Source organism: Hyla sarda, chromosome 2, assembly GCF_029499605.1.
Source record: "Hyla sarda isolate aHylSar1 chromosome 2, aHylSar1.hap1, whole genome shotgun sequence".
Taxonomy (NCBI): domain Eukaryota; kingdom Metazoa; phylum Chordata; class Amphibia; order Anura; family Hylidae; genus Hyla; species Hyla sarda.
In genome coordinates, this window is record NC_079190.1 from 393,230,688 (window position 1) to 393,367,712 (window position 137,025).

The 137,025-nt window shown below is 43.5% G+C and overlaps 2 protein-coding genes across 4 annotated transcripts; one reads left to right on the forward strand and one right to left on the reverse strand.

Annotated features, from left to right (window-relative positions):
- Positions 1-10,056: 10,056 nt before the first annotated feature.
- Positions 10,057-105,901, reverse strand: SLC43A2 (solute carrier family 43 member 2). 3 transcript variants are annotated; one of them, XM_056558680.1, is made up of 14 exons: positions 105,364-105,901; positions 85,939-86,121; positions 51,720-51,939; positions 51,575-51,630; positions 49,679-49,755; positions 37,127-37,219; positions 32,036-32,169; positions 31,752-31,954; positions 27,682-27,828; positions 19,258-19,396; positions 17,060-17,192; positions 16,834-16,907; positions 15,438-15,561; positions 10,057-12,856 (listed from the first exon to the last, which is right to left on the reverse strand). In XM_056558680.1, exons 2-14 carry the CDS (start codon positions 86,096-86,098, stop codon positions 12,695-12,697), a joined length of 1,722 nt encoding a protein of 573 aa, XP_056414655.1. In that variant the 5' UTR covers positions 86,099-86,121; positions 105,364-105,901; the 3' UTR covers positions 10,057-12,694. The 3 variants fall into 3 exon arrangements, with proteins under 3 accessions (XP_056414655.1, XP_056414656.1, XP_056414657.1); XM_056558681.1 differs by lacking the exon at positions 105,364-105,901 and adding an exon at positions 102,531-102,664; XM_056558682.1 differs by lacking the exon at positions 85,939-86,121.
- LOC130356755 (uncharacterized) lies at positions 46,109-58,401 on the forward strand. Its single transcript, XM_056558683.1, has 2 exons — positions 46,109-48,235; positions 58,347-58,401. Exon 1 carries the CDS (start codon positions 46,783-46,785, stop codon positions 47,491-47,493), a length of 711 nt encoding a protein of 236 aa, XP_056414658.1. The 5' UTR covers positions 46,109-46,782; the 3' UTR covers positions 47,494-48,235; positions 58,347-58,401.
- Positions 105,902-137,025: the final 31,124 nt, after the last annotated feature.

Below are 137,025 nucleotides of genomic sequence, written 5' to 3' on the forward strand. Positions count from 1 at the left end.
GGCGGTAGGACAAGCGTTACTGAGGAGCCCTCAACCTGGCGTCACGAATAGAAAGGGTTAACAAACACCCTTTAATTACCGCACAGCTACGCTCCCCATACCCTACATCCCCCAGGCTATCACATATTCATCTTTTATATACTACAAAACACTAGTCCTGCTCTCCTAACGATACATATGCGATACATATGAGACAGTTATCTATAGCCAACAGCTATCTTACCTATCCCATAACCGTGCCGGTTTAGACTGGATAAATGTAATAGTTTACTAGCATAAGCAGATGGGGATAAGGGGGTTGACACTGCAGAATAAAGGTTTACATATACAGAAACCCAACAGTGTGACTCGTCCCATACTTATTAGATTAGTGGTAGATCCCACCATCATTTGTCTTAGTTTTAAGCATAAAAGAAAATTCACAAGTTAGGTGGGCCCACATGCCCCTTCACCAAAAGTCGGTAGCCCTGCTGCCTAATACAGCGTTTTTTGCCGCAGCGCCGCCCAGCTCATCAATATTCCTCCCCTCCCTCCGCCTCCCTCTTCATTACAGAGCGGGGAGAAGCGGGAGAGGGAGGGGAGGAATATTGATGAGCTGGGCAGCGCTGCGGCAAAAAACGCTGACGTCAGAGTGCCAGTTAGCCAAGCCAGTGCAAGTTAGCACCTATTTAGCATATATCGAAAATAGAAGATTACGGCCAAACGGCAGGGCGGGTCCGGGCACGGTAAGCATCAAACTGATCAGCGTCCCTTGCACTACCAGCCAGTACTGCTGGTTAGTGCGGGCGGAGCAAGCTGACAGTCTTCCTTTAAGTTTTGTTAAAAGCACAGTGTGTAACAGAGAGGAAGTTCACTTGGGACAGTTTGTACATTGTAACTATTAGAGCTTGTTGTTTCTTAGAAGAGGTTTATCAGCTTACACACCTATCTAAGTGCAAAGTCTCAGCCAGAAGAGTTCAGTCTCTGCACATTGACCTACAGCTACCTCCTTTATCAGTCAGTACAGTTATATGGCAATAGATAGTTCACTTCCCCCACGTCTTACAGACATGACTTCATAATGGGTAGAGGTGATAGAATTGTTGCACAGATCAATTTGGCTTAAAGAAGTTTTCCATGACTAAGGCTGACCATACATATTGTATAAATATAGACCAAATTCACCGAATTTGGATGGATTGACAGGATATCTGATGTGTGTATAGGGGCCTGCCAAAGGCAGATGTCAGTGGAAAGTTAGATTTCAACCTGCCCTTTTGTTCTCAGGAGAGATAAGCTGCCATCAGAAGTGTCAGACTTGGGAAGTTGGGGTCGGGGGATATATATATGTCTGCAGAACGAGTGGTCAGCTAACAGCTACAGTGGGGCAAAAAAGTATTGTCAGCCACTAATTATGCAAGTTCTCCCACATAAAAAGATGAGAGAGGCCTGTAATTTTCATCATAGGTATACCTCAACTATGAGAGACATAATGAGAAAAAAATCCATAAAATCACATTGTCTGATTTTTAAAGAATTTATTTGCAAATTATGGTGGAAAATAAGTATTTGGTCAATAACAAAAGTTCATCTCAATATTTTGTTATATACCCTTTGTTGGCAATCACAGAGGTCAATTGTTTTCTGTAAGTCTTCACATGGTTTTCACAAACTGTTGCTGGTATTTTGGTCCATTCCTACATGCAGATCTCCTCTAGAGCAGTGATGTTTTAGGGCTGTCCCTGGGCAACAAGGACTTTCAACTCCCTCCAAAGGTTTTCTATGGGGTTGAGATCCTGAGACTGGCTAGGCCACCCCAGGACCTGAAACACTTCTTATGAAGCCACTCCTTTGTTGCCCAAGCAGTGTGTTTGGGATCATTGTCATGCTGAAAGACCCAGCCACGTTTTATCTTCAATGCCCTTGTTGATGGAAGGAGGTTTTCACTCAAAATCTCACGATACATGGCCCCATTTATTCTTTCCTTTAGACGGATCAGTCGTCCTGGTCCCTTGGCAGAAAAATAGCCCCAAAGCCTGATGTTTCCAGCCCCATGCTTCACAATAGGTATGGTGTTCTTTGAATGCAACTCAGCATTCTTTCTCCTCCAAACATGACGAGTTTAGTTTTTACTTTGGTTTCATTTGACCATATGATATTCTGACAAAACTCTTCTGGATTATCCAAATGCTCTCTAGCAAACTTCAGACAGGCCCGGACATGTACTAGCTTAAGCAGGGGGACACGTCTTGCACTGCATGATTTGAGTCCCTGTCGGCGTAGTGTGTTACTGATGGTAGCCTTTGTTACTTTGGACCCAGCTCGCTGCAGGTCATTCACTAGGTCCCCCGTGTGATTCTGGGATTTTTGCTTACCGTTCTTGTGATCATTATGACACCAAGGGGTGAGATCTTTCATGGAGCCCCATATCGAGGGAGATTATCAGTAGTCTTCTATGTCTTCCATTTTCTAATAATTGCTCCCACAGTTGATTTCTTTACACCAAGCTGCTTGCCTATTGCAGATTCAGTCTTCCCAGCCTGGTGCAGGTCTACAATTTTGTTTCTGGTGTCCTTCGACAGCTCTTTGGTCTTGGCCATAGTGGAGTTCGGAGTGTGATTGCTTGAGGTTGTGGACAGGTGTCTTTTATACTAATAACAAGTTCAAACAGGTGCCATTAATACAGGTAATGAGTGGAGGACAGAGGAGACTCTTAAAGAAGAAGTTACAGGTCTGTGAGAGCCAGAAATCTTGCTTGTTTGTAGGTGACCAAATACTTATTTTCCACCATAATTTGCAAATAAATTCTTTAAAAATCAGACAATGTGATTTTTTCTCATTCTGTCTCTCATAGTTGAGGTATACCTATGATGAAAATTACAGGCTTCTCATCTTTTTAAGTGGGAGAACTTGCACAATTGTTCAGAATGAGAAGACGACTGTGAACTCAATAGTAGTAAGGCGTCTACCATCGCAGCAGAAACAATGAGACTTCTTGTAAGTGAATAATGTTTGCTTTAAAGTAAATCTGACAGCCACTTCACCCGCACTAAACCCAATACACGGAGTTACAGTGTAGATGAGCCAAATTAAAATGAGGGGTAACTTACCAAGTTCCGGAGATAGACCTGTTATTAGCCGGTATTGTTTATATGTTAATCACCGGTTTTGCCCAATGGAGGCGGGACCAGTCATGTAGGCAGGGATGCTGGGAATGCTGAGTCCCGCCTCCATTGCGCAAATTTGAGGATTATTATATATGCAATGCTGGCTAATAAAGGGTCTATCTCTACAACTAGACACGGATCCAGGTAAGTTATACCTCATTTTAATCTGGTTCACCTGCACTATAACCCTGCGTACTGGGTTTAGAGCGGATGAACCAGCTGTCAGTTTCCCTTTAAGAAATAATAGGAATTATGGCCTAAGCTGCAGGCTGCTTCTGAGCATGTGATCCTGCTAGTACAGTAAACAGCCAGCAAATCAATAGGATACGGAGATGACTTGACATACACCGAGAGAACAGAAGGGTTTACTACTAAGCAATGTCTGCTACTCTTCTTGTTTACTTGCATTGTCAATTTTATCTCTAGAATACAGGAACAAATTCAGATTCAGGCACAATTATCCTGTCAGAACATATGCCAGAAAAAGCAAAAGAAAATGTGCGTTCTGCCAAATGTTATTTGTCAAGAAAGATGGCACAATTGCATGGGACACTGACCAAATTGTCTAAGCTTTACAAAAATGGGACATCTTAAAAATTGCATTAAGCTATAGAAACATTAATACAACCTTGTGATTACAAGGGCAAGTTCTGCCTTTAAAATAGAACATATGACAACATATGACCAGCCAAACACCAGCCATGCCCAAATGTGCCCAGCTACTGTATGCCCAAATGTGCCCAGCTACTGTATGCCCAAATGTGCCCAGCTGCTTTATGCCCAGCTGCTGGCCACAAGTAAAAGATGCATAAATGGTTGTATGTTAACTTCCAACTCTATTTAAAAAAAAAAAACACCCTGTTAAAACATCCTGTTTTTTTTTATTTTTATTTTTTATCTTGACACAAAAATTATGTAGGCATCCTGTTGGATCCTGTTTGAAAGGTTTTGTTTTTAATCTTTAAAAAAAAAAAAACTTTTTGAATCTTGGAAATAAAACAGCTCCTGCAGTATTGTTTCTAGAATAAAGAGGTATCATAATGAACAATGAGGTGCTGTATGCATCATGATTTAACCCCTTAAGGACCCGGGGTTTTTCCGTTTTGCGCTTTCATTTTTTTTCCTCCTTACTTTAAAAAATAATAACTCTTTCAATTTGGCACTTAGAAATCCATATGATGGCTTATTTTTTTGTGCCACCAATTCTACTTTGTAATGACGTCAGTCATTTTACCCAAAAATATACGGCGAAACGGGGAAAAAAAATCATTGTGAGACAAAATTGAAGAAAAAACTAAATTTTGTAAATTTTTTGGGCTTCCGTTTCTGCCCAGTGCATTTTTTGATAAAAATGACACCTTCTCTTTATTTAGTAGGTCCATACGATTAAAATGATACCCTACTTATATAGGTTTGATTTTGTCGTACTTCTGGAAAAAATCATAACTACATGCAGGAAAATTTATACATTGGACTTTTTGATAGCTTTTTATTCATTTTTTATGATATAAAAAGTGACCAATAATACGCTATTTTGGACTTTGGAATTTTTTTTGCGCTTACGCCATTGACCGTGCGGTTTAATTAACTATATATTTTTAGAGTTCGGACATTTCCGCACGCGACCGTTGTTAGAGGCCACGGCGTGGACCCGTGTTATAGAAAGGGAGCAGACTCGGCGTACAGGTACTCCCTTGGTTAACAATGAATATGAGGTACATGTTGGTACCTGTCAAAAAAAAGGGTGCTGTAGTATGCCATAGCCTGTCAGAGGTGTCCCTCTATGGGGGCTATAACATTGAAAAAAAAAAGTTAATTCATATAATTTTACCCCTCCCCTAATAAAAGTTTGAATCACCCCCTTTTCCCATTTAAAAAAAAACAAACTGTGTAAATTAAAAAAAATAAACATGTGGTATAGCCACGTGCGTAAATGTCCAAACTCTAAAAATATGTCATTAATTAAACCACACGGTCAATGGCGTATGCGCGAAAAAATTCCAAAGTCCAAAATAGTGTATTTTTGGTCACTTTTTATACCATAAAAAATTAATAAAAAGCGATCAAAAAGTCTGATCAAAAATAGTACCGACAAAAACTAAAGATCACAATGCAAAAAAAATGTAGTTATGATTTTTTCCAGAAGTAAGACAAAATCAAACCTATATAAGTAGGGTATCATTTTAATCGTATGAACCTAGAAATAAATATATGATGTCATACCGAAAAGTGCACTGTGTAGAATCTGAAGCTCCCAAGCTCTGCAAAGCTCTGCAAAATTTAAAGCGTTATGATTTTTAGAATGTGATGAGGCAAAAACTAAAGTGCAAAAACGGAAAAACCCGTGGTCCTTAAGGAGTTAAAATTATAGGCTGATAATTTCTTTGTCAGTAGGGAAATGTACAAAATCTTTCCTTCATTGTAAATGTAGAGAACAGGTACATAAGGGCTAATTTCTACCTAATTTTTCCTTTAAAAAAAACAAAAAAACAACATCCTTAAAGGGGTACTCCAACCAACATCCTTAAAGGGGTACTCCGACCCCTAGACATCCTATCCCCTGTCCAAAGGATAGGGGATAAGATGTCTGATTGCGTGGGTCCAGCTGCTGCGGACCCCCGCCATCTCGGCTGCGGCACCCAGACATCAGATGTACGGAGCGAACTTCGCTCCATGCCGGATGAATGGCGATGCGGGGTGGAGGTCATGCCTTGCTCGAGATGTCACGGCCATGCACCCTTAATGCAAGTCTATGGGAGGAGGAGTGATGGTCGTCATGCTCCCTTGCATAGACTTGCATTGAGGGGGCGTGGCCGTGACGTCCCGAGCCTCCGGCGATGCACCCGACGCTCTAAACAAACGCTGGGTGCAGCAGGGATACCCACGATCAGACATCTTATCCCAGATCCTTTGGATAAGGGATAAGATGTCTAGGGGTGGAGTACCCCTTTAAGGCCAGGTTTCCAAACACTGCCACTGCAGCTTGCCAGAATCATAAAGTCATTTACCCAGTATATGGTTAGAAATATTCAACTGACCCGTAATCAAGGATTAGAGATACAGACATGCAGGGAAGCACTAACATAAAAAATCCAGCCCCCAATAAAAGTAGATTGCTTTATTGATTTATTTCCCATAATGTCACTATAAATGTAGTCCACACTTATGATTTTCCGGATAGTTGGCTCTTAGAAACCAGTGGCCATAGTAACATTAATATACCCAGAAGAGAAACTACGCAGCAGAAAGAAAAACTTGATTACGATAAGGTCACTTGCTTTTAAATCCCAGTGACTAGTCAGTGGTGAGAACCCAGACATGGTGGTCAACAAAAGAGATATGGAACTGCACACGAAGGCCTATGTACACTGATCATTTATTACTTTCTCCCATAAGAAATTTTGTGTGCATTTCCACTGTTCAAAGCATTTGATCAAAAACCTATTTCTGATATTCGATATCTTACATTGATGTTAGTGGTAGCACCCCCTGCTTCTCCTTGTTCTACAGATTTCTGCAATGTGCAGTGGTGGACACATATTTTCCAGTACATGACGATATGGAGGTAGATACTGACTGTTCACGAGATCTGTATAGAATATAAGTGACTATATATAGGATCGTATAGAGCTATATACCGGCTGTACACAGGATATATACACAATATAAGTGATTACAGTTACATATAGGGACTCCTTTTCTTCTTCATCATCCGGCTCAGACCACCATGACCACTTCTTCCAGCCAAAACTCATCTCTTTTGCATCTGCAGGACAAATATGTTAGACTCCACATTTTTACAGTACCCTCCCGATCCCTACACAATCTCCCCATCTATAGGTCCTGAACTATTATAATGACCCTTCGTGTCCGCCACAGTAAAAGTGGGTAGGATAGTAAGTCTGCATTTAATAAGGTACTGTATATCCCCACAATAGGCAGGCTGATTAAATGGTTAGCTACTGTAAGTAGACTGCCAGGTAGGTAGGAAAGTAGCTAGCTCGACAGGTAGACATACAGGTAGCTAGATAGCCAGGTAGGTAGCTAGCTAGCTAGCTAGGTGGATAGCCAAGTAGGTTGTTTGGAAGGTATACAGAAAGGTAGACAGCCAGCTAGGTAGGTAGCTAGCTAGAAAGATTGGTAGGTAACCAGGTGGTTAGATGGGTGGGTAGGTAGACAGCCAGGTAGCTAGATATGTAGGTAGCAACCTAGATAGCCAGGAAGGTAGCTAGGTAGTTGGACAGCCATGTAGGTAGGTGGGTGGGTGAACTTGCACAATTGGTGGCTGACTAAATACTTTTTTGCCCCACGGTATACAGTTACTTAGTCTATGTATAGTGGTTTTTACTCAGTCTTTGTGTGGTGGTATAATTGGTTTCATGTATACTGGTATTATTGGTAATATTAGTCCCGGTACTCTGGATTTGGTTATTAACATTATGATGGTAATATATATGGGGATTGGTAATATTGGTCTCAGTATACTGGATTTGGTCAGTAACAGTATGATGGTAAAATGCATGGTGATAATATTCCTCCTTGCACACTGTTTTTGTTGGTAATTTGGTTTTGTATACAGGATTTGCAGTCTTGCAGGGGGCCCTTGCTTTATTTGGTCCAGGGAACCCAAGTGTTGCTAGTGTATCTAATTATATAAAATAATGGATATGAGGGCATTTTGGTTGGTGTCATTTTATAGAGGGTGGGGGTGGGGCAGCAATTCATTCTCTGTGGCCGGCAGCATGAAAGGAAGGATCGGTGCCTTCTTAGTGCTCCCCACTCTACAACCATCCCTTTCATCTGTGGGATGGTATCAGGTGGCAGTGATCACCAGCAGGAGCTGGAGAAGTCAGTGTTGGGGCCAAGCACATGGGGAAGCCGAGCCTGGGCATTGTGTGCAGAGGATGTGAGCACTATTTAGCTACTTACCTATTTAGCTACCTGGCTATCTACCTACCTACTTACCTTCCTACCTGGCAATCAACCTACCTAGGTAGCAAAAAAATTAATTAGCTAGCTACCTACTAGTTAGCTAACAACCTTCCTACCTAGCTAGCTACCTGGCTACTTACTTAGTGAGGACTGATTCACATAAATATCTTATATTTATAATTTCTACTTACCTTTGTCGCACTGTGTATCGTACAATGTCGAAAGTAATGTAAGCAAATAGAGCCGCACTACGACCCACAAACGGACGCTTTACCAGCTGTTGGGTAGCGACCACTTGTAGGCCCATCAAAATTCTCGGCACCAGGCCCATTATGCTCTTAATCCGGCCCTGGTTTCACATAATCCTAGTGTCCAGAAGCATTGTTTCTGCACTACAGGAACAACTAATTGGACAAAAGGGTTGTTGGACTCATAAGGAAACATCAGGTTGGCCACACCGTGCTTTTACATGACATATCTGAAGAACTATTACTTCCAGCTAGCCTCCACTGTAACACTCATCATCCTTGTGGGTATCACAAACACATAAGTTCCCTTGCTGGACTTTTCTTTAAAAACACTAATTCACACTTACAAATACCTACATCGTTTTGAGTACTTTTTTATATGTGAATACCATGCATATGTGGCAAAAATGAGCAGACCGGACAATATCTGACTGCGGCTGGCTCATTTAAATGGGATGCGGCGCGGGTCCGACGCGGATACGGCAGCAGACGGTTTTTAAATTTCCCCACCGGATCCAGCAGTCGTATGCCCAAAACTTAGTGTGAATGCACCCTAAGATATATTTCTATGAATTCCTGTTTATACTAGTACTTAAATATAAAAGCTTATAGAAGTACATAATGAAGAACGCAAATTATGTACTTATTTGTACATGTGTATTAGTGTGCCCAAAGAAAAGGCCAGCAAGGGAACTTATGTGTCTGTGGTACCCACGAGAATGATGAGTGTTACAGCGCAGGCTAGCTGGGAGTAGTAGTTCTTCAGATGTCACATAAAAGCGCGGTGTAAATGAATGGGATGTGGCACGGGTCCGGCGGAGATACAGTAGTGACTGGTTTTTAAATTTCCCCGCTGGATCCAGCAGCTGTATCCCCAAGACGTAGTGTGAATGTAGCCTTAGAGAAAGAGAGAGTAAATGAGAATGGATTTATTTATAGTACTTTTTTTCTCTTTACATATATATATAGGCTTCTAGATGTGCATAAAGAAAATTCAGAGGAATTTAGATCCCATAGCAATATGTATTAGTAATATCTCTGGTGATGTGTGTGAGCGACTAATTTCTATGTAGGTCAGTGGAGGGAGACAGGAGAACTGACCTCCTGAGCTCTGGTAACAAGGAAGGTGGAGTTACTAAGAGCCATGCTACAGAGCATCCTGGAAAATACAGCAGCTTGTCACAAGGTTCACATTAGTCCCAACCTCTTAAAAAAAATTAGAGATTAGAACTGCAGAGTGGCAAAGGAAGCTAATAAGGGGGGAAATTACAACGGAGAGCTGCTTTATTGCATTCAATAGGGTTAGAATAGTAGTGTATTACTCCAGAGCCATGATGAATAAGTGTTGTCCAATTTGCTGCTCTCTCTTGATAACTTTAGTTTTCCGTACTTACAAATTTTCATTGCAACAAATAATCTCACAGTCTGGTGGAAAAATGTTGGATGGTTGTGATTTGTTGGGCTGAGTTCAGCAGGTCTGAGAGGCAGAGGACCGTCAGGTATAGGATAAACTCTAATAGCTGTAACTAATTGTAGCTAAGAATCATTATAATGTTAGGATTATGATGTAACAGGGATTTCGGAGCATCAAGGACAAAACTAACAGCGTCCCCTGATTAGACAAAATGTTTTTGTCACCAATACGAATGTTCTGTACAGGTCATCACATGGGCCTGACTTGGGACATGTATTAAAGACACATAGAAACAATGAAGAATCTTAAAAAGTGGTTGGTTATAAAAAGGGTTTATTTGTTTTCTTTATATTTTTTTTTATAGTAACAACAAGCACTCTATGTAGAATGTACAGGCACAATAAATACCCACTCATGAGAACGTACAATCTTTTTGCACCTGAGGCACTGAGAGATACAGTGATTTGCTCAAGGTTGCACAGTGCCGGCCTTACTGCTTCCATATAGAGATGGAATATCAAGGTGTCTTCTTCTGAAGGCCAGCTCAGTACTAGACATGGGGAAAAATGGTATATATTGCTTTTGTGCTCTATAGTCCCCATGCCGACACATAACCACTCTGCTTGAGGTTGGGAAAAATACTGGTGCTTCCTTGTGGTACCACTAATCAAGTTTACCAGAAATGTTCTCTTGTTAAATTGTGCAGTGAAGCCTCTTTGAGAAGATCACCCAAAAATTGCAATGAAAAGTGGTCTTCTAGGGGTGGTCTTCTCAAAGAAGATAGCCGGTATGCATAAAATATAGTGGGACTGACACCTGCTCTGGATAAGCAGTGGTCTTTTGTAAAAGGCTTCGCTGTCTTTGACTCCACTAGAACAAAGGAACAGGAGAAGATACTAAAATGCACCTGACATTTTTTGGTTGAATTAATACTCCATATATGAATCGACTTAATTCATGAGGCTCATGATGGCTTCTGATTCTGCAAATGTTATTGACATATATAGATGACAGGTGCATGATGCTGTTCTTATTTGGCCTGCTCTTTATGGAGTGTCAAAATACTGGTTCCAAGGGAACCACCTTAGAATTTAGTATTTTTTTCATTGCATTTTCATTTTTACCTCATCACTGTGTTAAATGCCTAGAACATGATTAGTAATGAAGAAGCCTATTGGGACTTTCAGGCGATCCTCCATTACGACACAGTGTCTGTAGATATGTATGGAGTCTGAAGGTTCTTATTCATCTCGAACATGAACATAAAGAACAAAGGAAATACTAACATAATCAATATACTTTGAGTGCAACAAGTGATAGACCTGACAGTAGTAATGTCTTATACACCCTGTTCTGCACAACCACTGGATTATCAGGATGACCAGGAGTTACGCTAAAGATTCACAGAGGGGTGCACTGGAGTGAGGTAACGGTAAATCCCCAGATATACTGGAGGACACCTATGAAATTGTACCCCCCCATTATATAGGAGTAACCAAGCAGATTTTATTACCTTCTTGAAGTGTACAAAACAGCAAGTATACTGGTGCTCTGGTATGGCAATTCTCATAAAGGTCCTCCAAAATATCAGAAATACGAAAAAAGAAATTGCACAAATATAATTGGAAACTATGGAGAACAAGAAGTCGTACAAAAACATGGAACAGAATTTTCAAGGCGTAATGCTAATACTTTAAGAATAAAGAAAGAAAAAGGTAGCACACCTCAATGAGATTGGCTGGAGTGATTATAAGAACAAAAATCAACGTAGGGAAGATAGACATTGGCTTTCTGCTTCATCTCACTCATTTGGTTATCAAGATGTTGTGAAGAAAAAGATTCGTGACCAGCTCCATTCATCAGAAAGCACTTCACACAAACAATTCTATGTCAAAAAATACTTGAGTATATCATGCAAGGAACATAAAACATCATATTCATATTAGGAATTTATAAAGCAAAAAAAAAGGAGATACAGACATAGGTATTGCTTAGAACAAAGACTAGAAATCAATGACACCACCCTGGAGGCTGCACCTCAACTTCATAGCCAGCGTCATGAAAGAAGGTGTGCAGCCACCACTATGGCGCCACAGATCGCCAATTCCTGGCTTGTGATCATCTGTCAGGTTTAAGGATATTATGGCACAACAATTATATATGGATCACAACAGAGTTTATTCTCATCACCTATATTGACATACAGGATGGATGGGTAATCCCTTTTAAAGTGATATGCCTGCCTTTGTCTACTATAACTATATTGTGAAAAGCAGCAAGTTCCATTAGTGCAGAGAAAGAAAGAGTTCAATGAACGGGTGCATATTCTCCATTGCAATGCACCCAAAAAACACAGGCATCATGCTGCAGGATAGAGAAGAACACCTTAATGATGTTGGAATTCTCTTCTGTGTTTCCTGCTAACAGGGTGTATCTTTCACAATACCCATTTAAGAATGCCCCAAGGATGCAGTTTATCTGGTATTGCCATTTGCACAATAGGCATCATCAATGCCAGTGATCATGCCAACTGGATCATCGTAGAAGTAATCTTGTGTAGAATGATAAATCCTGCTACCACTCTGCTGAGCACCCAAAGATATAAATCCAGAGAGCAGGGGATAATCTCCAGCCTTATGGCAAGTTGGTACAGTGCATCTCAAGTCACCAAGAGTTACTGCAGAAGTATGCATCCATCCCTAAAGGAGGAAGAATCTCAAGTCTCCATCACAAATTCGTTCACATTTTCTTTGTTTTCTAAGTAAGAATTATTGGATTTCTATGACAAAGAGATTCAACCTCCTATTCTGAAAAGAAGGTTGGTCACAGGTGGGATGCTGAAATTTGAAAAATGTTCTAAGATGGTGACTTTTTTTTTAAGCTGGAGCGATACCTTTCCAGGGAGTGTGTGGAAAGGAACATTGTGAGAATTCAGACTAGCATCTGCCTGACATTTAGACAAAGGCTTCATGATCAGGAGTGCCATTTATCTTCAAATACAGTTTAGAGTCTTCAATCTTCTGTTTCCTCTGGCGTTCCAGGCTCCGCCTGAAGAAGACGAGGTAGAGAGGGAGGCAGAACCCAAGCATGCTCATTACCAGCATTCCAACATTGACCTGTGAATAAAGTAAGAAGTCAGACCATAAGTTAGGGAGATAAAAGGGACAGACGTGATGCAAGATAACTCAAAGCAGGGAATCCAGTATGACATTGGATAAGGACCAGCTGCAGCTTCACATGGACCTTTGAGAAATTGAGTCAAAGTGGGCTCCTGAATGCCTGAGTAAGAGTTTACTCAACCCTGAACTCAGCACCACTCCAGTACTACCCGGGTGTCCCCCACCAGAGGTGCTAAGGTGACATAGTGCATGTGATACTGCAGCCAATCATTGGCCGTAGTAGTTTCTTCCTGTATGTACTGCATGTGACCAGAGAGGCCACTGATTGGCTGCAATGCCATGTGCACGATGTACAGGACACCATCACAGCACTTGTGGTGGGTGTGCTGGAACAGTGGAAAGTTTAGGGGTGAGTATTATTTAGTTTTTGCCAGTCCTAGCCTGTAGGAAAGAAGTCATCACTCCCAAACAGTTTACTGGCGACGAGCAAAACAAAGGCCATAGATTACTGGAATCATGTCCTGTGGTGCGATTAGTCCAAGATAAACTTATTTGGTTCAGATGGTGTCAAGCGTGTTTGGCGGCAACCAGGTGAGAAGTACAAAGACAAGTGTGACAGTATATGGAAGAAGATGAGGAGAGGAATCAAACTTCTTTATTTCTAGTCCAGCAAAATCAGACCAGCGTGGGACCCACATTGCGGTACAATCAGGTGTGTGACAATTGTTTTATGCCCCTCCGGGCATTTCTTCAGACTCTTCAGACAAGAGGGGCTTGAAACAATTGTCACACACCTGATTGGACCACAATGGCGTCCCCCGCTGGTCTGATCTTGCTGCACCAGAAATAAAGAAGCCTGATTCATTGATACACGTGAGTGCCTCCTCATCTTCTTCCATACACTGTCACACATTGTTGCACTCTGAAGGATTGAGCACCACGTATTCAGTAGTCAGACGCCTGCTGTCCCACTGCGCTCAGTATAGGAACAGTACGGGGAGTTTAGTGGATTGAAGTTACGTCTGTGACGGCTCTTTCTCTTGTTGACAAAGACAAGTGTGTCTAGTCTACAGTCAAGCATGGTGGTGGGAGTGTCATGGTCTGGAGTTACATAAGTGCTGCGGGCACTGCGGGCACTGGGGAGCTACAGTTCATTGAGGGAACCATGACTGCCAACATGTACTGTGACATACTGAAGGAGAGCATGATCCCCTCCCTTTAGAGACTGGGCTGCAGGACAATATTCCAACATGATAACAACCCTAAACACACCTCTAAGACCACCAATGCCTTGATAAAGAAGCTGAGGATAAGGGTGATTGACTGGCCAAGCATGTCTCCAGACCTAAACACTATTGAGCATATGTGGGGTATCCTCAAACGGAAGGTGGGAGAGCGCAAGGTCTCTAACATCCACCAGTTCAGTGATGTTGTCATAAAGGAAAGAAAGAGGAATCCTGTGAAGCTCTGGTGAACTCCATGCCCAAGAGGCTTAAAGAAGTACTCCGCCCCTAGCATTTTTTCCACTATCCAAAGGATAGGGGATAAGATGTCAGATCGCGGGGGTCCCGCCACTGGGGACCCCTGGGATCTCGGCTGCAGCACCCCGCTTTCATTACTGCACAGAGCAAACTCGCTCCGTGCGTAATGACCGGCGATACAGGGGCCAAAGCATTGTGACGTCACAGCTCATGCTCGTGCCATCATGGCCCGCCCCCTCAATACAAGTCTATGGGAGGGGGTGTGGCGGCTGTCACACCCCCTCCTATAGACTTGAAGTAAGGGGGCGGGCCGTGATGTCATGAGTGGGCGGAGCCGTGATTTCACGATGCCCCGGCCCCTGTATCGCCGGTCATTACACACGGAGTGAGTTTGCTCTGTGCAGTAATGAAAGCGGGGTGCTGCAGCCGAGATCCCAGGGGTCCCCAGCAGTGGGACACCCGCGATCTGACATCTTATCCCCTATCCTTTGGTTAAGATGCTAGGGGTGGAGTACTCCTTTAAGTCAGTGCTGGAAAATATTCACACTTTTGGGCCTATTATGGACATTTCCACTTTTTGTTGCCAAGGTTTAGACATTAATGGCTGTGTTTTGAGGGGATTAAACCCTCTTATACAGATTGTGCACTCACTACTTTATATTGGAGAAGAGTGTCATTTCCTCAGTGTTGCCACATGAAAAGATATTTATGTGAAATACTATATATATATATATATATATATATATATATATATATATATATACTGTCATGCTATAGAAACATAGACTAAATAGATAAGGATGAGAAAAAGGGTGAGGGAGTGAGGGAGGGGGCGCAGGGGAAAGACTGTAATTAAGCAGGACAAAGTGAGATGCAAAAGAGAATCCAGTACAGCACAGGTTATAAGAAATTTTGATAATGAGATAAAAAGCTCAAATCCACAATGAGTATAAGAATTGCTATTGAGCTTCTTTAGACAGACAAAATTGCAGCATGTGGTTCATTGTTTCTATCTCCTGTGTTTGGGACTTGGCAGAGATCTAGTATAAGAAGAGGCAGAGTACTCAGCCTCATATTTTGGTTAAATGAATCCTTACCCAAAGTGGATCCCCATTTAAAGGTCCCATCATAGCCAAGAAGAGGGGCTGTTGGAGCAGTGCAAAGAGAGCACTAATAAGAGATTGAAGTCCCGTCAGACTGCCAAAATGTGATGAGGGATATCTGTAAATACAGACATAGGCATAATGAAAATACAACACTACTGTAACCTAGGAATGTTTTATTTTACAATGGAATTAATCAAGGATAGAATTCTTTCCCTGGCCTGCTTGGTGATGTCTTCCCTGGCCTGCTTGGTGATGTCTTCCCTGGCCTGCTGGTGATGTCTTCCCTGGCCTGCTTGGTGATGTCTTCCCTGGCCTGATTGGTGATGTCTTCCCTGGCCTGCTGGTGATGTCTTCCCTGGCCTGCTTGATAACGTCTTCCCTGGCCTGATTGGTAATGTCTTCCCTGGCCTGACTGGTGATGTCTTCCCTGGCCTGCTTGATAATGTCTTCCCTGGCCTGATTGGTAATGTCTTCCCTGGCCTGCTTGATAATGTCTTCCCTGGCCTGATTGGTGATGTCTTCCCTGGCCTGATTGGTAATGTCTTCCCTGGCCTGCTTGATAATGTCTTCCCTGGCCTGCTAGGTAATGTCTTCCCTGGCCTGCTTGATAATGTCTTCCCTGGCCTGCTTGATAATGTCTTCCCTGGCCTGATTGGTGATGTCTCCCCTGGCCTGCTTGGTGATGTCTCCCCTGGCCTGCTTGGTGATGTCTCCCCTGGCCTGCTTGATGATGTCTTCCCTGGCCTGCTTGATAATGTCTTCCCTGGCCTGCTTGATAATGTCTTCCCTGGCCTGCTTGATAATGTCTTCCCTGGCCTGCTGGATATTGTCTTCCCTGGCCTGCTGGATATTGTCTTCCCTGGCCTGCTGGGTAATGTCTTCCCTGGCCTGCTGGTGATGTCTTCCCTGGCCAGCTATTGATGAAATGACTTACTGCAAGTGATGCATGAATGTGACTATCCATATAACTTGTCTTGGGGCCTCTGTCCTATGATTTGTAGCCATGTTGCCATGTAATAGTCTCTAGTATAGTAATAGGTTATATCTACCTTCTGCAATGTCAGTGGTTTATAAGTAGCAACATTATCAAGTCAATTTAGGAATGAGGATTATTAAAGATCTTGGGCTTAATGTAATATCGGAGTTCATTGTAAATTTTGCAGAAAAAACTATGGGAAATGCATTTCACTCTATATTTTAATGTTGTACACCAGACATGCGCCAGCTAACTTTCCATAAATGCATGTGGCTTTCTATTTGTTCACATAACATTGTTAAACATTTTTTTTTTCTCTGTCTTTGTCGATCCATACACATTGGGTGGAAATGTCCTTTAAGTAAAACAGTTCAATAAAAAATCTTACTACAGAGTGTTACAGATACTTACACAGCAGCATAGAGCCCACCCACAGCAGAATGGATGAATCCTCTCACTATTGTGTGCAAAATAAAAGACAGAATCTGTAGAAGAAAGCATAACATGGATGTCAATATAAGGCTCTATTGTACTGAGTGGGACATAAAACAATAAGCATTTATTATGCGGAGCAGGGGGGACAATGGGCATGAAATATTAATCGGAAACTCCGGAGGGATTTTGTGTTCCAACATACCTGTAATGGCAGGTTATTGATGAGACATGTGATTCCAAATCCTACCAATAATACGTTAGTAAAAGCAAAGGCCCTTGTGGCATTTGTGATCTTCTGAATTTGTCGATCTGGTTTTCTCTTTTTCTTTCCATCCCTGCAGGAAAAGAGAGATAAGAATTTAAAGGAAACATGTCATTAAAAATGGTTTATGTGTTTAAATATTTTTTTTTAGAATTTTGTTCTTGTGTTCTTTCAAATTTTTTATTTTATGATATTCATTAGTAAATAATTCTAAAATCTCTTAGTTTAGCCTAAACTAAGCTGAGACTTCTTGTTCTGTACATGTCACGTTCTGGCAGTTTCTTCCTTATCATCACAGACAGGATTGCAGTGAAAGGTGACACCAGTAAATAGATAAGACGATAGATGATGTTCACAGCTCAGCCTCCCCCTCTCTGTGTAATAGCCTCTGCAAACATCACAGAGCATTCCCAGAAACCTTTTACTATTCATGTCAATGAGATAGCTGTAGTCTATGTTCATGGGGCTTGCTTTAAAGCATATCTAAAGCTCTAAATGCTGTTAAAAACAGCTTGGGAAAGATGGCTGCCATCATAATAATGTACAAAACAAAAATTACAATCCGAAAATAGGAACAGATTTAAAAAAGGAATGTTATGGTATCAGGCTCTAATCAGTAAAAAAAAATACATATACATTTTACTTTACAATATTAGGTACCAGAATGGCTTACAGGAGAAAATATGGGGTAGAGGAACCTCCTCTAAGATGTCTATATATCCTGAAAGGGCATATGGACAGTTCTTATTTTTTATTAGCTATTCCCTTTTGGGTATGTTTCTACAAATTGTAATTTCAATGCAAACATCTAAGGTGGATTTCAAAGAAATATTGTATCTCTAAATTACGATTTGTATGCAAACCAATTGATCACCTCTTACATTTTCCTGTAAAGACAAAGAGTATTGCCTGTTCTGAATACCTGACATTATATAAAGTATTATACAGTGGGTCATTGACATGAAAGCCCACATGGCCTTGGTAATAGCTTGTGCTTTACACTGTTTTTTTTAATATGGTATCACTTAGCATTCTAATGTTGTCATCATGTACGGAGCTTTCTGCTTTTTCATCACAACTAAGATATGTTTTAGAAAATTATCGCAAAATGATTCATGTTACCCAAATAACAAAATACAAGACTACTAATACTTATATTTTGGTGTCACAGCAGATCACACTCTATTTTGTAGAGTTTTCTGTGGCTACATTTTAGTGTCTGTATTAGGATGGAAATATATTGACCACCATGTGGTTGTACAGAACCGAACTGAGTTCGGTTTGTTTCAGTACAAGCAGGGGAGGTTTATGTGGTCATGTTATGGCAACACTGCAGCATTAAACCAGCCAAAGGTTCACTAAATGACATCTTGATTAAATGGATACTCCGGAGGAAAAAAATTCAACTGGTGGCAGAAAATTATACAGATTTGTAAATGACATCTATTTAAAAATCTTAAGCCTTCTAGAAATGCTGTATGCTCCAGAGGAAGTTGTGTAGGTATTTCCAGTCAGACCACAGTGCTCTCTGCTGCCAACATTTACTTATGCGAATAAAACCACAGAAGAGCATGACAGGAAAAGTACTTCCTTAAATTTCAACTAAGCAGTTACAGTTTATATGGTGTATTATGTGTAGATTGTATCAGCTACTGTATGCTCCAGAGGAAGTTGTGTAGTTCTTTCTAATCTGACCACAGTTCTCACAGCTGCCACCTCTGTCTGTGTCAGGAAATGTCCAAAGCAGGGGCAAATCCCCATAGAAACCTCTCCTGCTCTAGACAATCTCTGACAGACAGAGGTGGTAACAAATAGTACTATGGTAGACTAAAAAGAAGTACACAACTTTCTCTGGAGTAAACAGCAGTTAATAAGAACTAGAAGGCTTAAAGGAGTACTACGGCCACAGACAGAAGGGGTACTACGGCCCCAGACATCCAAAGGATAGGGGATAAGATGTCTGATTGCAGGGTGTTGCACAGAAATGGCGATGGGTGCCAGCAGCAAAACCCGTGATCTGACATCCTATGCCCTTTGGATAGGGGATAAGATGTTTGTGGGTGGAGTACCCCTTTAAGATACTGTATATAAGATATATTACAAAATCTAAAGTTCATTTTAGAAAAATAAACACATACTGAGGAGCATCCTTCTCTTCCCCATCATCATTGCCATCATCACAATCCTTGAGCCTCCAGTCCATAATGTAGCCAATCACCGGGGCTGTCATCAGGCACAGTAGTTGTAACACGCCAAAGATGGATGTATACAGGCTCACTGTAAAACACAATACACCATAATAAGATATGCAGTAATGCATTTGAGTATCATTGCTATGTGATAAATGAAGAGTTAACAGATGCAAAGCAATATATATTGTAAGAATACATCAGTTACAGTATATGTATTATACAAAGTACAAAGAACACAATGCTGCTTTGTTAATGGGATGGCAAAAAGAAAATCATATCACTCCACCATGAAATAAAACATAGCAAATCTCCTTTGCAGAATTCAACCGATGACCTACTACAGAGAAAAGAACTGGAACATTTTGCTTTTAATCTGTTTCTATTTTCTTATTATAATTTTTTGTTCGTTATAAATGCGACAGCCTTAGCTGCTTTTAGCAGAGATTTGCTTAAAAGCAAGCCCTATGGAAATAGGTGACAGTAGACTGAAGCTGTCACATTGATATGAATGGATAAGGTGTCTGGACATGCTCAGTGATCTTTGAAAAGGTCATTCTAGAGAGAGGGGGAGACTGAGATGTGATCAACAGCTATTGTGTGTACCTCTGTTATCTATACACTGGTGACACCTGTCTGTGAAGAAAAGGAGGGCATTGCTAGAAGGTGATCTGTACAGAACAGGTCTCAACTTAGTTTTAGATATATTAGCCAGAATTGAAACTGCAAGATTTCAGGATTATTTGAAAATATAGGTAGAAAAATTGAATATTAGGAAAAAACATCACTATAAATTGTTTAAAAAATCTTTAATATAGAATTTTCTGATGACACATTCTCTTTAATAGCTTAAATTTACGTTGATGTCATAAAGGAGCGGGCCAAAAGCCTGCAACTGCTTTACAACTAGATCACCATGACAATATTGGTTTTCCTAAGCTCCTGTCTTGTATGTGTCAAATTCACAGATCACATAAATATCTGCATTCTAACTAGTTGAAATAGTTCTAGTTATATGTGTGAACGCTTATGTAAATGGGAAATTGGATTTACATATACTAATAATAATACTTGATAATATTGATTTCATGGCATATCCTATATATCGGGATGGGAAACATGAAGTACTCAGCAGCAGGGAACCACTATTTAATGTAGGAAAAAAAACAAAAAAACTTTCCAGGCGACACCTACAGAACAAATATCAGATAATACGAAAACATTTTCACATGTTCTATGTTTAAGGTCTCCCTCTTTAAAGGGGTACTCCGGCCCTAAGACATCTTATCCCCTATCCGTCTGATCGTGGGGGTCCCATCTCTGGGGACCCCCGCAATCTCTCATGCAACACCCACCTGTGAGAGCTGCATGCCAGCGCTGGAGACTCTGGGTCTGAAGCCTCATGACTATGGGGCCGGAGTATTGTGACGTCATGACTCCGCCCCCATGCAACATCAAGCCCTGCCCCCTCAATGCAAGTCTATGGGAGGGGGCGTGAAAGGCCATGCAGCTCACACAGGTGGGTGTTGCATGAGAGACTGCGGGGGTCCCCAGCGACGGGACCCCCCCGCGATCAGACATCTTATTCCCTATCCTTTGGATAGGGGATAAGATCTCTTAGGGCCGGAGTACCCCTTTAAAGACATTCCTCTATTTTTGCTGTCCTGCCATTTCATCTGTTGTGAATGAATTATGGTAAAATGATGTGAGGTCTCGTCAGTGTCGCTATGTAATTAGATTATGTTTACATCAGTGTCAAAGCTCTGTTCAGTCACCAACGGGTCATAACAGGTCCCATTGACTTTGAATGGGGTCCTTCTGGTTTTCGACTGGTGTCCGATGTTTTTCAGGGGTTAAGCGGAGGAAAAATTTCCGTTTAACTCTTGTTATTTTAACAGAATTGGATGTTCCCTGAACGGAGCTCAACCCTGATGTGAACGTGGCCTTAGCAGATAACAGTGTTGAGAAAGGAAACACAGAGAGACCACCATCCACTGTATATATAGACCACCATATTTTCACTATAGTGGGTTTCTATGCTTTTGTTCTTCTTTTATTGGCATGGAACCACGAATCTGGAATTCTGATGTAATTTCCCTTTATATCACTTTATAAACCATTCTGTGGGCAGCAACAAACACAGACCATGGTGCCAAATGATGAATTCACAGTTTCAGGCGGTACAATAATGGCCAAGATAACAGGTAGTGGCAAATATTTAGCAAAGCTTTATATATAAGGATAAAATGATTTAACCATATTCTTCTTGGGGTTCATAACTACTTCTCCCAGCTTACCCGTGTGCATCACTGCATGAGGAAACAAGGCAGCATGTGACAGCAAAGGAAGCAACACAAGAAAGAGATGAGTTAGCACAGACTTACATAAGTGGTTTCAGCAACACACACATAGGAATAGACAGTGGTACAAAGAAAGACCAATATGCTGACATAAAGCTGGATTCAGCCTCCCAAGACAAGTGGAAACCACAAAATGCCTTATGCTTGGTGACTGGTCCTATGCTGACTTAGTAACTAGCACAGAGAAGGGGAAGTGAAAAATCTGAAATATGAAATTAGAAATGTGTTACTGCAAAAATCCGCTCACTTGAGAAGGCTTCAAATTGTGCCATTTTATTTGATCAATATTGCACTTGTGTCTATTTCAACATACACTGCTCAATAAAGGGAACACTAAGAAAACACATCCTAGATCTGAATGAATTAACTAATCGTATAAAATACTTTCGTCTTTACATAGTTGAATGTGCTGACAGTAAAATCACACAAAAATTATCAATGGAAATCAAACTTATCAACCCATGGAGGTCTGGATATGGAGTCACACTCAAAATCAAAGTGGAAAACAACACTACAGGCTGATCCAACTTTGATGTAATGTCCTTAAAACAAGTCAAAATGAGGCTCAGTAGTGTGTGCGTGTGTGTGTGGTGTCTCCACGTGCCCGTATGACCTCCCTACAACACCTGGGCATGCTCCTGATGAGGTGGTGGATGGTCTCCTGAGGGATGTCCTCCCAGACCTGGACTAAAGCATCCGCCAACTCCTGGATGGTCTATGGTGCAATGGGGCGAGACATGATGTCCCAGATGTGCGCAATCGGATTCAGGTTTGGGGAATGGGCAGCCCAGTCAATAGCATCAATGCCTTCCTCTTGCAGGAACTGCTGACATACTCCAGCCACATGAGGTTTAGCATTGTCTTCCATTAGGAGGAACCCAGGGCCAACCGCACCAAAATATGGTTTCAAAAGGGGTCTTGGTACCTAATGGCAATCAGGCTACCTCTGGCAAGCATATGGAGGGCTGTGCGGCCCCCTAAAGAAATGCCACCCCATACCATTACTGACCCATCGCCAAACCGATCATGCTGGAGGATGTTGCAGGCAGCAGAACGTTCTCCACGGCATCTCCAGACTCTGTCACGTCTGTCATATGTGCTAAGTGTAAACATCTGTGAAGAGCACAGGGCACAAGTGGCAAATTTGCCAATCTTGGTGTTCTCTGGCAAATGCCAAATGTCCTGCACGGTATTGGGCTGTAAGCACAACCCCCACCTGTGGATGTCGGGCCCTCATACCACCCTCATGGAGTCTGTTTCTGACCGTTTGAGTGGACACATGCAAATTTGTGGCCTGCTGGAGGTCATTTTGCAGGGCTCTGGCAGTGCTCCTCCTGCTCCTCCTTGCACAAAGGCGAAGGTAGTGGCCCTCATGCTACCACTAGAGTGAAAGCACCGCCAGCATTCAAAAGTGACCAAAACTTCAGCCAGGAAGCATTGGAACTGCAGAACCACTCCTTTATTCGGGGTGTCTTGCTAATTGCCTATAATTTCCACCTGTTGTCTGTTCCATTTGTACAACAGCTTGTGAAATTGATTGTCAATCAGTGTTGCTTCCTGAGTGGACAGTGTGATTTCACAGAAGTGTGATTGACTTGGAGTTACATTGTGTTGTTTAAGTGTTCCCTTTATTTTTTGGAGCAGTGTAGTTTTACCTTTTAGATCAATTTGTCTTGTGAGTAATATACTATATTTCTCATTGCTTTTATTGCTCCAACATATTTCACAGGTCTGCACAGATTGTCACATCTATTCCTAACCCTAGTGAGGCTCAAAATCTCAAACGCTCATTAATTAGGGTCAGTCTCATACAAAACCCATTAACCGGTCTATTCACACAATGGAATTTTAGCTTGAATATTCCAGTACAGCAGCATCCAAATGTTTTCCATAAGATTCTGTTGCACCGTGCACAGTGCAGAATTTCGTGAATTTTCTCTCTTTCAGCGGGGCCCGCTGAAAGAATGAAAATGTTAATTTATTCAGCTGAATTCCATGTGGACTGCATTGTCATTAATGGGGACTGCACATGTCCATGTGGTCATAGCACAGATTGATTTCAGTGGTGCCAGGTACACATGGAATCTTGAAATTCCATAGTGTAAATGGGTCCCAACATTATCACGTGCAGGTCCGCACAAACAGGCGAGACGATCACTGCCAGTGCTAAAAGGGGCCAGAGTTGTACCTGAGTCAACACAGAAGACCAACAATAACTCCTAAAACTTTATTTGACTGTGAATTGTGGCCCTGCTAAAATCATCAGCTTGTAGGGACATTCACATTAACAATAGGCAATGAGGTCAAGTGCAGGGATCTGGCAACAAAGACCCTGCCTGAAGGATGATGATCATTAGGATAGACATGACTATCCGACATACATGAAGGATTTATAAACTATCTATAATTCATAGGTGCTGTTAAAATTAGTTCTATGGAAATGGGCATTAAGCTCCCTTGAGGTCCCAACCCTTATGATACTGTATCTGGGGATAATGGACGTTATGTCATGACACCACTCAGATCCCTGTTTGGCACGTGCTGCAATCTCAGACAGTCACATGACTTAATGGCAAGTTATTAGGCTTCCTAATGCTGTAGTCATTATGGTCATAATAAACTAAACATGCCATTTGGGCATATGCCATTCTTTTCCTGTTACTAAGATTCACCAGGGCTACCATTGTTGGAAAAACAATTGTTCTACCAGTATTCTGAATCATTAGATTGTTTGTATTCAGCCATAGTTTTGCTCTTGTTGTTTTCCCTGTGTTTGTTTTATGCTCTTATTCCATGAAGTAATTTCCCTAGATGCAATCCAATGGGATGCATTCTCCTCACATGACCTTATGTATTACGTCTCTGCTTGCACATACACTGCAGGGCAATATTAGGAAACATGAGCTTCCTAGCTGCTGCGGATCCAAAAGACACAGTGTGTTCTGAACGGCAGCATCACAACAACTGGAAAAATACAGTGCCTGATAACTTGTATGCAAATGATGAAAACTTGTTTGCGCACAACTTGTACCTCTCTTTTTGAGCAGTGTCCTGTATAACTTGTACCTCTCTTTTTGAGCAGTGTTCTTTTAGAAATTGCACCTCTCTTTTTGAGAAGTGTCCTGATATAACTTGCACCTATCTTTTTGAGCGGTGTCCTCATATAACTTGCACCTCTCTTTTTGAGCGGTGTCCTGATATAACTTGCACCTCTCTTTTTGAGCAGTGTCCTGATATAACTTGCACCTATCTTTTTGAGCAGTGTTCTGTATAACTTGCACCTATCTTTTTGAGCAGTGTCCTGTATAATTTGTACCTGTCTTTTTGAGCAGTTTCCAAATACAACTTACACCTATCTTTTTGAGCAGTGTCCCGTATAACTTGTACCTCTCTTTTTGAGCAGTGTCCTGATATAACTTGCACCTCTCTTTTTGAGCAGTGTCCTGATATAACTTGCACCTCTCTTTTTGAGCAGTGTCCTGATATAACTTGCACCTCTCTTTTTGAGCAGTGTCCTGATATAACTTGCACCTCTCTTTTTGAGCAGTGTCCTGATATAACTTGCACCTATCTTTTTGAGCAGTGTCCTGATATAACTTGCACCTATCTTTTTGAGCAGTGTCCTGTATAACTCGCACCTATCTTTTTGAGCAGTGTCCTGATATAACTTGCACCTATCTTTTTGAGCAGTGTCCTGATATAACTTGCACCTCTCTTTTTGAGCAGTGTCCTGATATAACTTGCACCTCTCTTTTTGAGCAGTGTCCTGATATAACTTGCACCTCTCTTTTTGAGCAGTGTCCTGTATAACTTGCACCTATCTTTTTGAGCAGTGTCCTGATATAACTTGTTTGTATGCATGTCTGTAGCTGTTTATGTGCTCTGTATGTAGGAATGGATGTAAACAGGCAGCCATCCTCCTGATTAAACCCAGTCACACAGGCGATCAGCTGGCAGCCTCCGTGTGTACCCGCTTCCTCCTCTCACGTGCCCAGGTCGGAGCTGTGTGTGCATTTTTGCATGCCTGTGGGCCTGTCTCATAACATGACTTTCAGCTCATGGTTTCATCGTTCTTGATAGATCAGGTTCAGACTGGATTTCCCTCTCTGAACTTCTGCCACATAACATTTTGCAATCTGGAATGAGTAACTGAGGTAAACAGCACATTAATTCATCACTTGCTAAAAATAGTTTCCACACTGGGGGGCGCTGTAGAACCTCCGACACTTCCCTTTTTTACTCTTTCACATGAGATGCTGACAGATGAACAAAATACTGCTTGTAAAGGTCATGGATGCATTTTAGAAGGCCTCCTTCTTGGGGGTAGCTTCCAGATTACACATAGCCAATGCCAGACAGCAGCATTTTAGGGTCTATATTATGGATTGTAACACCAAAACACTGCACAGTTCTACCAGATGCAAAACCGTAAAGTGATCAGATCAACAGAACCAGATAGTATCCAAGTCTTGCAGCCCTAATACACAACGATATTACTACAGTCTGACACTAGTCTTAAAGGGGTTAACCAGTCTTTAAAAATGGGTGGCCTGTTCTCTGGGTAGGCCATAATACTACATTGGTAGGCATCTTACTCCCAGCACCCCAAATATCTTCCCACCTATCAGCCGAGAATTGAATTCAATGTACTGCTGCTCGTCCTTGCAATCTATGTACGACTATGAATTTTTATTGTTTTAAACCTCTCTAAATCACATAAAAGATGAATGCATATAAAACAGTGCTAGGTTCCCTATAGAGTTAAATGACAACCTGTGATCAATCCCGGCACAATGCAACAAATATTCTCAGGGCAGAATTTCTGTGCAGTATTCTGCAGAAGAATTCTGCACGGAAATTCCGCAGCAACAGAGTCCTATTGATTTCAATGGGATTCTGTTGCACAGCAGACGGTAGAATTTCCGCTCCAGATTTTTCTGGTTCCGGTATACGCATTGAACATGTTCAATGCTTCTGCGGAGTCCGCAGGGCAATGCATTGCTGTCTATAGGATGACGCATTTCCGAGCGGTCCTAGCGCAGGCATGTTCTGCTGGCGTTCCTCTGTCAGTGGAATGTCGCCACAGATTTTTTGTGCAGACGTTCCACCGTGTGAACATGCGAACATACCCTTACAAGGAAACATCAGACTAAATGTGAATTCGGAGAAGAAGAAAAAAGAACCAGAAAACAGCAGCCGCCACAGGCTGAGGAATGGAGGTAACCCTGACATCTATGGGTGTGTTCGTCTAATTCTTGTGCATTCCGTCATACATTTTCATGCAGTTATGTGTGCAATCTCATAGGTATTGGCCTAAAGCAGTTTTTCCCATCCACGGTGCCTCCAGTTGTTGCAAAACTACAACTCCCAGCATGCCCGGACAGCCAAAGGCTGTCCGGGCATGCTGGGAGTTGTAATTTTGCAACAGCTGGAGGCACATTGGTAGGGAAACACTGGCCTATAGGCTTGTAAATGAGGTGATCAATAGCCTTCTTTTTCTAACGTACATAGCGTCTATGGGGGACATTTATCAAAGCATTTAGTAGTTTTTTTTGCTTAAAATTGTCGCAAGAAAAGTCGCATGTGCTATTACTCTATATCTTGTGCGACTTTTTGATTGTGCAGTGCCCTAAGCAAAGAAAAAAGAAACTTGCTTACCAAAGCAAAAAGTGATTATTGACTTGCAGTGGTCCGAGATTTATCAAGTGCGAAAGTCGCAAAAAAGTTGCATCACATGAAAAAACCGACTAAATTTACTCCAGCTCAGACATGGAGCAGAAAAAAATAATAATTTGCTTGCGTGAAAGAAATTTATCAACAGGCTGAAACCAGTTGATAAATACGTCGCACATAAGCAAAAAAAATAGTAAGAAAAAAAGAACTAAAAAAAGGAATACATAAGCAAACATTGATAAACATCCCCCTATAACTTATACAATACAAAGGGATAAGTGCTTGAATAGTTACTATACAGTGTGTAGCTGACCCAAGACGACAGCAGCAAACTACTTACCAGTCTCTAAGTTTCCATCCACCAAGAATTCCAGGATGTTGTTCATGGCTCCCATGTAGAAGATGAGACGGAGCTGAGTAATACACATTGTAATAAGGCTAAGCAGTAATATGGGGCTGAAAACGCTCTTCATGAAAGAAGGAGTCGCTGAAGAAAAATAAAGACATAAGCACATTCAGTATTTCCAATTCCTAATGTTTTCTGTGTGTTTTTTAAAAATATTAATATAGATTTTAAAATACTAGAATAGAGCAATACTAGGACACTAGCTAACAGAGTGGAGACCTCACATCTATTTGGCTTAAAGGGGTACGCCGGTGGAAAACTTTTTTTTTTTAAATGAACTGGTGCCAGAAAGATAAACAGAATTGGTAACTACTTTTATTTAAAAATCTTAATCCTTTCAGTGCTTATTAGCAGCTGTATGCTACAGAGGAAATTCTTTTCTTTTTGAATTTCTTTTTTTTGTCTTGTCCACACTGCTCTCTGCTGACACCTCTGTCCGTGTCAGGAACTGTCCAGAGCAGCATAGGTTTGCTATGAGGATTTTCTCCTGCTCTGGACAGTTCCTCATACGGGCATCAGGTGTCAGCACTGTGGACAAGACAAAAAAAGAAATTTAAAAAGAAAAGAATTTCCTCTGTAGTATACAGCAGCTCATAAGTACTGGAAGGATAACGATTTTTTAATAGAAGTAATTTACAAATCTTCAGTATAGAAGAAACTAAATACTCCTGCACTCACCGCTAGGCTGTGGACTCTACGTTCCTCTGATGGAAATAACCGGGGATATTGGGCTGCAGATAGTTTTTTGTTGATACTTGCTTTTTTTGTACGCCCCAGCACCTCCGATATGGACTCATTTATATTTTGTCCGGACGACTACTGTATTGTTAGTACTCTCGCATCTCATACGATTGATCCTAACTACATGGGCAGTGCCATCGATCCCCTTCTCACCTATAATTTACAAATCTGTTTAACTTTCTGGCACCACCGGAGTATCCTTTAAGGTAAACATCCAACTTCATCATCCCATTGTTTTCCGTGGGGGGCCTGGCAGTGTCCATGCAAAAAGTCAATTTGGCTCCTTAGCTTGGTGCCGAACAGACCCTAAATGGCACAGATCTTGACAGTGATGTGAACTTTGCTTAAATGATACAGCTCCGAAAGGAAGCTTAGAAGCATACCTGTTTATTACCGACTTCAAGCTCCAATGGCAGTGTTTCCCAAGCGGGGTGCTTTAAGCTGCTGGAAAACTACAACTCCCAGCATGTATGGACAGCTAAAGGCAACAGCTGGAGCTACGATGGTTGGGAAACACTGTCAAATGCTTCCGTGGGTATTTTCAGCAGGATGAATAGTGCAGCATGCACCACTATTTATTTAGTGAAATCACAGGCCAACAAAACAGAACGGAATAGACTTCATTATACAGTAAGTCGATGGGGTCCTTTGGCTGCCATCAGGGTCCATCATTTACTGTGTCCAGTGCTGCTGTTATGGTTTCATTGTGACCAGAGCCTAAGCTCCCTATAGTGATGGTTGTAGGTAGTCAGAGTTGTACCATTCAACCCTATGGGAATTTTAAGCTTTAGATTAAAAAAAACTGAGCACTTAGAACTTTCCTCCCTAAACAATTGGGTATGTATATATGAGACACACTTACTGCACTTCGAGTGATTACTGTATTTGTAGATCCTATTTTAGTTTTGAGCCTTGCAGTGCTATTCTGCTATACATTACCATATGCTCAATGAATGCCTATTACTACATGAAAAAATATCAATAAAAATACGGAGTGCTGACTAATATAAAGATATTTTGAGAAGTCTATCAGCACAGAAATTTAAATCTACTACATTGCAAAGACATGGTATTTGAGGGTGCACATTAAAGGGGTATTCCAACTTTATACATCTTTTCCCCTATCCAGAGGATAGGGAATAAGATGTATGATCACAGCCTTCACGCCCCCTCCCATACACATGAAAGGAGGGGGCGTGACATCCCTAGGGGGCGCGGCCGTGACATCAAGTCCCGGTTTCGGAGGCAGTGCCCGGAACAGAATGCCGGGTAACTGCCCCGAGGACGCGGGGGTCTCCAGTGGTAGAACCCCTGTGATCATACATCTTATCCCCTATCCTTTGGATAGGGCATAAGATGTATAAAGCCAAAATACCCCTTTAGCTGTAGGTTTGATCCAGAGACATTTTAGGTACATGAGCAATTTCTTCTTACAATGGGCGCCTCATAATGCACTGATCAGACTGCCCTGTGGTCAGCTTGACTTGGTGGATCCAATCTGAGCCACAATGCAAACTCCCACAGGTTGACATTTATACTCAGTACAAGAAGAAAAGATCGGCCCTATTATAATAAAACATGGTGGTTTTTACGTGGTACAGCAGGAGATTGTAGGCTGTAGAGGCCAATGAGCTTCTGAATAAACCAAAAATATATTTTGCAAAGCAAATGCAATATTGACAGAAATGATGTGATAAGAATCTTGCGCTTGTAGAAAGATCAGAATTAATTCCATCTTCATACTCTGAACATAAAACTCCAGGACAGGAAATTATTGATCTAATTTAACAGGAAGCTGATGTTATTGCAAGCAGAAAAGCAAATGTCTAACCACAGGTTATAAATGCAGAAGGGATGTCTGGGGAAGCAGTATAACCCTTATAGCTTTCATCATTTGCACAGAAACTCAGATGTGTTATTTTTTTTTGGAATATGTACATTGCACCATTTTTTGCACAATCTTTCTGTAATGCTTGATTTCTAGTTTGGCTGGGATAACTGGACAGACTACATATATTTAGAATGATAAATATAAACTAAACTGTTAGGCTATGTTCATACGGTAGAATGTCCATGCGGAATTCCGCTGGAATATTCCACATGGAATATTCGCTGCAGCAGAGTCCGATTGATATCAATGGGATTCTGCTTCAATGTGCACACGGGGTCTTCGATTCAACATCTGCAGAAAGAATAGACTTGTCTATCCTTTCTGCAGATTCTGCTTGGAAATGCATTGCTGTCTATGAAACGGAACATTTCCAAGCTAGCGCACGCTGGATTATTCGAATGTGCGTAATGTTCTATCGTGTTAGCTTAACCTAAAGTATATTCCTTCTCATTTGCTGTAATTCAAAATAAGCTTTCATTCAGATGTTTAGATGGTGCTGGAATAACTGGTGGTGTGTCAGACTAAGATATATACCGTATTTTTCGTATAAGACGCACTTTTTCTTCCCCAAAACTGGGGGGGAAAAGTTGGTGCGTCTTATATGGCGAATACACACCTATCGGGTCAGTCCCTGTGGCCATCAACGGCCGGGACCCGCGGCTAATACAGGACATCACCGATCGCGGTGATGCCCTGTATTAACCCTTCAAACACGGCGATCAAAGCTGACCGCCATGTCTGAAGCCAAAGTGACACTAACCTGGCTTCTCAGTCGGGCTGTTCGGGACCGCCGCGGTGAAATCGCGGCGTCCCGAACAGCTTATAGGACACCGAGAGGGACCTTACCTGCCTCCTCAGTGTCTGCTCCGTGCCAGGATCCCCTGCATGGCGGCGCTCTCCTTCGACGTCATCAAGCCGTCGCGCACGCCATCCCGTCATCCAATAGGAGCGGCGTGCGTAGTGACATGATAACGGCGACGTGATGACGGCGATGGAGAGCGTGGATCCCGGGGAAGAAGAAGTCCGGAGTGTTGGGGACACCCCGGGGACGCGGCAACAGCGATGGAGCGACATCCAGGGCAGCGGTGACAAGCGGTGACGGGTCCGGAGCGGCGGGGACACGTGAGTACTACCTCCTATACCAGTGGTCTTCAACCTGCGGACCTCCAGATGTTGCAAAACTACAACTCCCAGCATGCCCGGACAGCCAAAGGCTGTTCGGGCATGCTGGGAGTTGTAGTTTTGCAACATCTGGAGGTCCGCAGGTTGAAGATCACTGTTGGGTGCAGAATCTTTTTTTCTAGATTTTGCACCTTTAAAATTGGTTGCGTCTTATATGCCAGTGCATCCTATAGGGCGAAAAATACGGTACCTGCATTGTCAGCTTGACATTTGACCTCCAGGTCTACTGTAGACAGGCACAGTTTATTCCCTTCCTGTAATGCTGACAGCTCTTTGGGATTTTTCATGGAGCCTCCTACACTCAGTCGTCGGCCCACAGTAGTCACTTGTTTGTAGAACTGCTTTCCTGTGATCTTGTGGTCAAATCCCAACCAGCTGAACTTTATCTTCACACTGTAAATATGAGAAAAAATGAGGATGATGCAGACTAGTACCATGATGGCAGTAACCTGGTAGTGCTTGTGATGCCCTTACGTGTAGTCCATGTCCTCGGGTCCAGGGAAGGGCTCTAGTGGCCAGTTGAAGAAACAGTTGAAGAAGACAAGTCCAGCGCAAGCAGCCCAAACAATGAGGATAGTGATAAAACTCACACCAAGGTCATAAATAACCTGCACATTAAGAAAGATATTTGATTAGTTCTGGAGCAAATGTGTATAGAAGTATGAATTATTTTTATATTTCCATGACAGAATGTTCTTAGAGGATTGTTCATTCTTTGCCAGGTTGGTCATGTATGACTGTAACGGGCAACATGGACTAAAATGTGTATGGCTGTGATGGCAAAACAATTGTTCAATGGTTGTTCAATCTACCGTATTTTTCGCCGTATAAGACGCACTTTTTCTTCCCCAAAACTGGGGGGGAAAAGTTGCTGTGTCTTATACAGCAAATACACATTAAAACCTGTCCTATCGCGCCGGTCCCTGCGGCCATCAACGGCCGGGAACCGCGGCTAATACAGGACATCACTGATCGCGGTGATGCCCTGTATTAACCCTTCAGATACGGCGATCAAAGCTGACTGCCGCGTCTGAAGCGAAAGTGACACTAACCCGGCTGCTCAGTTGGGCTGTTCGGGACCGCCACGTTGAAATCGCGGCATCCCGAACAGCTTGCAGGACACCGGGAGGGACCTTACTTGCCTCCTTGGTGTCTGCTCTGTGCCGGGATCCCCTGCATGGCCGGAGTCATCATCACGTCGTCGCGCACGCCTTCCCGTCATCCAATAGGAGCAGCCTGCGTAGCGTCGTGATGGCGGCGATGGAGAGCGAGGATACCCGGCAGCAGAGACGTTCCGGATTGACAGGGACACCCCGGGGACGCGGTGACAGCGATGGAGGGTGACATCCAGGGCAGCGGTGACGGGTCCGGAGCGGCGGGGACACGTGAGTATTACCTCCCATACCAGTGGTCTTCAACCTGCGGACCTCCAGATGTTACAAAACTACAACTCCTGGCATGACCTCCAGATGTTGCAAAACTACAACTCCCAGCAAGCCCGGACAGCCAACGGCTGTCCGGGCTTGCTGGGAGTTGTAGTTTTGCAACATCTGGAGGTCCGCAGGTTGAAGGTTCAGAATCTTTTTTTTTCTAGATTTTCACCCTTTAAAATTGGGTGCGTCTTATATGCCGGAGCGTCTTATATGGCGAAAAATACGGTACTTACCTCTAATGTGTATGGCTACATTAAGTCCTGTCCACAGAAATAAATAAGCAGACACCCATGTTGTATGTGTGAATGCTCCCTTATTTCTGAGGACATGATTTAACCGGAGACAACCCTGTTTTGACACTCCACGATATGCCCGCCCGCCTCATAAATAGTCATAGAGTCTTCACATATGGGAGCAGAGAGGACCGAGGGAGGGAAGCTTAAGACACCAGCTCCCGCCTCCATTGTATAAAGAGGGTTCATTAACATATTAGCAACGGAGGCTAATATAGCATGTATCTCCAGAACCCGGTCCATGGATCTAGGTGAGTAATACATCATTTTGATTGGGTGACCGTGTGCATCGGTATATTGCAGGTGAACCAAGTGTTTGATTCCCTTTAAGCTTAAAGTGCATTGAAGTACATTGGTACATGGTGCGCTAACAAACACTGACTAGCCAGGGTCTCCACAACTGTCCCTAGGTAACGTAACTAGACAAAAACATCTTCAGAGTAAACACAGATTAGCTGCTATTTGCTAACAAACAATACAAAGAAACTAACCCAACAGGCCACTGAAAAAAACCCTTAGGCTAAGTTTAGAGTTGGTTTTTATGTGACCCAAAAAAACGACAGAAAAAAACGCCACAGCATTTTCCTGTGTTTGGCATTTTTTTCTTGCATTTTTTTTCTGGCTTTTTTGCCTTTGAGTGGAAATTGCATTTTTGGCCCTTTTGACGTTTTTTTTTTTAATTTGTGGGGTACCAAAAGCAAAAAAAAAAAGGTTGCAGTAGTGATGGAAAAAAAATGTATTTAATGAAATTTATATTTTTTATAACGACATTTTAATAAATTTTTAAACAGGGATCAATTTATGTGGGCGGGCAGGGCACAAAAAATGTAGCCGACAATAATGAAAATGTAGTGTGTGTGTTTTTCACTTTTTTAAAATATTTTTTAGGTAGTACTACTACTCCCAGCATGGAACAGACTGTTCCATGATGGGAGTAGTAGTACCTGTACTAACAGACAGATCGCCCCGGGTGTCACTCCTGACACCCGATGCGATCGTCCATAATATAGCAGAGATGCGGAGCAGCTCTATACAGCGCTCGCATCTCTGCACTATACTTTGGACCGGCTAATAATGTGAATAGAACATCATTCATTCATATTTCCACCCAGAGTGGTGATTGGCCGGATGGTGGCAGTCAATCACCGCTCTCAGCGGGAAATATGAATGAATGAGTGGCCGTCCGGAATACAAAGCAGAGATGCAAGTGCAGGAGTAAGCTGCTCCGCATTTCAGGGATGAAGGATGATCGCAGCGGGTGTCAGGAGTGATACCCGCTGTGATCTTTCCTTAACTGCAGGTACTACCACTCCCAACATGGAGCACACTCTGCTCAATGCTGGGAGCTGTAGTACCTGCATTAATAGACAGATTGCAGTGAGTGTCACTCCTGACACCCGCTGTGATCCTCCTGTATAATGTATAGATGCGGGCGGCCGCTCTTCTATGGTCCCCTGCACTGACGTGTATTTACACTTATTCATATTTCCCGCAGAGAGCTGTGATTGGCTGGAACCATTTGGCCAATCACAGCTCTCTGTGGGAAATATGAATAGGTGTATATATACGTCAGCGCAGGGGACCATAGAAGAACGTCCGGCCGCATCTATATATTATACATGAGGATCACAACGGGTGTCAGAAGTGACACGGGCGATCTGTCAATTAGTAAATGTACTACTACTCCCATCATAGAACCGTGTGTTCCATGCTGGGAGTAGTAGTACTACCTAAAAAATTTAAAAAAATAAAAATAGGGAAAAACACACACACACTACATTTTTATTATTGTCAGCTACATTTTTAGTGCCCGGCCAGCCCACATAAATTGATCCCTGTTTAAAAATTAATAAAAATTTCATTATAAAAAAAATATAAATTTCGTTGAATACAATTTTTTCCATCACTACTGTATCTTTTTTAAATATTTTTCTTAATGGTACCCTACGAAATTTTATTAAAAAAAGGTATCTCCATCACTTTTTTAGATTGCAAAGTCCCAAAAGGAATAAAAACCGCCCGCCAAAGTTAAAACCCACATGTCGTTTTTCTTGGCGTTTTTTTACTCCCATAGACTTCTATGGGAGAAAAATGCCACGATTTCTGGGGAAAAAAACGCCATAGGCTCAACATGCTGCGACTTTGCAAAACTGCCAAGGAGCTAAAAAAGAGTTAAAAAATGCCAAAAGCAAAAAAAAAAATGCCAAACTGAAAAATGTAAAGTGGAAAAAGAATGTTGCGATATCTCATTGATTTACAGCTAAAATCTGGCCGCATGGGGCCGTTTTGGCGTTTTTTTGGGAAAAACACACACAAAAAAACAAGTGGAAACTTAGCTTTAGGTCTTAGTGACAGATAACTTACTACTAGACGCAATAACAACAGTAAGGAACAAGCCTCTTTATGGCCTGGACACAAACCAGCTTTTTTTTCGTTCTAGTGCAGTGGGACAGAAATGCTACTGCAAATACACTTCTGGTAATATTTATGCCAAAAACTGTATTATATGACTTGCCCTGTAATTTATTATGTGTTTTAAATCCTTTTTAGACATGTTTGTGTCACGAGCGCATGGCTTAGCAGGTACCAGGGTACACTGTGCTAAAGCAGTGCTGTGTCCCTTCCATTGTCAGTATCAATAGGGGTCCCAGAGGTCGGACCCCCACCATTTGCCATTGCTTAAATTGCTCTTTAAAAGGAATCTGTTATCAGCATCACCCCAACACTAAACTATTGGTTAGTGCAGGTGATGCTGATGACAGAGTCCCTTTAATTATCTATAAAACAGAGTTATGTGTAAATGAGTCCAAATTTCAACAGGATTAAATATAACCGAATGTTTTTGATTTTAGTAGGACTTTTTTAAAATACAGAAACCTGGGGCCCCTTTTCTGATAAGTCACTTATCAGAAAAGGGGCCTCAGGCTTCTGTATTTTAAAGACGTCCTTCTAACATCAAAAACATTCAATTTAAGTGATGGCAAATGGTGGGGGTCTGACCTCTGGGACCTCTACTGATACTGAGAATGGAAGGGACACAGCACTACTTTAGCACAGTGTACTCTTTTAAACCTTCTCTGCACAGATGACATAATAGGCATTCAGATGTGTTGAAATCTTCAGCTGAATCCTTACCTACACATACCAAATGCTCCAATACATTTTGGGGCTAGTTGGGGGTCTGACCTCTGGCATAATGCTGCATTTCCTTTAGCTGTTTCTCTCTAGGACATCAATGCTCTGATTGGCGCTGACTCCCTGGTGGCTTGGAGTGCCATTGTGCAGAGAAAACTTAGAAGGAGAAGCAACACTAAAACATAACTTTATTTTTGGGATCAGTAGGGTTCTCAGAGGTCAGACAAAGCCCCCCCCCCCCCCCCCACTGATCTAATATTGATGGCATATAGTAGAGATATGCTATCAGGGCAGCAACATATTCTGGTATGGGTTCTAGGGATTGCTTCTTAAGTGGAATACAGTGTCATATGGTGGCACACAGAATGCCTACCAACCCAAAATATAGGCCTATGGGGATTTCATGTGCATACATAGCTGCATCAAACCAGTTGTACTTGTGTCATTTTTTCACCCGTGCTTACAATGCAGTGGTGAAGGCGCGCCATGCCTTACTACTTAGTCCGTGATTATACCCCAAGGGTCATCTTGTTACTAAGCTCTACAATTGTTTGTTCTACGAGAGTCTGTTGTGAGCTGAAATTGAGACTGGTCTGGTGGATTTAATGTATACCTTTCCTAAAAGTGTATTCCACGGTCATCAAATAAATAAGGTTACGACTTCAGAAACCACAAATAGTTGTAAGCAGATGACAACGCCTTACCTTGATGAATGGAAAGGTAACTGCGGAGGAAGCGTAAGAGCCAATCATCAGTGCAATAAAAGTGGAGCGCAGGTCACCGAACATATTAGGCAGCTGTAAAAAAGGAAGGGAGATGGTTAAAGAGCCCATCTTAGGGAATGAGCGCCTTCATAAACTCACAGGACAGCAGAGCACAATGGCTTCACAAAGTCATATCAAAGAAATATTACATTTTATCAACCCAGAAAACAAGACTTGAGCCAAAACGGAAATTAAAAGATATTATCTGCCTCTATTTGACAGACGAATGATTATACTGTACGGTCTTTATGACAGAAGTTTATCGTGTGGGTATTGTTCTGGGGTATACGGCACAGCATGCTCCCTTAATGTTATTATAATACACACCGCAGCTATTTCCTGCCAGTGCAACAAGACTTTTTTCCTAAAGTTTTAGTCTTTCTTGCTTGAGGGAGTGCCTTGCCACCACAAATATTTATGGTATATCTATAGATCATGCCATAAGGCTGCGTTCACATGGTGCTGTTTTCTTTGTTTCTGATGCATTTTTCCCGCAATTTTGGAGCAATTTTACAGTGACTGCAGAAAAACACATGAAAAAGCTGAAAATGCACTGTGTGAACACAACCTAAATGTCTACTGAATGGAAATCCTACATAGGAGGCCTTCACCCAGACTGAGTTTAGTGGTCACATGTTCCCTCTTTCTATCTTACTACGCTCAACTAAACAGTTTGTGAGAGTTTCTCTGGATTGCACCTTCTTCATTTGTTTTCCGTGGAATGTCCTTACTTGAAGTGACGTGGGGCTGCACACATTATGGAAGCAATCGGTAATGCAACCTGCTGAGGTTATGTGCAGCACCGCAGTGATCCTTCATAACCTCCACACATACAATAGTTAATAAGTAACAATGCATCATGTTTCTTACACGTACTCTACGATACTGAATTGACTAGACTGGATATTCAGGGAACTGGTGTTTGCTCTGCTGTGTATACCCACATGAGCCTCTGTGGCCCAAACACCTGAATGTTTACGGTGTCTCTCGGGGACATTCTGGGTGAGGCTAAGGATCAGCTCAGGAGAGTTTGTAATCTGCTCTTCCCATACCTAATCCTCAGATATATTTCTATCTCACCTAGTTTATTTAAAGCTCTAGAGGAATTCCTTCCTTGTCAGATGACAGATGTGAGTTGCTCACTAACCTAACAAACTGCACCTGGTCTACTCAAAATACAGATCAAAACAAGAGCTTGCGGAAGAACAGTATTTGCAGGCGGGTAAAGTAAAAGTACAGAGAAGTGTTTACAACTTCAAGAAGACACCTGCTATATACAGATCATTGTATTCTCATATAGGCCAATGGCACACAGTTGTTTACCAATATACAGCATCAACAAAATACTGTTCGAGGGCTGGGTCACATGGGGCGCATCCCCAGCATATTTAACGCTGCGGATGCACTGACGGCAGTCACCGAGGGACTGCAGAGTAAGCTCCCAGCTGGGGCCTGCTAGCTTTGTGTATTCGCTTGTAGTTGCGGATTTCCCACTGTAGAAATCCGCTGCTGCGAGCGGACACACAGAGCTACCCGGTCACAGCAAAGAGTTCGCTCTGCAGTCTGTGACTGCCGTTGATGCATCCGCGGCATGAAACACGATGTGGATGAGCCCTGTATAACCTTGCCCAAAGGGTACATTCACACCTGCGTATCTTGCTGCAGATTTGCTCCTGATTTTGCTACTCAGTGGAAAATCTGCAGCAAAATATGCACATGTTAATGTATCCTAAAGAGGTTTCATATCTGATCTATAGGGGTACAACTACTAGCTGATCATCTGTTTGAAGGGGCCTTGGAACTTGTAGTCCTTCATTTGTTACCAGACACAGCTCCAACTGTATCTAGTAATGCAGCTTGTCTTATTGAAGCCGCCGCTTTAGTCAGTTGATAAGTAGGGACATCGTGAATCAATCTCCTATTGATTGGCTATCGATCACCGATTCTAAGCAATGGCCCTCATTATAAATGTCTGGAAATCCATTTACCAAAAACTCATTTTTGGCAAATGCCATAGTGAAGCTATTGTGAAGCCAATACCTGGTACACTGACAGTGAGGTTACTATGGTGTTGGACTATGACTGGTGGAGATTTCCCCTTAGTTCAGCAGTGTAGACCAGGGCTTCTTAATCTTTTTTTCAACTGGGCCATAATCTGCCAGAACATGGAGGTGCCTGTGCATCATCCGGTTGTAGTCCATGGCAAGAACAAATTACCTAGAATAATCTTTTGACTCCTGAACCCATAAAAACAATAAAATAAGCACAAAAATAGTCAGTTCAACCAGAGATTGATAGAACCAAAGATAGTGGCCTCTGAAGCAAAAAAAATCAGTCCTCCCTCCATAGTTGCGCCCCACCAACAACTGGGGGACGCATCAATGATAAAGCCCACCTAACAGTTTGAGAATAGAGCAGAAAAGTTGTGAAGAAGAATTGATAGCATCCTAAAGCCTAAATGTGGCTGTATATATATGAAGAGCATACATATTACAAATCCTATGGTTTCTATAGGACCTTTGGACAACTTAGCCTCAGCTAAGGTTGGCGCTATCCATCTTTTCTATGGGAAATGTGAAACAATGCAACCATCTCAACACAAGTGGCCTGCCTCCTCAATATTCAAGTGGCCTGCCCCTGTAATGAATATGCAAATGTCAGCGGCATTCACCCCTAGCAGGTTCTCATGTCCTAGTGACCTGAGAGTTAATACATTTGTATATTCATTACGGGGGCGGGCTGGGCAGTGAATATTGAGGAGGCAGAGGAGCTTGGTGAACCGTCTCCCCGTCTCCATTGCGCACAGCATCGCTATAGAAAGGACTATAGTAACGGCCAGAACTCTTCATCAAGTACTTCATCAATAAATGTGAGTAACCCCTGTTTTTAAAACTGTTTATCCATACTATACCCTGGTATGTGAGTGAACAAGCTGTCAGTTTCTCTTTAATCCTACCACAGTATGTGATATTGTAGTATGTGATATTGTTTTTAAATTGATAGTGGATCCTGCATGTCACCCAGTCAGTGACCATTTCCTCAGCAGAAGTGAGTAGAATGAGCGCGTTAGGGTCCCATCCAAAGTGAGGCCACCTCCGCGTGGTAAATTGGGGACACGTTTTGATCAAAAAGTGCTCTAATAGTCTCCATTTTTTGACCAACAGTGCTTCTGCAATCTTATTTTTTGTATACTAACTATAAGTTCTACATTTTTATTGTAACTCTTCCTTGCAGTGAATTTGACCCACCAATAACCTTCTGTTTTGAAATGAGGATGGCATGAACCAGCAATAGGAATGAAAGGCAGAAATATATGTAAATTGCCGGTCCAGAAAATTATAACATATAACATTCAATTTCCAACCATAAAGCATTTTTCTTTCTTCTAAAATCTTTTAAGGAAAATATAGAATGGTATGCCAGCAGGGTATATACTTTGGAAGTGAAAATGTAAGTGTTTTACAGTCTGTTCTCTAATAAGCTCCTCGCACAAGATCGTATGATGCCAGCTCAATCGACACCTAGGCCACACTGAAGACGTAGGGGAATGCTGCTGACAAAGCTGGATTGTGTACTGTACGCCAGTCATTGATATGCTATCTAAGGAAGTTCAATTCAGACAGTTTTCGTTGTGCTCACAGTTAGAGGAAAGGACTACCAGTCTTTCTTGTTCTTTCTTCTTTCTAAAAACAGCCTGAAGTCATTGGCCTTGTCCAGTGTTATTCGTTCCTTTGCCTTTGACAGGGAGACACTTATCAGCTCACCCTGACCTGTCTCTGGTAACAAAACCCTCTCTAAATGGGCACATTCCCTGAGTCATTCCTAAATCTCTCAGCTTTGCCTTTGTAATAATAAACAAGCACATTCTGTCTGACCTCCTAAAACTGAGAACATCAAGTACGTCCCTCCTCCCCCACCACGAAAAGGCAGTTTAACAGTACCAGCTCCCCACACAATGATCCATACAAGTTGGATCACATTCAGCTCACAACAATGATCATGGCCTTCACAATACAGCCTGGGACAAAGACGTTGCTTATGTAAGAGAGAGGTTGCGGTCATTGCCACATAAGAGGATACCTGCTCTTGTCTTTTTACCTGTTCTTCATATTAAAGATCTGAAAGGGTTGCCTATTTTCTTGGCTCCTGATGTTGAAGAACTTGTTCTAAATATCTTGTTCAGTTTTGTGTCACCAGTCTCTGACAGAAGTTACTTTAAGCCTTCCGTGTGGTTATTAGGACACTAAGCTGGTAAAATGGGGTTACGTCATACGTCATTACACATATATTGGAATTACAGTAGATGCCTTTGTGCTGCTGCTTGCTACAGTGCTTCCTTAGCTGATAGCAGCTTATCACTGGGGCTCCTAATGGGACCCCTCAAGGTCAGCTAGCTATCTTGCACAAGTTATGTCTAAATGTTACTGTTCATGCTGCCAGGCCTGACAAGGCTTAAAAATACACAGATAATGTTGTAAGGTTGAAGTCCGTCAACTTAGCAGCAATCACTTAGGCTAGGTTCACATCTGTGTAAAAGGCTCTATTCAGGGCCTCCCTTGCAGAATCCACTCAAATAACCTACAAAAAACGTGACAGCCACCAGCCAGAAACCCAATGAACCCCAATAAAAGTCAATGGGTCCATTGGGCTCCGCTGGTGTCTGTCATGGCCGGCGCCTCAAGCGCAGATGCTCCCTTGACATAGAATGTACATAGACACATACACTGTACATTACAGATCCCGAGTTTAAGCCCCCATATGCATTAGAGAAAAGTGGCAACATTATCAGTCATCTCTCGATGTTGGGAAAGAAAGGATCAGGCAAGCTGAATTTCAATACCCAATCCTTTTCTTCTCCTAAGGTTTTTGGCTGTAGCTTAAAGGGGTACTCTGGTGGAAATAAAAAATTCTAAATCAACTGGTGCCAGAAGCGAAACAGATTTGTAAATTACTTCTATTTAATCCTTCCAGTACTTATCAGCTGCTGTGTGACCCACAGGAAGTTCTTTTCTTTTTGAATTTTCTTTCTTGTCTGACCACAGTGCTCTCTACTGACACCTCTGTCCATTTTAGGAACTGTCTGGAGCAGGAGCAAATCCCCATAGCAAACCTCTCCTGCTCTCAACAGTTCCTGACATGGACAGAGGTGTCAGTAGAGAGCACTGTATTCAGACTGGACAGAAATTCAAAAATAAAAGAACTTCCTCTGTAGTATACAGCAGCTGATAGGTACTGGAAGGATTAAGATATTTAAATAAAAGTAATTTAAAAATCTGTTTAACTTTCTGGCACCAGTTGATTAAAAAAAAAAATTTTCCACCCTCAACTGCTGTCAGCTGAACACTTGTTCAGCCAGCAGCTATTTCTCCTGCAAGCTTAGCTTGACTGAACATGCATGTATTTTCCATGGGAAATGGGGCATAAGTTGCTGCTAGACCCTTCTGGTGGCAGCTAATCTCCAGGAAGAACTAAAGACTTGGTGTTAAAATTCAAAATGCCCAATCCTTCTTTCCACCAACTTCATCTGTTGGGGAGAATCAGGAGACCCCTATACACATATAATAGTCAACAAGTCCTAATATGATCGTAAGATTAAGGCGACTTCTCTGTGTACAGTGGTCCCTCAACATATGATGGTAATTCGTTCCAAACGACCCATCGTTTGTGGAATCCATCGTATGTTGAGGGATTCGTGTAATGTAAAAAGTGCATTTAATACTCACCTGTCCCCGCAGCTCCGGACTGCATCCTCACCGCTCCCGATGCTGTCCCAGGGGCTCCCGATGCTGTCCCGCTGCTCCAGCGACTTCTTCGGGATCCTCTGGCTTCTTCCGCATCTTCTCCGGTGTCCGGGCCTCGCTTTCTGGTGACGTTATTACGCACGGCGTGCGTAGTGACATAATAACGACGCCGGAAAGCCAGGCCCGGACCCTGGAGAAGATGCAGAAGACACCGGAGGATTGCGAAGTGGACCCGGAGCAGCGGGGATAGGTAAGTGAACCTGTCCGGGATGCTTAAACTGCTATCCGACAGCAGCTTAAGCATTTTGCGCTGTCAGATAGCAGTTAATGCGATGGCCCCGACATATAAAAGCATCGTATGCCGATGCTAACATCGACATGCGATGGTCTCTGAGAGGCCATCGTATGTCGATTTGATCATATGTCGGGGCCATCGCATGTCGGGGGGGTTACTGTATTTGGATCTTAACTCCCATCTCTCCATCAAAGATCCAGGCACACTCGGTGGAGCGTAGCTGTATATGGAGGGCGGAAAAGCTATAGGGATAAAAGAGCATTTGGCTGGCAGCTATTGAAGGTGTGTAGAACCAAGTCATGACTATTGGATCACTAGATGTTTAGGTTTACAATGTTCTTCTATATTACGTGTATCTTCCCATGTCTTTCTAGTTACTATGCCCACAATGGAATACAACCAGTCAGTTACAGTCCCGTTAAAGCAGCTGCTTCAGCATATATCCGGCTTCTAATCGAATTCTATGACTAACATATGACTTGCAGTGGGTTTCCTGTGCAGTGCTATAATGTACGAATACAATGTTAATAAAGGACACTGATGTTTGAGAAGTTTCTAGTAGAATGGAAAAAAGCCAAGAATAAGACAAAGCTTTTCAGTGCTGTCCGTCTAAAGATTAAAGACCTAGAGGAGCTCCATGTATCGACAGACGTCAGTACCATGGGAGGGACACTATCTTCTTTTTAAACTGAAATCATCAATGTACGCTGGTGCGATCGTGCAAGAAGAGACAAGGTTTAAAGCGGAGATATGGTGGAAGATGTTTCTGTGTCTAGATAATAACGTGTAAGGCAAATAAAGGTCCTATTGTTATGTCGAGTATTACTAGACAAGTTTTGTATCTATGGTCTGGATCACAATATCTTTGTCTACTGGGCAGAGGCAGAGGTAAAAAAAACGAAGGGGCACTCTCTAGTACATAGTAGGAGAAATGAAGGGGCCCAACTCACAACCCTGTCTTGGGTTTCGTCGTGGTCCGCCGGGTGATTGCAGCAGAGCAAAACAAAAACCCTCTGCGGGGAGAAGGATAAGTGGGATCTATGCAGTGTGCGGCTCATTTTCCCCTCTTCCGTATCTCCAAGGGTACGGAAATGTGGATGCGAAGTAGACAGGAAAAAACAGGGGATTTTGGGTGGAGCGCTTCTGCTTGTAAATAACAGGACTCGGCAGCCGCGGTTGCACAGGACAAAAGGATTTGTTGAATAGAAAATTATAGGACAACGTGTTTCGGCGCTAACAAGTGCCTTCCTCAGGTCCACAGAGATCAAATGAGTGCATCCTGTAGGTGTTTGCTGTGCATTAGCGGCATGCACTATTTCTCCCGTTCCTACCGTCTGTCACAAAATAACGTCCGTTATTAATAACGGACTATAACGGATTAAAACCGATAATGTAAAAATCCCATAGACTATAATGAGATTTTCTAACGGACGTTTAATGGCCGATTTGCAGGGTTTTCATGACGGAACATCAGACGGATCTTTAAAACGGATGAATTTTATAGTGTGAAAGCAGCCTTAGGGTGGGTTCACACTACGTTTTGTCCCATACGGGAGCGCATACGGCAGGGGGGAGCTAAAAGCTCGCGCTCCCGTATGCGCTCCCGTATGTCATTCATTTCAATGAGCCGACCGGAGTGAAACGTTCGGTCCGGTCGGCTCATTTTTGCGCCGTATGCGCTTTTACAACCGGACCTAAAACAGTGGTTGACCACAGTTTTAGGTCCGGTTGTAAAAGCGCATACGGCGCAAAAATGAGCCGACCGGACCGAACGTTTCACTCCGGTCGGCTCATTGAAATGAATGACATACGGGAGCGCATACGGTAACATACGGGAGCGCGAGCTTTTAGCTCCCCCCTGCCGTATGCGCTCCCGTATGGGACAAAACGTAGTGTGAACCCAGCCTTAGATACAAGGAAACAAACAAGGAATGACATAGATTTCCTTTTCTAATTTACAATTGTTGAGGGAGATTTATTAAAACTGTGCAGGGGAAAAGCTGAACAGTTGCCCATAACATCCAATCAGATCACTTCTTTTATTTTATAGAGGCTTTTTTTTATTTTTTATTAAGAATTTATCTTTTTGGTTGCTATGGGAAACTGGTTAACTCTTCCTCTGCACACATCTGTTACCCATAAAGTTGTCATCTGGGCACAATGTTGAACCTACTTACAGCATTACCATGGTGCTGTTAGACTATGATAAAATGACAATTGTCTGCTTTGTCCTATGGTAGGGTTATTGGGGTTGTCTCATGAAGATTGATCAGGAGCATTTCTTTAGGCCAGTGGTCTCATACTGTTGCCCTCCAGATGTTGCAAAACTTCAACTCCCAGCATGCTGGGAGTTGAAGTTTTGCAACATCTGGAGGGCCACAGTTTAAGACCACTGCTTCAAGCTGTGTTCACACATTGCAGCTGCATTACATTTCCATTGCAGTATTGTGTAATCACAATAAAAAAAAAAAAAAAAAAAAATGCTTTGCGAACAAAGCCCTAGCATTTGCCACCAATGTCCTATTGGTGTAGGTTTGGCTCATTTTCATCTGTTGCATAGATGCATGGATGGCTGTTGCGCAGATGGCTGTTGCATGGATGGCTACTGCGCGGATGGCTGTTGCGCAGATGGCTGTTGCTCGGATGGCTGTTGTGCGGATGGCTGTTGCGCGGATGGCTGTTGTGCAGGTGGCTGTTGCGCAGGTGGCTGTTGCGCAGATGTCTATTGCACAGATGACTGTTGACTAACTACATATTAATAGCTTACCTAGACAAATGAATAGTGACACTATCTTTTTAGCATAGCTGAAATGGTATTTATTGAGGTTAATTGGTATCATTGGCAATATATCAATATAACACAGGAATTAAATCATAAACCATAAAGTAACAAAACAATCTGGACTTGGTCCCCTAAAGATAATAGTGTAAGTGTTAAATAAACAAAACACTTACATAAAGAAAAGCCTGGGCAGTGAATAGCAAACAAGAATCACACACATGAACAAATCCATTTGCACATTAGGGCAATGACACAGAAGGCACATTTTTGCAGTGAATGTCACCTGTTGCCTGCCTCTCTGAGCATTAATCCTTGTTTTTTTTTTTTTTTATCTAAGAGCCGAGGAACGTGCTCTCGAATCACCCAAAGTGCAAGAAAAAGTGCAAACGTGTTACACTTAAAAAAAATGTGCACAAAGGATGCGGTCTATCGCAAGCCCTTCTCCGATAGAAGAGAGGCCCCCCAACAAACCTTACCCTCCGCCTCCGGACCAAAAGGTACCTGCGAGGTTCCAGGTTCGATGTCCCTTTTCGCCGAAGCTACTAGGGGACCACAAATGCTCCCGGCATCCCCCTTGGCGTTAGCCAAGGTATCTGCCTGCAGAGCCGATAACGGTAGGTACCCTGCCAAAGCAGGGCCCAAAGAGTGGAAATATATGGGCCGAAACTGCTGGCATATGAGGTGCGACACGCACAGCAACAGGACACTAAAGCATTAGAGGCCCTGTACATTAGAAAGCTTGAACATCTCCGAGCCGAGAGGGGGAGCCATCCCTGGAATGCTGCAGAGCCATGGTTGTGAAATTCGACAAATGCGGGGGTTTGACACCCTCATGGACTGTCGTCATGGTGGGACCATCTTGGTCAATCATCAGGCAGTGCAGAGAGACTATCTTTCCCCATCATTGCATTCTCTAGAGAGCGGGGAGATTGTGGAGTACACTCCTGTACAAAGCATGAGAGAAGAATGGGCGGCTGAGGTGACCTGTCCAAAGAATGCAACTCAAGTTCCATTTGCCTACTTCCCATTGAACAACTGGGATCCGCAGGGATCTGCAGGTCCCTTTGGTTTGCTGCCACCTAGAGTCAAAGGTACCGTCCACAAGGAAGAGATCTACATGCCCGAAGTGCCTGCCATGGCACCAAAGTATCTACCAAAGTCATCTGTGAATGTGCCCAGGGCTACTCCTGTGGTTGAGGAGGTTTGGCCTAACCAGCGGGCTCCAACTGAAGTGCCTCGGCCTATTCCCGCAGAGGAGGTTTGGTCGTCCCAACAGGCACCAACTGCTGTTCCCCCAGTGGCGCAAGCTGCTGCGGTGCAAATGGTGGTCACCATCAGCCCCACCATTACAGGGTCTACCTTGTCCCGGGTGAACTGGAACACCCGAGTGAGTCCATTAGAGGGGGCACAGTCCCATGGACCCTGTTACAAGTCCCAGCCTCGGAAACAGTTTGACAGGCGAGGTTGGGATGGCAAGTATCCAGGCTGAAGAATCTACTTTGCTATCTGTCACTAACTTTGCTTTGTGAAGTACTTTTGTTGTCTAACAAGTTATGAAACGTTTAAGAAGAAGTGCCTGACAAACTTGTCAAGAAGTTTATTTGCAGCCATATACATAAGCATGTGCCCGGGTTTTAGCCGTGATTCTTTACTGAGAATTTAGAACGTACCAGAACTGTGGAGCGGTACTAGAAAAATATGTATATACTGTCAGAGTAATATATTTTTGTTTATATTTTTGCACAAGTGAATGCACATGCTGGTGTACCATAATGTTATGGTGTGCTGCAATAAAATGTATATAATGTGCTTACAGTGTCTTTTGTACATGGTGATTTATGTAGGAGGTATCCTGATCAGATCAGGAGAAGCACAGCCACTACCTCACCGCCAGGACAACTACCAGCTAGGTATAAGGAATAATGGTAGTGCTGTGTATAAAGTATATAATTATATCAGTATAACACATAGTCTAATTCAGTCAGTTTACATAATGTAAATATAAGATAGTCAAAATGCTTAGTTAGGACTGTATCTAACATACACATTTCCAGTCCATAATGTCAAAATATTTATGTGTCTAACATTTTTCCTGTCCCCGTGTACAGGGTGCTCTCCTGTCCAGAGGGTTCCCCTACAACTCCAGGGTGCTCTCCTGTCCAGAGGGTTCCCCTACAACTCTCCTGTCCAGAGGGTTCCCCTACAACTTATGGAGACAGAAAAGCTGTAAGGTAACAGTGGTATGTTGTATAGTAGTAGTATGTTGAATGAAACATGTATAGAGTTCTGGGGAGAAGTGTTTAGTATCAAAGGGCCCCAGTAGCTAAGGCATCAGGTAGAGAGCCTTAGGCAGCCTGATCCATCTCAAGTATGCAAAATAAAGGTTAGCATGTGATATGTCATGTGATTGTTATCCAGGAGGTATCCCCTAGCTAAGGCATCAGGTAGAGAGCCTTAGGCAGCCTGATCCATCTCAAGTATGCAAAATAAAGGTTAGCATGTGATATGTCATGTGATTGTTACCCAGGAGGTATCAGTGACCAGGTGACTTAAGGGTGACCCATGGGACCCCTGCTAGCCTCCATTATAAAAGCCCTGGGCAGAGCTAGCTCGCTCTCTTTGGAGATAAGTTTTTGCTGAGGTCAAGTCAAGCATAGGAGTGTGTCTGGAGTCATAGGAGGCCTCAAATCAAGTCCTGCAGCCACAAGTAAGCTACAGACACAGCTTAGTCAGTAACAAGTTAAGTCAGTCTCTGTCATCTGCTGTCTAGTCAAAGTGGCCTGCACTAAATTGTCCATATCTACTGCAAGTCCCAGCAAGCCCTTAAAGTCTCTGAAATCACTGGTCACCTCCGTGGGCCTGGCTACACTGTATAGACTTTACCATCTGTCACTCAGTAAAGCTACGGTTGTCCATAACTTGGTGTCAGTCATTATTGCCCCCGTGCCTAGCCCAGGATCCAGCGGTATACTTTCGGGTGGTATTGAGGATAAACCATGCCCTGGAGTCACGAATACAAGGGGTTAATGCCATCTGCCCCTAGGGTAATTCCATCTGCCCTGCATCTCAAACCTCATACCACAGTTTTATATTAGCGGGGCAAAGTTTTCTGCAGTAATATCAGGGAGTATTACTTTACTGAGAGAGTAGTGGATGTATGGAACAGTCTTCCTGCAGAAGTGGTAGCTGTAAATACAGTGAAGGAGTTTAAACATGCATGGGATAGGCATAAGGCTATCCTTCATATAAGATAGGGCCAGGGACTATTCATAGTTTTCAGGATATTGGGAAGACTAGATGGGCTGACAAATTTTATGTTTCTATGGAAACTTGGACCCATGGCATTCCTAAAAATTAACCAGTTCAGGTCCAGACATTCAGTGAGGAGGGGACTATGTATACATGCTTTCATTTCCACTGAAATGAATGGGGAATTGCAAATCTACAAGGACTCACACTTATAAAGAATTACTATATAAGCGAGGCTCCCTCCCCTTCCTAATACAGTTCAAGATCAGCTCCTTTTTGTGTCTGTGTGGGTGTCCTGCAGCTGCACTACTATCATGAGCTGTACCTGTCTAATGTTGCCTTACAGGAGTATGGTATTCAGTTATTGCAGAAAACATTGCCTGCTGTAAATTCACTGACACATTTTTAAGTAATTCTGTACTTACTGTTAGAGAAGTGAAGGTCATACACATTCCTCCAAAACCATTCAGACATAAGGCTACGAAAATTAGCACAGACAGAGCTGCCATGGGAACCAAGAAAAAAAAATCGAAGATTACAATCTGAGATTTCAATCTGACATTCTCACCCGTTGACTAAGGGTAGCTTTAAACACTGCTACTAGAGGACTTTTAAATTTGTATGTTTTAGCCATGAAAGACCACGGTATTTATGGGTAGGCTCACACGTGGCATATTTTGCTGTGTATTAGCTGCTGCATATTTTCCTACCAGCTGCGTATTTTGCTACCCATTGACTTCAATGGTTTGGAAAATACGCAGCAGCAAATAGGCAGCAAGATACGGCACATGTGACCCTACTCTAAAAGAGTTTTCCTGGACTTTATGATTATCTAAAGGATAGACCATCAATCGCTTATTGACACCCGTATGTCCGCCAATCAGCCCTGCAGCAGTCATTGTATAGTGGTGGTGCCAGGTAACTGCAGCTCAGCTCCCATTCATGTTCACTGTGTAATGCAGGGCTCCAAACATCTGATCTGCAGAGAAGCTGGGTGTTGGTACATCACCAATCAGCGATTAATGGCCTACTCTGTAAGTAGGCAATTAATCATAAAACTCTGGAAACCCCTTTAGTGGACTTCTCTGCACTTCTGATATGTCTATTTTAATAAATACGTGAATTCCCCATTAAATATTCATTCTGGAGCAGCTTTCTTAAAATTATGTATTGTCATTCGTCTGTAATTCCTAGTGAAAATGCATAAATAAGTTGACAACTAGGTGTTACCATTTACTTTGTCAATGGGACATGTCCCTACACAGTCTGACAGTATCCAATCATTGTTTACATGGCCAGACAGTAGGGGGCCTGCTCCTTTAACAAAATAAATGGTAACACTCCGTTACATTATTTTGCTCAAAACAGAATAAAACAGCTGACCTTCTGATGGGGATCTGCTAGGGAGTCAATATTTCTCAGTTTAGGTCTCACCTTAGATATGTGTCAGCAAAAACTTGTCAATCATTGCAGGACCAACCAACCATCTAATGTGGCAACCCTCACCTTTACCAAGACAGATGATGCCAGATCCTGCTTTTGTTTTTCAGGAGATAAGCCATCACTAGAAGGGTCTGGCAGCGGCCTATTTCTCTCCTCCTTCCCAATCCCAAACACTTGGCTAAGCCCAGCATTCATGTGCAAGGGGACCCGGAGCTATAGCTGTCAGCTGATCTAGTTTGGCTAATGGCTATGTTATGCTATGAACTGTAGTGCAATATAACTTATCCACTATCTAAAAGGATAGGGGATAAGAAATAGATTGCGGGGGGTCTGACCACTGGGATCTCCTGTATGGGGCTGCGAAAAAAAATCCACATAGATATGGGCCTGTGATGGGATTTTTAAAGGAGAACTGTAGTGCAATATAACTTATCCCCTATTCAAATATCTCCTGTACGGGGCCGCAGCAGTCTGCAGGAAGCACCGTGTGTTCCCCACATGAAGCAGCGGCCGACATGCTCCCTTGATCTATCCCATTGAGATACAAGGAGGGGGCGTGTCGGCCGCAGCTTCCTGCTGGGGACCACACAGTGCTTCCTGCAGACTGCTGCGGCCCCGTACAGGAGATATTTGAATAGGTAATAAGTTATATTGCACTACAGTTCTCCTTTAAAAATCCCATCACAGGCCCATATCTATGTGGATTTTTTTTCGCAGCATGTGAATGATAATTCATTACCTTTCCGCAGCAAACCTACAATGTAAAATCGGCATGAAAGCACCCTAATAGAGAATTCCATCCAATCTATAGAACACATAACTTGCAATCAAAATGCCCAATGAAGTACAATGTATTGGCACAGATGCCTTGTACTTACAGTTAGGATTACTTGCTCCATAGGCAATTAACAGGCAAGAAACACCAAAACTGGCGCTGTAAACCAGAAAACAAAGAATTCCATTTTATTATTTTACATAATAGCAAAAATAATCAGGAGCTTCATTTATTAGCACAATACACACCTTCCGCTTAGCCTCAGCTTACGTGGCCCATACTTGTCCATGATGATTCCCAAAGGCAGTGAGATGGCGCTGAGAAGAAAGGACCCCACCGTGAAGGCCAAGTTCAACATCTCATCTTGGTCTTTACACACCAGCCAGCCATTCAGTTCAATCATTTGTTCTTTTTCTGCATTGTTTTCAAGGGTGCTGCTGTTGGTGGAGTTGTCCAATGTAAAATTCTCTAAAGGAGTAAAGAAAGTTAGAGTTAGGTAGGTAGGTAGTTAGAGTGGTTCCTGTGGCCCTGTAAATATTCAAGTACAGATAGGGCACTATACATGGAACAGAATATACAACATCCAGTTAAATGCATTAGAAACAATGTAATATGTCTCTGAAATGCTACATTAAACTTTAAAGGGGTACTCTGGTGGAAAACAATTTTTTTTTTAATCAACTGATGCCAGAAAGTAATACAGATTTGAAAATTACTTATATTTAAAAATCTTAATCCTTCCAGTACTTATCAGCTGCTGTATGCTCCACAGGAAGTTCTATTCTTTTTGAATTTCCTTTCTGTCTGACCCCAGTGCTCTCTGCAGACACCTCTGTCCATGTCAGGAATTGTCCAAAGAAGGAAAGATTTGCTCCTGCTGTGGACAGTTCCTGACATGGACAGAGGTGTCAGCAGAGAGCACTGTGGCCAGACTGAAAAGAAATTAAAAAAGAAAATAGATTCCTCTGTAGTATACAGGAGCTGATAAGTACTGGAAGGATTAAGATTTTTAAATAGAAGTAATTTACAAATTTGTTAAACTTTCTGGCACCATTTGATTAAAAAAAAAACATTTTTTTCTCCACCGGAGTACCACAGGGGTACTCCGGAAAAAAAATCAAGCTTTTAAATTACTTCTAGCTAAAAAAAGAAACTCATTCTTTCCAGGACTAATCAATTACTGAATGACCTGGAGAAAGTTGTGTAGTCTTTACAGTCAAACACATTGCTCTCTGCTGCTACCTCTGCCCTGTCTGTCAGGAACTGTACAGAGCAGTATCAATGGTGAAGGGAAAGGATATGAAAGCAAATGATTTTTATTATATTCTATTAACTACGCAATACTGTAACATGCGGTTCCCAATACTAAAGCTGGTAATAGACATAAGATTTTTGTTGTATAAAATGTAACATTTATAGAATCTGACATGTTGAGTTGTACCCTGAGAAAAGTCAGAGAGGTGTTTGGCAGCCACTTATACCTTGTACTTAAGAAGTCAGGACTGTTGGCAGACTGCAGTCATGTGTTGCCAGCCTAAATGGGCTTTTATTTAAAAGTTTTCAAAGAGGCAATTTTTATAAAAGGCAATTTAAATAAAAGCCATCCCAGTGATCATCTGATTGTAGTTGGTCTGAATGACCATATAATGACGGGACTGGCCCACAACGACTTTCTATTCTAACTCATAGAAGGGGATCCCATAGCTTCTCCATGATATTCGCATGCAGTTGATATTGGGATGTCCCAGTATAGGATTCATTCCACAGTCCTATCAGCTTGAGTCCCTGTATGTCCTCGGGGCTCACCTGCAGTGTTCCCTCATAATGTAATTAGTTGTACATAAAATGTAAAGGACCTATGATATGGTCACATGGTTGTTAGTCCCATGATAATGGTTGTCACATGTTGTAGTCACATGTTTTGTTACCCAGAGAGCACCAGATGACCACATGACCTGCAGCTAGCCTATGGGCTCCTTGCACAGCCCCCCTTTATAAGGAAGGGAGGAGCGTCAATCTGTCTCTTTGATCATTCTTTGCTCTTAGATCCTGAGGTCAAGTCCAGTGCAGACGTCTCAGAGCCGGTGTCCAGCACATCCGGAGGCCTCAAGCCTAAATTACAGCCACAAGTCAATAAGTCAAGTCATCTCTGTCTGCTGTCACTATCTTCAGTCAAGTCAAGTCTATTATAGTCAGCGTGGCCGTGCTAAAGTCTGTCAAGTCACTGCAAGCCCCAGCAAGCTGCGAGGTCCCCTGTGTTACTGGTCACCTCTCTGGGATCCTGGCCTAGCTGTAAAGACTGTTACCATCTGTCTACCTCAGTAAAGCTACCATTAACCCTACCTAACCCTGGACTATTATTTGCCCTGCCTTAACTAGGACTAGCGGTGCTACCGTTCGGGTGGTTCTTGGTTAAAACCATGCCCTGGCATCACGCCAACACCTGCCCCAGGGCTACAACACCTGCCCCATATACCTCACTTCACAACATATTTAGTGTTTCATATAAAAGTCTTTATTTGTTTTGTTACCAAACAACCAGTTTCTTCTTTAAGCAAGTTTAGAATTTGCCTCCTATGCAGAACCTTGAATATGTATAACACATAACATCAGGTGCATTCTTCTTTACACCAGCATTAAAAGCTCAATCATTAACCAGTGTCCAGTTTTTCTTTAGAAGAACCAACAAAAGAAGAAAGCAAATGAAACATATTTTCAAAAACCTTCACTGCTTTTAGTTTTTGTGTTTTCTTTGCATAGGACGGCCCGCTAAAAGGGTGGTGAGCAGACAGCCATATTTGCTTAGTGATTTTCAATATTTCTGAGACCAGGTGTTTAACCTCAAAAAGCATGTTTACAACTGAGGAAGTAGAAGAGTTTTTCAAAAGTGACTTAAAGAGGCTATTTTTCCTCTGTCTAGTCATTGCTGTGAACATTTTTATTGGCCCAATAGATGAACAAACAACATTTGGGGAAAATAAGTGGTAATTTATTGGGAAACTATAAAATTGTTAGTAAAAATAGAAAGATTTGGGTTTGCAACTAGTGTGAATTGGCATTACCCACGAGGTGTGCATTAGAGCCCTGCATTGGGATTGGGATCCCATGGGTCCTGTGGGAACCAGTGCAAAACTTGCAGGCGTGAGCAGTAAAGAGGTTGTTGCGGGTTGGAGAAGGCAGTCAGGTGCCATGCCTGTGGGTCGCGTAAATCCAGGGCACTCCCACACTGTAGACCCGGCCTGTACCCGGCAAGTCCCAGCTGAGATCCCCTAGTGTCATGCTTGGTGCAATGTGCATGTGCAGCCTTTTGTCCTGCTGTCTCCTCCCCCCCACTAACTGAAGGTGGTACGCTGCAGGACATAGTACGGTGCGTACATAGTGCATACAACGGATGTTCGGAAGCCTACCCTGGAGGACCCATTGTCTCCTCACCAGTTGGTTTGCACATGGGTCGCAGGTGACTGCAGGTTGCCCGCTGTATAACCCGCCCTGCTGATGTACATGAATGGATTCACACATACTTTTATTTATTCCATAAGATCATTTGCAGTCACCTCTTATGATCATCATAGTGTGTAAATGCCCAGCTGCATTCCTGTACACATAGAGGTATGTGCAGAGCATTATACCAAAGTGTCTGTACATGCCTATACACATGAGGGTATGAGCAGAGCTTTGCACCCTAGTCTGTACACTGCTATACCCATGGGGGTATGTGCAGAGCATTGCACCCTAGTGTCTCTACATTCCAATGTTAGTGGGAGGGAGCTGGATTCCACACATGTTAGCAGGATCGGGCGGTATTGGCCACACGTCACGGTAGTGGAACAAACGGAAGCGGGCAGAAATGGTCAAAAATCAGAGAGGGATTAAAAATAACAGTCCCACGATGGGCTCTACTGTGCATTACTATGACTTGTGCCATGATTGCAAGGTAACTTGTTATTTTTATTTCTATATACAAAGAAGAGGAGAATCCAGCGCAGTTGTGTGCAAGCAAGGTACTAAACTTTATTGTTTTAAAGCCGGGATATCACAGGGAAAGTGATGTGTTTTAAGTGCTGCTGTGCACTCTATCTACGACTAAAAGTGCACATCAGCACTTGAAATGCGCCACTTTTCCTGTGATATCCCGGCTTTAAAACAATAAAGTTTAGTACCTTGCTTGCACACAACTGCGCTGGATTCTCCTCTTCTTCGGTGTGCCGCCAAGTACTAGTTCGGGTCGCAGACGGGTTAAACGTGAGCTGGATGGATCTCCTTTTGTGCATTTCATTTCCATAGGGACACAATGAAACAGCAGCACAAATTGCATTAATACCACAATTCTTTTTGACATACGGGTGATGCTGTATGGCTGTGGATGGCAATTAATGTGAACCTTTGTCCAGGCTCAGTGTTTGCAACTCAAAGCCACTTCACAACTACAGATTGGTGGCCAAGTTTTAGTGTTTTTTTTATTATTAAAGAGCCGATTCTAGGTAATATTCCTAAAACAGCTTCTAGGTAGCTGAGCAAGTATAAACCATGGTTGTATTTGTCTATGTGCTTTATGACACTATGGAAAAACTAGAAAAAAACACAACCATTTTATATTGCAAGATTCCAGCCAAGCAATATCTTAGGTGTTTCTTGAAAAGACAATAAAAAGAAAAAAGAGAAAAAAAGAAAAAAGAAAAATTAAATTCTGTCCAGAACTCCAGCTATACCATAGAAGGTGTGTTAATAATTACTGAAGAAGCACACATATATTATCTTCCTTTCCTACCATCCCCCCTTGTCTTTGTGTCTTTAGCAGAACAGGGATAGATAACAGGAAACATATGTGGGTGAAAGGTCAGATAAGCAACCTAGGGTGTCAGGCCATATATATAAAAGTAGCAGACGATGCAACATGGTGGATCTTGATAATGACTATCTATGTTTCCTGGTTTTCACTAAAGGCAGCTCTACACCTTAGGGCCCTTTAAGAGGGGACAATAGTGGCAGGAAATAAGTTAGAATGTTGGACCATGGAGAAAGGATAAGAGACAACTGAGAGACACCTCTAGCATTGGTTTATCCCTCTCCATACAAAGGATTGGCCATGTTGAAATCTGAAATACCCAATTCATCTTTCCACGATATCTGCCACTGGGGAAAGTCGGGGACACCACCATACTTAGCTGGTTGGCTGTTGCTTGTGTAAGGTGTATGGGCATTGTATGTTGTAGTCACTGGTTGGCCTAGGAGTTAATAAGTTCAGAAGATAGTCTTGACAAAAGTGTTGGTGTAAGTTGACAGTAAACAAGTCTGTTTTAGCTTTGGAATGGAACAGACTGTCTGCTAAAAGGCCTTAGCATGTTTTAGGCTGCATTCACATCTCGTTTTGGTAATATGGTTCCCGTATGTGGTTTCAGTGAAGGAAAATGTATGGAACCGTATTGCAAACCGTATGTATAGACATTTCATAGAAAACCGTATGCCAACCGTAGCATCCGGTTATGTACATTTTGCATCATTTACGGTTTTATCAGGTTTTTTACCCGTACACAAAACCGTATTTTATATCCGGGTGAAAAACCGGATACAACCCATAGACGTTTTTTTTTTTTTATGGTGGTCTATGGAAACCGTACTGAACCATATGTGCGTACGGTTCCATCCATTCTGCACGGTTTTGCAGTTTGCCCATGCGCAGTGCATGCCGAAAGTTCTTTCCACAAATAGAACAAGAACTTTATTTAATTAAGGACAAACATAAAACCGTATCCGTTTTTTTTCTTCTTCAAAAAAAGTATTAAACCGTATGCAACCGGACATCCGATATCAAACTGTATAGGGTTTAAGACTGTACAGAGGTATATACGGTTATACACGGTTGTATACGGTTTGGTCCGGTTTTGAGACATACAATTTTTTTACAAAAAAACTGATACTGTAACTGTATATTGCAAAAACTAGATGTGAATGCTGCCTTAGACTGGAGAATTCCCAAAACTGAAGAGGTTGTGTTTGTATTACAAGGCCTGATGGTTGATATCTAAGTAAATCATAAGACATTGACATATAATTCTACAGCAGACAGTCATAACCCATTAAAGCTACATGATGACTTTTAATACACCATTTTATGTTTATTTTACCTATTATTTATGCATATTGTATCCATTATGTAAACGGATAGAATATGTGACTTCTAACGCAGGCAGAGATTGCCTTGCCTTGGATGGTGTCCAGTGCCTTATGTTTCTCTCCATTCCATATGGTGTATTGTCATACAGGGTACAACAACACCTAATCTGTTCTGAAGTATCAGTGCTATATTTTGGCTAAAAAACACTTCAGCCACAAAATATTATACTGTACATTGACTAAGTAGCAGTACAACACAAGAAAATATCACTATACAGTGTCCAAATAACACAAACATACAGAGACCAAACAACAGCTCTATGCATTCAGTAATCTAATCACAATGGAATATAATATAACTACAGTATAAATTTTGATGTTGGTGGTCATAGGCCTCATGTGCCAGGCCATCTGAGGCCCTTTTCAGAAGAAATAGCATACTTATAATAGATTGTTGAAGCAGGACACTATCGGAGGGCTTGCACTGTAAGTTTCTACATCTTGCCTAGCCTTGGAGTAAGTCTTAGAAAATAATATAATTGTTTTATTGCATTAATATGACTTACTAATAATGCCACTAAAGTAACTTTGATAAGAAAATGTACAATCACATGGTTCACTATCAGTAAACGTGATTAAAGTGTATGTATGGTCCAAAATAAAAAACTTGGCTGTGCTAAGAACTTTTCTTGTACTACACTAAACGGTGCAGAATTCCTTCCTATGTCACTAATGCTTCCAATCTTTTGTGCCTCCTATAGCGAAGTCTGGGAATCAGCAAAGTTGCAGTGGCCATTTCCGCAGCTATAAAGCAATCAGTAAGTCACAGAGTCATCCAGGCTTCATAGAAATGCACAGTTCCTGCTCTCACTTTCCTTCCTTTTCTATAGATGCTGTGATGCTTTGATAGTAGGCTGGGATTGAAAAGCTAAGTCATTAGTTTTTTGTTCATTTTTTTTTTACAACAAATCCACAGATTTTAGATTTTCATATAACATTTGTTATAAATTCACTATTGCGTAGATCAAAATGAGGGAGTTGAAAGGGCCTTTTATATGGGGCGATTTTGAGCTAAATGGGACAATAATTGCCTTGTATAAGGCTGTTGTTGCTTTTTTTAAACTGCCACTGCAGTTTTTGAGCCCAGGGCAGAAGCAGATCCAGTAGGAAGAAGTCCTTCCTAAAAGGGGTACTCCGCGTTTGGAACAAACTGTTCCGAACGCTGGAGCCAGCGGCGGGAGCTCGTGACGTCATAGCCCTGCCCCCTCGTGGCGTCACGCTCCGCCCCCTCAATGCAAGTCTATGGGAGGGGGTGTGACGTCTGTCACGCCCCCTCCAATAGACTTGCATTGAGGGGGTGGGGTGTGACGTCATGAGGGGGCGGGGCTATGACATCACGAGCTCCCAGCACTGGCTCCAGTGTTCGGAACAGTTTGTTCCAAATGCTGAGTAGTACACTTATGACTTTGGCTCAAAAACTGCAGTGGCAGCTTTCTAAAAAAAAAAAATGCCAAGTGGAGACACAGCCTAAAGGTAGCCCTACACATTGAATAACAGTCAACTAGACTTTTGATCGACAGTTATTTCCCCAACCTCCCCATCCACATGAGGTTCTTGTTTCCTCTATGGGAAAGGGAGGGGTAAGCTGCAGCCAGACAGCGCTGGTGGTGGCTCATGTCTCTCAGAACAATAGGGTCAAGCAGCAAAAACATGCCCAACTCATACACTTTAGATAGATGGCTGAAATCGACGGGCTCACTCAACTAAGGTGTAGGAGCACTTTATATGACACAGCGATCAGCTGATCAACAAGCAAATGCTTTTTGGTAGGCTGATTGCTCGGATCTCGTGGCCTTAAAAATGATCATCGACAGCACATCTAGATGTGTCATCAGAGGAGGTGCGGACGACAATGATAGAAGTGAACAGCCACACAAACAATCCAGCAATCATTTGTATGGCCATTTACTGCCAATAATTGGTCCATCTGAAGGGTCCTGTCGATCATGTTGTACATAGTTAATCGGTGCTTGAGTCGGGAAGCTATCTGCCCTTAAAAAAAAAAAATTAGGAACCTACGTTTTTCAATTGTTTACTGCAAACAGACGTGGAATGTAACTCAACATTAATGAAATGATAAGAAACTGATCACTCCTATCTCCAGATGAATAGGGTCTTTCCACGCTTTGAAGCCCGTATACTGCACAGTGCTGCACAATAAATCAGTTCATAATGCAGTTTCAAGGCCTGGCATGGACATTCCTGTGTGTGATGCAATCCACAGCCGTTCTTCATATGCCAGTAATTGTTTATTGTGAGCAGTGATATATTCACTTGTTTTTGACACTTGGGAACATGCTACACTGTAAAATCAAACAGGCCCTGTTCTGATACATGATGTGCTCAAACTGGTCAGTAAACAATCTGCAGTGTGAATAACCAGGATATTATTTCTTACTTTTCATACTTAAAAATCGTATTATGGAAGTGGCTTTGCATTGTTCTTTCCCTTATAAACAGGATCCATGAAGAAACTTCGAACAGAGCCTAAATAGAATTTTTCCCTCGTGATGGCACGCCACACCCCCTCCATTCATGTCTATAAAAGGGGCATGACGGCCTCCCATAGACATGAACGGAGGGGTCCCTGGCCGCCGAAACCCAGCGTTCTAAACATTCTGTATAGAATGCTTGGTGTGGCGCGGGTGCTTTGGATAGGGGATAAAAGTCTGTGGGCGAAATACCCGTATATACTCGAGTATAAGCCGACCCGAATATAAGCCGAGGCCCCTAATTTCACCCCAAAAACCCAGGAAAAGTTACTGACTATAAGCCTAGGGTGGGAAATACATCATCCCCCCATGTCATCATCCAGACCCCCATCATCATCCAGACCCCCGTCATTAACACCCCAGTCACCATCACCCTGTCATCATCCCCCCCTTCATCATCACCCTTCATCATCACCGCCTATCATCCCCCCTGTCATCATCCAGACCACTGTCATCATTCCCCCCCCCCTTTCATCATCACCACCTGTCAATCCCTTCATCAGTGGTCTTCAACCTGCGGACCTCCAGATGTTGCAAAACTCCAACTCCCAGCATGCCCGGACAGCCATCGGCTGGAGGTCCGCAGGTTGAAGACCACTGCGGCCTTCGTCATCATCCAGACCCCTCCTTTAGTTTTCTACTCACTTTGTGAGCTGGTCCGGGCCATCTATGCTGCAGGGACCATCCGGTGGGGAGGGTTAGTCGTTCCAGGCTGTCCATTTTCACCGGGAGGCCCTCTTCTCCACTCCAGGCCGGCCCCGGACTAGTGACGTTGCCTTGACAACGACGCACAGGGACGTCCGTCCATGCGCATGAACGTCCCTGTGTGTCGTCGTCAAGGCAACGTCACTAGTCCGGGGCCGGCCCGGAGCGGAGAAGAGGGCCCCCCGGTGAAAATGGACAGCCCGGAATGACTAACCCTCCCCACCGGATGGTCCCTGCAGCATAGATGGCCCGGACCAGCTCACCCTTCCTTCCCACCGAGGGGAGGTAAGTAGAAAACTAAAGGGGGGGGGGGTGTCTGGATGATGATGAAGGCCGCAGTGGTCTTCAACCTGCGGACCTCCAGTTGTTTCAAAACTACAACTCCCAGCATGCCCGGAATGGCTGTCCGGCATGCTGGGAGTTTTAGTTTTGCACTGAGAAGGGATTGACAGGTGGAGAGTTCACTCGAGTATAAGCCGAGGGGGCGTTTTCAGCACGAAAAATCATGCTGAAAAACTCGGCTTATACTGGAGTATATACGGTACCCCTTTTATAAATTAGATTTTTAATCTTGACCTTAATCACATAAGTAATTAGCTCTATAGGATACATCTCCCTGAGGGAATGAAGAAATGATGGAAATTATAGGCTTGTCTCAAGAGAACCGCCCAGGAGTGGACTCACCTATTTCATATCCTATTACATGTACTAGTTTAGCCGGCCTTGTTGACACAATATAGTGAATGGCTTTCTATGGAGACTTACGTTTTGGGATTACCTTCTAGTTAATGTATAACCACAGTAAGCTTTATTGCTGCATAAAGGAATATTTTGGAGTGTGACCTCTTTAGCAGCAAAGAACTGCTAGACGTAAACTTACAACTCCACCAAAAATGAGGCTATGAGTAGATAAAACAAAGTAAATGTAATGGGAGCAAGGTCTGCTAGGACAAAACATGGAAGGGGGGATGGGGACTGCAAATACATTAGGTTCTGACCCAACCAAGTCAGAGAAAAGCAGAAAGCATTTTCTCTCATAAGATATATTAAAAGTTTCTTACATTTGCTTGTTATATTTATATATAGAAAGTTTACTGAAACAATGGTAACCATTTAAGGCAAATTTAAGGGTGTTCAGGATTTTTTCCTTCAGCCTTTTAGCCCATGATGCAAAGTTATAATACTGTGTAAAGGTACGTTCACACACGCGGATTTTTTAGCGGGTTTTCCGCTGCGTATTTGAAAGTGGGCGGGCTCTTCTCAGCTGTCCGCAGCAGATTTTCCGTGGCCACAGTCCCTACTGACTTCAATGGGGCTTGCGGCAGATTTCCCGCAGTGTACATTTCACCGCGGAAAATCTGCTGCGGACAGCCGAGAAGAGCCCGCCCACTTTCAAATACGCAGCGGAAAACCCGCTGAAAAATCTGCGCGTGTGAACGTACCCTAATACACATCTACTACCTCCATACGCTGCTTGGTCATGTTTTAATGCACAGGAGCCACACCCAGAAGTTAGAGATGAGCGAACTTACAGTAAATTCGATTCGTCACAAAATTCTCGGCTCGGCGGTTGATGATTTATCCTGCATAAATGAGTTCAGCTTTCAGGTGCTCCGGTGGATACAGTCCTAGGAAAGAGTCTCCAGCCACCGGAGCACCTGAAAGCTGAACTACTTTATGTAGGATAAAGTCAGCAAACGCCGAGTTCGTGATGAATCGAATTTACTGTAAGTTCGCTCATCTCTACCGGAAGTGCTGTAGTGGAAGTCATTTTATTTTACTGTTGTGTCTGACCTTTCCCAGCATTTCATGCAGAAACAATATGACATAAGTCACATGGCCTACAGTAGGTTATGCGGCAGTAAGTGGCTGGATAGCAGGGTGGAAGGGATTCACTGAAGTAACGCTATCCACCTACCCACCCAATGAAGCATAGCTGCACCCCCTGGAGATCATGTGACCTATGACATCTTTCCTCAGGCCGCATGGAATGCTGGGAAAGGTCAGAAACCACGGTAAAATAAAAAGACTACAGCAATTCTAGACGTGGGTCCCATGCATGAAAACAAAGGACAAAGCAATGCATGGAAATCGAAGCATATTACACCGTTTTATAAATTAGGATAATGGGCTCAATGGTTGAAAAAAAAAAAAATCCTGGAATACCCCTTTAATGTCATAATACTTCTTTCTTTGGATGTTTGTGCTGACTTCAAATGATTAATGCTTAATTTTCCTTGTGGTGGAAAGGGGGGGGGGGGGGTTCCCTTGTTGCCAGATTCATAGGGCTCCTAAAGGTTTCCATACAAATCTATGGTACAATAAGATGTGTGATTTTTGATGAACTGCCTTTCTACCAATGACAAATTATAAAATGCAATGTCTGAATTGGGAGCAGCAAGGACTCTTTGGCTATGTTCCCACAGGTGGAACTTGTGCAGAATGTCGAGACGGAATATTCCACACAGACATTCCACTGCAGCAGATTCCCATTGATTTCAAAGGGATTCTGCTGCATTGTTTAAAAGGCAGAATTTTTGTGCCAAATGTTTCCGCCGTAGAAATTCTGATTCCGCCATCTTTCTGCAGAGTCTGCAAGCAAATGCACTGGCGTCTATGGCGCGTTTTCGAGCTTACCTAGCCCCTGTCGGATTTTTTAAATGTTTGGAATGTTGGCCAATATTTTCCGGCAGACATTTTACGTTGTGTAAACGTAACCTTACTGGGGTATTAATTTTTCCACTCACCTGTAAATATAGACGCCATCTTGTATGGAGCACATGACCTCTAGCGTGCTGAGCTGCGAAGGCTGGAAAACACTGCTCTTCTGCCAAAAAATCAGAGTACACCCATGTCCTGTAGTCTGGGTTGTTTTCCAGGAAAATAGGAACTGCCATATCACACTATGTTTGTAACTCTGAAACCCCTTCCTGCTATTTCCTGTTTCCTCTCCTAGTGGTCACACATTGTATGTCTTTTAGTCAGGGATAAAATCGATAGAACAATGGTCTTCAACCTGCGGACCTCCAGATGTTGCAAAACTACAACTCCCAGCATGCCCGGACAGCCAACGGCTGTCCGGGCATGCTGGGAGTTGTAGTTTTGCAACATCTGGAGGTCCGCAGGTTGAAGACCACTGCTATAGAAGATAGTTGCGGCAGCTTTTATGCTTGTTGCATTAGTTTCATATTTACTAGAACCGAATCAGAAGAACATGGTAATGCGGGAACCTAAGGCAAACATGGAGGGGCAAGCTGTGCATAACTAGCTTGCCCCCTGACTGGTGAGCAGTTAAGGGGTTAAGAAATAATACAGGCAAGGTTTTTAGCCCCCTCCCCTGCCTGTGAAACTTGTCAGTAACTATGGTATGTCCCATGGGTGGGGGGGAAGGAGTGCACCAATCAGGGGTTTAATAGTTTCCCGAGCTTTCAGGGACTATAGCTGTGGTGTCTCCCTTCCCCCCTCAATCTGCCCAGGACTCAGAGTGTTGCCCTCCCTCCCTTTTTGTATTGGTAAGAAGACGGTAAAAGCGGGGTAAACCCGGGGTAGACCTCCACACAGGACGGTGTGGCAGCACCTCTCGGGTTGGTAAGAAGCCAATCGGTGTCTTTGTTACAGTTAAATTGTTATTTATATAAGTAATTTTATAAATAAAGCTGTGGCCGATCCCCACCCACGGAAAAGTTTAATTGTTGTGTTACGTATTATTGAATTATTTATTGTAATAAGGGGGAGGTAATTGGGTCTCAACAGTCACAAGACGATGCCACAGAGAGGTCACAATTTACATTTGTGTAAGGATCAGAGGAGATGTGGAGCAGGAAGTGACCTGATGTGCATGATACTAAAATGATCTGCCAAATGTAGAAAAAATCTCTATAAAAGAGTTCATTGTCCAGAAGCTACTGCAGGCCTTGGAAACTACCATGAGCCTCACAGTCAGGACTCACCAGACTCCTACTACTAAGTACAGTTTCAGGGAGACATTCAGGGAGACATTCAGGGAGACATTTAGGGAGACATTCAGGGAGACATTCAGGGAGACATTCAGGGAGACATTCAGGGAGACATTCAGGGAGACACTCAGGGAGACATTCAGGGATACATTCAGGGAGACATTCAGGGAGACATTCAGGGACACATTCAGGGATACACTCAGGGAGACACTCAGGGAGACACTCAGGGAGACACTCAGGGAGACATTCAGGGAGACATTCAGGGATACACTCAGGGAGACACTCAGAGAGACATTCAGGGAGACATTCAGGGAGACAATCAGAGAGACATTCAGGGAGACATTCAGGGAGACATTCAGGGACACCTTCAGGGATACATTCAGGGAGACATTCAGGGATACATTCAGGGAGACAATCAGGGATACATTCAGGGAGACAATCAGGGACACATTCAGGGATACATTCAGGGAGACAATCAGGGATACATTCAGGGATACATTCAGGGAGACATTCAGGGACACATTCAGGGAGAAATTCAGGGAGACATTCAGGGATACACTCAGGGAGACATTCAGGGAGACATTCAGGGATACACTTAGGGAGACACTCAGGGAGACATTCAGGGAGACATTCAGGGAGACACTCAGGGAGACATTCAGAGAGACATTCAGGGAGACATTCAGGGACACAATCAGAGACATTCAGGGACACCTTCAGGGAGACCTTCAGGGAGACATTCAGGGAGACAATCAGGGACACCTTCAGGGATACATTCAGGGAGACATTCAGGGAGACAATCAGAGATACATTCAGGGAGACATTCAGGGAGACATTCAGGGACACCTTCAGGGATACATTCAGGGACACATTCAGGGAGACATTCAGGGAGACATTCAGGGAGACATTCAGGGATACACTCAGGGAGACATTCAGGGAGACATTCAGGGATACACTCAGGGAGACACTCAGGGAGACATTCAGGGAGACACTCAGGGAGACATTCAGAGAGACATTCAGGGAGACAATCAGAGAGACAATCAGAGAGACATTCAGGGAGACATTCAGGGAGACACTCAGGGAGACATTCAGGGAGACCTTCAGGGACACCTTCAGGGAGACCTTCAGGGAGACACTCAGGGAGACACTCAGGGAGACATTCAGGGAGACAATCAGGGATACATTCAGGGAGACAATCAGGGATACATTCAGGGAGACAATCAGGGATACATTCAGAGAGACAATCAGAGAGACATTCAGGGAGACATTCATGGAGACACTCAGGGAGACATTCAGGGAGACCTTCAGGGACACCTTCAGGGAGACCTTCAGGGAGACCTTCAGGGAGACACTCAGGGAGACACTCAGGGAGACACTCAGGGAGACATTCAGGGAGACAATCAGGGATACATTCAGGGAGACAATCAGGGATACATTCAGGGAGACAATCAGGGATACATTCAGGGAGACAATCAGGGACACATTCAGGGAGACAACCAGGGATACATTCAGGGAGACATTCAGGGACACATTCAGGGAGACATTCAGGGAGAAATTCAGGGATACACTCAGGGAGACAATCAGGGATACATTCAGGGATACATTCAGGGAGACATTCAGGGACACATTCAGGGAGACATTCAGGGAGAAATTCAGGGATACACTCAGGGAGACATTCAGGGATACACTCAGGGAGACATTCAGGGATACACTCAGGGAGACATTCAGGGATACACTCAGAGAGACATTCAGGGACATCTTCAGGGAGACCTTCAGGGAGACATTCAGGGAGACACTCAGGGAGACATTCAGGGAGACATTCAGGGAGACACTCAGGGAGACACTCAGGGAGACATTCAGGGAGACATTCAGGGAGACAATCAGGGATACATTCAGGGAGACAATCAGAGAGACATTCAGGGAGACATTCAGGGACACCTTCAGGGATACATTCAGGGAGACACTCAGGGAGACATTCAGGGAGACATTCAAGGACACCTTCAGGGAGACCTTCAGGGAGACATTCAGGGATACACTCAGGGAGACACTCAGGGAGACATTCAGGGAGACATTCAGGGATACACTCAGGGAGACACTCAGGGAGACATTCAGGGAGACATTCAGGGATACACTCAGGGAGACACTCAGGGAGACATTCAGGGAGACATTCAGGGATACACTCAGGGAGACACTCAGGGAGACATTCAGGGACACATTCAGGGAGACACTCAGGGAGACATTCAGAGAGACATTCAGGGAGACAATCAGAGAGACATTCAGGGAGACATTCAGGGACACCTTCAGGGACACATTCAGGGAGACACTCAGGGAGACAATCAGGGATACATTCAGGGAGACAATCAGGGACACATTCAGGGATACATTCAGGGAGACAATCAGGGATACATTCAGGGATACATTCAGGGACACATTCAGGGAGACATTCAGGGAGAAATTCAGGGATACACTCAGGGAGACACTCAGGGAGACATTCAGGGAGACATTCAGGGATACACTCAGGGAGACACTCAGGGAGACATTCAGGGAGACATTCAGGGAGACATTCAGGGAGACACTCAGGGAGACATTCAGAGAGACATTCAGGGAGACATTCAGGGAGACAATCAGAGAGACATTCAGGGAGACATTCAGGGACACATTCAGGGATACATTCAGGAAGACACTCAGGGAGACATTCAGGGATACATTCAGGGAGACATTCAGGGACACCTTCAGGGAGACCTTCAGGGAGACATTCAGGGAGACATTCAGGGACACCTTCAGGGATACATTCAGGGAGACATTCAGGGAGACAATCAGAGATACATTCAGGGAGACATTCAGGGAGACATTCAGGGACACCTTCAGGGATACATTCAGGGAGACATTCAGGGAGACATTCAGGGAGACAATCAGGGATACATTCAGGGATACATTCAGGGAGACATTCAGGGACACATTCAGGGAGACATTCAGGGAGAAATTCAGGGATACACTCAGGGAGACAATCAGGGATACATTCAGGGATACATTCAGGGAGACATTCAGGGACACATTCAGGGAGACATTCAGGGAGACATTCAGGGATACACTCAGGGAGACATTCAGGGATACACTCAGGGAGACATTCAGGGATACACTCAGGGAGACATTCAGGGACATCTTCAGGGAGACCTTCAGGGAGACATTCAGGGAGACATTCAGGGAGACATTCAGGGAGACATTCAGGGAGACACTCAGGCAGACAATCAGGGATACATTCAGGGAGATAATCAGGGATACATTCAGGGAGACAATCAGGGAGACAATCAGGGATACATTCAGGGAGACAATCAGGGACACATTCAGGGATACATTCAGGGAGACAATCAGGGAGACAATCAGGGAGACATTCAGGGAGACATTCAGGGACACATTCAGGGAGACATTCAGGGAGAAATTCAGGGATACACTCAGGGAGACAATCAGGGATACATTCAGGGATACATTCAGGGAGACATTCAGGGACACATTCAGGGAGACATTCAAGGAGAAATTCAGGGATACACTCAGGGAGACATTCAGGGATACACTCAGGGAGACATTCAGGGATACACTCAGGGAGACATTCAGGGAGACATTCAGGGAGGCATTCAGGGAGACATTCAGGGAGACACTCAGGGAGACATTCAGGGAGACAATCAGGGATACATTCAGGGAGACAATCAGGGATACATTCAGGGAGACAATCAGGGACACATTCAGAGATACATTCAGGGAGACAATCAGGGATACATTCAGGGAGACATTCAGGGATACATTCAGGGAGACATTCAGGGATACACTCAGGGATACATTCAGGGAGACAATCAGGGATACATTCAGGGAGACAATCAGGGATACATTCAGGGAGACAATCAGGGATACATTCAGGGAGACAATCAGGGACACATTCATGGAGACATTCAGGGATACATTCAGGGAGACATTCAGGGACACATTCAGGGAGACATTCAGGGAGAAATTCAGGGATACACTCAGGGAGACAATCAGGGATACATTCAGGGATACATTCAGGGAGACATTCAGGGACACATTCAGGGAGACATTCAGGGATACACTCAGGGAGACATTCAGGGATACACTCAGGGAGACATTCAGGGATACACTCAGGGAGACATTCAGGGACATCTTCAGGGAGACCTTCAGGGAGACATTCAGGGAGACATTCAGGGAGACACTCAGGGAGACATTCAGGGAGACATTCAGGGAGACATTCAGGGAGACACTCAGGGAGACACTCAGGGAGACAATCAGGGATACATTCAGGGAGACAATCAAGGATACATTCAGGGAGACAATCAGGGACACATTCAGGGATACATTCAGGGAGACAATCAGGGATACATTCAGGGAGACAATCAGGGACACATTCAGGGATACATTCAGGGAGACAATCAGGGATACATTCAGGGAGACATTCAGGGACACATTCAGGGAGACATTCAGGGAGACATTCAGGGAGACAATCAGGGACACATTCAGGGATACATTCAGGGAGACAATCAGGGATACATTCAGAGAGACATTCAGGGAGACATTCAGGGAGACATTCAGGGAGACATTTTTTGGCAGTTCAGTGAAGAGGAAACAGACGTTGTTGCCTTCATCTAAATTTAGATTAAGCGTAGATTGAAGATCTGACTACTATGTAGAAATACTGGAGTACATACAGCACTGGCACCATCATCTCAGCTTTCTATTGATTTCATTACATTCTATAGGGATTGTCAGAGCGGCATTCATACTTATTGATTTACTTGAATTATAACAACATAATCCACAGTGCTGTACATCGATCCCTGTTCAAAATTGGGATCACAATCTAAATTCCATATTAAGCCATCAGTATTGGATGGAGCACCCGGAAGGTACCCATGGAGGGAATATACCAGCCACATGCAGATGTTGTCTTTGGTTGGATGCAAGCCAAGGACTCCAGTGCAGCAAGAAAAACAGTACTAACAAAAGAGCCACATGCATTACCTGATATGGTTGTCTTCCCGAATTGTCTCTGATTAATCAACAATTGCATCACAAATTAGGGAACACCTTCAGCCCCACCCAGAATCTCTACTTATTGCCATATGGAAAGAAATATGGAAGAATTATTTAAAAAAGGATTCTCTGTCTCTACTACTTGTCTCCACACCAGCTATGAATATATATATATATATATATATGTGTATATATATATATATATATATATATATATAAAAGAAATGTAGAAACAAAGAAGCACCATGCGAGGGATTCCAGATCCGGGTTGGGTGCTCAGCTCCATGGTTGGACCAAGCCCCAAAATATTCAAGTAAATAGAAGAGGGCGGCACTCCAAAGATATAGTGAAAACCCAGTGGGTGTATTTATTCACACATCTGTACAAAACGCAACGTTTCGGCCCATCAATAGAGCCTTTCTCAAGCATGATATATATAGATATATATATCTATATATATTGTGGAAAGTAATGAACTAGGTGGCAGTACTGTCCAGGCAGGTAACGGAAGGGTCCATACAGTATGTCAGTATTCGGAGAGCCCAAGTGTTGGGAAGGATAGCGATAATGCAGACCGTGTAAGTAGTAAGTCGTCGGTGGTGCTAGGATAAAGTGAAGGATACATGCGTCACATAAATGGATTAATAGAAGTGAAAAAAAGATATCCGCACTCACCACCAGATTAATGATTTCAACCTCCTAAGTAGAGCTCTACTTAGGAGGATCAAGTCATTAATCTGGCGGTGAGTGCGGATATATATAACATTTTCCAAGAAGAGCACCACAGCAAAACAGTCAGGTGTCAACGAGTGCAAACTAGTATAGGAGTATAGGCCCACCCCTCAGGCCTTTAGGTAGCAGCATTTTAGGGTGGTGAATTCAATGTGTGGCTTTATTTATCATCAAATATCACAAGTGATGTTTTGACTGTCTCAGATGGCCACTATATACCCTGCATTTGAATGCCCTGGCTGCCACAGTGGCAAATGCCCAGGAAGCAGGCCCTCCATGTCAAGAGCAGTTTCCAAGCCCCTTCTCTCAGCTCTGAGTGACAGAGATAATATCCAATCAGACACTGAGAAGAGGGGCCAGAGAAGCCTTTAAAGGGGTATTCCGGGCAAAAACATTTTATCCCCTATCCAAAGGATAGGGGATAAGATGTCTGATTACGATCTACCTGCAGCACCTGCATTCTATGCGGGGCCTGCGTTTCTAGTTTCGAAAACTTCCGGGAATGGGGACGTGACGTCAACCACATCCCCTCCATTCATGTCTATGGGAGGGGGCGTGACGGACGCCACGCCCCCTCCCATAGAAATGAATGGAGGGGGCATGGCATTACATCTAGAAACTAGAAACGCAGGCCCCGTATAGAATGCAGGTGCTGCAGGTAGATCGTAGGGGGTCCCAGCAGAGGGCCCCCCGCAATCAGACATCTTATCCCCTTTCCTTTACATAGGGGATAAAATGTTTTTGCCCAGAATACCCCTTTAATAAAGAGAGCTGTAAACATTTCACATAACAGGCTTCGTCTCCTAAGCACTTGTCACAATAGCGTCCAGGACACTAAATCACACTCTTTTAGTCATGCAGGTTGCATGACTAGAACCTGTGGTATGAGAACATTCCTCTCCCAGTCCTCTATATAAGGCTGTCAGAGGTTGTAAGGGTTCAAAGCTGCTGACAGATTCCATCTAAAAGACTAAAAATCTGACTGTTTGTGCTGTTCATATGTTATATTTTTATACGCATTTCACTTTTTACGTTGTAGAAAATACATTACATAAATGATTAATCTATAAATAAAAAGATAAAAGTCAGAAAATAAACCAAGTAGCACTCTAAAGGGACCAACTTACACATACACATCAGACATGTTTACACCAAATGAAACATTTTCAGTGGGACTAGCTGATAAGTCGCTACCAGGGAAGTCTGGCAGCGGCTTGCTTTTCCTTTTTTCCATTCAGAAAATAAGAATGCCTGGCTATATTTATGTGTATGGGTTATCAGGAGAGAATGTTTAGCCGACATCTATCGCCTGTGTATGGATACCATTAGACATGCTGATGTCAATGGATTTGTTCCCCATTTGTATATAAGATCCTTCTCCTAAGTAGAACATTTATTCGAAGGAAAGAATACTGGTTACTTGTCAGGTGCTGACCACCTCCGCAGCACAGTGAACCACAAACCACTGCTTTACTGCAATGTAGTAATGAGAGCGTCACTCTCTAATTACAGATAATGTAGACTAATGATTACAGTAACATTTACTGCTTCCCTGTTACTTATTGTTAAGCAGTTTCTTAGATGCACTCCACCAGTACTCCAGAACAACTCAATAGGCAGAGAACAGACAGAAGGGACATCATTTGTTAAAAGGTGTTGAATTACAATGTGGCACTTATTTATGTTATATATTCTAATGGATTCTTCATTTCCACTAGTTTACATACCTAAAGGGATACACAAAACGTAGGTTACAGTTACTGAGGTGCAAAGAACAAAGTCCAATAGGGTCCAGTTTCATTCTTTGCTATGAATGCACAAGTACAAGCAATGAAGGCTCTCCTGAGAGTACGCTGCCTGCTACTCTACATCTGAACTGTCCTCCTAAAATGGCAGCTTCCGCAGATATCAGTGAGGGGTGTGGATGCTACTAACCTAGCACATCCTGGATATAAGTACTTCATTGTAGGGCATAGGTTACAAACAGCAACTAGACGCACAACATAATAGCTGTATCTCAGTTATGTCAACATATGCCATACCCAATAGTTAAATTATCAGTATTACATAAGTAAATTTACCATAAAGCTTATAATAGGTTATTCTTAAAGCGCAACTGTCATGAAATGTTAGTGTAATAACCTGCACACAGCCTTTGTACTGTGTGCAGGTGTTGTGTACAGCAATTATTTTACCTCATACTTTCAGGCTTTCGTGACGCTAAAAAGTGCTTTTAATCGAAGCCACTGACGGTCGGATAGGCATGGTGCAAGGTACGCGATGCCCTGCCGCTGCCACGCCCACCCACACGCCCACTTTGTATCTCAGTGCTGGGACCGCTGTGTGATTGACACACAGGTCCCAGTGCATGCGCCCTTCAACTAATGTAACGTGCACGCTGCTGCGTGTCATCCAGTGAGCGCTCGCTCCCGCGCTCTCTGTACCTAGCCCTGCGCAGGCGCACTGAGGAGGACGATGGCGGAGGGAGCGAGCGCTTGCTGGAGGAGCGAGCGCTTGCTGGATGACACGCAGCAGCGCACACGTTACATTAGTTGAAGGGCGCAGGCGCTGGGACCTGTGTGTCAATCACACAGCGGTTCCAGCACTGAGATACAAAGTGGGCATGTGGGTGGGCGTGGCAGCGGCGGGGCATCGCGTACCTCGCACCATGCCTATCCGACCGTCAGTGGCTTTGATTAAAAGCACTTTTTAGCGTCACGAAAGCCTGCAAATATGAGGTCAAATACTTGTTGTACACAACACCTGCACACAGTACAAAGGCTGTGTGCAGGTTATTACACTAAAATGTCATGACTGTTGCCAGGATTATTGAGAAGATCACCTTGTGTCTGAAGAACATATTCCTGATAACAGGGGGACAGAGTAGGTGCAAGTATAATATTGCTATTGACTGCAAAATGAAAAGCTGCTGAAAGTTGCTCTCTTGGACAGTGATCAAAAAGTGTTCCTTCAGCTTTTTGACTCAAGTTTTCACCTGCCGTTAATACTGACAAAAATGTACTTTATGTTAAGATTAGATGCTTAAAGGGGTACTCTGGTGCTTAGACATCTTATCCCCTATCCAAAGGATAGGGGATAAGATGCCTGATCGCGGGAGTCCAGCCGCTGGGGACCTCCCGTAGGCTTGCATTGAGGGGTGGAGCGTGACATCACATGGGGGCAGGGGCGTGACGTCACACGCCGCCCGCCCTGTAGTCGCCGGTAATCAGTCCTGGAGCGAACACGCTCCAGGGACTGATTACAAACAGGGTGCTGCGTGCAAGATCACGGGGGTCCCCAGCGGCGGGACTCCCGCGATCAGGCATCTTATCCCCTATCCTTTGGATAGGGGAAAAGATGTCTAAGCACCGGAGTCCCCTGAAGTTCATAAGCCCAACTATCTATCTATATATATATATATATATATATATATATATATATATCTTAGCTGAGTACCTGGCGTTGCCCAGTTTTTCCTTCCTCATCCTTGTTGAGGAGGAAAATAAACAGAGGAGGAAGCTTTTGACTTCATATCCCATCCCCATATATTGTTGTCATATCCCAACAACATATCCCATCCTCATACCCTGACCTCCTATCCCGACCTCCTATCCAGTCCTCCTCTCCCGTCCTCCTATCTCGACCTACTGTCCAGACCTCCTACCTCGACCTCCTATCTCCACCTCATATCCTGACCTCCTAACTCGACCTCCTATCCCACCCTCCTATCCCAACCTCCCATCCCATCCTCCTATCCCCTCCTCCTATCTCGACCTCCTATCCCGTCCTCCTATCCCGTCCTCCTATCCCGTCCTCCTATCCCGACCTCCTATCCGGTCCTCCCATCCCATCCTCCTATCCTGACCTCCCATCCCGACCTCCCATCCCAACCTCCCATCCCGACCTCCTATCCCATCCTCATATCCCGACCGCCTATCTCGACCTCCTATCCCGTCCTCATATCCCGACCTCCTAACTCGACCTCCTATCCCGACCTCATATCCCGACCTGTAATATGTGTACCAGGTATTGAAATATCTCCAGCCGTACAGAAATTATATGAGAACATACATTTCCCATTGATTTTCATGGGACTTTAAACAAAAACTCCAACCCTCACAAATGGGGGTGGTTAAGGGTTAAATTAACTATCCTATATTTTAAGTGGACATATAAGTAACATGTGACCAAGTATTATCGAAATATCTCCAGCCATTTGGAAGTTATGCAGTAACATATATTTCCCATAGAGTTGTATGGGACTTTAAACATAAACCCCGCCCCCGGCAAATGGGGGTGAGTAAGGGTTAAATCACCTATCCTATGTTTGTTGTTGACATATAAGTAACATGTGTGCCAAGTTTCATGTTAATATCTTTAGCCGTTTTCTCTAGAAGTTTTTGTGGAACATACACACACACACACATTGAGTTTTATATATATAGATATATATATATATATATATATATATATATATATATATGAGACACAGTTTCTATGACAATTTCCAAGTCATTGAGGATCTTTTTATAACCGCAGAGAATAATATAAACTGATCTGTATAGTCATTGCAACTTAACTTCTTACTCTACATTGTTTAAACCAACAAACATCTAAGCATGTGAAGAAGTTCCATGTTCTATCACAAGATCAGGAATTTCAGCATGTCTGCCTGTAGATAGGAGTATCTACAAAATCACATGCAGGTACGACATGTTTGTACAGTTTTCTGTTACTACTATGAAAATATATACTGTAGCTTTAAAGATGCATTCCCATTCGTAAACATGTAATTTGCGGATTTACAGATTGCGGGGGTCCCCAGCGGTGGGACCCCAGCGATCATACATCTTATCCCCTATCCTTTGGATAGGGGATAAGATGTATTAGGCTGGAATGCCCCTTTAAACATGTATACAAGGGGCATGTGTTTTTTCAATTAGAAACAGAGAATAAGCAGCTGCCAGGCACAGCTGCTACCAGTTGTACTCATCAAGTAAAGATAATTGCAATGTAAAACAAAAATATTGCCCAAATCTTATGCTGTGCTTTCAGCACTTTTGCCATAGTGGGACCCTGGAAAAAAACATGTGTATAACCCACATAATGTCTGTGGTCCACTATAGACATTGGATTGTCTCCAAATCGTGCCATAACTGGTTTGATCTGCCAACACATAACCTAGCCTGACCATACTTTAGTGAGTTCAGAAGGCTGTCATTTACAGTTGGTCTGGCAAGATTGTTGTTTTGGACCACAAAGCCCTAAATGGACACTGTCAGATACAAAAACGTTTGATATGTTGTAAAGCATGTATAACCAATAGGTTTTGCAATAGCTTTCATTAGAAAATTTTCACTATTTTATACTGAAAAATCCAGTCAAACAACTGCCCCCTGCCTGCTTGGACACATACTAGTCCTGCTGTGTCCATGCATCATCACCTATGTCATGGACACACTTCCTTGATTGACAGCTGTGAGTGCAGGGCTCACAGCTAGAGGAAAAATCCTCCCACTGTCAGCTTGTGTCCCGCTACTGTCAGTGAGGACAAGCTGGGAGTTGTAGTTTTGCTAATGCTAGGGGAGATGTGAGCAGACAGCATACTGAGGGAGGGGGCGGAGACCTGCACAGTGAGGCCACGCCCCCTCCCTTTGAGAGGAATTCAGACTAGTGAGCAAAATTAAAAGTGTAATAAATATATAAATAAAGGTGCTAGACACATATAAATTAGATGTACATGGTCAGGATTAGGTACAATTGGTCAGGATTAGGTAAAATTTTTTGTTGGATCTGATGGACAAAAAATCGCCAAATGATCTCTGCAGAAATCTTTGGCTTGGTCTGGGCCTGCAGATCTGTTGTTTAATATGAATAACTTTCTAGCTAAAGAATCAAATAAGAACTGGAAAAAAAAACAACATGACGATTCAGCATCTGATTCTTTCATTTATGTCACCAAAATGTCCCAATGGTTTTCTAAAAGTGGTCTAAGCTGGCCAATATCACCCTGTGTAATAGGGTCACTGGTCAGCCGACGGACGAGCAAAGGCTCCTTTGTTGGCTGATCTGGTTATTTTTACCTGCTTAAAAACCATCATACATCAGTCACACATCTTCAGGTGTAACAGGGGATGTGCGGCCGATGGCTGATCAGCACGAATGATCCTGCGAATGTTGTCTAATAGGTCCCTACATCTGTCCAGATTCTCTAGTCTATGGCTAGTGAGTGATTGGCGGAGCGGGCACTTGTGCCCAGACTAGGACCAGAAAGTGGTGAGCAACAAGACCGGGTACTGTCAAAACAGAAGCAGCTGAGAATCAGGCACAGGAGTGCTGGAGAATTAAAGTGCTGGACAACCCCTTTAAGGCCATCTGTCTGCATTCTTGAGCACTGTGTAAAGTCTGTGGCATCAGGAGACTAAGGAACATTAATGGATTGATTCTTGTTTCCACTGAACTGAAAGACTTCTGCTTCTTCCAGCCAAAGTTCAGTGGAATACTCAGCAGATCTGGGAGCTGAGATTTACTTAGCAGTCCAAAGGGCAACTCCTAGAGTGCTGAGATGCTGTTTCTGGACTGATTAAAGATAGCAACGCTACATGCAGATGTGATCAGAGTCCTTCTTTCATAACCCATTTTTTATGCTACATCTACTCAATTTCTTGCCTGTGGCAGCAGCTTTTAGAGCACATTAGGGTAGAGGCGTTGTCTGAATTACTTACTGAATTGTTAAAGAAGGAGAAATGTTCTTGCCCTCTGCCCGTGTGGTAAAGTCAAATGCTAATGAAATAACTTGACGTGGGGACAGAGTGTAAAGGTTTCCGTCATAAGTCACAGAACTGCTGGCGGCTTGAAATGCCATGCAAATTATTACTAGTACTATGTTAGTTTTATCAGTATAAACGTAACATAAGTCATTGAATTATACATGAAAAATGGACCTACATGTCCATTCAGGGCCCAAAAAAAAAGTTTATTACAAAAAAAATCCTTTTAGTATTACAAAGCTACAAACTGCAAATCCAAACCGCAATGGATGATAACAATAATGGTTTTGGAGGGTGGGAGGAAAGTGCAGTACATGAATGCATGGAAAGGACATACGAATTCCAGGTGGATAACTTGAGGTCAGATTTGTACCCAGGGCTCCAGTAATTGAAGAAGGGAGAGATCGACCGATTATCGGTTTGGGTGATATTATCGGCCGCTAATAACGATTTTGGACATTATCGGCAATTACCTTGCCGATATGCCGATAATGCCCCGGCCAGAGACGACCGTCGTCGCCGCTGCCCCATTGCCTCCCCCCATCCTCTGCCTACATACCGCCGCTGCTGCCCATTGCCTCCCCCCATCCTCTGCCTACATACCGCCGCTGCTGCCCCATTGCCTCCCCCCATCCTCTGGCCACATGCCGCTGCCCCATCGCCTCCCCCCATCCCCGGGGTTATAATTACCTGTTCCCGGGGTCTGCGATCCTTCTGGCTCCTGCGCTGTTGCTGTGCGCTGAACAATGATGAGTGGCGTCCCCAACGCAACGTCACCGTCAGTGCGCGCAGTGACAGCGCAGGATGCCGACGGAGCCAGAAGCGGACCCCGGGAACAGGTAATTATAACACCGGGGATTGGGGGAGACGATGGTGCAGCAGCGGTATGTGGGCAGAGGATGGGGGGGGGGGGGCGGTGGCGTTGTATGCGCAGAGGATGGGGGGGGGAGGCGATGGGGCAACTGTGGTGGTTAGACTCAGGACCCCAGGACAGGCAGGGGGAGAGAAGCGGGCGGCGGTCTCTGGCCCGGCAAAAGCCACTGCAGTTCATTGATTTAAAGCGCCCGCTTTATATCATTGATCTGCAACGGCTTCTGCCCCACTGGGGGGGTTGAAATAGCCGATAACTTATACCGGAATATCGGTATAAGTTATCGGCTATCGGCCTCAAAGGTGACAGATTATCGGTATCAGCCCTAAAAAATTGATATCTGTCGATCCCTAGAAGAAGGCTAAGGCTGGGTTCACACCACGTTTTGTTAACTACGGTTCCCGTATACGGCTGGGAGGAGGGGGGTGGGGCTTAATCACGGCGCCCGCACTCAGCCGTATTCGGGAACCGTATTTAATGCATGTCTATGAGCCAACCGGAGTGAACCGCAGCCTCCGGTCGGCTTAGTTTTAGGCCGTATGCGGTTTCCCGACCACAGGCAAAAACGTGGTCGACCGCGTTTTTGCCTGCGGGCGGGAAACCACATACGGCCGAAAACGAAGCCGACCAGAGGCTGCGGTTCACTCCGGTCGGCTCATAGACATGCATTAAATACGGTTCCCGAATACGGCTGAGTGCGGGCGCCGCGATTAAGCCCCGCCCCCCTCCTCCAAACCGTATACGGGAACCGTAGTTAACAAAACGTGGTGTGAACCCAGCCTAACAAGTGGCCATGCTTTCCCTGTATTTGTATAACTAAATGGGTTGCCCCCTACAGTTCCGCATTGTGCCACGATGACTAGTATAAAGTAGAGCTTTGTTGTTTTTTAATTTTTTGAATGACAACTTTTCTAAAATTGTTAGAAGTAAAAAGACATAGAAACTGCTGCTTCAAGATCACAGCACTCACCTACTATAAGCAACTGACTCATGAGGCACCGATCTGCTGACTGAATCTATTAACAAGCCAAAGGTATAATTATACCGGTCTACGGTGAACTGACAGAATAGCGCTTAACTTACCGCTCCAAATACATTTGCTGACAAAGGTATAAAAAGGTTATTATAACTACAGTAGCTGTAATAAGCACATACCAAGACAGCGGAACAGGTAATTGTGGAGAGGATATGCTGTCCTGCAGTATATGAAAAGCAGCTGGTGCTAAACTTAGAGCTTCACCCTGTATCTGCAGCAACTAAACAGATATTATATCTATTTATACTTAATAAAACAGACATGTTTACTTCCAAAAGGTAAGAATTGAAAAAGTAAATATCTAGGTTCTGTTCACACAGCACATTTCAGGTATACAGTGGTCCCTCAAGTTACAATATTAATTGGTTCCAGGATGACCATTGTATGTTGAAACCATTGTATGTTGAGACCAGAACTCTATGGAAACCTGGTAATCGGTTCTAAAGGCACCAAAATGTCATCCAAAAAATAGGAAAAAGTGAAAATTAAAGAAAAATAAGTAGATAACTAATATAGATAAAGCAAATCCTTACATATAAAAGTAAGAAAGATCTGCTGGGAGCTGTAAATCATTGTCTGTGTCAGTGTTTTCCAAGCAGGGGGCCTCCAGCTCTTGCAAAACTACAACTCCCAGCATGCCCGGACAGCCAAAGGCTGTCCGGGCATGCTGGGAGTTGTAGTTTTGCAACAGTTGGGGGCACCCTGATTGGGAAACACTGGTCTATGTAGAGGACAGGAGCTTCTTCAGGGTCCTGTACAGTACATGCAATGTCCTAAAAAAGTAACATGGAGTCACCCTCACCTGGTGTCCAAAGGAGCAGCTAACTCTGGTACAGGTAAAGTGTACAGAACATGTAATACCTCCCTGTACTGTAGGGGGCGCTACCAGACACCAGTCAGTGCACGTACTTCAGCAATACAGGTATTTTTCCAGTAAATTGCCCATTCTAATTGGTCAGATCTTCCGGCCATTGACACGTTTCACAGATCTGGACTGTCTGTAGCATTGTATGTTGAGTCTGGTTTCAACTTACAATGGTCCAGAAAAGACCACTGTATGTTGAAACTATTGTATGTTGAGGCCATTGTAAACTGGGGGATCACTGTACACTGGAAAAATATAACCTGTATAAGCCAAACATATAGTCACAATAATATGTATCAGTTTAGCATGAAGTTGCATATTTTGCCTACTGTCTCTTAATCATGAAATACAATATATATATATATATATATATATATATATATATATATCATTAAAGGCTATGGGCTCCTTTACACTTTTTTACTGTTTATTTGTTTTTCGGGAATGCAAAATAAAGCAACTTTCTAAATATTCTTTATTAGAAACTTCCTACCATTAAGCTGCTACTCAAAGAAAAACAAATCCCTGGAAGAAAGTTTAAACATGCTACAGAAAGAGAGCAAATACAAGGCAGTAATCAGGAGGGATCATATAGGCTGCGTACAAGTGTAGAGAGAAAATAGTGCTCACACAGCAAACTGCAGAGACGGAAGAATAGACACATTTTAATGAATACCCGTGGAGAAAGTGTTCTTTGTCATGGATGTCAGGCATCGCTATATTCCCCCAAGGTACCTGTTGTATGTGGATAACATTTTTTAGGAAACGCATTTCTTTTCCAGGTAAATCCAGAAATAGTTAAATCCTGGACAAGATTTAGCTTGCTAGGAACTTTGGTAAGTCCTGATAGTGGGCCATTTTTTACAGGATGAAAGGTAAGTCTGGTAGTGGGGCCTTTCATCCCCTTCCTGAGCCACTCCAGGTTTTCAGACTGGCCCAGATCAGCACAGGTGCTGAAGACAGCTGGTCACTGGACTTTAAAATGAAGTGAAAGTCAGTCTGCATGAGAGGCTGTGAATAACCTTTACCACTGATGAGAGTTTAAATTCGGAGGTTTGTGGCCTAAAAAAGGTGACATTATGACCTGTGTGAGTAACACACGGGCCCAGATGTATCAGTCTTTTTTAAACCAAAACTAGTTTTGCCCATAAAAACCAATCACAGCTCAGCTTTCTTATCTTAACGAGCTCTTGTTAAATGAAAGCTGAGCTGTGATTGGTTGCTATAACAATTTTGGTTTCAGGAAGATTGATAAATTTAGGTCATTGTCTATATTGTTGGGTGGCTGGTAATATGTCACTTCTATAGACAGGGAAGAGATCTGTATAGTTTGCCCAAGCAGGAATTATTTTTGTGCTTATGCAGTATTTGTTGTTTTACTGAAAAATAAAGACAGAGGCCCTGTTTAGCCATTACTCCTGTGTCCATGTCCCTGACTACCATTTTCCCTTGATTAGACTGGTTCTATAGAGCGTATCTGCCATAAATGCAAGTATGAAAAAATGTGTCCATAGCCTTTATTGGGATTCCATAGTCCATAGTCTATTACGTTTTTTTAATGCAGGGACACAAAAGATTGACTTATACCACCATAATGTCAAACGGATCTATAAGATCTTCATAGGCTTGAAGACATTTGGCATCTATGTAAGAAGCATTTCCTAGGATGGCAGGAACATACAGTATATAAAAATGCATTGTAATTATCAAAGGTATAAAAAAGTCTCTATTTGCAATACTGCTAGGGGAAGATCAGTTCAACTATGTACGTCACACACAGATGCAATTGTCCTGTACAGTTAAGCTAATGGAGCATGCTTAGTGATAACAGGCGACTGCAGACCAGAACCAGCTGTCTAATGTTCCGTACCCGTGCCCATTAATCATCCTATGAGCCGTTGCTTGCGCATCTAAAACTAACAGGTATTGATCCGAGAAACTAAGGACGCCCATAATAACTATCACTGAGCATATACAGTATTCAGACATGGGTGATATGGGTGACCATCATATAAATATATATATATATATATATATATATATATATATATATATCGTATATACTCAACCCGAAAATAAGCCGAAGCCACTAATTTCACCCCAAAAACCCAGGAAAAGTTATTGACTCGACTATAAGCCTAGGGTGGGAAATACATCATCCCCCCCCCATGTCATCACCCCCCCCTGTCATCATCCAGACCCCCATCATTAACACCCCAGTCATCATCACCCTGTCATTTTCACCCCCGTCATCATCACCCTCATCATCATTCCCCCCCCCCCCCCTTCATCATCACTGCCTATCAATCCCTTCATCAGTAGTCTTAAACCTGTGGACCTCCAGATGTTGCAAACTAGAACTCCCAGCATGCAAGGAAGGAAGGGTGAGCTGTTCCGGGCCATTTATGCTGCAGGGACCGTCCGGTGGGGAGGGTTAGTCGTTCCGGGCTGTCCATTTTCACCGGGAGGCCCTCTTCTCCGCTACAGCCCCGGACTAGTGACGTTGCCTTGACGATGATGCACAGGGACGTCCATGCGCAGGTATGTCTGCTGCGCACGGACGTCCCTGTGCATCGTCATCAAGGCAACGTCACTATGGCCGAGCCGGCCCGGAGCGGAGAAGAGGGCCTCCCGGTGAAGATGGACAGCCCGGAACGACTAACCCTCCCCACCGGACGGTCCCTGCAGCATAGATGGCCCGGACCAGCTCACCCTTCCTTCCCACCGAGGGGAGGTGAGTAGAAAACTAAAGGGGGGGTCTGGATGATGATGAAGGCCGCAGTGGTCTTCAACCTGCGGACCTCCAGAGGTTTCAAAACTACAACTCCCAGCATGCTGGGAGTTGTAGTTTTGCAACATCTGGAGGTCCTTAGGTTGAAGACCCCTGAGAAGGGATTGACACTCGAGTATAACTCGAGTATAAGCCGAGGGGGGGGGGGGGGCGTTTTCAGTATGAAAAAGCGTGTATATACGGTATATATATATATAACAACTGTATCTCCATGTGTTCTAGCAGTAGAATATAAGCATCACTTGGTAAACAGCAAGGAAAGCTGAACGAATAAGCCATGTACTATCCCTTGTGGCCAACACTATCCATCTGGCTCCTGCAGCAGCTAATAATGACTCAGATGAAAGCAAGACAACAAGTAAGAATAGAATAAAAGCTCATAAATACTCTCAAGCTGGTCTAGATGTCAAGGGGAAGAGAGAGATCTGACTGGATATCAGCATGCATGATCCTTTTGTTCTGGAGGGAGAAAAATCACAGAGTGGAGTCTTCTTGTCCCTTCCCTGTTCAGAACACATACATGCTCAGCTGAGGAGAGCATGCTTTTGCATGGGAGTGAGAAGAGATACAGAAGCTGTCAGTCACATCATTTGACAGCTATCTAAAGTGTATGGTCAGCCTTACAGCATGATCATTGCCTACTCACGCTCATGTGGGGGTTGGTATTTGAACCCTCTCTTGTAGCGGTAAACATGGCCTTTCTTGTCCATTGATATGAAAAAGTGTCTACCGTATTTTTCGGCGTATATGACGCACTTTTTCTTCCCCAAAACTGGGGGGGAAAAGTTGGTGCGTCTTATACGGCAAATACACACCTATCGGGTCAGTCCCTGCGGCCATCAAACGCCGGGACCCGCAGCTAATACAGGACATCGCCGATCGCGGTGATGCCCTGTATTAACCCTTCAGACGCGGCGATCAAAGCTGACCGCCGCTTCTGAAGTGAAAATAACACTAACTCGGCTGTTCAGTCGGGCTGTTCAGGACCGCCGCGGTGAAATAGCGGCGTCCCGAACAGCTTACAGGACACCGGGAGGGACCTTACCTGCCTCCTCGGTGTCTGCTCCATGCCGGGATCCCCTGCATGGCCGGCGCTCTCCTTTGACGTCATCACGTCGTCGCGCACGCCGTCCCATCATCCAATAGGAGCGGCGTGCATAGCGACGTGATGATGGCGACGGAGAGCATGGATCCCGGGGAAGAAGACGTCCGGAGCGTCAGGGACACCACGGGGGTGACAGCGATGGAGCGACATCCAGGGCAGCGGTGACGGGTCCGGAGCGGCAGGGACACGTGAGTATTACCTCCTATACCAGTGGTCATCAACCTGCGGACCTCCAGATGTTGCAAAACTACAACTCCCAGCAAGCCCGGACAGCCAACGGCTGTCTGGGCATGCTGGGAGTTGGAGTTTTGCAACACCTGGATGTCCACAGGTTGAAGATCACTGTTGGGTTCAGAATCTTTTTTTTCTAGATTTTGGACCTTTAAAATAGGGTGCGTCTTATATGCCGGTGCGTCCTATAGGGCGAAAAATACGGTAGTTCTCTGTACCTTGTATAGTGTACTTTATTTTCACCTAGGCCTCTACCAGTGAATGAATTAACTAAATTATATATATATTTTTTATTTTTATTTTGCACTAATGATCCATTTCATGAGCGGAACTGTTCATAACACATGTGCTAATTCAGTCATTTCTTTGTTATTGGTATAACCATAAATCCTTCAACAGATCAATAATGGCTTAGAAACTATCTTCAGTAACTGTACGGTAATGACGAAATATGTCACACTGAGTGGGTGAGCTCTACATACACATCATCCAAGCGGCAACCTATTTAACTTCTCATATCTGTCTGTATAGGATTAAGCTTATAAAACAACAAGATAATAGATCAGATAAAAGGGTTGTCCCTATCAGCTAGTTATCCCGTCTTCCTCCTGGGATCCCCACTGATCAAAAGAATGGAGGTCATTTGTCCTCTAAATGAATGGAGCAGCAGCACACATGGTTGGCCACCACAAACCAGAGATTTATTGTCTATGGGGCTAAATTCAGCGCTCTGCAATTTGGAAGTCCCATATGAAATAAACAGAGATTTCATGACCAATGCCAGGCAGTGCCAGAAAGGCATAGAGGCTCGGGACAGGAACATAGATTTGCCTCTGTATACATCACTAGTCAGACCGCACATGGAGTATTGTGTCCATTTTTGGACGCCTGTGTATAGGAGGGACATGGCTATACTGAAGAGGGTGCAGTGGAGGGCGAAAGATAATTGGTGGTATGGGAGGATTACAGGACCAAGACCAAGACAAGACTTCTTAAGGGCTATTTGATGACAATGAACAAATATATGAATGGACAGTACAGAGATCTAGTAAGTGAAGATAATGGACTCTATTGGACGGGGGGGGGGTTTGATCGCGGACGCAGATGAGGACCGGGTGGGGGGTACTGGTGGCAGCGTGGACACAGATGAAGCCGGCCAGACACACACACTGGACAGAGATGCGCCCCCATCGCGTCTTGTGTGAAGTCATTTAGCGCTGCTTGCCCGGAGCAGGGCTAAATGCCTGAAGAAATCACCTGCCTGGCGCCCAGAACTACATGTCCCAGGCGGAGGGCGATACAAATTACACATCCCTGGTTCAGGCTTGTTCCGCTGGATGCAAATGGCCCACAGGATGGAAGTTTGAGGCCCCTGCTTTAAACACTAATGGCCTATTTATAGTGATGACCCTCTATGTGTCATAGGCAAGGGAGCTGAGCCTTGTTGCTTTTTTGGCTCCTTTACTGATCAAATGACAGGGTCCCCTGAAATCAAACACCCATTTCTTTGATCCCTGCGGACCCTGTCATTAGATCATTAAAGTGGCCACAAAAGTAACAAAGCTCATCTACAAACTTATGTTGAGAACAGTGACTGTGTGAATGTTGGACGCCATGTTCAACCTCTTTAACTAAGTTTTACAGTATGTCATAAGCAAGCAGAGTTGTGTTGTAAGGATAGTGGCACATGTAAGAGTAATAGTACCTGGATAGTGGCACATGTAAGAGTAGAACCCCTCGGATTTCAGCATGATGAGCAAGGATCCCCAGCCCAGAAGTACTGCAGAAAAGAAAAGGTTTTCAATTACTGCAGTACAGGCCATCCACCACCGTCGCCGATGTGCTGTAGCCAATGTAGGAGCCATGTTTTCTTCCTGTGATTGTCAGCCTGTAAAACAAAGAACAGAATATTATGAGCAGGTGGTATAAGTGAGGGGGTGGCAATATATAAATGCCCATTTTCCCTTCAATCTACAGTACATCCAGTGGTTTATATAAATGCCTATGATCCTCCCGAAACAAAAAGACACTAAGGCAGTGGCCTCCAAACTGTGGACATCTAGATGTTGCAAAACTCCCAGTGAGCCTAGACAGCCAATGGTATGATTGCAACAACTGGAGGTCCATAGTTGGGAGACCTAGGCACTAAAAGCTCCAGTCCTAGCTTAAAATGTTGAGATGTGAATAACTATAGTGGGTATACCATAAATACTATTCGTAGTTACAAACATAAGATCCTATGTATGTGGGTACAGATACGCTGTTTCCAGGGGGGGGAGTTTCGGAATGACATTATTTGATTCCTGCTACAGGAAGTCCTTCTTTACAAAGGTAATTCAACCCCCAGACACCCAGGTGAGAAGCCCCCACCTGCGCCTGCTGCCATTCCCCATACAGGTAGCTATGTATACCTAACAAGCTCCTCTGTTTATACAATAAAACCAGGTTCCCACCTGAAGAGACACAAAGCATAAACAAAGCAGCAAGCAATAAAAAAAAGTCAATGGGTGCAATGCTATCACCTTCGGGATGTTAAGAGGGGCAAAGATCTAATGGCTTAATTCCTTGTCAAAGTTACAAGATTGCAGAAGTGGAAACTGCAAAACAGATACCGTAACTCTTCCTTAAAGACTCTTCACCAACAAACAACATGGACACAGATAAGATAGGAATCCTTTACCCAAGTCCGATTGCTTCCCATTCTGAGATCTCTTTACTGCTCTACAAATAACATAAAAAGTGACAAACACTGTTGTCCATTAACACCTAAGCACACCTAAACTGACGGCTCATCGGCCAAACACCTTGGCTAGGGGTACGTGGTTGTTACGCCGAGCGCTCCGGGTCCCTGCTCCTCCCCGGAGCGCTCACGGCGTCTCTCTCCCTGCAGCGCCCCGGTCAGTCCCGCTGACCGGGAGCGCTGCACTGTCATGGCCGTCGGGGATGCGATTTGCACAGCGGGACGCGCCCGCTCGCGAATCGCATCCCAGGTCACTTACCCGTCCCGGTCCCCTGCTGTCATGTGCTGGCGCGCGCGGCTCCGCTCTCTAGGGCGCGCGCGCGCCAGCTCTCTGAGACTTAAAGGGCCAGTGCACCAATGATTGGTGCCTGGCCCAATTAGCTTAATTGGCTTCCACCTGCTCCCCGGCTATATCTGATCACTTCCCCTGCACTCCCTTGCCGGATCTTGTTGCCTTGTGCCAGTGAAAGCGTTTAGTGTTGTCCAAGCCTGTGTTACCTGAACTCCTGCTATCCATATTGACTACGAACCTTGCCGCCTGCCCCGACCTTCTGCTACGTCTGACCTTGCCTCTGCCTAGTCCTTCTGTCCCACGCCTTCTCAGCAGTCAGCGAGGTTGAGCCGTTGCTAGTGGATACGACCTGGTTGCTACTGCCGCAGCAAGACCATCCCGCTTTGCGGCGGGCTCTGGTGAACACCAGTAGCCTCTTAGAACCGGTCCACCAGCACGGTCCACGTCAATCCCTCGCTGACACAGAGGATCCACTACCAGTAAGCCGAATTGTGACAGTAGATCCGGCCATGGATCCCGCTGAGGTGCCGCTGCCAAGTCTCGCTGACCTTACCACGGTGGTCGCTCAGCAATCGCAGCAAATTGCCCAACAAGGACAGCAGCTGTCGCAGTTGACCGCCACGTTACAGCAACTTCTGCCTCTGCTACAGCAGCAACCATCTCCTCCACCAGCTCCTGCACCTCCTCCGCAGCGAGTGGCCGCTCCTAGCCTCCGCTTGTCCCTGCCGGACAAATTTGATGGGGACTCTAGACTCTGCCGTGGATTTTTGTCTCAATGTTCCCTGCATATGGAGATGTTGTCGGACTTGTTTCCTACAGAACGGTCTAAGGTGGCGTTCGTAGTAAGCCTTCTTTCAGGAAAGGCCTTGTCTTGGGCCACACCGCTCTGGGACCGCAATGATCCTGCCACAGCCACAGTCCAGTCCTTCTTCGCTGAAGTCCGGAGTGTCTTCGAGGAACCAGCCCGAGCTTCTTCTGCCGAGACTGCCCTGCTGAACCTGGTCCAGGGTAATTCTTCAGTGGGCGAGTACGCCATCCAATTTCGTACTCTTGCTTCTGAATTATCATGGAATAATGAGGCTCTCTGCGCGACCTTTAAAAAAGGCCTATCCAGTCGCATCAAGGATGTGCTGGCCGCACGAGAGATTCCTGCCAACCTGCAAGAACTTATCCATTTGGCCACCCGCATTGACATGCGTTTTTCTGAGAGACATCAAGAGCTCCGCCAGGAAAAAGACTTAGATCTCTGGGCACCTCTCCCACAGTCTCCGTTGCAATCTACGCCTGGGCCTCCCGCCGAGGAGGCCATGCAAGTGGATCGGTCTCGCCTGACCCAGGAAGAGAGGAATCGCCGTAGGGAAGAAAATCTTTGTCTGTACTGTGCCAGTACCGAGCATTTCTTGGTGGATTGCCCTATTCGTCCTCCACGTCTGGGAAATGCACGCACGCACCCAGCTCACGTGGGTGTGGCGTCTCTTGGTTCTAAGTCTGCTTCTCCACGTCTCACGGTGCCCGTGCGGATTTCTCCTTCAGCCAACTCCTCCCTCTCAGCCGTGGCCTGCTTGGACTCTGGTGCCTCTGGGAATTTTATTCTGGATTCTCTGGTGAATAAATTCCGCATCCCGGTGACCCGTCTCGTCAAGCCGCTCTACATTTCCGCGGTCAACGGAGTCAGATTGGATTGCACCGTGCGTTACCGCACAGAACCCCTCCTGATGTGTATTGGACCCCATCGCGAAGTGATTGAGCTCTTCGTCCTCCCCAACTGTACCTCTGAGGTCCTCCTCGGTCTGCCATGGCTCCGGCTTCATTCTCCCACCCTTGACTGGACCACCGGGGAGATCAAGAACTGGCACTCTGCCTGCCATAGGAAGTGCCTCTCCCCCCCTCCCAGTCCCGTCAGGCAAGCCTCAGTGCCTCCTCATGGCCCCCGTCCTGGTGACACACTGCCCCGTGCCAGGCTTCGCCCTCTGCCCTCCCTCCCCATTCCCACTCCTGCTGTACTGCCTGCCGTTGAGGAAACCCTCCATTCTTACCCGGTGTCCTCGTCCCAGGTAAAACAGTTGTCGGACAAAAAAAGGGGGAGACCTAAGGGGGGGGTACTGTTACGCCGAGCGCTCCGGGTCCCTGCTCCTCCCCGGAGCGCTCACGGCGTCTCTCTCCCTGCAGCGCCCCGGTCAGTCCCGCTGACCGGGAGCGCTGCACTGTCATGGCCGTCGGGGATGCGATTTGCACAGCGGGACGCGCCCGCTCGCGAATCGCATCCCAGGTCACTTACCCGTCCCGGTCCCCTGCTGTCATGTGCTGGCGCGCGCGGCTCCGCTCTCTAGGGCGCGCGCGCGCCAGCTCTCTGAGACTTAAAGGGCCAGTGCACCAATGATTGGTGCCTGGCCCAATTAGCTTAATTGGCTTCCACCTGCTCCCCGGCTATATCTGATCACTTCCCCTGCACTCCCTTGCCGGATCTTGTTGCCTTGTGCCAGTGAAAGCGTTTAGTGTTGTCCAAGCCTGTGTTACCTGAACTCCTGCTATCCATATTGACTACGAACCTTGCCGCCTGCCCCGACCTTCTGCTACGTCTGACCTTGCCTCTGCCTAGTCCTTCTGTCCCACGCCTTCTCAGCAGTCAGCGAGGTTGAGCCGTTGCTAGTGGATACGACCTGGTTGCTACTGCCGCAGCAAGACCATCCCGCTTTGCGGCGGGCTCTGGTGAACACCAGTAGCCTCTTAGAACCGGTCCACCAGCACGGTCCACGTCAATCCCTCGCTGACACAGAGGATCCACTACCAGTAAGCCGAATTGTGACAGTGGTGACTTAGGTGGCGACACTATCTCAAGGCCAATGATCACTGCGTTGCACTGCCTGCTTGCAGCTAATGAAAGCGAATGGGACCGCGCTGCAATACGCAAGTTACTGTTGACAACAGTGGTCAGGAGAGCATTCTAGGTTTTCTGGAGACTGTTGGGTCATGGATGTGGCACCTGCGCACCACAATGCGACCATTAGCTTTCTTTGGCCTCTTTCACATTGCTGTTGGGCTCCGCTATGTGGGGCTCTATCGGGAATTCAGACAATTTTAGGGAGCACAACACTGTGGTCTGCAAGTTGCTTCATGGGTTCTGCTATCTCAGACATATAGATAGAATATCCATGGGGTATGTCATAAATGTCTGATAGGTGAACATCACTGTTTCCATAACTCCCCCATGCATGTGAATGTCTACCACTCTGCTCATCCTTTGCTTGGGTGTGGCGGCTGCCTTAACAGTCATGTTGGGTGGCACCGTTCTCCACAAATGGATCCCAGAGGTGGGACCTTAATCTATCCAGAGATATAACTATGAGGGGTGAAGAGGTAGCAGCCACCCTGGTGCTTCAGGGGGCCACAGGGCATCTGTGCACCATAAGAAAACACCAGTATTATAAATGGCCCCACATATTGCACTGGGATCCATAAGCGACAAGTTATGCCTCCACATCTATCAGACATTTCTGGATGTCAAATGTAAATGTCAAGGGCTGAGGTACCCCTTTAAGACAATGTTATCTATATTGGAAAAGTTATCTGTTTTCTGTAAGAAGCCGTTTCAGACTAAGGAGACTGAGACTCATCTTCAATGAGATTACTGTCAGTAAGTGTAGGAAAATCTCTGTCCATGATCAATACGTTATATCCCTTCAGTTCTGATACTTCTCCATAAATATGCACATGGACATAATTACTTTTTTATTACATTACTACAGTAATTATTTTAGATGCTGTTACATATTTTCAGTTTAGTGCCCCTGTAGGATGATACATGTACATGATAATCTGATACTGCTGCAGTTTTGTGAATTGTGCAGTTTACAAAAGGAATTGTGGATTATCTCCTACACAGTAATCACTCTTCTGACTTGGTGTGCGTTCACACCTGCGGTTTTTTATGCCGTTTTTGAAGCAAAAATTTAAAGTGTACAAAAATAAATAAATAAAAAGAGTGAAGTAAAGTATTCTTCCTATACAATCACCCAGGACTGTGATCAGTTAAATCATGAGGCCCTTGTGGTGAGGGTGTGATGAGGGCAGATGTTATTACCCTAGGGGCAGATGGCATTAACCCCTTGTATTCGTGATGCCAGGGTGTGGTTTAACCTCTGCATCACTCAAAGGTATGCCACTGGATCCTGGGATAGGCACGGGGCAAATAATGACTCCGACGCCAAGTTACGGAACAACGGCAGCTTTACTGAGGAAGACAGTGTAATAGTCTTGACAGCTCAGTTAGTTCCAAGAAGGTGACCAGAGACTTCAGAGACTTTCGGGCTCGTTTAGACTTATAAATGATTTGGACAGTTTGCTGCATGCCCACGCTTACTGTATAAGGACTGATCTTGACTGACTTGACTAGACTGACTTCACCCTGACTGTACACTGAGGACAAGCAGGGCTCTGTACACTGAGGACAAGCAGGGCTCTGTACACTGAAGACAAGCAGGGCTCTGTACACTGAGGACAAGCAGGGCTCTGTACACTGAAGACAAGCAGGGCTCTGTACACTGAGGACAAGCAGGGCTCTGTGCACTGAGGACAAGCAGGGCTCTGTACACTGAAGACAAGCAGGGCTCTGTACACTGAGGACAAGCAGGGCTCTGTACACTGAGGACAAGCAGGGCTCTGTACACTGAGGACAAGCAGGGCTCTGTACACTGAGAACAAGCAGGGCTCTGTACACTGAGGACAAGCAGGGGCTCTGTACACTGAGGACAAGCAGGGCTCTGTACACTGAGGACAAGCAGGGGCTCTGTACACTGAGGACAAGCAGGGCTCTGTACACTGAGGACAAGCCGGGTTCAGCACACTGAGGACAAGCAGGGCTCTGTACACTGAGGACAAGCAGGGCTCTGTACACTGAGGACAAGCAGGGCTCTGTACACTGAGGACAAGCAGGGCTCTGTACACTGAGGACAAGCAGGGCTCTGTACACTGAGGACAAGCAGGGCACTGTACACTGAGGAAAAGCAGGGGCTCTGTACACTGAGGACAAGCAGGGCTCTGTACACTGAGGACAAGCAGGGCTCTGTACACTGAGGACAAGCAGGGCTCTGCACACTGAGGACAAGCAGGGCCCTGTACACTGAGGACAAGCAGGGGATATGTACATTGAGGACAAGCAGGGCTCTGTACACTGAGGACAAGCAGGGGCTCTTTACACTGAAGACAAGCAGGGCTCTGCACACTGAGGACAAGAAGGGCTCTGTACACTGAGGACAAGCAGGGCTCTGTACACTGAGGACAAGCAGGACTCTGTACACTGAGGACAAGCAGGGCTCTGTACACTGAGGACAAGCAGGGCTCTGTGCAGTAAGGACAAGCAGGACTTTGTGCAGTGACGCTCTGTGACATGCCCCCAGACTCACACAGCAGGAAGATGGACAAGCCAGGAGCCTGCACAGAGCCCTGATTGTCCTGCCCTACTTCCTGTATTTTGTTTCTGCAAAGTGACTGACAGGCATTAGCTCCAGAGACAGTGTTTTTTCACCCAAAAATGTAACATTTTTTAAACAATACATATTACAGATATACATATAATGGTAATATCTACATAATATAACAATTTTTTGCAAATGACATGTACGCTTGAAAAACCGTATGACCCTGTTCAGAAAAGGAAAACAATAGGAAACATCTGAACGTGATCCTAAAATAACCCTCCACCAGAACTAATATCTAGCTGCAGCACCGATAATAAAATGACAGCTTATACGCCTCCATTAGGAATTTTTAGCCTGCTTATTAAATCCTTATTCCCTGGTTCTAAGAAAATGCATTCGACTTTGTTCCTAAGATGTTCATAAACAGCAAATACACTAAACTGTAGAGCAGTGTTTCCCAACCAGTGCGTCTCCAGCTGTTGCAAAACTACAACTCCCAGCATGCCTGGACAGCCTTTGGCTGTCCGGGCATGCTGGGAGTTGTAGTTTTGCAACAGCTGGAGGCACCCTGATTGGGAAACACTGATGTAGATGGTTGAATTATTTACCAGAACAAGAGGTAAAGGCTGTTGTTAAGGGGAAATCAAACATGCCGACATGACATGGATGTCTCATAGACCAGGCACAACATCTGCTCTATCTGTTCTAGGAAAAAGGTTTCCTTATAAGCTGCATGTGCAATATATATATATAAAAAATAAGTCATCCTCTGCTACAAAGCTGTGGTATACAGCTAAATAGTAGAAGAACTCGTCTTAAAATCGATATTACCGTTATTAAATATTAACCAAATGCTTTACTATCCCGCTCAGTCATGTGACACTGGTTGCTATATATACAGCTGTATAACAGCTAAAGCTTTGGGCCGGGTTCACACTTGCGAAGCTCTGAACGGAAAACTTCCGTCCGGAGCTTCCGAGTGCGACCAGTGCTAGGACCGTGCGGACATTGCAATTGTCAAAAGGGTTTGCAGCAGATTTTCAACAGCGGAAATCAGCTTCCGAAAATCTGCTGCAGACAGCCCCCAGAAAACCCACCCCCATTCAAACTGATGGCAGGTTTGAGGGTAAATCCGCTCGTGTAAACGAACCCTTATATTGTGGATCTGTCAGGCACATGTCTGCGGTGTGCATGGGCCCTAGGAGTATGTTCACATGAGCAAAATCCATGCCCAAATAAAGTACTGTGGGTTAAAGCAGGAGCTGCAGCTCCTTAAAGGAGAACTCCAGCCAAAATGAACTTATCCACTATATAGGGATGAAAGGGGTACTCCGGTGGAAAACTTTTTTTTTTTTATTTTTATTTTTTTTAAATGAACTGGTAACCGATAGTTAAACAGATTTGTAAATTACTTCTCTTAAAAAATCTTAATCCTTTCATTCCTTTTTGCAGCTGTTGACTACAGAGGAAAAACTTCATTTTTTTAGTTTCTTTTTTGTCTTGTCCACAGTGCTCTCTGCTGACACCTGATGCCCGTATCAGGAACTCTCCAGAGCAGGAGAAAATCCGCATTGCAAACCTATGCTGCTCAAGACAGTTCCTGACACAGACAGTGATGTCACCAGAGAGCACTGTGGACAACACAAAAAAAGAAATTCAAAAAGTAAAGAATTTCCTCTGTAGCAAACAGCTGCTAAAAAGTACTAAAAGGATTAAGATTTTTTTTAATAGAAGTAATTTACAAATCTGTTTAACTTTCTGGCACCAGTTCAATAAAAAAAAAAAAAGTTTTCCACCGGAGTACCCCTTTAAATAGGATAAGTAGTTGATCACGCGATCTCCGGAACATAATATGCCGTTTCTCTACCGGTAGACGACACACGCTCCATTCATTTCTATGGGAGCCCCGATAATGCCCGAGTGCTGTACTCGGGTCTTTTTGGCCCTTCCTTAGAAATGAATGGAGCACGTGCCGCCTGCACGGTCAGCTACTTATCCCCTATCCTATGAATAGGGGATAAGCTTTTATTTTTGCCGTATTTCTCCTTTATAGAAGAACTCCAGCCAAAACTAACTTATCCCCTATCCACATGATAGGGAATAAGTGTTCGCAGGGCATCCAACCGCTGGGACTGCCCACAGTCTTCGGAACGGGACGGCAACTACCGGTGTGTTGTCTACCAGTAGTCAGCACACGCTCCATTCATTTCTATGGGAGCCCCGATGATGCCCGAGTGCTGTACTTGAGTCTCTTTGGCGCTCCCATAGAAATGAGTGGAGCATGTGCCATCTGAAGCACACACTCCTCACTAAGAACGAGGAACCATTCCGGAGATTGTGGGGGGTTCCAGCAGTTGGACCCCCCTGCGATCAGCTACTTATTCCCTATCCTGTAGATTTGGAATAAGTTAATTTTGCCTAGTTCTCCTTTAGGGCATGTTCCCAATTGGCGTATACGCAGCGTATTTCACACTGCGCAAAATCTGCAGCAGCAGCGGGAAATACACAGCGTATCCCTCGCTCACCATACACACAGGGCTTTCCGGTAGCAGCCCTATGTGTGCAGTGAGTTTTGGAGGCAGAGCTGCGCGTCACAGTCAAAACTCACTAAAAACATAGGGCTGCTGCCGGAAAGCCCTGTGTGTATGGTGAGCGAGGGATACGCTGTGTATTTCCCGCTGCTCATGCAAAATTTGCGCAGCGTGAAAAACGCTGCGTTTACGCCAAGTGGGGACGTGCCCTTAAGCTCCCATTGATTTTAATGGGATTTTCGGAGATCACATCTTTTTTGAATAATCCCCAATCTCCCATTGAGGTCGCAAGGTTTTTTAAAGTGATACTGCATGGTTTCTGATGTGGAAAGTGGCACAGTTTCTTTGTCAAAAACCCTAAGAGAACTTGCTTATTTTGTACAATATATTAATAGAGAAAGGAATATGGGAGTACTAGCAGCAAAAGAAGGAGATAGAGAGAGGTAATAAGGAGTTATCCATTAACAGTCGGCATAAATTACCTCTGTTAATACAGGTTCCCACATACTTGTGGAATAATATGGAAATGGATAGGGTAGTCGTGCTGTATTTTCCACCACATCATACATGAGATGAGTTAGAAAAATCGCAGTTTTCTTTATTTGGTACTGTACACATGGTTATCAAGTACTGGCCAAAACTAGAACTAGAAAACCATAAATAAGTTTTTTTTCATGGTGGGCACTAAACATTAATGTGCCTGTGTATATACAACAGCAAAGGTATTCCCAACTTTAACTGTTATCCTCTATCCACAGGATAGGGGATAACAAGCTTATCAAGGGGGTCCGACTACTAAGATCCCACTGATCACAAGAATGGAGGTAAAATGACCCCCTGACGAAATAACCAACCATCTATTCATTTCCTATGGGGCTGTTAAATACTGTCAAGCACGCCAGCAATGGTTACAATACCCATAGAGAATGAATGGAGCACTGGACATGCATTCATGCGGGCATTTCATCCATTCAAAGGAAAATTGACCTCTGTTCTTGGGGTCAGAGGGGTCCCATCGGTTGGAACCCCATGAACAGCTTGTCATGCCTGATCCTGTGATAGAGGATAACTTTTGATGTTAGGAGAATGACAAAAGGACAGTCTTGGTTGTTGATGTCTATGATCACGTTGGAGTATGTCATGTAAAGTGCTCTCGGCATATTTGTCAAATGTGAACGCGAACAGAAGCCTTACAATTATGGTTACTGTCCTAGTCCATAGAGGTGACGTCACAGTATTGAGTAGCCAATCATAGGCCACTGCCGGCCATAGCCACCAGATTGTGCATTTGTAATGTGTCATCTCCACAGACAACTTGTCATTACACTGCTGGGCAAACAGGAAGAGGCAATATAGTGTTTTATTCTGCTTAACATTGATATGCACAAACGTGATTGGTAAATAGATAAATGACATGCAGGTGGAGAATACATTAGATATACAGATGATGCATATGCAAATACAGAAAAACAAAGTGGACCAACCCCATAGGGGAGTGCCGTAGTAGTGTACAGTGCAATAATGAATAAAAACTTACTAGGGGCGGCGTTGGATAGGGAGGGCTCACATGAAGAAGGACGCCATCGACGCCATGATGTGGAGGCACTAACTGTACTGCGCCTGTGTTGGGAGGGTTGGAGAGCACAAGGAACTGGAAGTTACATTTGCGCATGCGCAATTTGGAGCAGCGTATGCGCAAATAGCACAGCGATGCCGGTGAGAGAATGGGTATGCCAGACGACAAAGGCCAGCCATGTTGTGATGTGTGAGGACGGGGTATGAATATAAGATATGAAGGTGGGATATGATGATGGGACATGAGGGAATATGAAGACGAGATATGTGGATGGGATGTGAGGACGGAATATGAGCTCAGGATATGAAGAATAGATATGAGTACGGGATATGAGTACGGGATATGGATATGAGTACGGGATATGAAAAATGGATATGAGTACGGGATATGGAGAATGGATATGAGTACGGGATATGGAGAATGGATATGAGTACGGGATATGAAGAATGGATATGAGTACGGGATATGGAGAATGGATATGAGTACGGGATATGGATATGAGTACGGGATATGAAGAATGGATATGAGTACGGGATATGGAGAATGGATATGAGTACGGGATATGAAGAATGGATATGAGTACGGGATATGAGGAATGGATATGAGTACGGGATATGAAGAATGGATATGAGTGCGGGATATGAGGAATGGATATGAGTACGGGATATGAAGAATGGATATGAGTACGGGATATGAAGAATGGATATGAGTACGGGATATCGAGAATGGATATGAGTACGGGATATCGAGAATGGATATGAGTACGGGATATGAAGAATGAATATGAGTACAGGATATGAAGAATGGATATGAGTACGGGATATGGAGAATGGATATGAGTACGGGATATGAAGAATGGATATGAGTACGGGATATGAAGAATGGATATGAGTATGGGATATGGAGAATGGATATGAGTATGGGATATGAAGAATGGATATGAGTATGGGGTATGAAGAATGGATATGAGTACGGGATATGAAGAATGGATATGAGTACGGGGTATGAAGAATGGATATGAGTACGAGATATGAAGAATGGATATGAGTACAGGATATGAAGAATGGATATGAGTACGGGATATGAAGAATGAATATGAGTACAGGATATGAAGAATGGATATGAGTACGGGATGTGAAGAATAGATATGAGTACGGGGTATGAAGAATGGATATGAGTACGGGATATGAAGAATGGATATGAGTACAGGATATGAAGAATGGATATGAGTACGGGATATGAAGAATGGATATGAGTACGGGATATGGATATGAGTACGGGATATGAAGAATGGATATGAGTACGGGATATGAAGAATGGATATGAGTACGGGATATGAGGAATGGATATGAGTACGGGATATGGATATGAGTACGGGATATGAAGAATGGATATGAGTACGGGATATGAAGAATGGATATGAGTACGGGATATGAAGAATGGATATGAGTACGGGATATGGATATGAGTACGGGATATGAAGAATGGATATGAGTACGGGATATGAAGAATGGATATGAGTACGGGATATGAAGAATGGATATGAGTACGGGATATGGATATGAGTACGGGATATGAAGAATGGATATGAGTACGGGATATGAAGAATGGATATGAGTACGGGATATGAAGAATGGATATGAGTACGGGATATGAAGAATGGATATGAGTACGGGATATGAAGAATGGATATGAGTACGGGATATGAAGAATGGATATGAGTACGGGATATGAAGAATGGATATGAGTACGGGATATGGATATGAGTACGGGATATGAAGAATGGATATGAGTACGGGATATGAAGAATGGATATGAGTACGGGATATGAAGAATGGATATGAGTACGGGATATGAAGAATGGATATGAGTACGGGATATGAAGAATGGATATGAGTGAGTACGGGATATGAAGAATGGATATGAGTACGGGATATGAAGAATGGATATGAGTACGGGATATGAAGAATGGATATGAGTACGGGATATGAGGAATGGATATGAGCACGGGATATGGATATGAGTACGTGATATGAAGAATGGATATGAGTACGGGATATGAAGAATGGATATGAGTACGGGATATGGATATGAGTACGGGATATGAAGAATGGATATGAGTACGGGATATGAAGAATGGATATGAGTACGGGATATGAAGAATGGATATGAGTACGGGATATGAAGAATGGATATGAGTACGGGATATGGATATGAGTACGGGATATGAAGAATGGATATGAGTACGGGATATGAAGAATGGATATGAGTACGGGATATGAGGAATGGATATGAGTACGGGATATGGATATGAGTACGGGATATGAAGAATGGATATGAGTACGGGATATGAAGAATGGATATGAGTACGGGATATGGAGAATGGATATGAGTACGGGATATGAGGAATGGATATGAGTACGGGATATGGATATGAGTACGGGATATGAAGAATGGATATGAGTACGGGATATGAAGAATGGATACGAGTATGGGATATGAAGAATGGATATGAGTACGGGATATGAAGAATGGATATGAGTACGGGATATGAAGAATGGATATGAGTACGGGACATGAAGAATGGATATGAGTACGGGATATGAAGAATGGATATGAGTACGGGATATGAAGAATGGATATGAGTACGGGATATGAGGTTGGAATATTAGGACATGATATCAGGTTAGAATATATGGAGGGGATATGAGGTTGGATATGAGAATAGGATATGAGGATGAGATATGAGGACAGGATTTGAGGTCAGAATATGAGGTTGGAATTAAGGATGGGATATGAGGTCAGGATATAAATATGGATATATTAGGATGGGATATGAGGTCAGGATATAAATATGGATATATTAGGAAGGGATATGAGGTCAGGATATAAATATGGATATATTAGGATGGGATATGAGGTCAGGTCCGGATATAAGGACATATGGATATATTAGGATTGGATATGAGGTCAGGATATAAGGACATATGGATATATTAGGATGGGATATGAGGTCAGGATATAAGGACATAAGGATATATTAGGATTGGATATGAGGTCAGGATATAAGGACATATGGATATATTAGGATGGCATATGAGGTCAGGATATAAGGACAGTTTCACAGATTGTCCACTTGTGGGACACCAAGAGTACCAAAAAACTAATTGTATCACAGAGGGGTACACATTAATAAAATATAGGACATATGGATATATTAGGATGGGATATGAGGTCAGGATATAAATATGGATATATTAGGATGGGATATAAGAACAGGATATATACATATGGATATTTTAGGATGGGATATGAGGTCAAGATATAAATATGGATATATTAGGATGGGATATGAGGTCAGGATATAAATATGGATATATTAGGATGGGATATGAGGTCAGGATATAAATATGGATATATTAGGATGGGATATAAGAACAGGATATAAATATGGATATATTAGGATGAGATATGAGGTCAGGATATAAGGACATATGGATATATTAGGATGGGATATAAGAACAGGATATAAGGACATATGGATATATTAGGATGGGATATGAGGTCAGGATATAAGGACATATGGATATATTAGGATGAGATATGAGGTCAGGATATAAGGACATATGGATATATTAGGATGGGATATGAGGTCAGGATATATATATGGATATATTAGGATGGGGTATGAGGTCAGGATATAAGGACATATGGATATATTAGGATGGGATATGAGGTCAGGATATAAGGACATATGGATATATTAGGATGGGATATGAGGTCAGGATATAAGGACATATGGATATATTAGGATGGGATATGAGGTCAGGATATAAATATGGATATATAAGGATGGGATATGAGGTCAGGATATATATATATATATATATATATATATATATATATATATATATGGATATATTAGGATGGGATATGAGGTCAGGATATAAATATCGATATATTAGGATGGGATGTAAGAACAGGATATAAGGACATATGGATATATTAGGATGGGATATGAGGTCAGGATATAAATATGGATATATTAGGATGGGATATGAGGTCAGGATATAAGGACATATGGATATATTAGGATGGGATATGAGGTCAGGATATATATATATATGGATATATTAGGATGGGATATGAGGTCAGGATATAAGGACATATGGATATATAAGGATGGGATATGAGGTCAGGATATATATATATATATATATATATATATATATATATATATGGACAAAGAATAAGTCAGCCAGCACTTTAGTTGATACCAAACTATTATATGGACCTGGCCTACAGGTGCACGCTACTAGGCTAGATATACAGCAACAGAAGAATGCAGCAGCACACTGCCAGCACAAGGATATAGGTGCAACATGAATATGCAGTTAAAACATGGAGACCTATACAGCTATGGTGTAATAGATGCAAATGTGAAACTATGAAATAGTGAGGCACTTAGCTCGCAAATTTGTCTCCGCCGGCGGTCAAATAGCTTGGACCGTCCCACATTAGGATGGGATATGAGGTCAGGATATAAATATGGATATATTAGGATGGGATATGAGGTCAGGATATAAGGACATATGGATATATTAGGATTGGATATGAGGTCAGGATATAAGGACATATGGATATATTAGGATGGGATATGAGGTCAGGATATATATATATGGATATATTAGGATGGGATATGAGGTCAGGATATATATATATGGATATATTAGGATGGGATATGAGGTCAGGATATATATATGGATATATTAGGATGGGATATGAGGTCAGGATATAAGGACATATGGATATATTAGGATGGGATATGAGGTCAGGATATATATATATATGGATATATTAGGATTGGATATGAGGTCAGGATATAAGGACATATGGATATATTAGGATGGGATATGAGGTCAGGATATATATATATATATATGGATATATTAGGATGGGATATGAGGTCAGGATATATATATATATGGATATATTAGGATGGGATATGAGGTCAGGATATAAGGACATATGGATATATAAGGATGGGATATGAGGTCAGGATATATATATATATGGATATATAAGGATGGGATATGAGGTCAGGATATATATATATATGGATATATTAGGATGGGATATGAGGTCAGGATATATATATATATGGATATATTAGGATGGGATATGAGGTCAGGATATAAATATGGATATATTAGGATGGGATATGAGGTCAGGATATAAGGACATATGGATATATTAGGATGGGATATGAGGTCAGGATATAAGGACATATGGATATATTAGGATGGGATATAAGAACAGGATATAAGGACATATGGATATATTAGGATGGGATATGAGGTCAGGATATAAGGACATATGGATATATTAGGATGGGATATGAGGTCAGGATATATATATATATGGATATATTAGGATGGGATATGAGGTCAGGATATAAATATGGATATATTAGGATGGGATATGAGGTCAGGATATATATATATATGGATATATTAGGATGGGATATGAGGTCAGGATATAAATATGGATATATTAGGATGGGATATGAGGTCAGGATATATATATGGATATATTAGGATGGGATATGAGGTCAGGATATATATATATGGATATATTAGGATGGGATATGAGGTCAGGATATAAATATGGATATATTAGGATGAGATATAAGAACAGGAGTGTTATTGTTGCTTCTCCTCTCCCACAAGGCTGAGGTATACCTGTGTACAGGAGATGTATACTTTCTTTGCACCCTGTTGCCTCTGTGACCGGTGACACTCCGGCAGGTGCCGCCCCGCTGTCACTGACAACACGCACAGTCATCCCCAGCTTCCCGGACAAGTGCCCGGCTCTGCAAATAAGCGCGCTCCTGTGGGGAAGACTCCCGCCCCCCGAGCAGGGGATTGGTCAGCCGGATCTCAAGGGTTTCCTGTGATTGGTCGGCCAGTTGAAGCCGGTGGGGTGGGAGGGAACAGGCGTCAGAGCAGCCGGTTTGAACCGGCAGGCGCGAGACTGCGGCTCTGCAGAAGAAGTGCCCGTGATGGGAGACGGGAGAGCGCGGGCGGGCACGGCGGAGGAGGTGGGGGACAGCCAGGATGCATTGTGACATACGGGAGACATGACAGGTCCGGAGCAGTCAATAATACAGAGCACAGCTATAGGGGGGACACAGCCCGTGCGGGGACTGTCCTGTCCGGGAGATCTGGGGTTATACAACAAGCAGCGAGACATGTCCGAGGAGAGGGCTGAGGGGGTGGGGTAATGGCCTCCGGGACACTCCATACAGCCCTATGTATAAGGCTTCACAATGGACCATGTCATTGTATCAGACCTGTCAATGGCGAATATACATCAACACGACCACTGTATAGCAGGAGTTTATATATAAGGGACAGTATAGCAGGAGTTTATATATAAGGGACAGTATAGCAGGAGAACAGAGATGGGGACAGTATAGCAGGAGTTTATATATCAGGGACAGTATAGCAGGAGAACAGAGATGGGGAGAGTATAGCAGGAGAACAGAGATGGGGAGAGTATATAGATGGGGAGAGTATAGCAGGAGTATATAGATGGGGAGAGTATATAGATGGGGAGAGCATAGCAGGAGTATATAGATGGGGAGAGTATAGCAGGGGTATATAGATGGGGAGAGTATAGCAGGAGTATATAGATGGGGAGAGTATAGCAGGGGTATATAGATGGGGAGAGTATAGCAGGGGTATATAGATGGGGAGAGTATAGCAGGAGTATATAGATGGGGAGAGTATAGCAGTGGTATATAGATGGGGAGAGTATAGCAGGGGTATATAGATGAGGGACACAGTATAGCAAGGGTATATAGATGAGGGACACAGTATAGCAGGAGTATAGAGATGGGGAGAGTGTAGCAGGGGTATATAGATGAGGGACACAGTATAGCAGGAGTATAGAGATGGGGAGAGTGTAGCAGGGGTATATAGATGAGGGACACAGTATAGCAGGAGTTTATATATATATGGGAAAGTATAGAAGGAGTGTGGATGAGGGACAGTATAGCAGGAGAATATAGATGGGGTATAGTATGGCATGAGTATATGTAGACGGGACAGTATAGCAGGAATATATATATATATACGGAACAGTATAGCAGGAGTATAGAGATGGGGACAGTATAGCAGGTGAATAGAGACGAGGGACACAGTATAGCAGTGTGTATATATATATATATATATATATATATATATATATATAGAACAGTATAGCAGGAGTTAATATATGAGGGACAGTATAGCATGAGTATATAGATGGGGAACAGTATAGCATGAGTATATAGATGCAAGGCACTGTCTAGCAAGAGTATATAGATAGGGGACAGTACACCACTCGTATATAAATGAAGGGTAAAATAGTAGATAAAGTGTTGTAAAGTAGAAGTATACAGATGCGGGGCAGTATAGCAGAAGTGTATGGTTGGGGCACAATATAGTATATAGATGGGGGAAAGTAAAGCAGAAGTCTATTGATATGGAGCACTATAGCAGGAGCATATAGATAAAGGCACAGTATAGCAGGAATATATCTAGGACGTGATATACCCGGAGTACAGTATATAGATGAGTGCACAGTGTAGCAGGAGTATATGGATGAGTGTAGCCATATATAGCTGGAGTGCAGTACATAGACGAGGGCACAGTATTGCAGAATGATGTATAGCTGATGGCACAGTATAGCAGAAGTATACAGTTAAGGAGCAGTATATATATATAGATAGGGGCACAGTATAGCAGAAGTATACAGTTAAGGAGCAGTATATATATAGATAGGGGCACAGTATAGCAGAAGTATACAGTTAAGGAGCAGTATATATATATAGATAGGGGCACAGTATAGCAGAAGTATACAGTTAAGGAGCAGTATATATATAGATAGGGGCACAGTATAGCAGAAGTATACAGTTAAGGAGCAGTATATATATAGATAGGGGCACAGTATAGCAGAAGTATACAGTTAAGGAGCAGTATATATATAGATAGGGGCACAGTATAGCAGAAGTATACAGTTAAGGAGCAGTATATATATAGATAGGGGCACAGTATAGCAGAAGTATACAGTTAAGGAGCAGTATATATATAGATAGGGGCACAGTATAGCAGAAGTATACAGTTAAGGAGCAGTATATATATAGATAGGGGCACAGTATAGCAGAAGTATACAGTTAAGGAGCAGTATATATATAGATAGGGGCACAGTATAGCAGAAGTATACAGTTAAGGAGCAGTATATATATAGATAGGGGCACAGTATAGCAGAAGTATACAGTTAAGGAGCAGTATATATATAGATAGGGGCACAGTGTACAGTACTAATCGCTAATAACACAATACACCGCAATCTCTTACACTAACAGCCGCTCTATAGAGATCATTCTCCACAATGTAGATGTGAGGAGGCGGCGGCACAACTCTGATAACTAGTGAGCTCACCGGCACTACGTACCCATCACCCCCGCTATGTCACCCCCCTGTGCGGGACATCAGCTGTCATGCCCGGCAGGATGGTCCCCGTACTTACCGGTGCAGTAGACTGTAGTGACAGCGGATGCTGCTCGGTGTATTGGGCAGCACGGTCCTTGCGGTGCGGGTCCCGGGGCTGCTCCTAGCCCTTACTTGCCTTTGCACCGGATCCGCTCCGGTACCGCAGCCCCTTCTTGTCCTTCTCGGGCCCGACCGAGTTGTTTTCACATTTCTCTTTATTCAGGTCCTTTTTATTGCGGAGCTTCTGAGAAAAACATTGCTCGCCTGTGATTGGCTGACAGGGGCTAGAAACAGAATGCAGCCAATCAGAAGGCGGCTAGATAGAGAGAAGTGATGGAACAAATACATATAGTAATCAGAGAGGGAAATAAAGTGAGAGTGGAAGGAGATGTCTATAGAGATGGGGGTCAGAGCCCAACTCCGGGGTGGGGGCACACTGCCATAGCCTGGGGCACTCTGCCATACACACTGCACACCTATGGCTGGCATAAGCATTGCATTCTACTGAGGACTAAGAGCTGTCCAACAAAGAAGACAAGGAGCTGAAATCTGACACCCTATAATAAAGGACACACAATGGAGTAAACAGCTGACAGGTCAATATGGCTCTGCGGGAATTACTACCCACTACTGCTTCTGAGATGAGCATTGTGTCCACAGGGGACGGCATTACTATGGGGGACATATGGATACTTCTGCATGGACAGCCATTGTTATATTGTTATCTCTTCAGGAAACCTGATCCATGGAAACTAAACAGCAAAGACAAAGAGGACGAGAGACTGAGACCATCACCCAACAAACAACCAAGGCACAAGGAGATCTCCCAGACCATCAGAGACATCCTGTATGTGCACAATATTCCAGAACTTGTGAGATATGTGTCCATCCATGTATCCATCCAATGCCAGTCTGTCCAATTATTGGGGGGAATTCTCACATACAATCCGTCATTACACGCGATAATTCTAGAGAACGATCAATGGGATTATCTTCATGGTCGCTGGTAAGAAGAACACAAGAAGAATTCCATATTGCATTGACCAGCACAATAGTTTCAGATTAAGTGATTGTCTCTTAAAAAGATTAAAGAACTTGTTCATTTTAGACAACAACCTCTGGATTTACACATGACCTCATAGGGCATAAGGATGTTATAGGGGTAGATCCTTACTTGGGACCCTTATTTACTAACTTACAGCATAGAACTGCTGCAGAGAGGGCTACGTCATACCCCTCGGCCATAATAGTCGATCACGGTGTTTCACATTCATTTTTATTGGCTCTTTTTAGAGCCAGAACAGGAATAGATATACAAGTATCAATTGATTTTCTTATACAGTCCTTTCATTTTGGACCCACATCTGGCTTTGGCTCAGAAAACAGCCTACATGGGTTTTTGAGGGAAACACTTTTATGCTTCCTGAGCCATGAGTCCTCAAAGTGGTCCTGGTAGCTTTTTTCGGACCACCCTCCTTATATAGGTTATCCAGTATAATAAAACTTGTCCCCTATCCAACTGCTGGGACCCCCCCCCCCCCCAGCGATCTCCTTTATGTTGACCACTGCATGAAGCTGTGGCTGACACGCCCCCACCATCCGAATACTGTATCTCCATCTCTCCCATAGAGATACATGGAGTGGGCGTGTCAGCCACCACAACCCCTCCTATATACATGAATGTAGGGGGCGTGGTGTGACATCACTAGGGGGTGTGGCTGTGATGTCACTTCCCCGTCTCGTAGGCAGTGCCCAGCACAGAATACCAGCGGCTACACTGAGAACGCGGGGGTCCTCAGCAGTGGGACACCTGCGATCATACATCTTATCCCCTATCCTTTGGATAGGGGATAAGATGTATAAAGCTGGAATACCCCTTTAAGCCTTCCAGTACTTATCAGCTGCTGTATACTACAAAGGGAATTGTGTAGTTCTTTCCAGTCAGAGCACAGTGCTCTCTGCTGCCACCCCTGTCCATGTCAGGAATTGGCCAGAGCAGGAGCAAGTCCCCAAAGTGAACCCCTCCTGCTCTGAACAGTGGACAGAGGTGTCAGCAGAGAGCACTGTGGTCAGACTGGAAAGAACTACACAACTTTTTCTGTAGTATACAGCAGCTGATAAGGACTGGAAGGATTAAGATTTTTAAATAGAAGTCATTTACAGATCTGTTTAACTTTCTGACACCAGTTGATTTGAAAACATTTTCTTTCCTACGGAGTACCCCTTTAACACAGTTTTAGTGTTTCTCAATGTTGATTTAACAGTTAAATTCTCTAGTAGACTACATTCGATCCATTGAAATCACTTCTTTTCTGCTTTTCAGCAAGTATGACAACATATTTCCCAAACATTGGCTACTTATCTGATGTGAATGTAGCCTAACCACTGAATTATTGTAAGGTCATGGATCGTAAACGTTTAGAGCGTACAAAGATCATAGTACAAAAATATTCTACTTTTTTGTGCTTTTGTGCCATGCTTGCCACTTTCTTAAAGGGGTACTCCAGTGGAAAACAAATTTTTTTTTTAAATCAACTTGTGCCAGAAAGTTAAACAGATTTGTAGATTAAATGGACACAGCAACGAAAAGTCAGCTCACCAATCCACCGCACGGCAAAAAATCCTCCAAGGCAGACAGAAGAAAACGGTAGATGCCAGCGAGTAGAAAACTTCACCTTTATTTCGTCATATTAAAACCATTGACATGAAAAATCTTCAGTACAGAACAAGGATAAAATCTTTGGAAAAGGTGCCCGGCATGACGCGTTTCAGGTCATGTGACCTTTCATGAGATGCATCTGATGAAAGGTCACATGACCTGAAACACGTCATGCCGGGAACCTTTTCCAAAGATTTGATCCTTGTTCTGTACTGAAGATTTTTCATGTCAATAGATTTAATATGAAAATCGCAGGCATCTACCCTTTTCTTCTGTCAGATTTGTAGATTACTTTGATTTAATAAATATTAATCCTTCCAGTACTTATCAGCTTCAGTATACTTCAGAGGAAGTTCTTTTATTTTTTGAATTTCTTTTCTGTCTGACCACATTGCTCTCTGCTGACACCTCTGTCCATGTTGGAAACTGTCCAAAGCAGGATAGGTTTCCTATGGGTATTTGCTCCTGCTCTGGACAGTTCCCGATATGTGTCAGCAGAAATGAAATTAAAAAAAGAAAGTACTGGAAGGATTAAGAATTTTTAATAAAAATAATTTACAAATCTGTTTAACTTTCTGACACCAGTAGATCTAAAAAAGAAATGTTTTCTACTGGAGTACCCCTTTAACAGATGAGGGGAGATGTCCTCCCACAACAATTTACATTGGAAAACATTACATTTATAGTGAACTTGTATGCCAGCTTTGGGTTCTGTGTGTGCACCAAGTTTTTTAAGAGACACGGACCTCTTAATAAATTTGGTGCATTTTGCACCAGCACATTTTACAATTGCTGCTATCTGTCCTACTATGTCTGCATTAAAGGGGTACTCCAACACTTAGACATCTTATCCCCTATCAAAAAGAAAGGGGTATTCCGGTGCTTAGACATCTTATCCCCTATCAAAAAGATAGGGGATAAGATGCCTGATCGCGGGGGTCCTGCCGCTGGGGACCCCCGTGATCTTGCACGCCGCACCCCGTTAAAATCAGTCCCCGGAGCGTGTTCGCTCCGGGTCTGATTACTGTCGATCGCGGGGCCGGAGCGTTGTGACATCACGCTCCGCCCCCTCAATGCAAGCCTATGGGAGGGGGCGTGACGGCCGTCACGCCCCCTCCCATAGACTTGCATTGAGGGGCGGGGCGTGACGTCACGCTCTTTCGCTCGCGTGGTCGGGATCCAAAGCCTCCAGCATTGCCGGAAGCCGTTGAAGTGGGTGCTGCAGCCGAGATCCCGGGGGTCCCCAGTGGCTGGACCCCCGCGATCTGACATCTTATCCCCAATCCTTTGGATAGGGGATAAGATGTCTAGGGGCAGAGTACCCCTTTGAGCTCTATATGCAAAGCAAAAATAATGGGATTCATATATCAGACACCTAGAACTGATTCTACACAACATCACTTGATGACACAAGTGCCCAACACTACAGGAGCATGAGGTTTCCCCAATGGCCATTTCATTGCTATCTTATCACTTCCTCCAATAGGATTGACCTGACAAAAGGCATTAGCCCGATACGTATATATGCTGAGAAAACTAACCCTGAAAACCTACTAAGAGCTCACGTTTGACATGGATCAATAAAAATTCCCTCCGAATTCACTCCTTGGTGTGCCAACATACTGATGCTATACAACTAAATAGTTCTTACTAAACAACCCCTCAAATTCTCCCCTAGGGCAAGACTTTCTCTTTTGGGCCACTTGTGTAAACGTTCAATCCTAAGTAGTCATCCCTGCTTATGGAATGAATATTGAGTCAAATGGTTTCCTATTTGGAGAATAGGGCTCCCTAGGAACATTGTGTTGCTTTTTCCTCTGTATACAGTAGATTTGCGTCAGAAACCCTTACATTTTATCCACATGTATACATAATGTATTTGCAGTTTCCTTACAATTATTTTACTTTTAGTGTTTTCGGGTTGCTTTTTAACAATATGCAAATGTCTGTTGAGAGGTTAAAATGTGCCTATGTGAAAAAGGGTATTGCATACTATCATCCTGTAATTCCCCAAGGCTCTTCCTTGAATTTAAAAAGTAGCATCAGAATTTTGAACAATGTATCAAGTAGCATAATGTCAGGGACAGCAGACCCCGGGGCGATGAACCCTATTGGGGTGAACTCACCTGCAGAAATTTCTGCAACTGAAAATCTGTTTTATTCAGTTGAAAGTATTTTTTTTGGCAATATCTTTATACACTTTTCCCCCATGTCCACAAAAGGGGTGATGTCTCTACAAAAGGCATGACTACACTGAAATGGCCATGGCTTTAGATGCATGTAAACTATGGTGCACGTTTAAGCCAGCTAATAGTTGGCAAAAGTTAAACCAGACAGTCTTAACCCCTTAAGGACCGGGGGGTTTTCCGTTTTTGCATTTTCGTTTTTTGCTCCTTGTCTTTAAAAAATTATAACTCTTTCAATTTTGCACCTAAAAATCCATATGATGGCTTATTTTTTGCGCCACCAATTCTACTTTGTAATGACGTCAGTCATTTTGCCCAAAAATCTGCGGTGAAACGGAAAAAAAAATCATTGTGCGACAAAATTGAAAAAAAAACGCTGTTTTGTAAATTTTGGGGGCTTCTACGTAGTAAGTTTTTTGGTAAAAATGACACCTTATCTTTATTCTGTAGGTCCATACGATTAAAATGATACCCTACTTATATAGGTTTGATTTTGTCGGACTTCTGGAAAAAATCATAACTACATGCAGGAAAATTAATACGTTTAAAATTGTCATCTTCTGACCCCTATAACTTTTTTATTTTTCCGTGTATGGGGCGGTATGAGGGCTCATTTTTTGCGCCATGATCTGAAGTTTTTAACGGTACCATTTTTGCATTGATAGGACTTATTGATCGCTTTTTATTCATTTTTAAATGATATAAAAAGTGACCAAAAATGCACTATTTTGGACTTTGGAATTTTTTTGGCGCGCACGCCATTGACCGAGCGGTTTAATTAATGATATATTTTTATAATTCGGACATTTCCGCACGCGGTGATACCATATATGTTTATTTTTATTTACACTGTGTTTTTTTTTATTGGAAAAGGGGGGTGATTCAAACTTTTAATAGGGAAGGGGTTAAATGATCTTTATTCACTTTTTTTTTCACTTTTTTTTTTGCAGTGTTATAGGTCCCATAGGAACCTATAACACTGCACACGCTGATCTTCATCATTGATCACTGGTTTCTCATAAGAAACCAGTGATCAACGATTCTGCTGCATGACTGCTCATGCCTGGATCTCAGGCACTGAGCAGTCATTCGGCGATCGGACAGTGAGGAGGCAGGTAGGGGCCCTCCCGCTGTCCTGTCAGCTGTTCGGGATGCCGCGATTAGCCGCGGCTATCCCGAACAGCCCGACTGAGCTAGCTGGCAACTTTCACTTTTAGCCGCGCGGCTCAGCTCTGAGCACGCGGCTAAAAGGTTAATAGCGCGCGGCACCACGATCAGCGCTGCGCGCTATTAGAGGCAGGTCCCGGCTTCACTATGACGCCGGGCCCGCCGTGATATGACACGGGGTTACTGTGTAACCCCGCGTTATATCAGGAGAGCAGGACCAAGGGCGTACCTGTACGCCCTTGGTCCTTAAGGGGTTAAAGGGGTTATCCAGGAAAAAAAACATTTTTATACATATATATATATATATATATATATATATATATATATATATCAACTGGCTCCAGAAAGTTAAACAGATTTGTAAATTACTTCTATTAAAAAATCTTAATCCTTTCAGTACTTATGAGTTGCTGAAGTTGAGTTGTTCTTTTCTGTCTAAGTGCTCTCTGATGACACGCGTCTCGGGAACTGTCCAGAGTAGAAGCAAATCCCCATAGCAAAACCTCTTCTACTCTGTGCAGTTCCCGAGACAAGCAGAGATGTCAGCAGAGAGCACTGTTGCCAGACAGAAAAGAACAGCTCAACTTCAGCAGCTGATAATTATTGGAAGAATTAAGATTTTTTAATATAAGTAATTTACAAATCTGTTTAACTTTCTGGAGCCAGTTGATATATAAAAAAAAGTTTTTTCCTGGAATATCCCTATAAGATGCACCAGATTTATTAATCAGCCTGATTTACTGCAATTATTCTGATGCATTAGAATTTGTCGTCCTACAAACTAGACAGTTTTAGTAAATCTGGGCCTCATTTTAACAGAAATCTGTCTTATGTTACAAATTCCCATTCATTTACCTATAAAGTGCCCCGTGTGAACCTTATCTAGAATAATAATACATAGAACTACTGCCACACACTCTTTCTGTCCCAACACAAACTATATTTAGCAGCTGCTGGTAGGCTATTGTTATCTAACTTCCTGACATGTCTGAAAAGGTGCTGCACACTTCACATTTCCTCATCCTTTTTCCTCTCTCTGCTTGGAGGACACCATTTCACTGTTTTAGTTAGCAGAACTGCCCCTGATCATCTGTTTGTTTTTTAACCCCTTAAGGACCGAGCCCTTTTTCACCTTAAGGACCGGAGCGTTTTTTGAAATTCTGTCACTTTAAACATCATAATAACTCTGGAATGCTTTTAGTTATCATTCTGATTCCGAGATTGTTTTTTCGTGACATATTCTACTTTAACTTAGTGGTAAAATTTTATGGTAACTTGCATCCTTTCTTGGTGAAAAATCACCAAATTTGATGAAAAAAATGAAAAATTTGCATTTTTCTAACTTTGAAGCTCTCTGCTTGTAAGGAAAATGGATATTCAAAATATTTTTTTTTGGGTTCACATATACAATATGTCTACTTTATGTTTGCATCATAAAATTTATGAGTTTTTACTTTTGGAAGACACCAGAGGGCTTCAAAGTTCAGCAGCAATTTTGAAATTTTTCACAAAATTTTCAAACTCGCTATTTTTCATGGACCAGTTCAGGTTTGAAGTGGATTTGAAGGGTCTTCATATTAGAAATACCCCATAAATGACCCCATTACAAAAACTGCACCCCCCAAAGTATTCAAAATGACATTCAGTAAGTGTTTTAACCCTTTAGGTGTTTCACAGGAATAGCAGCAAAGTGAAGGAGAAAATTCAAAATCTTCATTTTTTACACTCGCATGTTCTTGTAGACCCAATTTTTGAATTTTTGCAAGGGGTAAAAAGGAGAACATTTTTACTTGTATTTGAAACCCAATTTCTCTTGAGTAAGCACATACCTCATATGTCTATGTTAATTGTTCAGCGGGCGCAGTAGAGGGCTCAGAAGGGAAGGAGCGTCAAATGGTTTTTGGGGGGCATGTCACCTTTAGGAAGCCCCTATGGTGCCAGAACAGCAAAAAAACACACATGGCATACCATTTTGGAAACTAGACCCCTCAGGGAACGTAACAAGGGGTAAAGTGAACCTTAATACCCCACAGGTGTTTCACGACTTTTGCATATGTAAAAAAAATAAAAATACCCCCCAAAATTTGAAACCCAATTTCTCCCGATTCAGAAAACACCCCATATGGGGGTTAAAATTGCTCTGCTGGTGCACTACAGGTCTCAGAAGAGAAGGAGTCACATTTGGCTTTTTGAAAGCAAATTTTGCTCTGGGGGCATGCCGCATTTAGGAAGCCCCTATGGTGCCAGAACAGCAAAAAAAAAACACATGGCATACCATTTTGGAAACTAGACCCCTCGGGGAACATAACAAGGGGTTAAGTGAACCTTAATACCCTACAGGTGTTTCACGACTTTTGCATATGTGAAAATGTTTTATTTTTTTTTACCTAAAATGCTTGGTTTCCCAAAATTTTTACATTTTTAAAAAGGGTAATAGCAGAAAACACCCCCAAAAATTTGAAGCCCAATTTCTCCCGTTTCAGAAAACACCCCATATGGGGGTGAAAAGTGCTCTGCTGGCGCACTACAGGTCTCAGAAGAGAAGGAGTCACATTTGGCTTTTTGAAAGCAAATTTTGCTCTGGGGGCATGCCGCATTTAGGAAGCCCCTATGGTGCCAGGACAGCATAAAAACCCCACATGGCATACCATTTTGGAAACTAAACCCCTTGGGGAACATAACAAGGGGTAAAGTGAACCTTAATACCCCACAGGTGTTTCATGACTTTTGTATATGTAAAAAAATTATTTTTTTTTTACCTAAAATGCTTGTTTTCCCAAAAATTTTACATTTTTAAAAAGGGTAATAGCAGAAAATACCCCACAAAATTTGAAGCCCAATTTCTCCCGAGTACGGTGATACCCCATATGTGGCCCTAAACTGTTGCCTTGAAATACGACAGGGCTCCAAAGTGAGAGCGCCATGCGCATTTGAGGCCTAAATTAGGGATTGCATAGGGGTGGACATAGGGGTATTCTACGCCAGTGATTCCCAAACAGGGGGCCTCCAGCTGTTGTAAAACTCCCAGCATGCCTGGACAGTCAGTGGCAATCTGGCAATACTGGGAGTAGTTGTTTTGCAACAGCTGGAGGCTCCGTTCTGGAAACAGTGGCGTACCAGACGTTTTTCATTTTTATTGGGGAGGGGAGGGGGGCTGTGTAGGGGTATGTGTATATGTAGTGTTTTTTACTGTTTATTTTATTTTGTGGTAGTGTAGTGTAGTGTTTTTAGGGTACAGTCACACGGGCGGGGGGTTCACAGTAGTTTCTCGCTGGCAGTTTGAGCTGCGACAGAAAATTTGCCGCAGCTCAAACTTGCAGCCGGATACTTACTGTAATCCTCCGCCCATGTGAGTGTACCCTGTACGTTCACATTGGGGAGAGGGGGGGGGGGGGGGGAAACATCCAGCTGTTGCAAAACTACAACTCCCAGCATGTACGGTCTATCAGTGCATGCTGGGAGTTGTAGTTTTGCAACAGCTGGAGACACACAGGTTGTGAAACACCGAGTTTGGTAACAAACTCAGTGTTTTGCAACCAGTGTGCCTTCAGCTGTTGCAAAAGCTACAACCCCCAGCATGTACGGACAGCAGAAGGGCATGCTGGGTCTTGTAGTTATGCAACAGCCGGAGGCATACTACATTGGCTGGGGATGCTGGGGATTGTAGTTATGCAACAGCTGGAGACACACTGGTTTACTACTTAACTCAGTGTGCCTTCAGCTGTTGCAAAACTACAACTCTCAGCAGTCACCGACAGCCAACGGGCATGCTGGGAGTTGTAGTTATGCAACCACCAGATGCACCACTACAACTCCCAGCATGCACTTTAGCTGATTGTGCAAGCTGGGAGTTGTAGTTACACAACAGCTGAAGGTACACTTTTCCATAGAAAGAATGTGCCTCCAGCTGTTGCAAAACTACAAGTCCCAGCATGCCCATAAGGGCATGCTGGGAGTTGTGGTGGTCTGCCTCCTGCTGTTGCATAACTACAGCTCCCAGCATGCCCTTGTTGCATGCTGGGAGCTGTTGCTAAGCAACAGCAGGAGGCTGTCACTCACCTCCAACGATCCACACTGCAGGACTGTCCCTCGCCGCCGCCATCGCTCGTGGGGCCCCGATCCCAACAGGGACGCCGGGGATCGGGGTCCCCAGCACCGGGGGTCGTCTTCCCGCACCCGCTCACGTCCTCCGGAAGAGGGGCGGAGCAGGTTGCGGGAGTGACACCCGCAGCAGGTGCCCTGATTGGTCAGCCGGTAATCCGGCCGACGAATCAGGGCGATCGTGAGGTGGCATCAGTGCCACCTCACCCCTGCAGACTCTGGCTGTTCGGGGCCGTCTCTGATGGCCCCGATCAGCCAGTAATTCCGGGTCATCGGGTCACTGGAGACCCGATTGACCCGGAATCAGCCGCAGATCGCTGGACTGAATTGTCCAGCGATCTGCAGCAATCGCCGACATGGGGGGACATAATGACCCCCCTGGGCGATATGCCGGGATGCCTGCTGAACGATTTCAGCAGGCATCCGGCTCCGGCTCCCCTCCGGCTAGCGGTGGGGGCCGGAAATGCTCAGGGCGTATCCATACGCCCTCGGTCCTTAAGGACTTGGAAACGGGGGCGTATGGATACGCCCTATGTCCTTGAGGGGTTAAATAAAATTAGATCTGCCATTGTCGGTCTAAAGTCTAAAATCTGGTTGCCTATAACAACCAATCAGATGGCTGAAATTATCATCTGGTTGGATGCTATAGACAACTGCTTCACTTTTTGCAGTAATGTTTATATATAGGGGATGTAAGTGCAGGAATATAAGGTCTAAATATAATAAACAACAATGTAAGGAGGTCAAAGAAACAAGTCAGGACACAAGGGGTTAACGGTCTCAGAGCAAGATACAAAACACCGAGGGTAAACAGACAACCATATACAGAGTAGTCTAACAAACTAGACCCAAACTGAGATAGCAGCAAAGTTACCAAATCACTAAGCAGAGAATAAACCTGTAACAATGCCAAGGTCAGAATACACAGGCTAGAAGAGGCTGGGAGCAGAATAAGGGCTCTGGCAGAAGAACTAAACACAAGCAAGGACTAAGCAGACAAGCTAGGTATTCATATATAAATGAGACCAAATGTAATAGGCTCTAGGTCCAAGCCTGCTGATAGGGCCAGGCGTCATCACAGCAATGTATGATGCATAAGCTAAACACAGGAATAATTTACTCTAAAGTCAGAACCAGATCCTTTTCCTTACAAAAAGGATTTGAAATAATCTTCAGATTTTACTAATCAGTAAACTAAAACACCTGCTCAATAAGTAAATAAATAACTGAATGAATAAATAAACTGAGTACAAAAATAAAGTAACCCTAGGTTTCTAAAATGTTTTCTACATACTAAACAGAATGGTTCTATTATTCAAACTCTCAGAACATTTTCTGTTTCTTGAACTTGTTGACTGTCACATAGGCACTTCTGTTATTTCTGTTGACTTCTTCAATTGCCTCTTTCGTTTTTCACATTTGCTTTACATAGTGGCAAAAATCAATCAGTAATCGTCCAGTGATGTGTTTGGTGTAAACAGACTGAAATATGTGTAGCTTCTTGTTAGGGTGCATTCACATCACGATTTTACCAATCTACTTCTTCTCACGATTTTTAACTTTGAAATCGTACAAATCTGCAAGTCAAGTCGTATCCATTGACTTCAATTCATTAATGATAGATCAGTTTTGATCCGCATCCGATTTTGCACGATTTAAGATCGGAGGTAGAATCATGGTTGACCACGATTTTTTTCCAGATTCTAAATCTGTTCGAAATCGTGTCCGATTTTTTTATTATTGATGTCTATGTAAATCGTATGGAATCGTGTGACTGTGTGATTCTGTCAGATTAATCGCACACGATTTTTTAGTACGCATGCGCAGTAGACTTCAAAACACATACACTTAACTTTATTGCCATTGGCATACATATTCATTTTAAAAACAGGATCAGATTTTTATTGAAAATCGGATGGAATTTTCATCTGTACGATTTTTGGATATGATTTTAAAATCGGATAGCAAATTTTTACATACGATTGTATACGATTTTTTGCAATCCGATTTAGTTCGATTTTACAGTCCGATAATCGGATGGTTAAATCGTGATGTGAACCTAGCCTAAATTTTTAGGAAAAGCTGCCCCCCTCCAAAGTTAACCACAGTGCAGTGCTCCACATGGGTATGGGTGTTGTCTGTGTGATCATACGCTAAGAAAGGGCAGAAAGAAATCTGCTGCACTAAAGGAGAAAATGGCCAACAACCCAGATTCTAGTGACGCCTAAGACAGTGATCCACCTTCTTGGCCTAAGTATCCAAAGTATCCAACTTTGCAATATCTGTAATAAAACATTTCCTAGTGTTCTACAGCTTCTATAGCAACTGACAACAGAAAGCCTGAATAGTGTTATTCTGCAGTCATACCCCCATCTAGCTGCCCTTCTACCAAATGCACCTTAGAATAAAGCAGGGACAAATGGACGAACATGTCACTGCAGGAATAGACTATACTTTGCTTTCTGTGATTGTGGAGATGCATTGTATGCATAGGAGCTGTAGAAAAAAAACAATATATATTTTTTTAGAACTATTGCAAAGTTGCTTAATGTTTCATTTTAGAAGCATTGTTGCAAAGAAAAGTGGTTGGAGAGGTGGACATATGCCCCAATTCTTTTACACTCAGCTTACCACAGGGCGCTTACCTGTGGCCGGCATTTAGCTAAGCCGCAGTGTGATGCGCCTACCACAAAAAGTAGGAAGAAGACCGCTGCGGAGAACAAGAGTGGGAAAATGGAGGCACCAGGGAAGGGACGGTATGGAAATCCCCTGAAATGACGACTTTGTATATACTTTTTGAAAAACTTCTGTATGTAAGAAAGATGGATAAATTCCCCCATGATCCTTATATGTATGTGGTCATAATGAATATTGATTATTTGCTCTGCCTTAAACCGTACCTGTCAGATCCCACAAAAAAAAACTAAACTGTTACATGTTACTCAGTACCTCATCCTGATCATGCACATGTAATTTTTATGTCTCTATCAGCGATATTTAACTGAAAAAGCATATTAATACTGCTCAGTGTCTTTTTCATCTTCCAAAAGGGAGGGCGGGTGTACTTCTCTTGCCTGCACTGTGATGACTCCTCCCCCTCCTGACTCATTGCTCTGGGGAGCCTGGCAGCACTGCTCTGTAACCCTTCCCTCTCTGGTGTTACAGTGGGGATCAAAAGTTTGGGCACCCCAGGTAAAAAAAAATTATTAATGTGCATAAAGAAGCCAAGGAAAGATGGAAAAATCTCCAAAAGGCATCAAATTAAAAATTAGACATTCTTATAATATGTCACCAAAAGTTAGATTTTATTTCCATCATTTACACTTTCAAAATAACAGAAAACAATAAAATGGCATCTGCAAGAGTTTGGGCACCCTGCAGAGTTAATATCTTGTACTGCCCCCTTTGGCAAGTATCACAGCTTGTAAGCGCTTTTTGTAGCCAGCCAAGAGTCTTTCAATTCTTGTTTGAGGTATCTTTGCCCATTCTTCCTTACAAAAGTCTTCCAGTTCTTTGAGATTTCTGGGCTCTCTGTCACGCACTGCTCTTTTAAGGTCTATCCATAGATTTTCAATTATGTTGAGGTGAGGAGATTGTGAAGGCCATGGCAAAACCTTCAGTTTATGCCTCTTGATGTAATCCCCTGTGGATTTCGAGGTGTGTTTAGGATCATTATCCATTTGTAGAAGCCATCCTCTCTTTAATTTTTTCACAGATGGCATCAAGTTAGCATCCAAAATTTGCTGAAATTTTATTGAATCAATTTTTTCCTTCTACTCGTGAGATGTTCCCTGTGACACTGGCTTCAATACAACCCCAAAGCATGATTGATCCACCCCCATGCTTAACAGTTGGACAGAGGTTCTTTTCATTAAATTCTGTTCCCCTTCTTCTCCAAACGTACCTTTGCTTATTCCGGCCAAAAAGTTAAATTTTAACCTCATCGGTCCACAGAACTTGTTTCCAAAATGCATCAGGCTTGTCTATATGTTCATTTGCAAAGTTCAAACGCTGATTTTTGTGGTGAGGATGTAGAAGAGGTTTTCTTCTGAAGACTCTTCCATGAAGACCATATTTGTGTAAGTATCTCTTTATAGTGGAATAGTGTACCACAACTCCAGTGTCTGCCAGATCTTTCTGGAGGGATTGTGCAGTCAAACATCGGTTTTGAATTGTTTTTCTCACAATCCTGCGAGCTGTTCTGTCTTATATTTTTCTTGGTCTTCCAGATCTTGCTTTAACTTCCACTGTTCCTGATGACTGCCATTTCTTAATTATATTCCAAACAGAAGATATTGACATCTGAAAACGTTTTGCTATCTTCTTATAGCCTTCTTCAGCTTTGTGAGCGTCAACTATTTTCAGTTTCAGATTTCTAGACAACTGCTTAGAAGAACCCATGGTGCTGATTGTTGGGGCAAGGTCAGATGAGTCTGGGCATTTAAAACCTTTGAGATTGACATCACCTGGTCTTCCCAGATGATGATTGAGAACAATCCATGACACTGGCAGGTCTCAGCTTTGCAAAGGGTCAGTGCATGCTATAAATTCTGCAGGGTGCCCAAACTTTTGCAGACACCATTTTTTTTTTAGTTTTCTGTTATTTTGAAAGTGTAAATGATGGAAATAAAATCTAACTTTTGTTGACATATTATAAGAATGTCTAATCTGTAATTTGATGCCTTTTGGAGATTTTTCCATCTTTCCTTGGCTTCTTTATGCAAATTAATACAAATTTTTACCTGGGATGCCCAAACTTTTGATCCCCACTGTATGCTGCACGCACACACACACACACACACACACACAATGATTATTTGAGATTGCCTGTCCTCTACCACAAAAGACAATATGGTGAGTGTATAACTTACATCTTTCTAAATTAGTGCAAATGTTTAGTGCTAAAAGTACAGTCATTTTTAATGCATACATTTTCTTTTCCTATGCCATTCATGTGTATCATTCTTTGGCAGTCCTTAATGCTGGGACTTGTAGTTTTGGAATAGTTGGAGGTACGGTGTTTAGATAACTCTTTTTTGCAGCAGTGTTGCTTCAGCTGTGTGCCTACAGCTTTTGGAAAACTACAACTCCCAGCATGCCCAGACATCCTTAGACTGTCCAGGCATGCTTGGAGTTGTGCACTGCACATGTGCAGTGTACTCAGATATCGCGGTGTAGTTGTGATGTCTGAGTGCACTCGGCGACCTGCAGGCCCCCAGTGTGGCTGCTCGGAGCGGCAGATTGCCACTGCGAGCAGGCCAGGGGGTGGAGCGAGGGGGGGCAGGTTGCTCTCAGCAACAGTTGAAAGCACAATATGGGTCAGGTCACCGGCGAATCCGCAGCATAAAATATGCCGCGGATGCGTTATGTGTGATCCTACCCTAGGGCTGGTTCACACAAGCAGATTTTTGAGCAGATGATGGCTGCTTTTTATTTTCTGGTGCTTATTTTCTGTTGCTTATTTTCAGCTGCTTATTTTTATCATTGACTTACCAGCAAAAAATAAGCAGAGAAAAGCTGTAGAAAATCTGCAGCATAATCCACACTAAAATACGCAGCACAATCCGCTTGTGTGAACGAGCCTTTAGGGTACTTTCACACATGCGTATTTGGCTACAGATCTGCTGCAGATTTGCTGCTGCGGATTTTGCTGCCCATTGACTTCAATGGGTAGAAAAATCTGCTGCAGCAGATCTGCAGAAAAAATATGCACGTTTGAATGTACCCTAAGGGCTCGTTCACACAAGCGGATTTCCTTTCAAACTTGCACCTTGTTTCCCACTGTGAGTTTGAAAGGGGCGGGCTCTCCACCAGCTGTCAGCGGGAAATTTTCAGCAGCGAAATCTCAGCTGCCTCCGAATTTTCAAGCTGGATTTTTTCCACTGGATTCCGCTTGTAAATGTGCCATTTGCTCGCACGATGCCGTATTGTATAACGTTTAGATTTTCACATCATGGTATTTGCCTTGTTGCTGTTTTAACCCCAGTGTTCCTAATAGTAAAGCGCTAAGATTTCTTTAGCAGTAATACAGTAATCGGAGCATTTACGAATGATCCTAGCGCACACCGGATTCCCAAATGTGCGGAATGTCCTCCCTTGTATTCCTGGCAGACATTTTGCACATTTTACGCCTTGCCCTTATAGGTGGGGCCCTCTTTCCCAGTGTCATTTATAATTTTATATTTATTGTATTTGTGTTATTATTTCTTCTTTATTTATTTCTTATTTATTGTACTTGCGTTTGTGTTATATGTTTATTTTTGTGTATGTTTTCATCTTTATAAAAAAGAAAATAATAATAGTATTTAGTGCATTTTTCTGCCTTATATACCGTATTTTTCGCCCTACAGGATGCACCGGCGTATAAGACGCACCCAATTTATAGGTGCAAAATCTAAAAAAATAAAGATTTTGAACCCAATAGTGGTCTTCAACCTGCGGACCTCCAGATGTTGCAAAACTACAACTCCCAGCATGCCCGGACAGCCGTTGGCTGTCCGGGCATGCTGGGAGTTGTGGTTTTGCAACATCTGGAGGTCCGCAGATTGAAGACCACTGCATAGGAGGTAATACTCACGTGTCCCCGCCGCTCCGGACCCGTCACCGCTGCCCTGGATGTCGCTCCATCGCTGTCGCCGTGTTCCCGTCGCTCCGGAACGTCTCTGCTGCCGGCCGGGTATCCTCGCTCTCCGTCGCCGCCATCACGTCGTTACGCACGCCGACGCACGTAGGCGACAACGTGATGACGAGGAAGGAGATCGCCAGCCATACAGGGGATCCCTGAACGGAGAAGACACCGAGGAGGCAGGTAAGGTCCCTCCCGGTGTCCTGTAAGCACTTACCCGGCTATTCAGTCGGGCTGTTCGGGACCGCCGCGGTGAAATCGCGGCGGTCCCGAACAGCCCGACTGAACAGCCGGGTTAGTGACACTTTCCCTTCAGACATGGCGGTCAGCTTTGATCGCCGCGTCTGAAGGGTTAATACAGGGCATCACCGCGATCGGTGATGTCCTGTATTAGCCGCGGGTCCTGGCCGTTGATGGCCGCAGGGACCGCCGCGATAGGGGGTGTATTCGCCGTATAGGACGCACCAACTTTTTCCCCCCAGTTTTGGGGAAGAAAAAGTGCGTCTTACACGGCGAAAAATACGGTATGTGTTATTTTTCAAACTGAAGTCAGTTGAGAAACATTCAAATATGGCACAAATAGGGCAAAATAAACCTCAGTACACAAATTAGCCAATGGCACACAGAACATGTGCCCAGTGCAATAACATACATTTATTTTACTGTAGACATGTGACTAGTAACCCCTGTGCAGCAACCAACACAGTGTTTCTCAACCAGTGTGCCTCCAGCTGTTGCAAAACTTCAACTCCCAGCTTGCACGGACAGCCTTCGGCTGTCTGGGCATGCTGGAAGTTGTAGTTTTGCAACAGCTGTAGGCACACTGGTTGGAAAACACTAAACTACATAGTCGATTTTCCTTTTAGATTGAAGATTTCCAATTTTTGTCCCTTTAAAAACAATGGGTTTAAAAACAAGTTTAAAAAACTCCACCTTAAGTAAATTTTGAACAATGCAAGGGTGTTTAAGGACAACGTCAGAGAAAAATGCTGAGTTATGTGTGAATACACTTCAGGTTTCAAAGTGATGTTAGTCACCAGCATGACTGGAACTTGGACAAAACCCAAAAGGCTTGGTATGAATGTTTTTTGTAAACAGAGATATACTTTAAGATTATTAAAGAGAACAAGGACATGCATGTGCATACCACAATAGAAAATTGGGTAAGGGCTCATTCACATTGCCGGCAGGCTCGGCTAAAGGGAGCTCCGTTGGTCAGTGAAAAAAATACTACATCTTATTTTTTTCCTCCGCTCAACTCATATCACACACCCGATGGGTCCTATTCGATAGGGTCCATAAGTAAATGACCCACATAGTCATCAAAACGGGGTCTCGGCTTGGGATGCCCCCTTTATAAGCCATACCATAGAGCTGCTGGAAAAAGCAGCTTCCACTGTGGAGGACTTGGCACAACCATATAGTTCATAATATTGCTGCAACAAAATGTGCACATGCCAAATCAGTCCCCCAGTAAGGCCAGTGATCAGCTCCTCATTGGGGGTCCTGCAGTTTAGTAGAGCCCTGTCCTGATAGCTTTGTCTCTGTGTGCAGTGCACTTCATGGATTTGGTTTTCCTGCAGATGTTCTACTTTTTGCAAAAATAACAGATTATTGCTTCATCTGGGCTGAGGGAACAGAAAGTCTACAAATTACTGGACTTGAGAAGAATTTCAAATACCAGACTGTATTTGCTAAGAAAAAAAGGAAAAAAAGCCAGCTGTAGTCTTGTTTTTACCAAATCTCCTTGAAGGATCTGAGATTAACATGGCTCTTTCTAAAAGCTGTAGACAGAGCCTTAAACATGATTTGCAAACCAGTTGGACTGGAATTAAAAATAGAGGCCATAGAGCGCCATCTAGTGAATTTCTCCAAACCATTACAAAATTTGCCCATAAATTTGCTGAAGAAAAAGTCTGTGACTGTAAACATCTCATCGCTTTCTTATAAATATGATAGAAATATATTTCAGTTAATAAGTTCACAATATTCTTTACGTATTCTTACAATATACTGTGTATGGATCGGCCATAACATTAAATGGACACTGTCAGATCCAAAAACGTTTTATATGTTGTTACTGATGAAAATGAAAGACCTTTTGTAATATGGTTGTTTACATTTTTTGAATAGTAATAAAGAAAACGGCTCCTGAAAATCCCACCACTAGGGGTCCCCATACCTACTAGGACACTAAACAGTCCAGCAGCATATCGGGCGTGTCCATGAATCATGGACAAGAGATGAGTCATGGACAAGGCTGGATGAGCAGACACACCAATCACCTCCCACCACCACAAGGGAGGGACACACCTCCTTCCCCTGAGAGGATTTCTAACACTATGAGCCAATGAAAAGAGGGATTTTTATTATATATATATATATATATAGGTGATAGAGGCATAAGAATGCTTACATGTATAGTTGGGCTGAAATCATTTAACTGTGTTTACTCTTTTTAAATCATATTCACAACACAAACTACCCAAATGACCCTGATCAAAAGTTTACATACCCCAGTTCTTAATACCGTGTATTGCCCCCTTTAACATCAATGACAGCTTGAAGTCTTTTGTGGTAGTTGTGGATGAGGCTCTTTATCTTCTCAGATGGTAAATCTGCCCATTCTTCATGGCAAAAAGCCTCCAGTTCCCCTAAATTCCTGGGCTGTCTTGCATGAACTGCACGTTTGAGGTCTCCCCAGAGTGGCCAATGGTATTGCGGTCTGGAGACTGAGATGGCCACTAGAGAACCTTCACTTTATTTTGCTGTAGCCAATGACAGGTCGACTTGGCCTTGTGTTCTGGATCATTGTCATGTCGGAATGTCCAAGTACGTACTATGCGCAGCTTCCTGGATGATGAGTGCAAATTGCCCGCCAGTATTTGTTGATACGGCACAGAGACAAGTCTCAAACCTTCTGGCACAAACTCATTTGGAGTGATGAGACTGACATTTTACTGTTTGGACACAACCATAAACGCTACATTTGGAGAGGAGTCAACAAGGCCTATGATAAAAGGTACACCATTCCTACTGTGTAACATGGTGGTGGATCGCTGATGTTTTGGGGATGTGTGAGCTACAAAGGCACAGGAAATTTGGTCAGAATTGATGGCAAAATGAATGCAGTAACCTATCATCAAATACTGGCGGACAATTTGCACTCATCATCCAGGAAGCTGCGCATAGTACGTACTTGGACATTCCGACATGACAATGATCCAAAACACAAGGCCACAAAAGACTTCAAGCTGTCATTGATGATAAAGAGGGAAATACACGGTATTGAGAACTGGGGTATGTAAAACTTTGATCAGGGTCATTTGGGTAGTTTGTGTTGTGATTATGATTTTAATAGAGTTAACACAGTTGTATGACAATAAATGGCTTCAGCCAACCACTGACCACGAGTGAAAGAAAAGTTTTTGTGTTATCATTCATATTCTCTGAACAATGGTTAAGAAATCATAAATTCTGCAAGGGTATGAAAAATTATGAGCAGAACTGTACATGGTCAGGATTTGATACTGTGTAACAAATTCATTCATTATTTAAAAAAAAATGGTGGAATCTGACCGGTAAGCTTTCAAGTGAATAGAAAATATTATTTTGTTACACTGGTTGTTGTCAGCAAGGGAGCAGTCAGTTCGCAAAGCTGATACATGGGAAGCAGGGGGGAAATGGGAATATGTAAGGATCTGAGTGATTTTGGCAGGGGCCAAATTGTGATGGCTAGAAGACTTATGCTGTGTTCCTGCTATATATTGGTTAGTACCTTACAAAAGTGATCCAAGATAGGACAACCCATAAATCAAAAACAGGGTCATGGGTGTCAAAGGCCCATTGATGCATGTGGGAAGTTAGGGAGAGCCCATCTAGTCTGATCCCACAGAAGAAGAACTACTGTAACACAAATTGCTTAAAAATAAAAAGTTACTACTGGCTATGATTACTGCTAGCTATAGACCATAGAACAATGGTAGAAGATAGACTGGTTTGATGAATCATGTGAATGGATTGGTTTGTGTGTGTCACTAACCCTGAAAAACCATAGCACTAGGATGCCCTGTGTAAAGAAGTAATGCAGAAGGAGTAGTATGTTCTTGAAAATATTCTGCTGAGAACCCTTGGGTCCTGGCATTCATGTGGCTGTTATTTTGACACGTACCACCTACCTAAACATTACTGCAGACCAAGTTTACTCATCATGGCAGTGACATACCCTAATACCTGTGTCCTTTCTCAGCAGGATAATGCCCCAGCCATACTGCCACAAATTATTTGGCAATGTTTTGAGGAGTGTAAAGAAGAATTCAAGTTGTTGACTACAAAGTCCCCAGGTCTCAATCTGATGGAGCATGTATGGAGTGTGCTGGAAAACATCCAGTCAGGTCTCACAACTGCTGGTCATGTCTTGGTGCCAAATATCACCAACACCTTTAGAGGTCTTGTGGAGTCCATGCCTGGACAGGTCAATGCTATTTAACTGCATAATGGGACCTAAGAAACAGTTTTAACCCCTTAAGGACCGGGGGTTTTTCCGTTTTTGCATTTTCGTTTTTTGCTCCTTGCCTTTAAAAAATCATAACTCTTTCAATTTTGCACCTAAAAATCCATATGATGGCTTATTTTTTGCGCCACCAATTCTAATTTGTAATGACGTCAGTCATTTTGCCCAAAAATCTACGGTGAAACGGAAAAAAAAATCATTGTGCGACAAAATTGAAAAAAAAACGCAGTTTTGTAACTTTTGGGGGCTTCCGTTTCTACGTAGTACATTTTTCGGTAAAAATGACACCTTATCTTTATTCTGTAGGTCCATACGATTAAAATGTTACCCTACTTATATAGATTTGATTTTTTCGGACTTCTGGAAAAAATCATAACTACATGCAGGAAAATTAATATGTTTAAAATTGTCATCTTCTGACCCCTATAACTTTTTTATTTTTCCGTGTATGGGGCGATATGAGGGCTCATTTTTTGCGCCGTGATCTGAAGTTTTTAACGGTACAATTTTTGCATTGATAGGACTTATTGATCGCTTTTTATTCATTTTTAAATGATATAAAAAGTGACCAAAAATGCACTATTTTGGACTTTGGAATTTTTTTGCGCGCACGCCATTGACCGAGCGGTTTAATTAATGATATATTTTTATAATTCGGACATTTCCGCACGCGGTGATACCATATATGTTCATTTTTCTTTTTATTTACACTGTGTTTTTTTTTTATTGGAAAAGGGGGGTGATTCAAACTTTTAATAGGGGAGGAGTTAAATGATCTTTATTCACTTTTTTTTTCCACTTTTTTTTTGCAGTGTTATAGGTCCCATAGGGACCTATAACACTGCACACACTGATCTTCATTATTGATCACTGGTTTCTCATAAGAAACCAGTGATCAACGATTCTGCCGCATGACTGCTCAGGCCTGGATCTCAGGCACTGAGCAGTCATTCGGCGATCGGACAGCGAGGAGGCAGGTAGGGGCCCTCCCGCTGTCCTGTCAGCTGTTCGGGATGCCGCGATTAGCCGCGGCTATCCCGAACAGCCCGACTGAGCTAGCCGGCCACTTTCGGTTTCACTTTTAGCCGCGCGGCTCAGCTCTGAGCGCGCGGCTAAAGGGTTAATAGCGCGCGGTGCCGCGATCGGCGCTGCGCGCTATTAGAGGCGGGTCCCGGCTTCACTATGACGCCGGGCCTGCCGTGATATGACGCAGGGTTACTGTGTAACCCCGCGTTATATCAGGAGAGCAGGTCCAAGGGCGTACCTGTACGCCCTTGGTCCTTAAGGGGTTAAAGGGGTTCTCTGGGGGAAAATGTTTTCAAATCAACTGGTGCCAGAAAGTTAAACAGATTTGTAAATTACTGTATTTATCGGCATATAACACGCATTTTTTTAGGCAAAATTTTTTAGCCTAAAGTCTATGTGCGTGTTATATGCCGATAAGCCGCTGCAGTTCAATGATTTTTAAATCAATGAACTGCAGCGGCTTTTGCAGGTGCAGAGACCTGCCGTCGCTGCCGGCTTCACTCCCCCTGCTATCGGCGCCGCTGCCCCTTCTCCCCCCCTGGCTATCGGTGCCTCTGCCCCTTCTCTCCCCCAGGGTATTGGTGCCGCTGCCCCATTGTCGGCGCCGATAGCCAGGGGGAGAGAAGCGGCACCGGCAATGGGGCAGCGGCGCCGACAGACAGGAGGAGAAAAGGGGCAGAGGCACCCATTGCCGTCGCTGCTGCCCTGTTGCCTCCTCCATCCCCGGTTGTATAATTACCTGTTGCTGGGGTTGGGTCCGCGCTGCTTCAGGCCTCCGGTGTGCGTCCCCTGCGTCGTTGCTATGTGCTGCACGGCGCGGCGCTATGACGAGTGACGTTGCCTTTCTCCCCCTGCCTTTCCTGGGGGCTCTCCCCCTGCCTTTCCTGGGGGCTTCTGCGGGGTCAGAAACAGTGTATCAAGGTATACACATGCACCCTCATTTTACTTTTTTTACCCAAATATCCTTGGTAAAATGAGGGTGCGTGTTATAGGCCGGTGCGTGATATACCCCGATAAATACGGTACTTATATTTAAAAATATTAATCCTTCCAGTACTTATCAGCTGCTGTGTGCTCCAGAGGAAGTTCTGTAGTTATTTCCAGTCTGACCATAGTGCTCTCTGCTGACACCTCTGTCCATGTCAGGAACTTTCCAGAGCAGGAGAGGTTTGCTATGGGGATCTGCTTCTACTCTGGACTGGAAAAAAAAAACTACACAACTTCCTCTGGAGCATACAGCAGCTGATAAGTACTGGAAGGGTTAAGAATTGCCAGTAATTTACAAATCTGTATAACTTTCTGGCAGCAGTTGACTTGAAAACATTTTTTTCCCCCTCTGCAGCACCCCTTTAAGGTTGTTACGTTTTAGGGTGCGTTCCCACCTTGTGTATACGCAGCGTATTTCATGCTGCGCAAAATTTACAGCAGCAGCGGTAAATACGCTGCGTATTCCTTGCTCACTATACACACAGGGCTTTCCGGCGGCAGCCCTATGTGTGCAGTGAGTTTTGGAGGCTCCGCCTCCAAAACTCACTACACACATAGGGCTGCCGCCGGAAAGCCCTGTGTGTGTAGTGAGCAAGGAATACGCAGCGTATTCACCACTGCTGCCGTAATTTTTGCACAGCGTGAAATACGCTGCGTATACGCCAGGTGGGAACGCACCCTTAATGTTATGGCTGATCATTGTGGCCTGGGATTATTTTCTATCCCAGGATATAAAATGAGACTAAGGCACTTGCACCCTAGTGCATGCAATTCAGCTCCATACAGTCTTAGAATAGTACAGAGCCATATTACTGCTCCTATGAAGTAGTTAATAACCTAGTAATGAATGACCCTTGAGCTGCAGTGTTAGAAAAGAATAGGGTTCCCATATTTTGGTGCCATAATGAAAAATGTCTCTAATTCTACAAATAAAGGAGACATCTTAGTGTTTATGAGCAGCCGAGGAGACATATTACATTCTACAGGAAAGAAAAGGTTGAAGGAAGAGTCTGCACTGCCGCCTTGTGTTCTTTTCAGGAACTGCATGTTGTTTTTGTTTCACATAGCACATTGTTTCTGACCCTAGAGCAGTGTTTCCCAACCAGTGTGCCTCCAGCTGTTGCAATCCCGCTACTGTAATAGGCCAAATAACACATGTAGAGGTATATAAACCTAGCAACAATATAACCCCTGAGGGTTAAATAGAACCTCTATAATACATGTGTTACAAATAAAACATAATTTTTAATGTGTATTTAACTAATAAAGTAAAGGTGAGAAACACACGTTTAAAAACACATCTCCACTTGTGTCCATCTATATTTCTGAAAAATGTCACTCCTAGGTCGTCTCGGAGTCTACCACCGATGATTAATGAGACTAAAATCTGATTGCTATAGCGCTAACCTAAATCACTTACATATTTTCACTCAATCACAGTGATTTCTAGACTTTTGGGGATAAATCCCTCATTTCCACCTGTCACAACCAGACTAAACACTCTTGTTATATTAATATTTTATTATATGCTGATATAGCACTGAAATGGTGGTATGTACAACCTCTCTATACTAGCATCACTTATATATGTGGCTCCTAGGCTCCGCAGGCACGGGCTATTTAAGGCTAACTAGCCTTCCATGACCCTATCTTTAGTCACTTTGGAGATGCTATTTAAAACGAAAAACTGTCAAAACCCGACAAAGCCAAAGGCTGTCTGGGCATACTGGGTGTTACATTTTTGCAACTGCTGGAGGCACCCTGGTTAAAAAAAACACTGCCCTAGAGTGCTGCATTGTCTTAAAGTTCATCTAAAGCTTTTTTATGAAAAAAAATATATTTTTACATATTCATGAAGAAGTTTACGTTGTTCTATTTTTTTTTTTTTTACTGATTTCTGTATTGCTTCTTTTATTTTCTAGATGTGATTTCTCAGGCGTGCCTATCTATGTGTAGGTTTACAGCTTAGTAAGTATTCAATATAAATCTTAATACATGTGTGATGTCCCAGTATGGCATATGGTCCCCTACAGTACTTAGGCCCTGTCAGGTTGAGTCCCTCTGTGCCCTAGGGGCTCTCCTGCAGTGTCCCCCCCCCCCCCCCATAGTGTTATATGTATTAGGTATAAAGGACCTTTGAGGGCCTTTGAGTTAGTCACATGATAATGTGGTCACATGTTCTATTCACATGTTTTGTTACCCAGAGAGCACCAGCTAACCAGGTGACCTACAGCTTGACCTATGGGCTCCTTGCTTAGCCTCCATTTATAAGGAAGGGAGGAGCTGCAATCTCTCTCCTTTTCTCATGTGATTCTCTTTCTGCTGAGGTCAAGTCCAGTCCAGAAGTCTCAGAGCCAGTGTCCAGCACACCTGGAGGCCTCAAGCCTACCTACAGCCACATGTCAGTAAGTCAAGACATCTCTGTCTGCTGTCAATATCTTCAGTCAATTCAAGTCTATTATAGTCAGCGTTGCTGTCCATAAGTCTGTCCATAGGTCCTCTGTGTTATTGGCCACCTCTCTGGGATCCTGGCCTAGCTGTAAAGACTGTTACCATCTGTCTACCTCAGTAAAGCTACCGTTAATCCTAACCTGGTCTTGGACTATTATTATCCTGCCTAACCTAGGGAAAGCGGTGCTACCATTCGGGTGGTTATCGGGAAAACCACGCCCTGGAGTCACAAACATATAGGGGTTAATACCATCTGCCCCTGGGCTATAACATCTCCCCCATACACCTCACCTTCACACCCCATGGCTCACCACACATGACTCTAGGACCAGACTAGGAGGAGCTTGTTTGTAATCTTAAAACATAGAGTTAGAGGTGTAACTTAAAGCGGTACCCCACCCCTAGACATCTTATCCCCTATCCAAAGGATAAGGGATAAGATGTCTGATCGCAGGGGTCCTGCCGCTGGGGACCCCCGCAATCTCGCCTGCGGCACCTCAGATGTCCGATGCACGGAGTGAACTCCGCTCCGTGCCGGATGACTGGTGATGTGGGGCAGAGACTCCTGACGTCACGGTCACGCCCCGCTCATGATGTCATGATGTCCACAGACTTGCATTGAGGGGGCATGGCTGTGACGTCACGAGCGGGGTGCGGCCGTGACATCAAGACCGTGACAAATCACCTCTGGCACTGCACCGGACGCTCTAAACGAACGCCAGGTGCAGCAGGGAGATTGCGGGGGTCCACAGCAGCAGGACCCCTCGATAAGATGTCTGGGGCGGAGTACCCCTTTAAAGCTTGTGGGCTCCATGTTTGTCATGTGCCATTTATAATACTGGTGTCTTCTTATGTCAAGCACCAGGACCCCAATGCGACTGTTACCTCTGCACCCCCTATAGTAATGCCCCTGCACAGAGGGCAACTGCATCAAGTTGGTATGGTGCTGCACATATATGCTTGGCAATCTGAAGTCATCCTGGTTGGGAACATCAAATGCAATAGGTTGAATTCTGCCATCCTATCCGGTGTCCCGCAGGCTGACATAGAGTGTTGAAATGATGGACTATCTGGCATAGTAAGACCGGGCTCACACAACGGAATTTGTGTGGAATGTCCACGCAGAAATCACATGTGGACATTCCGCACATTTGATTAATCCGGCAGGCGCTATGACCATTTGGAAATGCATAGATTGCAATGCATTTCCTTGCGGAATCCGCAGAAAGAACAGACATGTGCCACTTTACTTTTACTTGCTAGCTGTATATGAGAGGCGCCTTATCGGTTAGAAGGACCAGTCCCAGTGTACTGTTTATATGATTTATATAACCTTTTCTTGGTTTGGCATCTGTTGTGCCTTACTCCAATAAACATATATGTGGTGGGTTAATATTATCAGGGCTGCCATCAGAAATTCCGGGGCCCCTTACACATCTCAAAGACTCGTCTCCAATGAACCTGCCTGGCAAACATAGGCCCCTTTCTTCAGCACAATGCCCACTTCTTTACAAACTCCTCATATGTATGACTCCACACAGTAATAGTGCCCACTTTGTGCATCTCTGTGCCCCTGTATATAATTGTAGATGCCTCTGTGCCCCATATATATTCATAGACCTCCCTGTGCCCCATATATATTTGTAGGCTTCCTTGTGACCCCATACAGTATGTATTTATAGACCCCCCTTGTTCCTCATCTATGGTTAATGACCTCTATAGTGAATTTGCAAACCCCCCCTCCCTCTGTGCCCCCATATATATTTAATGACCCTGTTTTGGTACCCCCCCCCCCCAATATATATATATATATATATATGTTGTAACACTCATGTTTCAGTAGACAGGAACACAGATGATAGTGGATCCGCTGGACCTGTGCGGTAGATGACTCGGAACCGTACCAGGGAGCAGAGTCTAAGGTGCCACTGATTTTAACCAGAGCCTGCCGCAAAGTGGGATGGACTTGCTGCGGCAGGCGGCACCCAGGTCGCTACTCCTGGCACGGCTCGACCATACAGGCAGCTGAGGAGATTCAAGGCACAGGTGGGATAAGGCAACTCGTGGTCTGGATAGCAGGGGATCAGGGCAGGTGGCACAGTAGCGTAGTCAGGAATGTAGCAAATGGTCAGTAGGCAGGCGGCAAAGGAGCAAGGCCAAGTCACGGAGCGAGGGTATGATACACGGCAAGGCAATACACAGGAAGGCTTTCTCTAAGGCTCTAGGGCAACAAAGATCCGGCAGGGAAGTGTGGGAGGTGGAGGAATTTATCAATGAGCCACAGGTGTAACTTCACTAATGGCACACTGGCCCTTTAAATCTTAAAGCTCCAGCGCGCGTGCCCTAGGGGACGGGGACACGCGCACCGGACTGTCAGACTGGATTTGCATACAGGCGCATCCTGCGAGGCGAATCCCAGCCCCGCCAGCAGCAGGTAAAGGGACCATGCACTCACGGCCAGCGTGTGCGGCCGGAGCGCATAACATATATATTTAATGACCCCGTCTTGGTGCCCCCATATATATTTAATAACCCTGTCTTGGTGCCCCCCCCCCCCCCCCAATATATATATATATATTTAATTACCTCCTCTTGGTGCCCCTATATATATCTACTGACCCCCTCTTGGTTTTCCCATATAATGACCCCCTCTTGATGCCCTATAGATATTTGTAGACCCCCCTCCCCTCTGTGCTGCCATATATATTTAATGACCTACTGCTGTAGGCCCTCCACAGACATACTGCCTCCAGCCATATATAGTATGTCTATGAACTGCCCCGTTTCCATGGTCCGATCACTGCTCCTCTGGTCTGGATCTACTGCTATGGCCTATGACCAAGAAAGCTAATCATGTGCAGGTGCCATTAACTCACAATCCTGGTCGGCCCGTTTGTCCTCCTCTTTACCACTCCACTGCCCGCTCCATTAATCAGGGCGCACAACACTTCAGCAATGTTGAGGCGTGCACTGTCCTCTTTGAGCGGGCAGTGATCGGGCTCCGTACTGGAGTACTGCCTATACCCCCTGACGGCAGCCCCTGCACTCAATATTCTAATATTCTGTAATAAAAATGTCAATTTTATACATTTTTGCTAATTTATAAAAAAAATATATATATATTACAATTTTACACGGACATAAGTATTCACTATGAAACTTAATATTTAGCTCCTCCCATTACTCTTGATCACATCTGAGATGTTTCTACACCTTGATTGGAGTCACCTGTGGTCAATTCAGATGATTGGACAAGATTTGGAGAGACACAGCCCTGTCTATATTAGGTCTCACAGCTGACAATGTATATGAGAGCAAACACCAAGCCATGAGATTGAAAGAACTGCCTGTAGAGCTCGGATACTGGATTGGTCACTCTGAGCTCTAAAGTTCTTGTTTGCAGATGGAACAACATTTAAGAAGGTTAACCATGAGTGCAAAACTCTACCTATCTGGGCTTTATGACAGAGTGGCTAGAAAGATGCCTATTCTCAGTAAAAGACACATGAAAGCCCTAAATGACTCTAAAATTGTAAGAAACCAGATTCTCTGGTCTGATAAAACCAATATTGAATTTATTGGCCCCGATTCAAAGCATCATGTCTGGAGGAAATTAGGCACTGCTCATCACCTGCTCAATATCATTACTACAGTAGAGCATGGTGGTGACAGCGGCTGGTACAGGTAGACTGGACTTTCTTGGTTGAGGAAAAGGAGAAAGTACAGAAATATCCTTAATGAAAACCTAATCCAGAGTACTCTGGACACCAGACTGGGCCAAAGGTTTACTATCCAACAAGACAATGACCTAAGCACACAGCCAAGACAACACAGGAAAGGCTTGGGACAACTCTGGATTGACTTCAATTCAATTGTACATCTCTGGAAAGACCTGAAAATGGCTTCCACCAATGGTCACCATCCAACCTGACAGAGCTTGAGAGGATCTGCAGAGAAGAATGTCAGAAAATCCCAAAATTCAAATGTGCAAACCTCGAGGCATCATACCCCAGAGGACTGGAGGCTGTAATCACTGCCAAAGGTGCTTGATTTAAGTACTGAGTAAAGGGTCGGAATACTTATGTCAATGCAATATTTTAGCTTTTTATACATTATCATTGATTTCTAACATTCTGTTTTCACATTGTCATTATAAGCTATTGAGTGCAGAATGATGGAGAGAAACCATTTTTTATTTTTTCTTATTTTAGCACAAGGCTGCAACATAACAAATGTGAAAAAAGTTAAAAGGGTCTGAATGCTTTCTAAATGCATTGTATATAAGTGCTGTTTACTTGTGCACTTTGTCAGAGGAATTTTTAAGCATTCTTCTGCTGCTGAATACAAGTGTTGTTTACTTTTGAACATTGTCAGAGGAATTGTTCCACTGTACTGCCCAATATAGGTGTTGCAACATTTACCTGACATTCTTTGGAACTACTGTCGTTTATTTTACTACTGTCCCTTTATTTACCCTCAGGAATTTGGTTCTATAACCAAAAGAAACACGTAGGGAGTTTAGGGCCAAATAGAAGACAGTAGGGACAAATTTCTGTATGGGGCCCTCTCTATTTTCTCCTCCATTATTTAATTTCTATTGGAGTGGTAGAACAGTATACCAGTTCAATGGCTGTTTTCAGTTTTTAATGGTGATGATTTAACAATAATGATTACTCCAATATATGGTATTATAATATTTCTGTTACTAACCAAGAAACATAGATAAATAAAAAAGATATATATATTTTTTTTAAATAAAATTTGATCCTGTGAGTAACAGAGAGTGATGATAATACAATTTACAGTAGAGGTCTATTGAATATGTTGGCGCTATAAACTAAAAGATTACGTTATTAGGTCCATCTGAGATCTTGTAACCAATAACACAATATAACATGGTGGCTGCATCATTATAATCTCTTAGATAACATATTGACCTCTCCCCTGCACAGCAGAAGAAAACATTTTCTAGTCATCAGTAAATGTGTTGACTTGACCACTGGCATATTGTTGGGGCCCGGCGGTGTTATACTAGTATTTCAAACAGAGACATACTTTTTGGCTGTTGTCAAACTATGGTATCAAGAGTGTACCAAAACTGGATGAGCCATGGACAGGCAACTTACTGAAGATCACCCAGCGACAGGCCACGTTTGGTATCTCAGCAACAACAATGGACCAACTAATCCAGCAGTACAACAGAGTGCAGGACAAATTTCCACAACAACCATGAGGTGTACCTTGCATCAACTGAGTGCCCCTGATGACTCTGCATCATTGCAAACAATGTCAAAAGACACATGTCTGGAACCTTGCCCAGGACATCTTACTGACTCTGGCATCTTGCCAATTTATTGTAGTGTGTCCCTGGTGAGTGACGTACACAGCTCTATTTACTGCTGCACAAGAAGAATGCAAGCAAAATAAAGAACACATTCAAGTAAAACAAGGACCTGTTTTCTTTCTTCTGGTCTCTGTCCATTTCACAGGACAGAACATAGTGGAACAAGTAATCAAGTCACAAATTTCAGATTCATTTGTACCTCCGACGACAAAATTGAGACAGTGCTACCTGTTAGATCATTGAGTGCAGTACTTTTATGGAGCCTTTACCTTCAAAGCTTAGCTGTCTGTGCTGCAGACTATTTTTTTCTAATTCACAAACAGAACGAAGAAGTGATTCCAAAAACCTTCAAGCTCACATTAAACATGCCAATCCTCCCTCTTTATCTTACCCCCTTTACACTGCAGAGACTGCATGTAGTGTAGATGCTGCTGTGATCACAGGTCTTTACAGACATTTCTTGATTTAGCTATTACTTTTTCTCAGCGGGGTTAAGTAATTTCAGTCTCCCTATTTTATACTACTACATTGGAATCTTGTATTAAGACATTGAGCTGAATATATTCTGAAGCTGGCAATACACATTAAATAGCTATATTTCCCAATCCCCAATATACATGCACAATTGCCTCAGTTGAAA

Bases quoted from the DNA above. Each gene is read 5' to 3' on its own strand.
- SLC43A2 (XM_056558680.1), bottom strand. From the start codon at position 86,098: ATGGCTCCTACATTGGCTACAGCACATCGGCGACGGTGGTGGATGGCC. The intron at 27,829-31,751 runs GTACCGTATTTT...ATTTTTCTTCAG, and splicing joins ATGTCAAGCTGACAATGCAG to CGACTCCTTCTTTCATGAAG. The intron at 19,397-27,681 runs GTAAGTAGTTTG...TGTGTTTTACAG, and splicing joins GGATGGAAACTTAGAGACTG to TGAGCCTGTATACATCCATC.
- LOC130356755 (XM_056558683.1), top strand. From the start codon at position 46,783: ATGCTGCAGAGCCATGGTTGTGAAATTCGACAAATGCGGGGGTTTGAC.